The sequence below is a fragment of the Hibiscus syriacus genome, unplaced genomic scaffold (genome assembly GCF_006381635.1).
Source record: "Hibiscus syriacus cultivar Baekdansim isolate YM2019G1 unplaced genomic scaffold, ASM638163v2 tig00110407_pilon, whole genome shotgun sequence".
Classification (NCBI taxonomy): Eukaryota; Viridiplantae; Streptophyta; class Magnoliopsida; order Malvales; family Malvaceae; genus Hibiscus; species Hibiscus syriacus.
Window position 1 is genome coordinate 152,826 of NW_024062725.1, and position 115,193 is coordinate 268,018.

Below are 115,193 nucleotides of genomic sequence, written 5' to 3' on the forward strand. Positions count from 1 at the left end.
GGTCATCACAAGGTACAATGGTCCACACACATATTTGCAAAACTCTATCGAACAAGACCACCGACTACTGGACTCTGATGTAATATGTCAATATGTGAAGGTGTTGGTTGAACAAAATCCAATGATCACTTGCTTGGTGTTAGCTGCATCAATTCGAGACCAGTTCAGATACAATGTAAAATACAAACTCGTTTCGAATGCGAAAGAGAAGGCAAGGAGGTTGATATATGGCGATTGGGATACATCATACAATGAATTACCTGATTTGTTACAAGCTATGAAACAATTCATACCTGGAACCATCGTGAAGTCTCAGACCATGCCTGCATACAACCGAGAATGTCAACTTCTTCATGGGAAGAGAATATTCCATAGACTCTTATGGGCATTCAAGTCATGCATATAAGTTTTTCCATTTTGAAAACGTATGGTCCAAGTAGATGGTACATGGTTATACGGACAATACATACATATATTATTAATAGTAGTTGCGCAGGATGGTCAATGAAATATATTCCCAATTGCATTTGCCATCGTTGAAGTAGAGACGACAGAGGCTTGAGACTTCTTTCTGACTAATCTACGTAAGTATGTCATCCAAGAAGATGGAGTTTCCTTGATATCCGATTGAGGAACAAGCCTTTTGGCATTAATTGAACGACCGGAAAGTCGTTGGACACCTCCACACGTATATCCCGCATATTGTATCCGTTATATTGGTAAGAATTATATTGAGAAGTTTCATAACCATATTCGTAGGGAGATAGTCAGCATGGGTACGTTTTATTTTCAGCATTTGTACCCATTTATGTGTTTGTTTATAAATTGACTTTAACACAATATCTATTTTTGAAACAGGATATGAACTACGCCAACCAAATTTTGACAAGAGATTGGAGGATTTGAAGGTCATAAATGAGCGCGTTTGGAAGTGGGCGTCAAAAATCGAGCGGGAGAAGTGGTCGTAAGCATACGATGGTGGTCGGCAATACGAACACATGATTACAAACCTTGTTGAGGCCATTAATTCAGTACTAAAAGGTACACACCATCTCCCAATAGCGAGTGTATTGAAAGAGACATACTTAAGGTTGGCTAAAGTTTGGTCTGATAAAGGGAAAGAGATCGAGTGTCTGATAAATCGAGGTAAAATTTGGGCTCCGACGGTGGTAGAAGCAATGGAAGAAAATGAGCGTATGGAAACCTCAATGTTTGTTCATGACTTCGATCAAATTGGACGTACTTTTGTTGTTATTGCATGCATACATCTCAACGAAGGAGTATATCGAGAATCATTTACAATTAATTTACAACAAAAAAGGTGTGATTATGGCCACTTTCAGGCGTGGAGATATCTGTGTGCTCATGCAGTCGCTGTATATAAGCATACTAGAATCAATTCATACACTTAATGTTGATGAGTGTTTTCACCTACAGATGATATTAAATATGTACAACCATGAGTTCAGACGGATCTAAAATGAATCTTATTTGGAGAATCGACATCATGATGAATTATTGTCAAATCCACTGCTTCGTAGAAGTTCGACGGGTCGACCTGAATCTACCCGTATTCATACTAGTATGAATATCCATATTAGAGAGAAAGATCAACCGAAGAGATGTGGATTATGTAAAGGTGAAGGTCATTCAAAAAGTAATTATTCAAACCTTCCACGGTACAAGCCTCACTAGTAATTTTATTTCTATTTGAACGAATAATTGAATTTCTTGCGCCAATACCCCGTCATCGACAAGCGAATGAGCGATTGGAAACATCAATGTTTGTTCATGAATTTGATCGAATTGAACATACTTTTATTGTTATTGCATGCATACGTCGTAATGAATTTGATCGAATATTTTTAAATGATTTAATAATAATGATTTAATGTTATTGATTTAATAATAATTACTAATATTGATTTAATACTAATAATTTAATAATAAAATTCAATGATTTAATACTAATGATTTAATAATAATAATTTAATGATTTGCTACTAATGATTTAATAATGATTACTAATTTAATAATATTTAATGATTTGATATTAATGATTTAATAATAATTACTAATAATGAAATTATAATAATTATTAATAATAATTTAATAATGATTTCTAATAATGATTTAATAATGACATAATAATGATTATTTAAGGCAATGATTATTCACATAAAAAATTAATATTTTTCTATTTAATATTTTTATTTTAATATTTAAATTAAATCTTTAATTTTTATTTCAATATTTAAATATAAATTTCATTGTTCCATGAACGATATATAAATTTATCTTATTTATTTAATAATAATTCAAACATATAAAGTGTCATCGGCAAGTGAATGAATGATTGACAACATCAATGTTTGTTCATGAATTTGATCAAATTGGACATACTTTTACTGTCATCGCATGCATACGTTGTAATGAATTTGATCGAATATTTTTAAATGATTTAATGATTTAATAATAATAATTTAATGTTATTGATTTAATAATAATTACTAATAATGATTTAATACTAATGATTTAATAATAATATTTAATGATTTAATAATAATTAATTATTTGATACTAATGATTTAATAATGATTACTAATTTAATAATATTTCATGATTTGATACTAATGATTTAATAATAATTAATAATAATGAAATTATAATAATTACTAATAATGATTAAATAATGATTAAATGAAATCTTTAAACTGTGAATAATATTTAATATTTTTATTTTAATATTTAAATGAAATCTTTATTTTTGTATTTTAATATTTAAATGAAATCTTTAATTTTATATTTTAATATTTAAATTAAATCTTTAATTTTTTATTTAATATTTAAATATAAATTTCATTGTACCATGAACGATATATAAATATATCTCATTTATTTAATAATAATTCAAACATATAAAGTGTTTAGAACTCTTGTCGGTGTCAGGTTGTTGTTGAATAATAATGTTGAGACGCACGTCGGTTTCGTTGTGGTCGTTGCTCTTGTTCAGGAGTTTGTTGATCATAACCAACCTGCTCATTCACCGAGGGCATATGATCCGATGTTGTAAATATATGCCCACCACCATTATGCTCACCCAACTGATGACAAATACTCATATTTGTAATCACAGATGTCATCTGATCAAAATCATATGTTACCCCAAACATGGGAGAGAACATGAGTGATTGATGAGGAACAAGCTGAGGAGTGTAGGGCGTAACACCAGAATCACCAAACACTTGATGAAATGATCATGTGGGATCAAAAGTTTCTGGTGGGAAAGTATCCATTACTGTTTGTTCTGCTCCATGGTAAGAAGAACTCCCACTCCCAGTCCTTTTTGGTTTCTCGGGTTTACCAAATTTTTTCTTATATTCTATAAATTGTTGTCTTCCTCTGCTCGTTGTCAAGAACGACTTTCCATGTTCCTAATAATAATTCAAGTAATCCGAACTCTAAAAGTCAAAGTCATCCGCTTGTATGGGAGTGAGCGTTGGCAAGTATGAACCCGTGTTGTTCTAATGATTGATATGGTTGGCATGACTCACAGACCAATCCTCACCGACCCTACCCCGCCCATCTAATCTGTGGAGAGCGTCATGATTCTCTAGAATTCCTGGAAAGGTTGGTGGAAGTCGAACTGTCTCAACATTCTATCGGAAAATTGGAACCCCACAAATGCGAAATGGATCAATAGTGTAACAGCACACCAATATTAACAACCCTCCCAAACATGTTGCGGTACGCAAAACATAATTTCTCCATCATCGTACGACCTCCAAATAAACTATAAAATAAAATTATATAGTTATTAATTAATTAAATAATTATAAAATTCAACTAAATAAATAAAAAAAATATTAAAAACATAATAAAAATAAATTCGCTAATTAATTATATATATACCTCAACTTTGCATTTGATGTCCATCTTAAATCTAAATTCTTTAACATTATTGTACGCCAACCCCGTTCCTTCTATTTTATGCCTCAATCTGTATACCAATCAAAATAAAATTCTCTAATTATTTTTCCTTTAAAAATATTCTTTAATTAAATTAAGATAAAAAATTTTAAATAAAAAATTACCTTCCGACAAGAGGAAAGTCAACTGCAGTTCGGCTAATCGGTGTTAACCTTGGAATTCTATGCCAGGCCCATGATTGTAATAACATCATACACCGATTTCAGTCGTATACGCATCATTTACAAGTAATGACGCCTTGCACATCTTGCGAGACAAGAACACCAATATTGTCGATCCCCAACTATACTGACGTGTAATAAAAAGTTACCCAAAAATGAAAGATATTGTATATGGATAAGATTACTGGATTTATCCAGCATCAAGATTCCCCCGATCAATCGTAATATATATGCTCGAGTTGCATATATAATTTCTTGCTCAATACAATAAGGGTTGAGCTTAAACTCATTTTCCAACCACGATAATCTCACCCGTGACCTTTTTGTTAATGTTTTTTCTGGTACCTTCCCAAGGTACTCCCCACATATTGCAGACACAGCATGATCATTATTTCCCCCAATGCCATTCCATTTGTAGGCACCCCTAGTTGTAAAGCCACATCCTCCAAAGTGATCGTACATTCACCACACGGAAGATAAAATGTATGAGTTTATGGTATCCATCGTTCAATTAATGCACTGATCAAACTGGGGACCAACCTAAATTCTCTTACACATGTGACATCGTAAAAGCCTACCATTTTTAAATTATCAACAATACGTTCATCTGGCATCTCACAATTGGTAAGTCGACAACGAAGGACTCGTTGTTCGTCATCCTACAATTTGTTAATTCATGTAATTAGAATTAATTCACCGTTCTCAAATAAAAAATATTATTCGATCATAATATCAGTGCTCCCAAATGATTAGAAATGTGTCGACCATCTAGCCTCAAAAGAACATTTTCTTCTGCCGTGCTTCAACAAATCTATAAAAAATTAAATATTCCAATTATAATATTAATCATAATTAAAGAAAATTTAAACACAAAAATCTGTTAAATCAAAATAACTAGTCTCATAATTTATATTACTCAATAAAAAAATCAAAAATATAATTTAAACTAAACTTACAAAACTACTCAAATACAACTTAATATATAAAATCAAAATAAATAGTCTAATATTTATAATTAAAATTGAAAACCAAAATTACACTAGAAATACACGAAAAATATAAATTAAACTTACCAAATCAATCGAATACGATTTAATCCCTAAACTTACGAAACAACACAAATATAGTTCAATCTGTAAAATAAAAAAATTATCTAATTAATTTCTATTTAAAATTAAAATAATGGAACAATAAAATTTACATAAAACTTACCAAATATTCGAATTATTTCTTCATTTGTTCGAACTTTTTTATCTCTTTTTTTTCGAAATGACTCTAGAACATGCAAATTTTTCTTCTATGCTTTTCTAACTTCTCCCCAAACTCCCAACACCACCTCATCCCCATATTTATAAATCCAATTCGGTGCCATTATTGATGCGCAATGGCACCATTATTGGTGCCCATTATTGATACACAATGGCACCATTATTGGCGCCCAAAGCACTACGCCTCATGCAGAGAAATCTGCTGCATGCAGAGATTCCTCACGTCCCGCCCCCATGCAACAGCAGAGAAATCACGTTCCCACGCAGAGAAATCACACTGAAGACGCCAAGAAATCCACAGGTCTTCTCTACCCTATTTAACCTGAAGACGTCGAGAAATCACATGGGATTCTGCATGTAACATTTTGGCCTGAAGACGCAGAGAGATCCTAGGGTCTTTGGGTAAGTACTATAGATTTCATCATATTTGGGGAAATAATCAGCTAAGGGTATTATTTGGGGAATTAAACCTCCCCAAATGGATTATTTCGGTAATTTTGGGAGGTTTAATTCCCCAAATAATACACTTAGCTGATTATTTCCCCAAATGGGGTGAAATCTATATTTCTTACCTGAAGACCCAAGGATCTCTTGGCGTCTTCAAACCAAAATGTTGCATGCAGAATCCCACGTGATTTCTCAGCGTCTTCAAGCTAAATAGGGTAGAGAATACCTGTGGATTTCTTGGCGTCTCTAGTGCGATTTCTCTGTGTGGGAACGTGATTTCTCTATTGTTGCATGGGGGGTCGGGACGTGAGGAATCTCTGCATGCAGCAAATTTCTCTGTATGAGGCGCAATGCTTTGGGCACCAATAATGGTGCCATTGTGCATCAATAATGGGCACCAATAATGGTGCCATTATGCAGCAATAATGGCACCGAATTGGATTTATAAATATTGGGATGGGGTGGTGTTGGGAGTTCGGGGAGAAGTTAAAAAATAATAGAAGAAAAGCTTGCATGTTCGAGAGTCAATTCGGGAAAAAAAGATAAAAAAAAGTTCGAACAAAGGAAGAAATAATTCGAATATTTGGTAAGTTTTATGTAAATTTTATTGTTCCATTATTTTAATTTTAAATAGAAATTAATTAGATAATTTTTTTTTTATTTTACAGATTGAACTATATTTGTGTTATTTGGTAAGTTTAGGGATTAAATCGTATTTGAGTGGTTTAGTAAGTTGTGTGTGAAATATATTGATTAGGGTTTTTATTGTAAATATAAAATAATTAGACTATTTATTTTTATTTTGCATATTAAATTGTATTTGAGTGGTTTGGTAAGTTTAATATATATTTTTCGTGTATTTCTACTATAATTTTGGTTTTAAATTTTAATTATAAATATTAAACTATTTATTTTGATTTTATATATTAAGTTGTATTTGGTAGTTTGGTAAGTTTAGTTTAAATTATATTTTTTATTTTGTTATTGAGTAATATAAATTATGAGACTAGTTATTTTGATTGAACAGATTTTGTGTTTAAATTTTCTTTAATTATGATTAATATTATAATTGGAATATTTAATTTTTTTCTAGATTTGTTAAAGCATGACAGAAGAAAATGTTCTTTTGAGGCTAGATGGTCGACACATTTCTAGTCATTTGGGAGCACTGGTATTATGATCGAATAATATTTTTTATTTGAGAATGATGAATTAATTCTAATTACATGGATTAATAAATTACAGGATGACAAACAACGAGTCCTTCGTTGTCTACTTACCAATTGTGAGATGCCAGATCAACGTATTGTCGATAATTTAAAAATGATGGGCTTTTACGATGTCACATTTGTAAGAGAATTTAGGTTGGTCCCCGGTTTGATCAGTGCATTAATTGAACAGTGGAGACTAGAAACTCATACATTTCATCTTCACGATCACTTTGGATGATGTGGCTTTACAACTCAGGGTGCATAAAAATAGAATGGCAGTGGTGGGAAATAATGATCATGACGTGTTTGCAATATGTGGGGAGTACCTTGGGAAGGTACGAGAAAAAACATTAACAAAAAGGTCACGGGTGAGATTATTCTGGTTGGCAAATGAGTTTAAGCTCAGTCCTTATTGTACTGAGCAAGACATTATATATGCAACTCGAGCATATATATTACGGTTTATCGGGGAATCTTGATGCCAGATAAATCTAGTAATCTTGTCCATATACAATATCTTCTGTTTTTGGATAACTTTTTTATTACTCGTCAGTATAGTTAGGGATCGGCAATATTGACTTTCTTGTATCGTGAGAATTGCAAGGCATCATTACTTGTAAATGATGCGTATACGACTGAAATCGGTGGATGTATGATGTTATTACAATCGTGGGCCTGACACAGAATTCCATGGTTAACATCGATTAGCCGAACTGCAGTTGACTTTCCTCTTGCCATAAGGTAATTTTTTTATTTAAATTTTTTTTATCTTAATTTAATTAAAGAATGTTTTGTAAAGGAAAAATAATTAGAGAATTTTATTTTGATTAGTATACAGATGGAGGCATAAAATAGAAGGAACATGGTTGGCGCACAATAATGTGAAAAAGTTTAGATTTAAGATGGACATCAAATGCAAAGTTGAGGTATATATATAATTAATTAGCAAATTTATTTTTTATTATATTTCTAATATTTTTTTTATTTATTTAGTTGAATTTTATAATTATTTAATTAATTAATAACTATATAATTTTGTTTTATAGTTTATTTGGAGGCCGTGATGATGGAGAAATTATGTTGTGCGTACTGTAACATGTTTGGGAGGGTTGTCAATATTGGTGTGTTGTTACACCATTGAACCATTTCATATTTGTGGAGCTCCAATTTTTCGATAGAGTGTTGAGGCAGTTCGGCTTCCACCAACCTATTCTAGGAATTCCAGAGAATCATGAAGCTCTCCACAGATTAGATGGACCTGGTAGGGTCGGTGAGGATTGGTCTGTGAGGCATGCCAACCATATCAATCATTAGAACAACAGGGGTTCATACTTGCCAACGCTCACTCCCATACAAGCGAATGACTTTGACTTCCAGAGTTCGGGTTACCTGAATTATTTTTGGGAACATGGAAAGTAGTTATTGACAATGAACAGATAAAGACGACAATTTATAGAGTATAAGAAAAAATTTGGCAAAACCGAGAAATCAAAAAGGACTGTGAGTGGGAGTTCTTCTCACAATGGAGCAGAACAAGCATCAATGGATACTATCCCACTAGAATCTTTTGATCCCACAAGATCATTTCATCAAGTGTTTGGTGATTCTGGTGTTACGCCTTACACTCCTCAGCTTGTTCCTCATCAATCACCCATGTTCTTTCTCATGTTTGGAGCAACATATGATTTTGATCAGATGACATCTATGATGTCAAATATGAGTATTTGTCCTTAGATGGGAGAGCATGGTGGTGGTGGACATATATTTACAACACCGAATCATATGCCCTCGGTGAATGAGCAAGTTGGTTATGATGAACAAACTCCTGAACAAGTGCAACAACCACAACGAAACCGATGTGGACCTCAACATTATTATTCAACAACATCTCGACACCGACAAGAGTTGTAAACACTTTATATGTTTGAATTATTATTAAATAAATGAGATATATTTATATATCGTTCATGGTACAATGAAATTTATATTTAAATATTAAAATAAAAAAAATTAAAGATTTCATTTAAATATTAAAATATAAAATTAAAGATTTCATTTAATCATTATTAGTAATTATTATAATTTCATTATTAGTAATCATTATTAAATCATTAGTATCAAATCATTAAATATTATTAAATTAGTAATCATTATTAAATTATTATTATTAAATCATTAAATATTATTATTAAATCATTGTTAGTAATTATTATTAAATCAATAAAATTAAATCATTATTATTAAATCATTTAAAAACATTCAATCAAATTCACTACGACGTATGCATGCAATGACAATAAAAGTATGTCCAATTCGATCAAATTCATGAAAGCATTGATGTTGTCAATCGCTCATTCGCTTGCCGATGACACTTTATATGTTTGAATTATTATTAAATAAATGAGATATATTTATATATCGTTTATGGAACAATGAAATTTATATTTAAATATTAAAATAAAAATTAAAGATTTAATTTAAAATATTAAAAAATTAAATTAAAGATTCCATTTAAATATTAAAATATAAAATTAAAGATTTCATTTAAATATTAAAATAAAAATATTAAATATTTTTTACGTGAATAATCATTGCCTTAAATAATCATTATTAAATCATTATTAGTAGTATTATTAAATCATTATTAGTAATTATTATAATTTCATTATTAGTAATCATTATTAAATCATTAGTATCAAATCATTAAATATTATTAAATTAGTAATCATTATTAAATCATTATTAATAATTATTTTATTTTCATTATTAGTAATTATTATTAAATCATTAGTATCAAATCATTAAATTATTATTAAATCATTAGTATTAAATAATTAAATATTATTATTAAATCATTAATATTAAATCATTATTAGTAATTATTATTAAATCAATAGCATTAAATCATTATTATTAAATCATTAAATCATTTAAAAACATTCGGTGAAATTCATTATGATGTATGCATGCAATGACAGTAAAAGTATGTCCAATTCGATCAAATTCATGAACAAATATTGATGTTGCCAATCGTTCATTCGCTTGCCGATGACAAGGTATTTGCGCAAGAAATTCAATTAATCGTTCAAATAGAAATAAGATTACTAGTGAGGCATGTACAGTGGAAGGTTTGAATAATTTCTTTTTGAATGACCTTCACCTCTACATAATCCATATCTCTTCGGTTGACCTTTCTCTCTAATATGGATATCCATACTGGTATGAATACGAGTAGATTCAGGTCGACCCGTCGGACTTCTACGAAGCACTGGATTTGACAATCATTTATCATGATGTCGATTCTCCCAATAAGATTCATTTGGGATCGGTCTGAACTTATGGTTGTATATATTTAATATGCTCTGTAGGTGAAAGCACTCATTAACATAAGTGTATGAATTGATTCCAGTATGCATACATGCAGTGACTGCATGAGCACATGGATATCTCCACACCTGAAAGTGGCCACAACCACACTATCTTTGTTGTAAATTAACTGTAAATGATTCACGATCTGTTCTTTCGTTGCGACGCATGCATGTGATGACAATAAAAGTATGTCCAATTCGATCGAAGTCATGAACAAACATTGAGAGTGTCATACGTTCATTTTCTTCTATTGCTTCTACCACCGTCAAAGCCTAGATTTTACCTCGATTTATCAAACACTGGATCTCTTTCCCTTTATCAGACCAAACTTTAGCCAACCTAAAGTATGATTCTTTCACCACACTGCTATTGGTATATGTCGTGTACCGTTTAGTACTGAATTAATGGCCTTAGCAAGGTTTGTAGTCATGTGTCTGTATCGTTGACCACCATCGTATGCTTGTGACCACTTCTCCCGCTCAATTTTCGACGCTTATTTCCAAACGTGCTCATCTATGACCTTCAAATCCTCCAATCTCTTGTCAAAATTTGGTTGGCGTAGTTCATATCCTTTTTCAAAATATATATTGTGTTAAAGTCAATTTATAAACAAACACATAAATGGGTACAAATGCTGAAAATAAAACTTACCCATACTGACTATCTCCCTACAAATACAACCGTTATGAAACTTCTCAATAAAATTCTTACCAATATGATGGATACAATATGTGGGATATGCGTGCGGAGGTGTCCAACGACTTCCCGGTCATTCAATTGCTGCCAAAAGGCCTGTTCCTCGATCGGATGTCAAGTTCCATCTTCTCGGACGACATACTTACGTAGATTAGTCAGAAAGAAATCCCAAGCCTCTATCGTCTCCCCTTCAACGATGGTGAATGTAATTGGCAATATATTTCGTTGATCATCCTGCGCAACTGCTATCAATACTATATGTCTGTATTGACCGTATAATCATGTACCATCTACTTGGACCATACATTTGCAAAATGAAAAACCTTCTATGCATGACTTGAATGTCCATAAGAGTCTATGAAATATTCTCTTCCCTTGAAGAAGTTGACCTTCTCGGTTGTATGCAAGCATGGTCTGAGACTTCACGATGGTTCCATATATGAATTGTTTCATAGCTTGTAACAGATCAGGTAACTCATTGTATGTGAATCACAATCGACATATATTAACCTTCTTGCATTCTCCTTTGTATGCCAAATGGGTTTGTATTTTATATTTTATCCGAACTAGTCTCGAATAGATGCAGCTAACCCCAAGCAAGGGATCTTTGGATTTTGTTCAACCAATACCTTCACATATTGATATATTACATCAGAGTCCAGTAGTCGGTGGTCTTGTTCAATAGAGTTTTGCAAATATGTGTGTAGACCACTGTACATTGTGATGACCCAAGCATCATGCCTCTGTATTTTGGACACTCTGATCAGCCACTTATACTCGGGCCCATATTTAACACACTTCGCGTACAGAATTTTCTGGTTGAACTCCGCAACCTTGCAATCTACATGGCCTCCTATGAAATACTCTTTAATCGCTAGTGTAGCTTCTTTTTTCCTTTATATTGCTTCCCAACTGATAATTCACCAGATTATCAGACGATTCAATCATGTAACCTAAAGTTAAATGTGGCATCTCCGGGAATTTAGGTGTCTTCATTGCTTTATAATCAATCTCATGCATGTGAGATGTATGTTGATGCGGTGTCAGATATTCATCAATATTGATATCAGCTTCATCATCATCGAACATATCGTCATTCTCAGCCAAAAGAGGTTCCTCAGTTTCTTCATCTTCACTGGAATCATCAAATATTTCTTCCCAACAGTTTCCAAAGTCATACTCTACGGCTTCAGATGTTCCACCAACTTCATTTGCACTTTCCAACATCGTCACAAAGATGTTTATCGACCTATATGTCAGGTTAGCGAAATGACTCTCGAAAGCCATTTGAGATGAAGTTCCAACCGCGTTTCTTGATGACCCATGCACATTAGATATATTTCACAACTCAACAAATAGCTCAATAATTAGAATATTTGTTGAGTCATGTAATTCAACCATAGTTATAATATCATCATCTTCTTGAAGTGGTACTGCAACATACCTGACCGGATTGGGACATACTATAAATATGTACCTTAAACCATTAACTTTAGTATGAATTTTTGTTGAAAACATTTTGATATTTTGATATAACAAATTAAGATAAATGAATTTTAAGATTTTCCAAAAAGATTTCTAAGTATATTCGTTATAATTATTCGAATATCAAAATATTACTCTAAATCTTTCAAATGTCATTTTTAATTCTTACTCAAGTGTAAAATTAAGTTTTAAACTTAAAATAATTTCAAAACAATTTTACAAAATATTTCGAACCATTTCAAAGCCAAAAATTCCAGATTGCTCAGAGGGAACCGATTCCCCCTGAATGGTTTGGCTCCTAGAAAAACATAATGCTCGGAGGGAACCAATTCCCCTAAGGGGTATCGATTCCCCCTTGTTCAACGGTCGAAATATTTGAATTTTACACTTAGGGAATCGATTCCCTAAGAGGGGGTACCGATTCCCCCCACGCTCCAAGCAGAAATATTAATTGTTTTCACACTTAAACGGCTCCAATAACTTCATTAATGATCCCCAATGTTCAGAAGTGATTCAAGGTGTATTTAAACAAGCTTAGAAGCCATTGATCAACAAGAAGAAACAACAATCAACTAGAATCAAGAGAGAATCAAAGAGAAAGCATCAAACCTCAAGTTTGTGCATTTCAAGCCTATTTTTCATTCAATATTCATTTTTCTTTCAAGAACACTACTTGTACTCAATTGTATTCATTCTTGAGTGTTATTTTCTTTGTTCTATAATTGTGCAAATAATCTACCTTGTGAGGATTTCCTTGTAAGTTTGCAAATTTGTAATCTTCTCTTTAGGAAAGAGTGTTCTCAAGAATTGGGGTATATTCTTGAGGGTGTTGTAAGGTTATCTCTTTGGCCTCAAAAGAAAGAACAAATTAGTGAATTTGTTGGAAAATCCTTAGTGTGGATAGCTAAGGTAGTGAAAGTAGACTTTGATTGAGAAAGTCGAACCACTCTAAATCGCTGTGCAATTACTTTCAATTTTCTGCAAAAGCTTCCACCAAATTTTTAATTGCCAATTCACCCCCTCTTGGGCGATTTTGTCAATCGATTAACTCAACAATTGGCATCAGAGCCTAACTCATTTGAAGGTTTAATCGCCTCTTGATTCGATTCGGTAAGAGTTACATCGATAATCAAAGTCATCAATAGCCTCCACTTCAAACGTCGACTTCGGTCTCGATTCGATGCTCGTCAACAAGCCTTCTTTCTTCAATGGAGCTAACTATGCCTATTGGAAGAATATGATGATGTATTTCATTCAAGTCAGTGACATGGGAGCATGGAATGTTGTAGAATACGGATATATCAAGCCTCTCACTCATCCAAGATTGTGGAGTGAAGGAGAGACAAGAATGTTCCAGCTCAACTCCAAAGCCATCCATATCATATTTTGTGCTCTTGGACCAGATGAATATGGAAGAGTTTCATCTTGTACAACCGCCAAAGAAATATGGGATAAACTACAAGTCACTCATGAAGGCACCGACGAGGTAAAAGAATCTAAAATTAGTCTTCTAACACATAGCTATGAAAATTTCAGGATGAAACCAAATGAAGATATCAAAGCTATGACGGATAGATTCTCAACGATTGTCAATGGTCTCAAATAATATGGAGAGATCATTCTAAACGAGAAGCTTGTGAGGAAGTTAGTTTACTCACTTCTAAAATCATGGCAATCCAAGAAGACGACAATCATCGAGGCTAAGAACCTAAAGTCCTTAACTCTTGAAGAGCTAATCGGTTCCCTCCTCACTCATGAAATGATGCTTGAAGATGAGGTGGACCTCGATAAGATTAAAGAGACACCAAATGAGAAGGAGAAGAAGAAAAATATTAGAGTTGCTCTCAAATCCACAAAACAAGATAGTGATTCGGATGAAGATGACGATGACGAGGAAATGATATTGTTTGCCAAACGGTTCAGAAAAATGATGAGACCTTACCGAGGAAGAAAATTCAAACAAAATGAAGGCCTAAAAATGACCCAAAAGAGAAGGACCCGATCATTTGCTATGAATGCAAAAAGTTGGGGCATGTCAAATATGATTGCCCACAATTGAAGAGAAATGGTCAATCAAAGAATAAACACAAGGCTCATGTGGCTACATGGAGCGATGAATAAGGTTCCGATGAAGAGGAACACGAAGTAGCAAACTTGTGCTTGATGGTATTCGGGGAAGATTCTAAGGTAACCTCTAACTCATCTGAATTTGATGATTTATCTTATGATGAGCTATTAGAGGAATATAATGGGTTGGCTTCGGATTATGAGAAATTGTTTTTAAAATATAAAAATGATGTTTCAAAATTGAAAAATGAAAATAAACTCATATCCAAAACCAACAACGATCTTGAAAGTAAAATCAAAGATTTGCAAATCAAACTAGAAGAGTTTGAAAAGAAAATTTTGGACTTGCAAAATTTACTTTCAAAGGTCAATGATGATCATCAAAAGAAAACTGATGATCTTAAAACTTCAAAATCCAACTTTGTTAGAAAAGGTTTTAAAAACTACAATCATAGAGGTCCCCGAATAACCTCTAATGGAAAAATTGTTAGAAGTATATGGGTTCCTAAAGAGATCATTACTACTAAAGATAAGGATATCCTACACAAATGGATACCTAAGGGGACTAAGATTTTGGAAACTAATGAATATGGCCCCAAAAGAATTTGGGTACCAAAAATAAAAAATTAATCTATGTTTGTAGGGAAATGAGCATTGCTACAAGGCACGGGAAACAAATTCAAATTCATGGTACCTTGATAGTGGATGCTCAAGACACATGACCGGAGAGAAAAGCCGGTTCATAGAGCTTAACGCCAAAAATGGAGGAGAAATGACTTTTTGTGATAATTCAAAATGTCACATTGAAGGTATATGTACAATAGGTAATACCTCTTTCATACAAATTAAAAATGTGTTATATGTGAATGGATTAAAGCATAATCTCTTGAGTATTAGTCAATTATGTGATAAGGGATTCAATGTCATATTTGAAACTAATGGTTGTAAAGTCATTGACATTGCATCTAATCGGATTATGCTTGTTGGTCATAGAATAGGAAACATTTACATGGTACATTTAGACTCTATTGATATGACTAATTTATGCCTATTTGCTAAGGATGAGCATGATAGTTGGTTATAGTATAGGAGACTAGGACATGCTAGTATGAGTGTTTTACAACGGTTAGTTCAAGGAGAATTGTTTCGAGGGCTGCCTAAACTAAAATTTGATAATGATAAAATTTGTGATGCTTGTGCTAAATGAAAACAAAAGAGAATTTCTTTTAAATCTATTAATAATGTATCAAGTAGTAGAGTATTGCAACTGATCCATTTAGATCTTTTTGGGCCATCTAGAACTACTAGCTTGGGTGGAAAACAATATGCATTTGTTTTGGTAGATGACTATTCTAGATATACTTGGGTTCTATTCTTAAGTACTAAAGATGAAACATTAGAAAAATTCATCATGTTTTCAAAAGTAATCCAAAACGAAAAAGGTTACTCTATAACTAGTGTTAGGAGTGATCATGCAACTGAATTTGAAAATCTTGGATTTACTGAGTTTTGTAATTCTAATGGTATTAGCCATAATTTTTTAGCACCTAGAACCCCTCAAGAAAATGGAGTTGTTGATAGAAAAAATCCAACTTTAGAATAAATGACTAGAACCATGCTTTGTGAAAACAATTTGCCAAAATATTTTTTGGCGGAAGCTACAAATACCGCTTGTTATGTTATAAATCGAGTAATGAATAGGCCTATTTTAAAGGAAACTCCGTATGAACTTTTCAAAAATAAAAAGCCTAACATTAGTTATTTTCATCCTTTTGGATGTAAGTGTTTTGTTTTAAACAACGATAAAGATAATCTTGGCAAATTTGATGCTAAAAGTGATGAAGGAATTTTTCTGGGTTATTTCTTAAATTCTAAAGCTTATCGAGTATTTAATAAAAGAACTTTGGTTGTAGAAGAGTCTATACATGTTGTTTTCGATGATAATCTCCTTCCGAGGAAGGATTCTTGTTTGAATGATGATGTAGGTATTATAAATACAAATGACGTTAGACATGACGTTGGAGAACCATCATCAAAGGAAGAAACGAAATATGAGGAAACTCATGATCCTCTCAAGAATCCAACTATTGAAGAAAGGGAAGTATCTTATCCAAGAGAGTACAACTATGTCAAGGATGGTGAGATTATAGGTGATCTATCTAAAGGGGTAACAACTCAATCTTCTCTTAGAAATATATGTAATTATGTTGCATTTATCTCATACATTGAGCCTAAGAATATTAAAGAAGCATTAAATGATGAACATTGGATTATGGCTATGCAAGAAGAGTTAAATCAATTTGAGAGAAGTAAAGTATGGACATTAGTTGAAAGGCCTAGTAATAAATCTACTGTAGGTACTAGATGGGTGTTTAGGAATAAGCTTGATGAAAGTGGTAATATAGTGAGAAACAAGGCTAGACTTGTTGCTCAAGGTTATACTCAAGAAGAGGGCATAGATTATGATGAAACATATACTCCCGTAGCTAGGATGAAAGCAATTATAATATTATTAGCATTTGCATGTTTTCATGAATTTAAATTATATCAAATGGATGTTAAAAGTGCATTTTTAAATGGTTTTATAAAGGAAGAAGTGTATGTGGAGCAACCTCCTAGTTTTGAAGATTTAAAATTTCCAAATCATGTTCTTAAATTGACAAAAACGCTTTATGGTTTAAAACAAGCTCCTAGAGCTTGGTATGAAAGATTGTCAAACTTTTTAATTGAAAAAGGTTTTTCAAAAGGGAAGGTTGACACTACATTGTTTTTAAAGCATAAAGGTAAAGATTTATTAGTAGTTCAAATTTATGTTGATGATATAATATTTGGCTCTACTAATGACGTTCTTTGCCAAGAATTTTCTAAGCTAATGCAAAGTGAATTTCAGATGAGCATGATGGGGGAGCTCTCATTTTTCTTGGGACTCCAAATCAAGCAAAGAAAAGATGGCATCTTCATCAATCAAGCTAAATATGTCAAAGATATGCTCAAGAAGTTTGGACTGGAAAATGGGAAACCTCATGACACTCCAATGAGCTCATCAACAAAGCTTGACTTAGATGAAGGAGGTAAATGTATGGATGATAAATTTTATAGGTTAATGATTGGTTCTTTGCTTTATCTAACTGTAAGTAGACCAGACATTATGTTTAGTGTTTGCTTATGTTCTAGATTTCAATCATGCCCTAAGGAATCACATTTACTAGCTGTTAAGAGAATCTTTATATACCTTAAGGACACTCCTAGTTTAGGACTTTGGTATCCTAGAGACTCTAGCTTTAGCTTCCATACCTTTTCTGATGCGGATTATGGAGGATGCAAATTAGATAGGAAAAGCACCTCCGGTACTTGCCAATTCCTTGGAAATATGCTGATTTCTTGGTTTTCAAAGAAACAAAATTGTGTTGCATTATCTACCACTGAAGCGGAATATATTTCAGCCAGTAGTTGTTGTGCACAAGTTTTATGGATGAAACAACAACTTTTTAATTATGTAATTGAAGTAGGTACCATTCCTATCAAGTGAGACAATACTAGTGCTATTTGTCTCACTAAAAATCCCATCCAACACTCTATAACTAAGCACATTGAAATAAGACATCACTTCATTAGAGACCATGTCACTAAGGAAGATGTAGTTCTAGAATTTGTTGATACTTTGCACCAATTAAAGGACATCTTTACAAAACCTTTAGACAAGAAACATTTTTGGACACTTAGGAGAGAATTAGGTTTAACTGACCTATCTTCACTTAGTATTTAAAATAATTTTAGCACTTTTAAGAATAAATGAAAAATGCATATAATAGTAATTTTTTATTGCATTCATTGCTTTTAGTTAGGGGGAGTTTATGATTCTTGGTGAAAATTAACTTTATGTTCAAGTATTTTTTAATGATAAATTTGATTGATTGAACATGATTAATTTGCATTATATGAGTTGCCAATACCTCTAGAGAAAATTAATTTAGCATTTTGAGTGTTTAAAAAATCAGATTTTAGCATTTTAGTGCAAGGGGAATCGATACCCCCCTGGGGTTCTGTTTTTTAACACGGGCAGAATACCATTTTTCTCAAAACCCTCTCTTCTTCTCTCTTAGTTGTTCCTCCTCTCTACACTCACCCTATCTCTATATTTCATAAAAACATCATTTTTAATCGGAATTCTCTTCAAATATCATCTCTTAAACCTGTTGGAATCATCAAAAACGTGCAAACTTCATCTAATTTCACTCAAATCCGAAATTCTTCAAGGTATTTTTCTAAAACCTCTATTTCATCAATTTTAAATTTTAGAACTAGTTTTAATTAGTTCTAGGTTGAACTTTAGATCGAGCATTGATTGTTTAGTGATTAGAAACTATATTTTACAACTAATTTCATAAAAAACACAAGAATTTTCCAAAATTCTTTGAAATTTTTGAAATAAAAAAATTGTTTTTCAAATTATTGTGTTTTGATTAAATTATGTTGTTGTTATGAAAACTATACATATATTGATTTTTCAAAACCTTATTTTTCAATAAGTTTTTCAAAAACTTTGCCCATTAGGATTGGTATAGAGAACCTTGAAATATTGAGGACTCAATTGAGTTTTTGGATTGATTATTTTGCATACATATGTTTTTAAAATTGCAGGTTATCTTTCCATTCCGATTATCTTAAATCATGTCTCATAAACGTTCTAGGGCCTCCTCTAGTCATTCTAGCCAACCTCCAAACTCACCTCCAAATCCTCCACTTGTCCCACAAATTCCTATTCCTAATCCCGATGATCCAAACATGACCATTCGCAATTCTTGTTTCAATGAACCCGGTCGTAAACAAAATCTCTACTATAGGTTTTGTCAATAATTTGATTCCTACAAAATCTGGGAAGAACGTATCCCATCTCTTCAAGCCATGCTAGACATCAATTTTCGTCATCTTCCTACTCTTCATGAGTGGAAATTTGACAAACTCTTCGAGCTTGAACCAATTGTCTACCATCAACTTGTTCGTATCTTCTACTCTAATGCTATTTGCATTAAAAACCGAGAGAAAACCTTAACCATAGGGATCCGATCCTATCTTCTAGGACGATTCTTTCATCTTGACTCAGAATCCATTGCCAAAGCATTAAGATTAGATAATGAAGGGTTAGACAATGGAAAACTTACGATAGGATCTCAGTATAAGCGAAGGGATAATGCAAGTGTTCTAGACCTTCATGACTGTTTTCTTCACCTAATGATCTCTTGGTGGTTTCGACCATCCGGGGGCCGTTACTCTACTCTTCGCGCCTTATATCATTTTGGCTTCATTGTGTCCAAAATAATCACAAAATTAACCTTCCACAGATTATTTTTGTTGAACTTGTCGAAACCGTAAATCTTGTTCCCAATAAGAAATTGTGTTCTTCTTTAGTTTACGGTTGTATTCTTAGTAATCTGTTTAAGAAGGCTGGGCTTAGAGTTGGTCTTGATGCTTCCTTTCCCCTCAAAAACCAAATCAATCTATTCTCTTTAACTAAATCGGGATGGAAGATCAATGAAGAAACTGGTCTGTGGGTTTTTACCCGTGAGCAACCTCCGGAAGAAGACGACTCCGACAATGAGCCGGAGCAGCACGAAGAACAAGCACCTCCAGAGGAACAACCTCGTCCAGAGTATCAAATGCCTCCATACTTTTGATCTTTTATGGAGAACATTAATTTGAGGCTTGCATCTATCGATTCCAATCTGACTGCTACCACTGAAACGATGAATCGTCGTTTTGATTCGTTGGACAAAAGGGTCGATGCACTTTCACGTGATGTGACCAATATTTGGTCACATTTATCTCCTCCTGATGCACCGATTGACGATTAGGCCCTGTTCTTGCTTAGCTTTACTGGATCAAAACTTCAAACTTATTGTTTTAACATTTTGAATATTTTGGAATGTTTGAATTTGTGGATTGGTTGACTTTGAATTTTTTTAGATTTATGGATGGTTTGAACTTATATTTCTATATATTTTGTGTGGTTAAATTTATTCCTTATTGCATCATTTACATCATGTTAGATATATGACCAATTTCCATTGCATATTTATTTATGAATATTGATTATGGAACTAATGGCTAATGTTTCTCTTGATTGTGATCTTAGCAGCTTAAGCTATATATATTTATCATCAATTGGCTAAATGATTTCAAAACCTTGTTTAAAAACTTTTAAAAGTCTTTTTGATTTAACAAAAAAGGGGAGAAATGTTAAAGTGTTTTAAAGGGGAGAAGTGTTAGAGTAAAGGGGAGTAATTTCAAAACTTGATTTCAAAATCTTAAAATTACTAAAATGTTTTGTTATATCAAAAAGGGGGAGATTGTTGAAAACATTTTGATATTTCGATATAACAAATTAAGATAAATGAATTTTAAGATTTTCCAAAAAGATTTTCAAAGTATATTTGATATAATTATTCGAATATCAAAATATTACTCCAAATTTTTCAAATGTCATTTTTAATCCTTACTCAAGTGTAAAATTAAGTTTTAAACGTAAAATAATTTCAAAACAATTTTACAAAATATTTCGAACCATTTCAAAGCCAAAAATTCCAGATTGCTCAGAGGGAACCAATTCTCCCCCAAGGGGGTACCCATTCCCCCTGAATGGTTTGGCTCCGAGAAAAAACAGAATGCTCGGAGGGAACCGATTCCCCTAAGGGGTATCGATTCCCCCCTATTCAACGGTCGAAATATTTGAATTTTACACTTAGGGAATCGATTCCCTATGAGGGGGTACCGATTCCCCCCACGCTCCAAGCAGAAATATTAATTGTTTTCACACTTAAACGGCTCCAATAACTTCATTAATGATCCTCAATGTTCAAAAGTGATTCAAGGTGTATTTAAACAAGCTTAGAAGCCATTGATCAACAACAAGAAACAACAATCAACTAGAATCAAGAGAGAATCAAAGAGAAAGCATCAAACCTCAAGTTTGTGCATTTCAAGCCTATTTTTCATTCAATATTCAATTTTCTTTCAAGAACACTACTTGTACTCAATTGTATTCATTATTGAGTGTTCTTTTCTTTGTTCTAGAATTATGCAAACAATATACCTTGTGAGAATTTCCTTGTAAGTTTACAAATTTGTAATCTTCTCTTTGGGAAAGAGTGTTCTCAAGAATTGGGGTATGTTTTTGAGGGTGTTGTAAGGTTATCTCTTTGGGCTCAAAAGAAAGAACAAATTAGTGAATTTGTTGGAAAATCCTTAGTGTGGATAGCTAAGGTAGTGGACTTAGACTTTGATTGAGAAAGTCGAACCACTCTAAATCGCTGTGCAATTACTTTCAATTTTCTGCAAAAGCTTCCACCAAATTTTAAATTGCCAATTCACCCCCTCTTGGCCGATTCCGTCAATCGATTAACTCAACAATTTTTCTTTCTATCATTTCCTTCATCTCTACAAATGTGATATCTCTTTTAAACATCATATTTATAGGTGTTTCAGACTGAAAAAATAACTTCTACCTCGTTTTCCATAATATGTCCATTGTAATGGACAATCGTGAAAAATTTGTTGCTCATTTTTTCTACTCGTAAAAATATAGATATTCAGAATAAATTACATTCAAAATTATAATGAAATTTAATTATTTACAAAATTATAAATAATAAATGTAAATATGTTAACAATTTTTTTAAAAAATAATGGTTAAATACTATGATTATATTTTATTAATGATTAAATTTATTACTTCATATTTTTTTATAACTACTTATTATTACTTTGAATTTATTACTCACTAATTCATTATACTTTCCTGTGCAACCACCAACCTACTCGTGATGTTAATGGATAATTAATAACCGCCAACCAACAACCTACTCGAGTTATTAAAGGATAATTATCAACCACCAACCTATTGATATTATTAACGGATAATTAATGTTGCAATTATTTTTGGTCATTATAATAAATTTTATTTGTCTACTACAAATACTAAATTTTTTACTTCAGATTTTTTATACCTACTTATTATTACTTTGGATTTTTATACCTACTTATTATTACTTCGAATTTATTACTCCCTAAATTAACAGACGTAATATCTCCTAGACATTTTCGATAACGAATATCAATTATCAAAGGAAAAAGGGTTATTTAAGTAAATAGAAAGATTCATTAACAAATCAGATGAGTTTGTTTGAGATAAGAAACGTTATAGCTTTCCTCTAACTAGAATATTCATATCACTACCTAGGGCAGGTGGTAGATCTATCAGAGTCATATGACTCACGAGCAAAAGAATCTAATAGAGATAAAGGATCTATGTACATATAATTTAATGTGTCAATAAACCTAGTCGCTCGACCTCACCCACGGCCAGGTTGACGATCTTGTCTAGCGTTCATCTCATATAGTCTCAATGTTCACTACATAAAATGAAACCTAGGATTAGAGTCGACACTTGGAGTCCCGTACACAATAAAACTTGTAAAAATTCGGTGACATGACTTTCAGAACTTGTTTTGTGAAACATTTCAAAATTATGTTTTTGTTTCGAACCCATCCACAGTTTGAAGTTTTAAAAACCAAAAGCTCTTATACCAACTAAATGTAACCCCCTGGACCCATCCTATGCGTTACGACTAGATCTAGTAGATGATGATAAAAAATTTCAAAACATTTTTCAATAACTTAAATCCATATTATGAATACACACATTTTAAAAATATAGTTATTAATAATAAATTCTAATTCGAGTAATATATAAAACTATAAATGTCTGAGTAAAACAAAATATTTCACAAATCAGTATCGATATAATTTAACACCAGTCACAAAAGCAATATACGTCGCAAGACAAGTATTTCAAAATAAATAGGCACATGTCACCCATAATAATGGTAAATCAGAAGATACAAACATTACAACAAAATAATATTGTACGAATCTGTCGATCCTCCAAGTGTCAGGTCTGAGTTGCCTATCAAAAAGTATCTAAAAGAGAAAAGTTTGGGGGAGAGAGCTAGGGAGCTCAATGTGTTCCAGCAGTGCAAAATAAAAACATACAGTTAAGTTTCAAAATCGGTTCATTATAAAAATTATGAAAATGATAGTAGAGTTGTACTTTAAAATACAGAACAACCCTCCACCAGTACGCCATATGCATTTTCCCATAACTGCATCCATAAGGACTTACCCTAGATCCAAAGGGCATAGGGTGCCAACCTAAGGGAGCACCTTGGGTCCATAAGGTTTTATCCTAGCCGAAGGGTAGGTGCTCTCCTCGTGCTCTCAGGCCTATAAGGACTTACCTAATGCACATAGAAGATGAGTCACCCTAATAGAGTACTTTAGGGTCCATAAGGTCTTACCACTAGGCCCAGGAACCCACCCAAGGGTCGCCTTCGGTCTATAAGAAATTACCAGCTTAATCGATGCTGATCCTGTATGAGGAATTACCAGCTTGATCAGAGATGAACCTGCAGAGACTTCATACTAGATCCCAGAGTACCCCGAAGAGAATAGTTTTCAAATAGTAACTAAATATAGAAGGGAAATCAGAGTTCCAAGATATCAATTCAGTAAAAACAATAACTAGAGAACATAAATCTGACAAGCAGGCTTAAAATGAAGTAAATCATAAACCAGGCTTGAAACAGATAAATCATGTGAAATTAAATCAATTCAGCTAGCCATATTGCAAAATAGGTAAAACAATCATGTGCACATGATATTTTAAACAGATATATATAGCACACAAGGAACACACCTCGCAAAACGGGTTGGATCAGGAGTTCTACTAAGTACTCGTCTAGTCACGTTTTACAGTAGTGCACAATCCTAAATTATATTATAACAGAGTTACTACTTGAGTAATATTCTAAAGAAATATGTATATTGGTTATAGAACTATACGACTGATCAAATCTTACATATACATATGGATCGGGAGGTACTGAGTCGAGCTTCCAATTTTTCTCTCACGTACCCGGACCATCAAATATACAAACTCGATTCCCAACATAATTTCCCTCCCCATAAAATAACGTATTAGAATTTAAAAAATAATTCGAGGACCCAATTGGTAAAACTAGAAACTGATGGTGCAACTATAATATTTAATTACTAAAATCAAGGCTAAAACGAACTAATCTAAATTATCAAAGCTAAGTTGAATACTAAAATCGGATAACAAAATTAGAATTTTATCGAAAATGGAGGACTGAAAATGTGATTTGACCATTTCTATTTCCAAAAACCACGTGACCTTTGAAGTAAAATTTGAAATAATTATCGCATAATCAAAACAATTTGGAGGTTATAAAACAATATTAAGCTTTTACCAAACTTGGATTACTTACCTTGTAATTTCTCCATTCTCACTTTTATTAGCAATCTTCAAAACCATGCAACCATTCTTTATTTCCCAATATATTTTATTTCTTTTAAATTCTCCCCCAACCGAAAGCTCTGTTGGAAGACCAAGAAGCTTCATCGGCCATTATTCAAATGCTGGTGACCACCATGTCAGCCGTCGTCGACGGTCGCCAACCAAGACCCAAGTTACACCATTCGAAGCGCATTAGTCTCCTCTCCATTAATCTGTCCTCTGTTCCTCAAGAAACTCCATGGATGGTCGTGTATCTATCGAAAAATATTTAGCTTTCTGGAAATAAAAGGCTTTCGCTCGCCGTTGACAACCGTCCGATGGAGCCATGTTTACAATATCTTAATCCTCGCTACCATACTACTCTTCCCGCTGCTCAGATCTTCCAACCAACATCGGAATCATCAGGAATCAAAAGACTTACCCCCATTGACCTTTGTATTTCATTTCTTATTGATTCTTGCTGCTTGGATGTTATTCTTTGGTCGTTTGGTTACAGGTGAAGACACGGTGCATGAACGAACTTGAATAGTCAGTCGTTCAACATTGTTATAGCTCAAAGTTGTTAGAACACTATCATTGTTGTTACCAGATGAGAGAAGCTTGATGTTTTTGTTTTTGGTTTGGGTCATTGATCTGAGGTCGAAAATACCGATGGCTCAAGTTAAGGCTTGTTATGGGTCGATTAAGCGGGTTGACGAGTAACCAAAATAGTTTCCCGATTCTTTGATTTAAATCTAAACTTTTACACCAAAATATCTTATTCATTTGTGGTTCCAAATATTTTGGATAAAATAATGAAGTTCACATCAGACAAAAGATAGAGAATTCACGTGAATTTTAGAATCCCTTAAACCCAAAGTGGTAAAAATTTACACATAAAATCCCTTAATTCTTCTCAACATTTCTAGTTAATCCAACATTATAATTAGATTGATACTTTAAATCTCATATTTAACTAACAAAAAATAACCCTACAAATTGGGGTGTTACAACTCTCATCCTTTTAAAAGAATTTTGTCCTCGAAATTCACTTGAGTCAAACAGATGTGGTAGGTAAGCTTTTATCAAATCCTTAGTATCTCAAGTAGCTTTTACCAAATTATGATCCCTTCAGTGAACCTTAACGATCGAAAGTCATTTAATTTGCAAAACTCTCTAACCATATTCTAGAATTTGAACAGGTTTTGCTTGGTATAATAATTCATATCTTCGTTGAGTATCCCTTATTAGCATATCATGAACTGAAAGGTCATAACAATATCATCTCAATGTAAGCACACATATAAGACATCCCACATTGCTTTCAGGTTTCATCATTGATTCAATTTGATAAGTAACTAATTCAATCGCCCTACCTATTCGACATAATTCAAGGAATCCATGACTTTTTACATCAAATCTTAATTCTTTCATCCACAAAAATACTTAGATAACGTCTACTCTTCAAAACATAACTCAATGCAACATTCCCTCAGATTAACCTAGTATTATCTCAGATCAACTTGAATTTCAAAATTGTCATCTATAAGCTTTATAAACACGATCGAATGCATACAAATAAATATCTTAAGATCATAAAAAATTTCACCTTAACTAAAAAGAATCAGATTCCAAATATATTTTTAGAAAGAAGAGTGAACACTCAGTACGAATCAAACATACTTTTAAAACTTTTATCTTCCAGAACATAAGCAAAACACTATATATCCTTACTTGATCATCTCCAAGTCCACCTTATCCGATACAACCTTTAATCGGGATTCACAACACTACTATAATACCATAATACCACAAATCTCTTATCAACATAACATTTAAAATGACCTTCTTGATTTCAAAATTTCGATTAATACTTTACTTTGTCAATCTAATTATCCAATGATAAAATCGAACTCTTGTAATAACGACTTTATTAACTCACCTAAATTAACAGACGTAATATCTCCTAGACATTTTTTATAATGAAAGTCAATTATCAGAGGAAAAAAGGTTATTTAAGTAAACAGAAAGATTCCCTAACAGATCAAAAGAGTTTGTTTAAGATAAGAAGCGTTCTAGCTTTCCTATAACCAGAATAGTCATATCACTACCTAGGGCAGGTGGCATATCTATTAGAGTTGTAAGACTTACGGGCAAAAGAATCTAACAGAGACAAAGGATCTGTGTACGTATCATCTAACGGGTCAACAAACCTAGTCGCTCGACCTCACCCACGGTCAGGTCAACAACCTCATCTAGCGATCATCTTATAAGGTCTCAAGGTTCACTACGTAAGATGAAACCTAGGATTAGAGTCGACACTTGGAGCCTCGTACACAATAAAACTTGTAAAAACTCGGTGACATGGCATTCAGAACTTGTTTTGTGAAACATTTGAAATTTATGTTTTTGTTTCAAACTCATCCACATTTCAAAGTTTTAAAAACCAAAAGCTCTAATATCAACTAAATGTAACCCCTAAACCCAACCTATGCGTTACGACCATATCTATAAAATTATGATAAAATTATCCAAAACATTTTTCAATAATTTATATCCATATTATGAATAAACACCTTTTAAAAAATAGTTATTAATAATAAGTTTTAATTCGAGTAATATATACACCTATAAATGTTTGAGTAAAACAAAATTTTTCAAAAATCAGTATTGATGTAATTCTAACATCAGTCACAAAAGAAATACACGTCGCAAGACAAGTATTTCAAAATAAATAGGCACATGTCACCCATCACAATGACAAATCAGAAGATAAAAACATTACAACAAAATAATATTGTACGAATGTGTCAATCCTCCAAGTGTCAGGTCTAGGTCAGCTATCAAAAAGTATCTAAAAGAAAAAAGTTTGAAGGAGTGAGCTAGGGAGCTCAGTGTGTTCCAACAGTGCAAAATAAAAACATACAATTAAGTTTCAAAATCGGTTCATAATCAAAGTTATGAAAACGATAGTAGAATTGTAATTTAAAACACAGAACAACCCTCTAGCCGTACACTATATGTAATTCCCCATAACTGCATCCATAATGATTTACCCTAGGCACAAAGGGCATAGATGCCAACCTAAGAGAGCACCTTGGGTCCATAAGGTTTTATCCTAGCTGAAGCGTAGGTTCCCACATGAGGGGTGTGCCCTTAGGCCCATAAAGACTTACCCAATGCACATAGCAGAGGAGCCACCCTAAAAGAGTACCTTATGGTCCATAAGGTCTTACCACTAGGCCCATTGGGCTGAGAAGCCCACCCAAAGGTTGCATTAGGTCAATGAGAAATTATCAGCTTGATCGGTGCTGAACTTGCATGAGGAATTACTAGCTGATCGGAGTTGAACCTATAAAAACTTCATACCAGATCCCAGAGTACCCCAAAGAGAATAATTTTCAAATAGTAACTAACAATAGCAAGGAAATCAGAGTTCCAAAAGATATCAATTCAGTAAAAACAGTAACTAGAGAACATGAATCAGATAATCATGCTTAAAACTTCAGTAAATCATAAATCAGGCTTGAAACAGATAAATCATGTGAAATTAAATCAGATCGGGTAGCCATATTGAAAATAAGGTAAAACAGTCATGTGCGCATGATATTTCAAACTGATATATATATATATAGTACACAAGGAACACACCTCGCAAAATGGGTTAGACCAGGAGTTCTACTGAGTACTAGTCTCGTCATGCTTTACAGTAGTGCACAATCCTAAATTATATCATAACAGAGTTACTACCCGAGTAATATTCTAAACGAATTATTTATAAGGGTTATAGAACCATGTGATTGATCAAATCTTACGCGTACAGATGGATCGGGAGGTATTGGATCGAGTTTCAAATTTTTCTCTCACATACCCGGACCATCAAATATACGAACTCGATTCCCAAAATAATTTCCCTCGCCATAAAAATAATTTATTATAATCTAAAAAATAATTCGAAGACCCTATTGGTAAAACTAGAAACTGGTGGTGCTATTATAATATTTAATTACTAAAATGAGGGCTAAAACGAACTAATTAAACTAACAAAGCTAGGATGAATACTAAAATCGGATAACAAAATCAAAATATTACCGAAAATGGAAGACTGAATATGTGATTTGTCCATCTCCCTTTACAAAAACCATGTGACCTTTGAAGTAAAATTTGAAACAATTATGGCAAGATCATAACAATTTGGAAGTTATAAAACAAGCTTATTCTTTTACCAAACTTTGATGACTTATCTTGTAATTTTCCCATTATCACTTTATTAACAATCTCCAAAACCACGTGCACCTGAACCATTCTTTATTTCCCAATTTATGTTATTTCTTTTAAATTCTCCCCCAACTGAAAGCTCTGTAGGAAGACAAAGAAGCTTCATCGACCATTATTCAAATGCCGATGACCACCTTGTTGGTCGTCGTCGACGGTAGCCAACCAAGACCCAAGTTGCGTCATTCGAAGCACCTTGGTGTCCTCTCCATGAATCTGTCCTCTTTTAGTCGAGAAACTCCGTGGATAGTCGTGGATCTACCGAAAAAATATTTATCTTTCTGGAAATAAAAGGCTTTTGCTCACTGTCGACAACCGTCCAATGGAGCCATGTTTACAATATGTTGATCCTCGCTACCATACCACTCTTCCAACCGTACGAATCTTCCAACCAGCATCGTAATCATCGAAAATCGAAAGACTTACCCCCATTGACATTTGTATTTCATTTCTTGTTGATTATTGATACCTGGATATAATTCCTTGGTCGTTTGGTTACAGGTGATGACATGGTGCATGAATGAACTTGCATAGTCAATCATTCAACACTATCGGAGCTGACGCTGTTGGAACACTATCACTGCTGTTACCGGAGGAGAGAAGGTTGTTGTTGTCGTTTTTGGTTTGGGTTAATGATATGAGGTCGAAAATACTGATGGCTCGAGTTAACGGCTTAGGCCATCTCCAACCCTCATCTGTACTCTACAATATCTCTATCTCTACTATAAAGATGAAACATTAATTCATCTCCAGCATTATATCTATATTACCACCAACTCTACTTTATTTATAATATTTAACTATTATAATATTAATTTTGCAAATATAAAATAAAACATATACATTTCTAATAAATATCAAGATAAAAAACATAAATAATACATTCATAAATAACAAAAAAAAGGAAAACAAAAGGAAAATAACAAAAGAAATTAAAAAAACCAAAAATTAGAAAGAAAAAAAATGTAGTGCAGCTACAGTGCAACTCCAGTTGTGGCGTGCACTGTAACCCGACGCCACAATCCAACATAACAATAACAATGGACTGGAGCACGCCAAAGTGGAGATGAATGGCACTCCAGCGATGCGCTGGAGATGGCCTTAAGGCTTGCTATGTGTCGATTAAGTGGGTTGACGAGTAACCATAATAGTTCCCCAATTCTCTTATTTAAATCTAAACTTTTGGACCAAAATATCTTATTAATTTATGGTTCCAAATATTTTGGATAAAATAATGAAGTTCACATCAGACAAAAGATGGAGAATTCACGTGAATTCTAGAATCCCTTAAACCTAAAGAGGGTCAAATTTACACATAAAGTTCCTTAATTCTTCTCAACATGTCTAGTTAATCCAACATTATAATTAGATTTATACTTCAAACCCTATATTTAACTAACAAAAAAACCAACCCCACAAAGTGGGGTGTAACATGGTGATTTTGAAATTTATTTTATAATAAATATTAAGAATATTATTATATTCATAATAAAAACCTTAATTTCTCTTAAATTATAAAAAACTCCAAATTCTTAAAATTTTCAAATCCTAACCTTAACCACCATCGTCGACGTAGTCCCTGCAATCCTCCTAGTCATACGACGTCGTATTTCCTGTTGATTGACCGTCAGAATCGTGTGGGATCGTGATTTTTTATCCTAGGGTTCATGGGGGTACAAAACGTCAATTCGTCGTCGATCGATCATGATTTAATAGGGGTTTTGTTCGTCGGGGGAAGTGAGGTCGGGTGGATTTTCATTAACGGCAAAGGGCGACGACTTGTATATGTTTAGGGGTTAAATGAAGGTTTTCAAAATTTTGAGGTTATTTCAATTTTTGTGTTTTCTTTTTTAAAAAGTATATAATTTTAATTTTTAATTTTTAAATAATTTTTTTAAAAATATAAGATTGTGACACGTGTTACTTAACAGAGAAATTAATACCATTAACGGTCGGGAACCTAAAGTGGTAACGTTTGAAACGTTAAACACTAGAATGAGTCAAAAAGTAGTTTAGACACTTATTCGAAAAAAGAGATATAGTTTGAACATTTATTTTGATATTAAGCCTAGATTTTAAATTTTATTATAAGATCGATATTGTATCTTTAAGTGTTATTAAAGAGATGATATTATATATTATAATTAATGAACATTATATTATTTGATTCTTTAATTATGATTAAAATATTTTTTTAATATTTTAAATAATATTTTTATATAAATTTAATAATAATCATAATTAAACTTTACCTTTTTATAGCCAAATAAATAATTTTATATTTTTAAAAATATCAGTTTTGGTTTTGAGAAAAATACATTAAAAAAATTTTACCCCATTAACGAAATTAGTTCAAGCGACAAATAATTTGATTTCACTTTGAGTATGTCTCAAATTTGAGTCTTTATAAATGTAAAAAACCATTTATTAAAGTTAAATTGGACGATTCCAATCGACTCAAAAAAAAACGTTGCCTCCCGGATGTTAGTTAGCTTCGGCACGCAAGCTTAAAATTATTCAAATATAAAATCATCGAAACAATTTTAAAATACATATGTATTTAGAGTATTACACTAATAAATACGTGATGACCCAGACAAGCATCATGATTCTTAGAAAGAAAGAAAGAAAGAAGGTGGAATTGGCGTGATCAAAGGAAATGGCGTGATCAAAGGAAATGGAGTTGGTAAGAGCGCAAGACTCTTAATCTTAGGGTCGTAAGATCGAGTTTTACGGTGAACAACTCATAATTTTGACTGTCGGAGGTCTTTCACAGAAACTGCTCTAAATCTGACGTTAGAGACAATCTACTATCCTACCTCCCCTTACCCTATTACATATGATAATAGAATCAGTTAATTTTTTTTTTAGTTTTGGACCCCTAGTAATGGTCTAGAGAATACGACATACAATTACACTTGTGACTCAACCTACTCTCATCCGATTATTACTATTAAATAAAGAGTAGATATTGTCTTGTGGGTCCCCTTCCCCCTTCACTCTGTCTCATCCTTGTCCATCTCACTTCATATGTCCACTTTTCAATCTTCTACTGCCACTATTCAACTACCGTTATTTTAACCTAATTCATAACTTTTACATACTTATATAATATTTGGAAATAGCAATTACTCATTTTCATTGTAGAAAGAGACAGAAGAAGATATTTTCAGCTAAAACTTACCATATATAATATATGACCAAATAGATCCCACCCATCAAGAACATATCCGAGAAGAGCAAAAAGGGAAGAAAATGGTTCTGCATCATAAAATGTGGGACGATGTTCTTGCTGGGCCTCAACCCGAGCGTGGTCTAGTCAAGCTTCGGAAGATCACCACCCAGCCCTTGTCCATCAAAGGTAAAATGATCCATCCTAATAAATAATTAACATGCATGCTCATGGATTTGATTAGTTTGAGTGACTCTTTGAGCAACTTACAGAGAGAGTTGATATATATATATATATATATATATGTTTTGGTTAGATGACGGAGAAGGGAAAAAGTTCCAGAGGTCGATGTCGATGCCAATGAGTCCAGGGGCACCGCCGACACCGGTGACACCAACGACTCCGACGCCGCGTAAGGAGAACGTGTGGAGGAGTGTCTTCCATCCTGGGAGCAACCTCGCTACTAAAAGTATTGGCGCTGATATGTTCGACAGACCACAACCTAACTCTCCGACTGTCTATGACTGGTACGTAACTCCTACTACTTGACATGCATGTTTTGTTTTGGGCCTGGGTGATCCACTATCCCATCTATTTGGTTGCTTGCTGAGATAAATGAATTCAAAATAATCATGGCAAGGCTGATATTAACTGGATAATTGCTTCTATTTCCCAATATATTATATATAATACAATGAAATTAAAAATTTTTAAAACAGAATCCTCAAGGAATTTCCTATGTTTGTTTTTTGTTTTCTCTAACGTTTTCTCAGCGACCAATCGGAGGCTCAGAGACAGAGAAGGAAGGAAAACTTGGCAATTTGTTTGGTAGCTGCGTGGAAATAATTCCTTTTGATCAGTATACACACTTGTATATGGTATAACACTAGTTGTTTCTTATTCTTAATTACTTATAATGGAAAAAAACCTAAGATGACTGGCTTTAAATAAATAAGATCAGATATTTTAAAAGGAAAAAATTGTATAAACTTTTAACCAATTTCATGAGGATTCTGAATCTGATTTCTGGGTATCAAAACTATAGTGTAGTACTAAGATGAAAGTACTCGGTTTGCCTGCAATTAACAGGCTTTACAGTGGGGAGACCAGGAGCAAGCATCGCTGAGTAGGTGGCGACTCATGGGCGGGCGGGAGGCTAGCAGCCTCGGAGAAGGCTGAAGCAGGGTTGCATGTAAATGGTGTATTTTCTATTTAATTTCCAATGTGCTAAAGGTGTGTTTTAATGCTAGTTTGATCATGTCTCGAATTACTGTAGTAGGTTTTTTAAGAGCGATGCCCAAGGCCAAGTAGGATCTAATTGAAAAATAATAATAATTGAAAAATAATAATAATATAGAGATGTACTATCACAACTATTACTAAATATGTAATGTATAATTATATTATTATATTATTTTTCTAGTAAGATTGAGTATTTTTACCTTAAACCCGAATTTAACTCAATTTGAACTCATACTCTAAAAACTCTATTTGAATTTTTTTTTCTAAAAGCTTGACCTTATAAGGTTAGATCAAGTCCAAATTCGTCATATTTGAATCTCATATCCATTCTTTCTATCAACACCTAATTTAGAAATATTAAAATTTTAATTTAGAGATTGAAGTTTATTTTTAAATCAAAATAAATATTATGATTCTTATTAATGATACGATTTGATCATGAATACTTAAGATTTCAACAACTTAATTAGCAATTTATAATGATTTGTATATAAGACTTAACCGTGCACGGACCCAAAAATATTTTTTTTGGTAGACACATATGTTAATACTATAAAATTTTTAAATGAGTTGAGTACAAACAAAATTTAAGGTGGACACTGTCTGTAAAATAAGTAATTGAAGAAAACTCAAATTTCAAGGTAAACACGAAAATTTCAAAGTAGACACCATCAACAAAATTTCATATGCCCACTCTCACCAAGCTATAACTCTTGCTTGAGACCTAACATGAATACTTAATATTTCAATGCATGCATAAATCAAGTGGTCTTCGTGATATATAAAAGAATTATTTTTATTTTTTTAGGATCTGGTTTAAACATCCTAAATACTAGGGGTGAACATTTAATATCAAATTATTAAAAATTATCTTTGTACTGATATTGTATTGTATGTACTCATATTGATAAAAAAAAATATTTCAATGCCTTAATTTCCAATTTTTAACGATTCGAAAATTAATAAAATGTTTAGATGGTTAATATTCGAGCTTGGTAAGATTTAAACTGTGTGGTATTTAAAACAAAATTATCATAACAAGTCATGTATATATACTATGTAATATTATATGTTGATATCTCTAAAACAGCTAATCACTCTCTCAAATCTCATTGTATTACTGATTATTAACCTGACAATTATAGGAAAAAAAAGAGAGAAAATAACCTCAGTGACCAAAAATCTCATATAATATACGATTTTAACCAACTTTTTCCGGATTTGCCAAAATGACCAACAAAATCGCAATGCGATCGCTAATTCGCAACGCGATCTCCATTATCGCAAATTCGCGTTGCATTTTCGCAATGCGATAGTTGAAAATCGCGTTGCGATGGTCTACAGTATCGTTGCGATTTTCCCAATTCGCAATGCGAATAAGTAAATCGCAACGCGAATTGGGAAAATCACAATGCGAATAAGTAAATCGCAACGCGAATTGGGAAAATCGCAATGCGATACTGACTATCGCAATGCGATAATAAAAAATCGCAACGAGATACTTACTTTCGCAACGCGATACTGACTTTCGCAACGCGATAATACATAATCACAATGCGATTTTCAAAGCGCCATTAGTATCCTGGCCAAGTATTTTATTTTTAAATTCCAAACATGAATATTAATATATTGGAACACTGAACTGTCCACAGTATTCCCGTAATCGCAACTCATAACCTAAAACCTAAAATCACAACTCAGTCCCATCTCCATCTCTCACTCTCTCACCCATCTCCGACGAAATCCGTCCCCATCTCCGGCTAAATCCGTCTATCTAAATCTCTCAGAGCCACCCTCACAATCAGAAATGGAAAATCAACCAAATCAACCAACGAGGGTTAGTTTTTTTAATTATTTTCTTTTTGAAATTTTTGCATTATTATTAGGTTTTTCATATTGAAATTGATGATAAGTTTACTGGTAATTTCAATAATAGATTAACCATTTCACTTAGATTGCTTATTAAATCAACAAAGAATCGCAACGCGAAATGCAACTCGCAACGCGATTTTAGTTTCGCGTTGCGATTCTCTCATTGCGATAGTCATTTTCGTGTTGCGATTTTCATTTTCAGAAACTATTCTTCTTCTGCAAATTGAAACTTGAATGAATTGCATTACTTCAACCAAAAAACAAAGACAAATACGAAATTCACAGTGTTGCATATTTAAGTTTGAAGAATAAACTACTACTATTTATGTTTATTATTGTTTTTGGTATATCTTCACAGTGTAGTTTTTGGTATATCTAATTTAGTATGTTTATTGTTTTTGTAGAACTTTTATTCGGCTCAATTGACCTTGAGAAATAAAGTCAGCCTGGCCAAAACAATTGCGTCGAAGCTTTCACCTGCACAAAGAAAAATGTTTGAGGATACATGCTTCGGGCCATGGCTGAAAGTACAACATCCCGGTGGAGATGCGATGTTGACACACCTGTTTCTTCAAACCATGACTAGCGATCTACCAGAGACTATACAACGTCGTGATGAAGAGATATGGTTTGATTTTCCACCGGCGTATACGTGTTTTGGGCGGGAGGAGTTTTGTTTAACCACCGGTCTACGCTTCGGACACGATGATGTAGGTCGGTACACTAGACACATTACCCGCCCATCATGGCTATCCCGGGTTTTTCCTAAGCTGGAGAGGCCGAGTCTACACGTAGAAGACCTGACAAGATTTTTGAATAATAAAGATGGTTTTACTCGGATGGATGACGTCGACGTTGTCCGAGTATGCCTTCTAATTCTTTTGCATGCCGGCTTTTTAGGCAGAGAGGCCAGACAACCTATTCCAAATGATCTAATCAAATTGGTAGAAGACCTAAATGCGTGGAACCTGTTTCCGTGGGGCTCGTATTTATGGAAAGCTACATGGAATAAGTTATCGTCTGCCTTGGATGATCGAAAAAGTTTGCATGGCGATGGTTCCAAATACACTTTGACAGGCTTTATTTGGGCCTTTAAGGTAAGAATTTTGATATGATGTTTCCAAAATTATAAGTAATTATTTAACAATTACTAATGTTTGTTATTATATTGTTTGTAGATTTGGATATTTGAGGCCTTTCCCGCCATGAAGACATATGCAATAAAAACTTCAAATGATATTCCCAGGGCTATTTCCTGGAAGAGGAAACGGACCTTGCAATGGGAAGATTTACTACGGTATACGACAATAAATAATGTAAGTTAACATAAATACTACCATATGTTTATAAACAAGTTATTGCTAGTACACGTTTAACTTTGTTTGAGTTTTTATATTGTTAGGAGGCCAACACTCCTCTACAGAGGCTGACACCCACGAAAGCTGAGCTTGCCACTGATTGGTGGCAAGCTAGTAAGCGTTTTTTTGATGGAACGGTTGATGAGCAGCCTCCACTTCGGGAGCCATCACCTCGCCCAGAGCTATCACCTCACCCAGAGCCATCATCTGATCGACCCGGCTATACACCTCCACAACGACAGCCATCACCTATTCTGTCACATCATCGAGCCTCTTCTCTACCATCACCGCAAGATAGGCGACCGGCAAAGATGCCACGACGTTTATCTCCCTGTTCTCTACCTCAACGGGACGAGTTAGGGGAGTTACGTGATGAGGTCAATGCCTTGCGTGAGGAGGTCGGTACTTTACGTAAAGACGATGGTGCATGACGTGTTGAGGTGTCTACATTACGCGGTGAGGTAGCCGCTCTACGTGAGATGGTAGCATCGTTGCATAATGAGGTTCACACTCTACGCAACGAGGTAAGTTTAAGATTTTTCATACTCGTAATTCATTCGGTTGCTGCCAATACTGCTAAACTGTTTTTGTTAGTATTTGTTTTTGGTTTTGTTTTTGTCTTTTGTTTGAAGTAATGCAATCCATTCAAGTTTCAATTTGCAGAAGAAGAATAGTTTACTTTCGCAACACGAAAATGACTATCACAACGCGGAAATGGCTATCGCAATGCGAAATGAAAATCGCAACGACAAAATCGCAACGCGAAATGAAATCGCAACGAAAAAATCGCAACGCGAAATGAAAATCGCAATGCGATTTGTGTTTCGCGTTGCGATTTTGTCGTTGCGATTTCATTTCGCGTTGCGATTTTGTCGTTGCGATTTTCATTTCGCATTGCGATAGCCATTTCCGCGTTGCGATAGTCATTTCGCGTTGCGATTTTAAGTTTCGTGTTGCGAAAGTAAACTATTCTTCTTCTGGAATGTTTATATGTTGTCCTTTTAAATGTTTATATAAGTGCTTACTTCTGGAATGTTATCTGAGCATTTTGTGAACTATGATAGAATAATGATTTGGGTGAATACAATGCTAGTTTGAAACATATTTGTCTTTGTTTAATATCATGTCTGTTTATTTACTGATTTATGTATTAATTTTTTTAGCGGCCCGATAAGGTGGATGCTTTACGTCGGGTTTTCCTTGCACGACGGAGTTCACGCATCAGACGGCGTGGACGTGCTATTACGTCTCCGTTCACCCCAATGGTGCGAAGACTCCGCAAGAAGAAGCCCGACTCACCGGTCATCCCTCAAGAGTCCCCTCCAATCGTTCAAGAGGCCCCTATTCTCCCTAAAGATTCCCCCCCACCGTTCAAGAGGCCACTGTCATCGTTGAAGAGGTCCCTCCCACCATTCCAGAGCCCGATTCACATGGGGTAATATATCGAAGTATTGAGAAACCCCCACCGGTTCCGGACATGATGGATGAGAGTTGGCTCTCGTATGAGTTACCGGCTAGTACCCTTCCGGTATCTGAAGTGGAGAGGAGACAACTACCGGAAACAATTGTAGATAATACCCTTTGGGCTAAGACCGCAGTTGATTTTTATCTACATGAGCGGAGCCAAGGGTGTTACACTGACATCAGCAAACTCAACGATGAAATGTTTTTGTTGCTTGATCGGTCTTGGTGGGGTGTGCTATTAAGGGTTGAAGACAGTGGCTATTTGGATGGGGAGGTAAGACTATATTTGTCTTATATATGATTTTGATTAATTTGTTTAAAAATTAATGTAATTCACTAATATATGTGTTTTTTGTAAAACAGCATATCGATGCGTGGGTGTCACGTCTACTAATAATAAGGAAGCTTAGGAAAAATAAAAAAAATTCGCTATATACAATAATGCCGACGGCTTTTCACGCAGTTCACTTGAAGAATCAACGAGATGAATCATTTTTGTTGGGCAATGGACAAGCTAAACTTTATCCTGCATGGTGGGAGGTCGATAAGGTTAGTGTTTATTTTTTAAATTTTTTAAAGGTGTTCATAAATAAGTGCGCAAATAAATGAATTATTACTTATGATCGCAGGTGTTTATCCCTGTTTTGGAACGTCGTCACTGGCTTCTCGTCCAACTTCAGCTCCCATCCCTGAAGATAATAGTGTATGACAGCATGATCAATTACATATCACTGTCTGATTTGAGAGATATTTTCAAGGGATGGAGCTCTCATTTGGCTAAATTCTTGGATGGGATTAAGTATTGGAGTCATTCTGGACACAAGAAGCCAAAGAAGTTCAATGTCACAGTTGTCAGAGACGAGACTGCGCCACAGCAATCGCCGGGAGCCAGAGGGGATTGTGGTCCTCTCGTATGCCTTTGCTTGGCGCGTTTGACGACGGGAAGCACAGAGTTTTTACCTCCCACCGATAGAGATAGAGCTGCAGTAGGCTTGTGGTTTCGGCATTATATGGCTAGAGCAATATATTCGAGACGCTGCCTACCTGCATCCGCGTTATGAAAGTGTCCATTGTTAATTGGTAAGTCAAATGCAAGTTTTGTTAACATATATACTCCTTTTGGTTTGAAAATGTTTGGTTAAGTACCTAGAATTCAATAATTTGTTGTTTGTAGATTTTAGATGTGTAGGAAGTCTTGTTTGAGCAAATGTTTGGTTTCTGTAGGTTAATCCTTAAGTGAGCTGCGTGAAATGGATGTACGGGGTCACAAAGTTGTTGATTCATTGATTCAATAATTGATGAAGAAATAAGAATTATTATTATTTTTTGATTGTTTAATTGATTTGTAAAAGATGATTTGTAAATCTTGATTTGTTTAATTGATGTGTACATAATTTGTGTTGAAATGTAATAGTTGATTTGTTTATTTTCAATCTGCTTTATGTTGAAGGCAAAACAGACTATCGCAACGCGAAATGGCTATCGCAACGAGAAAATCGCAATGCGAAATGAAAATCGCAACGAGAAAATCGCAATGCGATTTTCATTTCGCATTGCGATTTTCTCGTTGCGATAACCATTTTCGCGTTGCGATAGCCATTTTCGCGTTGCGATAGTCAAATGAATGTCTAATAAGTGATGACAACTGAACAGATCATAGCAATGTTCAAACTCAAGTTACTAATACATGCCTAACTGAAAATGTTAAAAGTGCACACATAAAATACACATAATGCAAGTTTTGTTAACATATATACTCCTTTTGGTTTGAAAATGTTTAGTTAAGTACCTAGAATTCAATAATAATTGTTAAAAGTTTATGCATGTTAATCATCGTTGCCTTTTTCATTTCGCATTGCGATTCTATCGTTGCGATTTGCATTTCGCATTGCGATGGTCAAATGATTGCCTTTCGCAACGCGATTCTGACTTTCGCAACGAGATAATACAGAATCGCAATGCGAGTTTTAAAGTTCGCAACAGGTTTTAGTTTCGCAAGCCAAATTTTTAGTGTATATATATACGCAGCAGCAACAACTCATAACCTAAATCCCTAAATCGCAACTCATTCCATCTCCATCTATCACTCTCTCCGGCGACATTCGTTTCAATATCCAACGACATCCTTCCCCATCCGGCAACAGGTCTTAGTTTCGCATCTCGTTTGTTTAGTTACAACCATGAAATCATCTAATGTTGATCATGTTTGGATAGATTTGTGTTTTGGAGGGTCATGGGAGAATGTTCATGGTGTTTTACAATATATGCCTTTACCCATGAATCTTCAACTAAAACTGTCATTAAAGAAGTTAACTTATGAAACCCTAATGTTACGTGTTTCAAAGAAATTGAATTTAGAGCCCCTAAGTGGATTTAGGCTATCTTATCTGAGAAATGGTAAAGTTTATTTGTTAACCGACAATGAAGATGTTGAACGATTCATTGCTTACATTAATGTTTCAAGTGATGATGTTACATTGTATGTTGTTGAACCTAGAAGTAGTATTGTTGGGTCAGTAGCGGGTAGTAATCAACTAAGTGGGTCAAAAAACCCACAGCCTTTCTCTAATCCAAATCCAAATCAACTTTCAGCACCAAATTCCGGTTTTCGTATTGACCAATTAGACGATGATGAGCCAAGAGAAAAAATTGTGAGTACTAGTCAGTATTCGAAATTTGATCTTGGTCAATACCCGGACTTTGATATTGGTCAATACACGGATTTTGATGATGTTTCAGACGAAGACAGTGGCCTCTTGAACGGTGGGAGGGGACTCTCGAGGAATGATAGGGGCCTCTTCAACGATAGGAGTGGACTCTTGAGGGATGATAGGTGAGTCGGGCTTCTTCTTGCGGTGTCTTCGCACTATTGGGGTATACGGAGACTTAATAGCACGTGCACGCCGTCTGATGCGTGAACTCTGTCGTGCAAGAAAAACCCGACGTAAAGCATCCACCTTATCGGTCCGCTAAATAAAAATACAAATATCAGTAAATAAACAGACATGATATTTAAACAGTGAAAACAAAGATAAATATATTTCAAACTTTCAACCAAAAGACAAAACAAAGACAAATACTAACTTCACAGTGTTAAAGTAAAAAGTTTAGCAGTTTTGGCAGCAACTGAATAAATTTACTAAGCAATCTAAGTGAAATGGTTAATTTAAGTGAAATTACGAGTAAATTTATCATCAAGTTAAATATGGAAAATCTTAAACTTACCTCGTTGCGTAGAGTATGAACCTCATTCTGCAACGATACTACCATCTCACGTAGAGCGGCAACCTCACCACGTAAAGTAAACACCTCCACACGCCATGCACCATCGTTATCGCGTGGAGTACCGATCTCCTCACGGAAGGCATTGACCTCATCACGTAACTCCCTTGACTCATCCCGTGGAGGTGGAGAACAGGGAGATAGAAGTCGTGGCATCTTTGTCGGTCGCCTATCATGAGGTGATGGTGGAGAAGAGACTCGATGATGTGACGGGATAGGTGATGGCTCTCGTTGTAGAGGTGTATAGTCGGGTCGATCAGGTGATGGCTCTGGGTGAGGTGATGGCTCTTGAAGTGGAGGAAGTGGAGGCTGCTCATCATTCGTGCCATCAAAAAAACGCTGACTAGCTTGCCACCAATCAGTGGCAAGCTCAGCCTCCATGGGTGTCAGTCTCATTAATGAAGTGTTGGCCTCCTAAAAATATAAAAACTAAAACAAAGTTAAACGTCTACTATTAATAACTTGTTTATATATGATAGTATTTGTGTTAACTTACATTATTTATTGTCGCATATGGTATTAAGTCTTCCCAATCCAACATACGTTTCCTCTTCCAGGAAATAGCCCTAGGAATATCATCTGAGGATTTTAATGCATATGTCCGCATGCTGGGGAAAGCCTCGAATATCCAAATCTACAAATAATATAATAACAAACATTAGTAATTGTTAAATAATTAATTATAATTTTGAAAACATTATATAGAAATTCTTACCTTAAAGGCCCAAACAAAGCCTGACAAAGTGTATTTCGACCCATCGCCCCGCAAACTTTTGCGGTCATCAAAGGCAGACGACAACTTAGTCCAGGTAGCTTTCCATATATACGAACCCCACGGAAACAGATTCCATGCATTTAGGTCCTCTACCAATAATATTAGCTCCTGAGGAATAGGTTGTCTGGCCTCTCTGCCTAAAAAGTCGGCATACAAAAGTAGTAGAAGGCATACTCGGACAACATCGACGTCATTCATCCGAGTAAAACCATCTTTCTTATTAAACAATTTCTTCATGTCGTCGACGTGTAAGTTCGGCTTCTCTATTGACTAATCAGGAAAAACCCTGGATAACCATGATGGGCGGGTGATATGACGAGTGTACCGGCCTACATCATCGTGTCCGAATCGTAGACCAGTGATTAAGCAGAACTCCTTCCGCCCAAAACAAGTATACGCCGGTGGAAAATGAAACCATATCTCTTCCTCACCACGTTGTATACTGTCGGGTAGATCGCTAGTCATGGTCTGAAGCCACAAATGGGTCAAACTAGCATCTCCACCCGGATGCTGTACTCTCAGCCATGGCCCGAAGCAGGTTTCTTCAAACAATTTTCTTTGTGCAGTTGAAAGCTTCGAAGCAATTGTAGTGGCTAGGCTAACTTTATTCCTTAATGTCAATGAAGCCGAAAAAAATTTCTACAAAAAAACAATAAACATACCAAGTTAGATATACCAAAAATTACACTGTCAAGATATACCAAAAACAAAACAATAAACATAAATAGTAGTTTATTCTTGAAACTAAAATTTGCAACACTGTTTTTGTCTTTTGGTTGAAATGAAAATCGCAACGAGATAATGAGAATCGCAACGCGAAAATGACTATCGCAATGCGAAATGACTATCGCGACCAGACAATCGCAACGCGAAATGAAAATCGCAACCGCGAAATAAAAATCGCAACGCGAAATGAAAATCGCAACGCGAAATGAAAATCGCAATGCGATTTTGGTTTCGCGTTGCGATTTTTATTTCGCGTTGCGATTATCTCGTTGCGATAGTTATTTCCGCGTTGCGATTTTCATTCTCGAAACTATTCTTCTTCTGCATTACTTCAACCAAAAGACAAAGCAAAGACAAATACTAACTTCACAGGCTAAACAGTTTAGCAGTATTGGCAGCAATCGAATGAATTTAATAAGAAATCTAAGTGAAATGGTTAATCTATTATTGAAATTACCAGTAAACTTATCATCAATCTCAATATGAAAAACCTAAAATAATGCAAAAATTTCAAAATAAAAATAAAAAAACTAACCCTCGGAGGTTGATTTTCCATTTCTGAATGATTGTGAGGGATTTTTGACTGTTAATGGTTGTGAGGGATTTCGCCGGCGATGGGGACGGAAATCTTTGGAGATGGGGACGGATTTCGCCGTAGAGAGTGAGAGATGGAGATGGGACTGAGTGTTGTGTTTTTGGGTTTGAGGTTATGAGTTGCGATTACTGTGGACGGTTCATTTTCCGATTTATTAAGAAAAAATTCGTGTTTGGAATTTGAAAAAAAAAATATGCGTTAATACGAATGGCGCTATGTAAATCGCGTTGCGAAAGTCAGAATCGCGTTGCGAAAGTCATTATCTCGTTGCGATTTTGTATTGTCGCATTGCGATAGTAAGTATCGCATTGCGATTTTCCCAATTCGCGTTGCGATTATTTATTCGCATTGCGATTTTCCCAATTCGCGTTGCGATTTACTTATTCGCATTGCGAATTGGGAAAATCGCAACGATACTGTAGACCATCGCAACGCGATTTTCAACTATCGCATTGCGAAAATGCAACGCGAATTTGCGATAATGGAGATCGCGTTGCGAATTAGCGATCGCATTGCGATTTTGTTGGTCATTTTGGCAAATCCGGAAAAAGTTGGTTAAAATCGTATATTATATGGGATTTTTGGTCACTGAGGTTATTTTCTCAAAAAAAAAAAGAATAATAACTCATGACTTTCTTTTACCTAAAGTCAGTTTTTATCTTTAAGGCTTAATATCAAAATAAGTTATTAAATAATACTTTTAAGGCTTAATATCAAAATAAGTGATTAAATTATATTTTTTTTGAATGGGTATCTAAACTATTTTTTTAATTATTCAGGTACCTAACGTTATAAACGTTAGAATTTTATATGTATGACATTACAAACATTACTACTTTATGTGTCTCAGTTCTAACGTCGTTAAAAGAACTCGTTAAGTGACACGTGCCATAAACTTATAATTTTGATTTTTATTTTATTTTTATTAAAAAATTAAAAAAAAAACTTTCTCCTACCCTCTCTCTCCGTGTCCCCCTCCCTCATTTCCTCCATGAATTGGAATCCAATTCCACTACTTTCTCATGTTTGGTTCAAGTTTTTAAAGGGGAAATTAAAATCCAATTCCATCAAGGGAGAGAAAGTAAATTCCATCCATAACATGATGAAATTGAAATCTTTTGGAGGGAATATGAAATTTGACCATACTACCATCATCAATCTTTTGGTAGTCGGGTCGGAATTTTTTAAAAAAATTTCGGGATCGGGTCGGGTCGGGTTTTTTTAAGTGTGATATTTGGGTCGGGTTTTTTTAAAATTTCAGGTTCGGGTCGGGTTTTTTAAGTGTGATATTTGGGTCGGGTTTTTTTAAAGTGTGATATTCGGGTCGGGTCAGGTTTTTTTAAGTGTGATATTTGGGTCGGGTTTAGGGTGAAAAATACCCGACCCGACCCGGAAAAAATATATAATTTTATCTTATATATTTAGGAATAATTACAATAATACCCCTCTATATATAATATTTTTTTCAATTAAGTCACTGTTTTTATTGAATAAAAATAATTTTTTTATTATTTCGGGTCGGGTCGGGTCAGGTTTCTAATTCATATATTCGGGTCGGGTCGGGTGAAATTTTATTTTGGTCGGGTCAGGTCGGGTCTCGGGTGGAAGTTCCCTTATTCTCGGGTCGGGTGGACCAAAAACCTGACCCAACTCGACCCATGTCCATCCCTAATTAGGATGATTTTAACTTATGATGTTTATTAGTATGATTTTTATAATTTATTGAAATGTATAATCAATCAATAAAATGAAAATTTAATATTTTTAAAATGTTTATAATATATTGCTACATGCAAGTTATAAAACAAACTAAAATTAAACAAAAAAAACAAGAAGGACAATTCTGTCATTTTACATTACTGAAATCAAATTCATCTGACATGTCTGCGAACCAAACATAATATGGAATTGGATTCCAATTCAATTTCCTGCCAACCAAACAGGTTTCAGATTCAGATTCCAATTCCTTCATATATTCCAATTCCCTTAGAAACATTCCAACAAACCAAACGCCACCTTACTATTGGCTTTTTTTTTCCTAGCACTAACTAAAATATATATGGTATTGCGTAAAAATAATCCCAAACTTGGAGCTTGGCTCAGTGATGAGGTGTGTCTAAGCTTGGCATGAGAACCCAAGTTTGATTCCCTTCATGCCTCCTTAAGTGCAAATTTATCTCATTTATTTTCACTTCAATCGGGGTGGTGACATGTGTCACCACCGAATTAGATAAAAAAATCATTTAATTAAAAAAATCAAAATTCATAAATAAAACTTTTCAGTCCTGTATTGATATGTGTCCCTTTTGATTGAATGGTTAATTTATTAAATTTAATTTAATTTAAGATCAAATTGATAGAATATATAAATATTAAGAACTAAATGTATAATTATACCAATTTTATTAACTATCACGTCATTGTCTCCATTAGATATTAACGACAAATGATCTGATTGACAAAATTAAAAGAACAGTAAAAAAATAAAATAACTACATAATTAAGTGGTCAATGATATAATTTACCCTAAATAATGATCAAATTTTACCCTCTATTCAATTTAATCAATTTATAACACGTTTACAACAACAAAAATATGTATTTTTTTTAAATTTCAAATATCGAGTAAAATACAATTTTCATCATTCATTTTTCTTTTTATTCTTATTTTGATCATTAAAAATAAAAAAATTGATTTATTAATTAAAATTTTTATTTAGTCTTATTTTATTCATTTAGATGTTAAATTATAAATGAAAGGGTGACACATGAGTTATATGTGTTGATGTGGACTACTTTTTATTAATAAAGAATTCATGTGACATACATGTCATTTTCTTTTCTTTCTTTTTTTCTCTTTTTTTTTATCTTCTTCTTTTAAAAATAAAAGTTTTATAGTTGCATCTATATGTTACGTCAACATTGTAATTATCATTCTTTTACTTCTTCTCCGACCATTTAAAATACCAGTGAACTCAGCTCATTGTCTCCTAATATTCTACTAGTTTAGATTTTTCTAAATTACTTTAAAAACTCATAAAACTCAACCATCAACCCTTAACTAATAATATAGACCATGATATGTAATCTCCATAATTCGATCAACTTAGAATCAAGATATATAAATTGTTTCATTTTTCTCCACTTTCTCGTTATTAGAATTTGGAAGAAGATGGTTCATCATGAGAAATAGAATTGAATTTGAAATTATGATTATTTTTTTATAAAACATAAAGTTTTGAGATCATTTTATAATTTTAAAAAGGTAAATATCGATCATAAATACATTAAATATTTAACTTAAGAGTGATCAAAATAAGAAAAATTAAATAATTAATTTTTTTCAAATATCAATGACCAAAATAGGAGTAATAATAAAGTTGAGTTATGAAATTTATAATTTAGCCTTAAACATTCAAAGAAATGAAATATTCCAAAGCCGTCTGCATGTTGGAGCTTTTATCTACTAAAAAAACAAACAGTTAAAGTTTAATATCTGCGTGACATGACGCAAACAAAAAACTTTATAAATTTTACATACAATAAAAATAAACACCACCTTAATCTATGCGGCAGCTGCCTGGTAACTCCTCTGTCTGAACTGTTGAGTCAAACGTCATAACTTTGCAACACTACTTTGTTAACTCTTTTTTCTCAGACACCGGAAATATTTGTTTTTTAAAATAAAAAATCGAGGAAATAATTCGAAAGACCACTTCAATGGGTCATCGTCTTCTTCGGCAGTTTCCTAAAACCCCACAATACAAGTTCAGTTTCACTAACTCCTCACGCAACACCGACTACCGTCTAATCAGGAACCCATGGCCGGTAATCTCTATCAATTGGACCCTCAATCGGCGGCTGAAAAAGCGGTTTCTGTTATCGGATTCGGGTACGACTTGTCCAAGGATATCAGGCTTTCGGCTTGCCTGTCGGGCCCTTCTGGCTCGAGAGTGATCGAACTTGACTCGGCAGCTAGTCAGGACCTGGTTTTTCCTGGTGGGATTGTTGTAAAAAATTTGCCCAATTCGATTAAATGTGATAAAGGCGAGCACACCAGATCTCGTTCTGATGTTCTTTCTTTTACTCAGGTAAGCTTTACTACAATTTGCTTTGGTGATGATGTAAAGGAAAGTTCCATTAGTTTTCGAATTACCATTATTTTCTTGTTTATTATGTCCTTTTGCTAGTTCTCCAAAGCTTTGTTATTTAAAAGTTGTTTTGCATAAGCGAAGGGCTGACGGGTGTTTGTATGTTTGAAATTTTCAAATTTTCGTATAATTTAGATATTTTTTTTATTAATAATTTATTTTTATGCATAAAATTTTACAATTAAACTTGTGCTCGGACCTTTTCATGATTTATGTGTTGCTTTCTTTGTATTTTAACTTGGGGGTCATCTTGTGCTAGATGTCGGAAAAGTTCAACCATGATCTAACATTATCCGGCAAGATTCCTTCGGGCTTATTCAATGCCATGTTGAGTTGGAAAGAACAAACATAACTTTGTCCGAGCGTGTGAAACAAGAGGTGCTTACTACATGGGACCCTGCTGCCATTGCTGAGTAAGTCAATTATAAAGAACTTGTGCAAAGCAATTGCACTTACAACTTTAGTGCTCTCACCCGGGTCGACTGTGGCTGTTCATATTGATATTCTTTACTAAATCGATGCCAATTTTGTTTTTCCCCAGGTTCATCGAAAAATATGGTACTCATGTTGTTGTTGGGGTTAAAATGGGAGGTAAAGATGTTATACACGTAAAACAATTACAAAATTCAAGTCTTCAGCCAAATGAAGTGCAGAAAACTTTAAAGCAGTTGGCTGATGAGAGATTTTCAGAAAACATAGGAACTCCTCGATTCTCGGAAAAAAACAAAGGTACATTTAATCTTTAAAATCTGAATGAATTGTGCATGCTCATTAGGGGAGAGTAATCGGTTTATTCGGTCGGTTTTTTTCATCTAAACCGACTTAACCAACCATAATATTAAAAACTGAACCGGCTGAAATTGCCACTTAGTTAGCATTCTATGGTAGACAAAACTATTGTTATTAGATAATTGTCGGGGACTGTCCACTATGCACTGTATCTCTAAAACATTCTTGGCAAGAAGTAATTGAGGTAAGATAATGCCATATAAGAAACAGAAGGATTCCAATTCAAATTATAATTATTACTCGACATATTGCATATTAGTTCATGAAAGAGCACCGACAATACCTTTTTTCCCTTTTCTTTTCTAACTTTGTTTTCATTGAAAGAGCATGCGTTTGGAACTTCAACGGGTGCTCGCTGGATCAATTAGGCCACCTGTTGTTACTTGCTCAAAGAATAGTGTAAATTTCTACTTTAACTGTTGTTTAGGAGTTGCAGCTGTAAAGGAACAAAATGCTTTCAGTAGAGGTGACTCCATTTGATTTTTGTACTTTGCAGGACACTGAATATCTATATTCGAAGGAGGGGGCATTGATTTTGGTCAAAGTCATAGCCAGTGGCTATCGACAATATCACAATCACCAAACGTTATATCGATGGCCTTTGTGCCTATTACTTCTCTACTAAGCGGTGCTCGGGGAAATGGATTTTTAAGCCATGCAGTGAACTTGTACCTACAGTGTGAGTTTGCATAATTTTTCAAGGAAAAATGTCTTGGTGGCATTATGTATGAGTGATTTATGCAAATTGGATTTTCCCTTGTCAATTGGGATTTAGATCATTCACATATTAACACTTCGAAAATGCATTTATTTGATTTTGAATTGCAGTTTCATACTTTGGCATCTGTACTAATAATAAGTCTTGTAAAAGATGAGATTGTTTATGCTTCTGGAAGATCTATAATAAATTTAAAAATACATTAAAATATTAAAGTTTTTGCAGACAATGATTGCCATGCTGTGTCCTTTTGAGTGAAAGTTTGTGTACACGATGGATCACTGTTTTCACAAATCATATTACAGCACCTTTTTCGGTTATATGGTGCACTGATTTTCGCCTCTAATGATTGATGATATCATGCAGATAAACCACCGATAGAGAAACTCCATGTATTTCTAGAGAACAATGTTTACCGACCTTCGCATCTAATTTAGGAAATATTGCCTTCATGATGTCACTGGATGATTCCCATGATTAAAATGCATCGCAGAACTCGTGCATGTGATGTGATTATTCTCATTTGACTAATTCCCAAGTTCCAAATCTGCTATTGCAGGTTGATACCGGAAACCGACCTGTGACAGGTATACGCCTATTCTTGGAGGGTAAGAAGAGTAACCATCTAGCAATCCATCTTCAGCATGTCTCAACTCTCCCTACAGACCTGCAGCTCTCAGATGATCACAGCTATGAGTCGATTGATGAGCCAACACGTGGGTACTTGGAACCCGTCAAGTGGAGCATATTCTCACATGTATGCGCCGCCCCTGTACACTTCAATAGATCCCACTTTGATTATACAGCTCCTATAGTGACCAAAGCTTGGTTCGAGGTGAAGGTTGTAGGGATGAGGAAAGTTCTGTTCCTGAGGCTTGGGTTCTCCATAGTGGCCTCAACTAGGATCCGCAGATCAGAATGTGACGGACCCTCAACACAGTCACGGAAATCCGGAGTCTTCTCAATGTTGATCAGCACAAGGTTCAGTTCAGGACTGAATCCAAACGAGAAACCAACTAAAGTTAAATTCAGCAGTTTTTCCAGGTGGTCCACCTTCACCACCAAAAGCACCCAAAATGACAAACTTTGTAGACACAAAGGAGATGGTTAGAGGAGCTGAGGACACACCTGGATACTGGATGGTTACCTGAGCCAAACTTTGTGTAGAAGATGGCAGAATCTCAATTAAAGCTAAGTATTCATTGCTAACAATAATGTCAGATGAAAGCATGATGTTGATGTGAGAAAAATACCCATTACTTGTACTGCTCTGTAAAGTAAACGTTGGCATGTACTGCTACACCTACACCCTTTTATTTGAAATTACCTTGAATAGGCACAAACCCCGTTCTTCTGAATTCTTGTTGAAAATTTATTGTTCTACTAAGCAAAACTTTAATGCACTTACCTGGAAATGATTTTAGAAATTAGGGTAAACTAATGATTCATCATTTATGCGTGTGTTTTGTTTGGTTTTCCTCGTTGATTTTAAAAAATATAATATATGGTCACTTTCGTTTTTATTTAATTAAGATTTTGTCACCGTAAGTTAATTGTCATTAAATATTTTGGTAAAATTATACATTTGATCCCTATTATTTACATATTCTCTCAATTTAATTATATTTTTAATTAATTAAAATAAATTTAATAATCTAATCAATGATATCATGTGTCACGTATCACTTGTCACCATTCGGTTAGACACTAACTCTATTTTAACTTAATATATTTTATTCTTATCTTAACTTCAAAATATTTTAACATAAAATGTATTAAAAGTAAGAATAAATGAAAACAAATTAAAATAAAGTTATTTATCAAATCGAATAGTGACACGTAGAACGACACGTGACACAACACATCTTAATTAAATAAAATGGAAAGTGTTTGTATCTTAATTAAATAAAAATAAAAATGATTATATATTATATTTTAAAAATCAATAAATAATAATAAAATATAAACGTGTTTTACATAAATGATCAATCATATACTTAATCCTACAAATTAATTAATTAATATGAATGAAGTGTTGTGAGGGCAAAGTAACATCCTATAAATGCTTATTATTGGACATGTTCTTGAAGCTACCGATTATGAATTAACCAATAAATGATGAATTTAATAACAGAAAATGATTATGAATATCTAACTAAACAATAATATCAATGGTCAATTATTGATAGAAATATCACAATCATTTATTAAAAAATATTATCTTATGATAAAAAAAAAGGAGTAAGAAACTGTAATTTCACATATCATTTTTATTTATATCATACCATATAATAAAAATTCTATGAAAAATTAACTAAATCAACAATGAAAGGGTGAAAATACTTTACAGCTAACCTAATTTTCTTTTGCCGTCTTTTTTTTACTCTTTGAATTTTGTTTAATCCACGACGGTATTAATCTTAATATTAATTGTTAATCGTTAATGACTATTAGTTTTTTTATATTATGTTTTTTAATTTTTCTTGAGTCTTTTTTTATTTTTAAAAAAAATCTATGTCTTTATGACACGATTTTCTCTACCCTTATGATATGAATTTTATATGCTTTTGTGACACGTCCTTATGGTTTTGGTATGCTTTTTGCATACATCTGAGGTCATTTTGGTTTTCGCAACAAAAAAAACATATCCACATTTAGTTTATCAGTGGTCACGTATAATCAGATCTCCTCTTTTGGTAAAATGATGTTTGTCGATGTAATCAAAATTGTGTAGCGAAACAACATGTCAGATTGTTTGGTTCGCTCACCACTCTTTTATCACTGCGTAAAGCGTCTCATTCAACAAATATAAAGAGTTTTTAGGAAGGTTATTGAATTTTGATATTGGTCGTTATTCTCAATAGAATATTTTATTATTTTATGTATCTTTAAAATTGATATTTTACTTTTATATGAGTATTTTAATAATTATTATCTCTAAGTTTATCTCTATATTTTAATGATTGTAATTTTATTTTTTCCACAATTAATGACATGCAATTGTCATCGTTAAAAAAGTAATGAAAGGGCGAAACAATATTTTTCAATATTGTGAAATTATTTCCTTATAAGACAAATCCATAGAGAAAAAGTGGATTCAATCTTTCAAAAGTAGCTAAAACGTCATGGGAGAAAAATAGGAACGGTTCAATTTCTGTTCTACATCTAGGGCTTTCCCATTTCTCATCTTCCCCAGGCTCTGTAAAGGAAAAAGAAAAGCAGAGAAGAGAGGAGAGGAGAGGAGAACGGCATTTGAATCAATGGCGACGACAGGGCAACAACAGGGACAACATCAGCAGAAACAACAAAATAAAACAATAGAGAAGAGAAAGCCAGTGTTTGTGAAGGTAGATCAGCTAAAACCAGGGACCAATGGCCACACCTTAATCGCCAAGGTATTGTCCTCAAACATGGTCCTTCAAAAGGGTCGAGCCCCTTCTCGAAATCTCCGCCAAACCCGCATCGCTGAGTGCCTTGTTGGAGACGAGACCGGCACTATCCTCTTCACTGCCCGTCATGATCAAGGTCTTTTTTTTCTATCCCCCCATTTGTTTATTTCTTAAAAAGTTTTCTGCTGTCTGATCTTAGTTCTCTCAAAATGGTTCATTTTATTTCATCCTTCAATTCAAAAGCTTTGATCTTTCCTTTGTTTTTTTTATTTTTGGCATTGCATATATGAAATACAGCGGCATTTCAGAAGCTTTTATTTATCTCTTTTGTTTTGTTAGTGCTAGTGTGGATTTGATATAATCTAGGATCTAACTATCAATGATTTTACATGAACTGTTTCCTGACTAAATCCTTGATTTGTGGAATAAATTTCTAGCAAGGTGAACTAAGTTCTTACTCTATTTGTTGTGATTGAATCGATTCACCATTCAAATCCTTAATTTTCACATGCTCACGATTGCAAAAATTGGCGTTCAAATCTTTAAATGTGACTGAATAAACCAGATATTGGATTTAATTTCCATTTAAATCCTTCATTTTTTTTGGTAATGCACTTGCTACTCTCATTATCAACATTTGAATCTACTTAGTCTAAACAACATAATGATGCTTGAATCATTTTCAGTTGACTTGATGAAGCCTGGTGACACTGTCATTTTTCGTAATGCAAAGATTGATATGTTTAAGGGTTCTATGAGGCTGGCGGTTGACAAATGGGGCCGCGTTGAGGTCACCGACAATGCAAACTTTGTTGTTAAAGGAGATAACAATCTATCTTTTGTGGAGTATGAGTTGGTTAGTGTAGTTGATGAATGATAGAGATTGCATGGACCTAAGGTGCTAGATGCTCGAAGGTGGTCTTAAGAGTTGGCCTGATGATAATCGTTTACTCATCATAATTGTTGATGAGATGCTATTGTGGTACAATTTTCATTGTGGAATTGTTGGGTACTTGGGTTTGGTATACAAATCTTGCTGATAGTTGATCTTCTGCTTTATAATTTTTAACATCTAGTAGTCTAGTTTAAGTACTAGTCGAGTATGTAGAAGACTGTTTCTTTCTTGTGATCGAATTGCATCTGGAAATTTAAGTGATGTTAGTAAAATCTTTCTATATCAAGCTGTTTGTTCTTCATTACTTTAAAAGTTTTATCAAGGCTTGTTCGTTCTTCTTCGAATATTTGCTTCAAATCTTTCCCAGACTAACCGTGAATAGAGGGCCAAACCGTTGCCTTGACTACTCTGTAACTGAGATTTGGGATCTATCTTGGTTCATGGTGTACGGGAGCATGTATTGATTCAGGATAAAACTAGGAAGATGTTTTTTTTCCCAAGCAAGAGCTTAGCTGGCCTCTTTATCTTTCAAGTATTTGCTTGAAATCAGTGTTGAACTTAATGATATTAAAACAAAAATAACATTTGGATCTCGGATTTGTCAAACTTGACGTTAATTTGATGGTGTTGTTGGAAGGTTACAAACAATGTTAATGACTAATTTATGAATATCCAGGACGAGAAAAGAATTTAATAGAAGATTGGAATCAGTCCACTCGCTTTGATTTCATCTTGTTTCTGGAGATCTTTAGTAGGGCGCCTAGTATGAGAGGAATGCAGATTCCCTGAGATGTATCTGCACCGTGTCCTCTGGATACATCCCGGCAGTTGCAGGCACCTCTTACCGGTAACTGCCTATTGCTTTGTGTGGTATGGATTGTGTTTTGTAAATACAATGGTCCGCTCTCATCTGCTCCGTGTCCGATTAGCTTCCCTAGAGATACGCTGCTATCTTGAAAAAATGATGCTGAAGACTGGCCATGGAAGAAATCATATTTATTGGTAAATATTTAAATATATTCATTGCAAGGGATTGAAATTACCTCGGTGTCATGTTTTTTTATTTATTTATTAAATTGATGTGATTACAAGGTAGTATCTATTCTAAAGATTTTAATCAATTCGATGTGATTTCAAGGGTTTGGAATTACCTCGGTGTCAAGGTTAGAAGAGGAGAATGAGGAGAAACTGCTTGAAGGAATGTGCAAAGAATATGGTTCCACCGCCGGAGCAGCATCCTGATATCTTTCTTGTAACCCAAGCCTCATGGTCATTATTTGTAGCCCAAGTGGCCACCCATTGGACGTCTCATGATTCTGGGAGAATTAATCAATTCAATATTAGCTCTCAAATGTGCATTGTTCATCAGTCTCAAATATAATAGCAAATCATAACTTCGAATTGATTATCATCGGCAAGAATTTAGTTTTTGTGTGTGTGGCAAAAATGGGTAAAATTGAAAGAGATTGAACAAGGGAAGTTTGGTAAAAGCTATGTGGGGGATGGGTGGCAATGTTGGCAGGTAAGCCCTTGGCACAAATTAAAAGTTTAAAACACTCGAAAGATTTTGACATTTTACTGTCTGATTTCCCGCCTTAAATGTCAGTTTCACCTTCTTCTTTTCTTTCAGAAAAGTCAGTTTCACCTTCAAACACAAGCTAAAAGCCCGTCCCATTCTGATGAAACAAAGTAACCAGTTAAGATCTAATGAAGATTTCTCAACCGTTCTATCTTACATCAAACACCAACAGTTCTACTGCAGTATTTGACATATGATGATGTAAGAATATCAAAAAGCATGGATTAAACTCAAAGCGGAACCGACCATGAATTTCTTCCAACGACACCGTTTCCACTCTACTAACATGTAAGTTCTTCCAAAAAGGAAGACTCTCGGTGGAATCACAGATCAGTAATGTTAACAGAGGCAGGCACTGAGATAAAATTTTATCATGAATCAGGATATGAAAAAAGTCATTAAAAAACACTTTTATATCTCCAAAGTGACTAATTCGAAAAGCTTTCAAATTTTAGATCCCTCTTATCCCTATCTCTTTCTAGTAAACAGCAGAAATTGAAGTAACGGTAGTTTACAGTTACTGCAATAGCGGTGACATTCAGAATTACCAGAGACCAAAATCTCATTACTTTCTATTTCCAACCACAGAAGATATAAGCAAGAAAAATAAGGAAACAGATTCTTGAACAATAGGAACAAAAATTCATGAAAAATTGCGCAACAGAAAGAAAACACATAAGAAGAAGAATGATATGGTTATTACCTCAGCAGCCATGGCTTGAGCTCTCGAATAGCAAGAGAAAAAAGAAGAATTGGAATCAAAATGGCACTCAATAAATGAAGATGAAGATCACAAAATATAATGGCAACCTGGAATACAAAATCCCTGTGACCGACTGTTAAGATGGTTAGTAAGAGCGCCCGTCTTAGATTGGCTCATCTGAGAGATTCTTCCTTAAACAATGAAATATTAATGAAATGGACCCCAGGGGAGATGAGTTTCAGCTTTGCAAATCACATGAGAGACTTGATTAATATAAGCCATACTTTCTACTTCATTATCTTAACTTGGTCTCATAATCACATCTGTTTAGTCATTAATAACAACATTTTAACCATTAACTTACCGCCATACTTCAAAAATCTCTTTCGACAAGCAAAGGGGTTGGTAATATTGCATACAGTTAGGTATTAATCAGTAATCATGAATAGTAATATGCTAGCAGTACTTCCCCCACGCATTAAAGAAACAGGACTCGCGTCATATCAGGGGAATTAGACAAAGATGTGAACTTAACTCTGTTTTTCTGCTAAATGAGTGCTGAAACAAAACCAGTGTTCAGAATCTTGCAGGCAGCAAGAAAATCAGTGCTGTTAACCTGTTAGGACACTATTCTAGTATTTCCTTACTGGGGTTTTCATTTTTTAAATTTATTTTAACTTCTTTCCTTTCAATAGCAATGAAATGTTTTGTTTCAGTATGCCATGAGGATCATCACATAAATGGAGTAATCATACTAATTAAACAAAGCTAGAAAACAAAATGAAAATGGGATTCTTGTTGGCTTGTCTATTCACAACTCTTCACTCATTTTCTATTTGATCTGTACTACTCTGTTCAGCTTTCCTTCGAATCCGAACAACTGCATTTTGAAAGGAACCTTTACCATTAAATAGCAAAATTTGTTGAAGTGATTCTTACTTGTTAACCAAAATTTTAAGCAAGGCATTGATTGATTAGTTTCCTTGAAATTTAAGGCCAGGGGGTTTGGTTTAGAAGTAAATGGAAGGCATTGCTGCTGACAGGTGGAACTTAAAGAGAAACAGGTCTTGACGGGAACACGAGACCAAAAGAAGGTTGTGGTTTCATATTTCGTTTATATTCTGCAAAACCAACTTAAAAGCACAGATTAATTTGGAGTTAAAAAGTTGAAATCAATCAATGTTTTGGTTGTTAGAATCATTAACTTCACAACCTCTATTGTTTCTTGCTTCATTTGTCATTTAACTTTCACGTTATTGAGATTTCAGCTCAGAATTTTCAGGCATTGATATGGATTATGAGATGAATTTAAAACTCCACCATCTTCGTTTGCCTTTCAGTAGTTTGTTACCCTGACTGCATGATGCCAATCATCCTCCGCATTAATGAAAGAAGGACCATTGTTTTTCTGGTTGTAGAGAGACTGTGTTAGAGAAATTGAATTGCATGCGGAATTGAAGGCGTTTTACATGCTGCCTTTTTGTGTTTCGAGGAACGTTTAGAAAATAAATCATTTTATTTAGCAAGCCGAAACTCCCGCCGGCTGCCCGTCCAAGTGTTGAACGACCGGTCGTGCGTTTGGTTCACGGAATGTAAGATTATCAGTCGGAATGTAAGATTACCAGTGAGAATGTAAGATTACCAGGGAATAGGATTACTGTGAATGTTGTATTTTGTGTTTGGTTGGTTTAGCAGGAATGTAAGATTACCGTGTTTGGTTAAAGGAATAAAAGATTATTGGAATGTATATTTGACAAAATTGTCCATATTATATAATTATTTTTTTAACAAGTTGAAAAATATTTATATAATATTTATATATTTTCTTTAAAAATTTTAAATTTATAAAATTTATATTTTTTTACAAAATTTAAAATATAAAAAGGTTTAATGAAAGGGTAAAATTTTATTTTAACCCCTGAACTTCATATAAAATTTTAATTATAGATTTTTTTTGTAAATCTAAAATATTTTAAGGATAAATTTGTAATTTAACCTTCGTATAATTTTTATTATTCAATAACAGAAAAATGATATTTTTGAAAGAAAAAAAATTAAGGGCATTTTAGTCCAAAACGCCGGTAATCCAACAATACCTAAGGAAAAGGAGGTAATGAATATACCCAAAAATCTACTATTGATAATAAAACATTACTGGAAATGAGATTCCCAGCCAAACAAACATGGGAATGTGGATTCCATTCTTATAGGAATCTCACATTCCTTGATCCAAACACCCATAAGGGAAAAGGAACACGTGGTAAGTAAAAAGTGAATATAGTATATCAAAATATACTATTGTTACGACACATCGAAACAAACTATTAAGTTAATATACAATTAAATAACTAAAAATGAAATATGAAAATGAAGAAAATATCAAATATATGGTGAACTAAGCATAAACATGGATGTTGTTAGGAAATAGGAATATTAAGAAGAAAATATATAATCAATTTATTACATTAAATTATGGACTAAAGTTCAAGATTTACACGATTTAAAGAATCAATGGGTACTGGTCCTGGGGCCTGGGTCGAGTCTATGCCTGGCAATTTGGGCCATTCTTTATATTTGTCCAATTGGTTTAATTTTATTGATGATCTCCGATCAAACAAAACTTGAATTGTAAATTATTCGCTTCGCTTTCTGGCATTACTGCTCCAACTTAAAGAAATGTACCTACCTACACATTCTACTGGTAGGGCACCCCTTGTCCCCTTTAGATTGGCTCGCCGCCAACTTTAAGCTCTTCCTATCAACATGTTCATTTTGTTAAGGCTCTGAAACACCCTAACAATTATCTATACTATTATGAACATTCCACACCAACATATGAGTTCATATACATATATATCGAGTCAAAAATACAGATAATCCCTGCAGGCTAAAGCTTGAGAACACTAATAAAGTTGGAAAAAAGAGATAAAAAGCCCAATTTATATCCATCATTCATGGAGATGACAATCCAATTGAAAATCATGAACCAAAATTATTTGAGAATAGACCAAGACACATGCAGTTCTATTATGATGAGGGGATTTGCATTTACCTATTAGTGCAAATAGGGATCACCCACACTTGATTGAACTAGCTGTATAAAAGACGCCATATATTTGTTTTTCCATTATCATGAAGGATTAAGCTTTTGAATCTTATTTTAATGAGGCCAAATAATTGTTTGCATGATAAAGTTAAGAAGGGAAAAAAATGAACATAACTCATTCCAACCTTGAGCATTTCATAGCAACGGAAAAAAAAATACATCACAAGAAAATAACAGCAAGACTCAATAAATAAAATTTTATCTTCTCCATCGTTTTTGCTAATTAATTACCATACTTACGTCTAATTAAAGCCAGTGCTTGTATTGCATGGTGATCTTTACAAATCATACATAAAATTTTGAGCAGTATGCACTATGCAGCAGCTGATCAGGGCTCGAACTCTTCCTCGGTATCCAAGAACTCCTCTTGGTTCTGATTGTATCTTCCCTTGTTGTTGTAACGGTTCTCATTGAACTCGTTCCTCGAAGCAACTCCCCTTGAGTTGTGGAACTGGTTTGGATAATAGTTCTCGCTCCTGATGTCATAGTAGTATTTTTCATACTCCAAGGTGGCGTTTGATTCAAGTTTTTCAAGAGAATTGGAATCTCTCACTTTCCTATGTTTGGTTCAAGTTTTTCAAGAGAATTTGAATCTCTCATGGCTTCAACTTTCCATCAAATGAGGAAAAGTAAATTCCATCCAAGAATGGATGGAATTCAATTCCCTTGTTGGAGGGAATTGAAATTTGACCATACTACACTCATCAATCTTTTGGTAACTTATTCATATATTGAATAAAAATATTTTTTTATTATTTCGGGTCGGGTGGGGTTTCTAATTCATATATTCGGGCCGGGTTTGGTGAAACTTTATTTTGGTCGGGTCGGGTCGGTTTTTTTTAAGTGTGATATTCGGGTCGGACCGAGTTCGAGTTTAGGGTGAAAAATACCCAACCCGAAAATATATATAATTTTACCTTATATATTTAGGAATAATTACAATAATTCCCCTATATATATATATATATTTCAATTAAGTCACTGTTTTTATTGAATAAAAATAATTTTTTTTATTTCGGGTCGGGTCGGGTGAAACTTTATTTTGTTCGGGTCGGGTCGGGTTTTTTAAGTGTGATATTCGGGTCGGGTCGGGTTTTTTTAAGTGTGTTATTCGGGTCGAGTTCGGGTTTAGGGTGAAAAAAACCGGACCGACCCGAAAAAAATATATAATTTTACCTTATATATTTAGGAATAATTACAATAATACCCCTCTATATATAATTTTTTTCAATTAAGTCAATATTTTTATTGAATAAAAATAATTTTTAATATTTTGTGTCGTATCGGGTCGGGTTTCTAATTCATATATTGAATAAAAATAGTTTTTATAATATTTTTTGGTAACTAATTAACATACTCTGATTGGAATGTATCGAAATATTGCTCTATCTTTTGGTAACTTATTAACATATTTTGATTGAGATGATTTTAACTTATGATGTTTATTAGCATGATTTTTATAATTTATTGAAATGAACAATCAATCAATAAAATGAAAATTTAATATTTTTTTTATTTTTTTATAATATATTACTACATGTTAAGTTGTAAAACAAACTAAAATAAAGCAAAAAAAACAAGAAGGGTAATTCTGTCATTTTACATTACTGAAATCAAATTCATCTGACATGTCTGCGAACCAAACAAAATATGGAATTGGATTCTAATTTCATTTCATGCCAACCAAACAAAATATGAAATTGGGTTCCAATTCCTGACAGATTCCAATTCTTTCATAGATTCCAATTCCCTCATAAACATTCCAGCGAACCAAACGCCACCCAAGTATCTAGTGTCGCTCATGCCTTGCCTCTCAATATTGTTGCTGTCGTAGTAGTTGTTGTTCTGGTTTTCCTTGGTGCTCCATCCTTTCTCAGAGAAGCTGGCCTTGCCCAGGTTTTGCTTCTCAGTGGACTGGTAGGCGTTTTTGTTGTGGTAGTAAGTGTTTTTGTTGTTGGAGCCAGATTCGGGAATGTTGTTGTAGGGTTCATCGAGGTGGTATTTAATAGGGATGACATAGGGTTCGTATGTCTCTTTTGTGGTGAAACTGGGCTCGCCTGTGTCTGTCTCGTGCCCGTAAAGGCCATAACCATTTTGGGTTTCGGGAATAAACATGAGTTCTAGCTCTTCTGACTTTTGGGTGGTTGAGGTCCCATGCTCTTACTCTCTTGTTGTTGTTGTTGCCTCTTTCTCATTGGTGTTAACCCTTGAGATTTTGCTGAAGAATTCCCTGGCATGGATCTTGTCGCGGCCGTCTTTCGGTTGGGCCCGAAATTGGGCTTTGATTTAAATAAAACGGATTAGAGTCGCCACCGATCATTTAAAAACTATTTTAGGTTGATCAAACACCATCTTACCTGATCTGCGTTTTACCATAAATGTGTCGGGTTCGGGATTCAGTTACGGTCAAGGAAGGATTAGAACCCTTGAATCGCCCTTTCGGTACCAATTAATTTATCGGTTGTATTTATAGTAAAAAGTTAAACTTAAATTTAAAAAATTCGATTTGAATTACTTACTATCGATCGGTTGGAATTCTTCTAGAAAAGGTCAAAAATGTTAGACATGAAAAAATAAATAAATATTAAATAATAAGAAAAATAATAAATCAAAACAAATAATTAAAAAATAAATCAGAGAAAAAAATAAATCAATCGAAAAAAACATATATACAAAATTAATAATAAAAATAAATAAATAAATGAATACGTGAAAATAAAAAAGGACTAATTTGAAAGAAAATGAAATTGGGGGATAAAATTAAAAGTAAAATCGGGGTTAAATTTGAATAAAGGGGCTAAAATAAATGCTTACAAAGAACAAAGGACTAAAAAAGGAATTATCCCTTTAAACCTAGAAAAAGCACGGATCTTCCCCTCGGGTCGGGTCGAAGCGCAGGTCCAACGGGTAGCCCAGCGGGTTGTATAAAAGCCCAAAAAACCCAACTTTCATTCATTTTTCAGCCTTCCCTCAAAATGATAACTCTCTCACCTCTCAAATTCTCTCAAACTCTCCCCTCTCCGGTCGAATGTCGGCCACCGCCCGGTGGCCGACATTCGACGTCGATCGCCGCGCTGGCCGTCGTCGGTCGCAGTTTGAAAAATCTAAACTTTCCCCAAGTGTTCCTCTCTACCCTGGGAACAAGAATCCAAGCCTAAAATCTTATAAAAACACCCCATAAGACATAGATCTGAAAAAAAACCGCTCAGTCCTCACCATTTTCCGGTGACCTTTTAGACTTCCGGTGGATTTTCATATTCAAACCGAGACTGACACTGCCTTTTTCCTTGCATTGAATGTTTTTTGTGGCTTTTCTTGTTGTTGTGTTTTCTCGTGTTTTGTTGTGATGATGATGCTCCATTGTTGAGGTGGTTTTGTGGCTCCCTTGCTATGTATTGTTGTTGGTTGTGTTACTCACTAGTTGTTTAGCTTTTCACTTCAATGGTTATCTTGTTGTGGTGGTGTTTTGGTTTTTGGTTCTTGATCATTCTCGGTGTACTATATTCGTGTTTTAGTACCCGTGGTTTCCTGTGTGATGTTTCACCGGGGTATTTATAACACTCTCGATGAACAAGTATGCTCGGGGTTGTTCCATTTTGTTCGGGGCTGTGAACGTTGTTGTTGAAATCCCGAGATAGTTCAGTCCCGGAATTTTTGACCAGCGACGTCTGGCCGTTTCGCGTGACCGACCCTTTGACTCCTTCCTGTGCATGACGCCTTGCTAAGAACGTGAAACACTAGACCCTCCATGGGTTGGTTTAGGCCCTATTCTTGGACTGATTGGACCCCAAATAGACCTAAAACGAGAAAGAAAAAAAGAAAATAATAATAAATAATTAATAATTAATAATTAAAATAAGATAAAAATAAATAAAAGGAATTTTTTTAAAACTATATTTTATATATGATTTAAAAAATGTTTTTCAAAACCATATAATATAATATATTTTCAAAAAATATTTTAAAACTATATATTATATATATTTTCTAAAATGTTTTAAAAATTATATATTATATAAGTTTTCAAAATATTTTTAAAAACTATATATTATATAAGTTTTCAAAATGTTTTTAAAAAACTATATATTATATAAGTTTCCAAAATATTTTAAAAACTATATATTATATATATTTTCAAAAATGTTTTAAAAACTATATATTATATAGGTTTTCAAAATGTTTTAAAAACTATATATTATATATATAAATTTTCAAAAACCATTTGCAAACTATATAATATATATATAGATATATAAAATGAGTGTCTACAACTGCCCCTCTTTGTCCTATTTTTCATTCTGTGCTTTTTCATGGAACAAAAAATAGGATGAAGATAAAAGGACACAAATTTTCGTTCGGTGGAGTTGAAAAATTGACTCTGAAAGAATAACTCCCTGTCGAATTGAGTTGCGGATGGCTCTTCCATCGCGAAGTCGAGTCCATCTTGAAATAATATGGAATTAAAGCTGCAGTTCATAATTTGAATAATAATGTGGCTTCTTATTACCAAATTGTAGTCAACTTCGGTCTTCTTCTCGGTTTAAAGACCTTGGTTAAAAAATTTGACTGAAAAATAGTTCATTGACTCTACCATATGGTCGATAATCTCTCGAAATCGAACTCATAAATCTTCGTTGACAGATATCTTTTCTCGACTTAAGCTGTCTGCCGAAAAATGGTTTCTTTTCACTAAGGCATGACTAACCCAGATCTTCTTCTCGACTTGAAAAACTCGACTGCTACCGGAAAGTAGTTTGATTGATGTGTTATCGAGCTGAATGGATTCGAACTTGACAATTTTGTTGACAGATAGGCCTTCTTACCTTGAGCTATGCTGTGAATTTTATTTGCCTCTGAGTTGAATGTAATCAAACTCGAAGGTCTTTTTTTGGCAGATAACCCTTCTTACCTTGAGCTATGTTGTAAACGATGTGCCTTTGAGATGAGTGTAATCAAACTCGAAGGTCTTTTGTTGGCAGATAACCCTTCTTGCCTTGGGCTATACTGCAAATGATGCGCTTTTGAGCTGAGTGTAATCGAACTCGAAGGTCTTTTGTTGGTAGATAACTCTTCTTGCCTTAAGCTATGCTGCAAATGATATGCCTTTGAGCTGAGTGTAATCAAACTTGAATGTCTTTTGTTGGCAGATAACCCTTCTTGCCTTTAGCTATGCTGCAAATGATGTGCCTTTGAGCTGAGTGTAATCGAACTCGAAGGTCTTTTGTTGGCAGATAACCCTTCTCGCCTTGAGTTATACTGCAAATGACGTGCCTTTGAGCTGTGTGTAATCGAACTCAAAGGTCTTTTGTTGAAGGTGCTTTTGAATCGAGTATCTTCCATTTTGGAGTCAAAACTTGACTGTAAAAGCTGCAAAACATTATGTATGTGAAAAAATAAATGTGATGCTCTTAAGTATGTCTAAGATGCATGCAATATGAATTAGTCATGGATGGAGTCTCATTTTTATCCTCTGGTCTTGTACTCGGAACCGACCATGCCCTACTTTCTTCTCGGGTTGCAGCTTTTCGTATTTGAGACTGTCCTGTTTGAAAATGTTTTTTTTGCTTTTCTCTTATTTTAAGAGGGAATAATCCTGTAAAACATTGTTCCTTAATTCAGGCTCGCAATCGAATCAAATCATAAACATGAATTTAAAGGATATCAAAAGAATCAATAGTTTTTTCCTGCTTTCAGAGTTATAGCTCTTTGACAAATGTTCTAATGGATGAGTTGGCTTTAGGTTGGCCTCCTATTTTCTAAGGTTTCAGCCATAAAAAAAATGTAATTTCTCGGTCATTGCAACATGCCCCTTTTTTGGCTTGGTATTTTAATTGAATGCGAACAAAATGTCGCAACTAGCATGATTAATTACTAGACCTTCTATTTCGATCCTATGAAATCTTCAATTTGTTCAAGCTTTGTAGGCTCCTCTAACAAAGGTAGTGCAAAAATATCAGTCTAACAATGAAATTCTTGAGTAATCATGTGAAATTGACTATAACAAGTGTTTCTTAACTCCCTTAGTCCATTATTACCGAAAATTTATTGTTTAGATAAATTTGATTTAATTGGTCATTATCTGGCTAATCGAATCCATAAAGTCAGGGCGTTTAACCAATTGCTTTAGAGGGACAACTTAATATTATAATCACTTTTATCAGGTTAACTGAAGGGTTCATCTCATCACAAAATCTTTGGGCGGACAATAACAGTGGAGCAAACATCGAATTGCCAAGTGTCCGAGCAATACCATGGTTTGAACGTAATATATTCATAAAACCAGGGATTTTGAGTTTCCTCTATAACCAATTGCTTTAATAGAATAGCTCAGCTTTACGGATTTAATTTCTTAAGATTGTCAAGAAGAACCTGTTATAGTCTAGGTGTTGTTGAAAGTAAAAAATTTCATCTTTAGAGTTCAATTTCCAAACAACTGACCTAAACTAGATTCACCTACGCGACTATTCCATCTGTAAAGATTATCATCATCATTGAACGTATTAAACAAAAAAGTATAGTAATTGTTATATACAAAAGGATGCCCCATGTCGTCCGCACCTATGCACACCTAAATACCAAGCCTCTTTTTTGTTCCCTTATAAGAAGGGAAGGTTATATTGGTTATTTGCAAGAGAAGAGTATAGTGTTTGAGTGTATTTTTTGGGGTAAGGTCAAAGTCCTTATTTTACCACTTTTTAAGCGTGTTACTTTGTCAAAGATCTATAACTCCAATCATTTACAGAGTTTTTTAATTCAGTCGATATTCAAAGAATTTCAAGTCTGCAAATTTGATTCATTGCTCGTCGTCTTTAAAGTAACATAAATTTATATAAATGTCCTTACAAAAACTTGAGAAAAGATAAAAGAGAAAGAAAAATAAATTCAAACAAAATGTCTCAAATGATAAAATGATCTTCCTCACTTGGATACCCCCAAGTTGTTAAAGTCCATTCAGTTCTGGTTACACATCTTCTACACGATACTCTTGAATGCGTAACAATTCTCAATAGTGTGCCCTGGGATGCTGCCATGATATTCATAATGAGCATTCTCATCATACCACTTAGGGTATGGGGGATTCACGGGTTCCACGTGAGTGTCAAAGAGTTGTTGATAAAGCTCTTTGTACGTCATCAGAATAGGGTCAAAATGCTCCCTTTCCTTTTTAGGTTTTCTAGAATATTATTTAGAAGTACCTGACGGTACAGCTGTAATTGATTTTGGGCTGGAGATTGTAACAACGTGGTTGATGTTGTTAATCTCTCCATCCCTCTCCCTCATAGGATCCTTAATTTTGCCTTGCTTTATGGCCGACTCGATCATTTCTCCGGCCATAACTAAGTCTGAAAAGCTTCCTAATGTGATTGCAACCAGGTGTCCGAAGTATGGAGCCTTCAGGGTCTGTACAAAAAAACTTCCGGGTTTCTTTCTCATCCAAGGGCGGATGAACTTGTACATCAAAATCCCTCCATTATTGTGTGTATTGTTTGAAACTCTCGTTATGCTTCTTTTCCATGCTTTGTAGCATAACTCGATCGGGTCTCATGTCATTGGCATGTTTGTATTGTTCCAGAAATGACTTGGCCAAGTCCTTCCAAGTCTTGATATGGGATCGGCTTAGCTGGTTGTACCACCGGATGACTGAGCCCGACAGACTCTCCTGGAAGCAGTGGATCATGAGTTGGTCATTTCTTCTATATCCTGTCATCTTTCGGCAGAACATAATGATATGAGCAGATGGGCAACTATTCCCGTCAAACTTCTCGAATTCTGGGGACTTGAATTTTGGAGGAAGAACCAAGTCTTGGACTAGACTGAGTTCTGCGACATCGACTCCTTGGTAGTCATGGTCTCCTTTGACTACTTTCATTTGGTCCTCTAGTTGTTTGATTTTTTCCTCCATCTTTTTTTTTCCTTGTCGTCATCTTCTTTTAAATCTGGTATATGGTAATAACCTGAATTATTCTCAGGATTGGATACACTAGTTTATATCTTTGTAGCAGACGAGGCCTTCGCTTTTGCAGTGGATGAGTCCCCTTGAAGCTCTGGTAAGATCTCAGGTGAGATAACCACTTGTGGGGTAGGTGGCATGTTACCCTTTCCGATGAACTTGCCCCAGACGCACTTGTCTGTTTTAAACCAGATAACTTTGCCACAATTTGATCGACCAATGACTCTTGGCTTTTCATGATTGTATCCAGAGTACTCAGACTGCTATGGTTAACTTATCTTCTAGCTATCTCTGTAACGTCAGCATATTTTCCTCGAGCTAACCAATTTTTGCTTTCAACTTCTTCTTTTTTTTAAGTGGGTGTTATGCGGATGGAGTGTGTCCAATGCTTGAGGTGGTGTATCCAGTATTTGTTCCTTTGATGAGACATTCTTATGTTAGTTAATGCGAATGCAAATAAATGAAAATAACAAAATGCAAAATATGTCTAAATGCATGATGCATGAAATGTTCGAGGTATTGATCCAAAAATGTATCTGTTATTATAAATAATCCTCATCAGGGGAAAAAGTGTTACGTCTTAAGAGACAAAATGTATTTTAAAGGTTTAAACCCTGAACAACTTCTAACAGGTTGAGTTGAATACCCTGTCGAACCGCTCTGACTTCTCTGGCTAAATCGTGCAAGTGACAAACTGCTTGCCCAAAAAAGTCTCGAATGACTACATCTCCGACTTTCACTCTCTGCTGAGCCTGTTCCTACCGAAAGCTCCATTGGAGCCCTCTATCAATAGGAGCCCTCTATCAATAGGAACTATCCGAAGTTTATCTGCTTACTTCTTGAATTTGTCAATAATGGCCTCCAGTTTCAGCTATCGCTTTGCCATCTTGTTCTTGTTATCTTTGAAGGGACTCCTCAGGTCAGTAACCTTTTCTCGTCTTTCCCCTGCAACTTTTGCCAACCTGTTTTGGAAAAATTGACTTTTGGTGTGCATAATGTAAATCCCGATCCATTCTGAGTATTCTCTGACCATAGCTGGACTTCTGAGCTTTTCATCTCTTGTATTATAACCCCTTTGTCCATTAATGCAAATTATTTACGTTTAACAAACACGTTTTTGGTGGATCAACACCTCTTTTGAATGATGTAAATGATAAAAAAATGAAAGAGAACAAAAATAAAAAGAGTTAGTAAAGTAAATCAAAACAATAAGGAAAAAATAAAAAATTCCTACCCCGCATGCTTATTATTCCTACCTGGACATGATCTATATCCCACATGTTAATTTTGAACCAATCCTAACCGCATCAATTTCTAGTTCGCATGCTTCGAATAGAAAATAAAGTAGGAAATAATTTAGGCATTCTAGGGTTTGAAATGAGGTTTTGGGGTGCTCTAACTCCCTATACTCTCCCGGTTTAGGTTCTAAAGAGGGTACAGTTAGTTTTTCTTGCTGGTGCCCCCTTGGGCTTGCTAGACCCTTAGTCTTAAGCCTATTACAAGCTTTTGTTGACTAAGTTAAACTCGAGAGGATACATTCCCTTATACCCTCACGGAGAATAAATTCTCACGAAGGTGTCGCTTTCACCCCACTTAAAAAGGGTTTAGAACTTGGATATAGAGCCTGAGATAATAATTTTGAAAATCTGAAATCATTGAAAAAAATATCAGTACAACTATTTATTTGAAAAACATACAAAGATAAGTAATAAAAATTGAAAAGTTAAATTAAAATTTAAACTTACCATTTTCGCTTAAAAAAGAGAATCGAAAAATTAATTCTGGCCTAACTCACTTACCTGTCGCGGCCGTCTTTCGGTTGGGCCCAAAATTGGGCTTCGACTTGAATAAAATGGATTAGAGTCACCATTGATCATTTAAAAACTAGTTTAGATTGATCGAACACCATCTTATCTTATCTGTGTTTTACCAGAAATGTGTTGGTACTCTCCCGGTTTAGGTTCTAAAGAGGGTACCGTTAGTTTTCCTTGCTGGTGCCCCCTTGGGCTTGCTAGACCCTTAGTCCTAAGCCTATTACAAGCTTTTGTTAACTAAGTTAAACTCGAGAGGATACATTCCCTTATGCCCGCACGGAGAATAAATTCCCACGAAGGCGTTGCTTTCACTCCACTTAAAAAGGGTTTAGAGCTTGGGTATAAAGCATGAGATAAAAAATTTGAAAATCTGAAATCATTGAAAAAAATATCAGTACAACTATTTATTTGAAAAACATTCAAAGATAAGTAATAAAAATCGAAAAGTTAAATTAAAATTTATACTTACCATTTTCGCTTAAAAAAGAGAATCGAAAAATTAATTCTGGCCTAACTCACTTACCTGTCGCGGTCGTTTTTCGGTTGGGCCCAGAATTGGGCTTTAACTTGAATAAAACAAATTAGAGTCGCCACTGATCATTTAAAAACTATTTTAGATTTATCGAACACCATCTTATCTTATCTTTGTTTTACCAGAAATGTGTCGGCTTCGGGAGTCGGTTACGGTCAAGGAATGATTAGCACCCTTGAACCGCCTTTTCGGCACCAATTAATTTGTCTGTTGTCTTTATAGCAAAAATTTAAATTTAAAACATTAGATTCGAATTACTTACCTTCGATTGGTTGAAATTCTTCTAGAAAAGGTTGAAAATGTTAGACAGAAAAACAATATATAAATATTAAATAATAAGAAAAATAATAAAATAATAAATCAAAAAAAAATTAGAGAAAAACATAAATAAATTGAAAAAAAACATATATACAAAATTAACAATAAAATAAATAAATAAGTAAATAAATAAATGAAAATGTGAAAATAAAAAAAGGACTAATTTGAAAGAAAATAAAATTGGGGGATAAAATTAAAAGTGAAATCGGGGTTAAATTCGAATAAAGGGGCTAAAATAAATGCTTACAAAGAACGAAGGACTAAAAAGGGAATTATCCCTTTAAACCTAAAAAACGCACGAATCTTCCCCTCGGGTTGGGTCGAAGCGCGGCAACGGGTTGTCTAAAAGCCCAAAAAACCCATCTTTCATTCATTTTCACCCTTCCCTCAAAATGATAACTCTCTCACCTCTCAAATTCTCTCAAACTCTCCCCTCCCCAGTCGAATGTCGGCCACCGCCTGGTGGCCTCTCCGTCGCGCTGGCCATCGCGTTGGTAGCTGCCGCCGCCGGTTTGAAAAATCTAAACTTTCCCCAAGTGTTCCTCTCTACCCCGGGAACAAGAATCCAAGCCTAAAATCTCACAAAAACACCCCAGAAGGCGTATATATGGAAAAAAAAACCCGCTCGATCCTCACTCTTTTCCGGCGACCTTTTAGACTTCCGATGGATTGTCCTCTTCGAACCGAGACTCACAATGCCTTTTTCCATGCGTTGGCTATTTTTTACGGCATTTCTTGTTGTTGTGTTTTCTCATGTTTTGTTGTGATGATGATGCTCCACTATTGAGGTGGTTTTGTGGCTCCCTTGTTATGTATTGTTGTCGGTTGTGTTACTCACAGTTTGTTTGGCTTTTCCCTTCGATGGTTATCTTGTTGTGGCGGTGTTTTGGTTCTTGGTTCTTGATGATTCTCGATGTACTGTGTTCGTGTTTTGATACTCGTGGTTTCCTGTGTGATGTTTCATCGGGGTATTTATAACCCTCTCGGTGAACCAATATGCTCGGGGTTGTTTCGTTTTGTTCGGGGCTGTGAACGTTGCTACTGAAATACCGGGATGGTTCAATCCCGGGATCTTCGGCCGGCGATGTTTGGTCGTTTCGCGTGACTGACCCTTTGACTCCATCCATTGCGCGACGCCTTGCTAAGAACGTGAAACCCTAGACCCTCGCTGGGCTGGTTCAAGCCATGTTCCTGGATTGATTGAACCCCAAATGGACCTAAAACGAGAAAGAGAAAAAAAGAAAAAAATAATTATTAATAATTAATAACAAATAAATAATAAATAAAATAAGATAAAAATAAATAAAAGGAAAAAATATGTTTTAAAACTATATTTTATATATGATTTAAAAAATGTTTTTTAAAACCATATAATATAATATATTTTCAAAAAATATTTTAAAACTATATATTATATATATTTTCCAAAATGTTTTAAAAATTATATATTATATAAGTTTTCAAAATATTTTTAAAAACTATATATTATATATATATATTCAAAAATGTTTTAAAAACTATATATTATATAGGTTTTCAAAATGTTTTAAAAATTATATTATATATATATTCAAAAACCATTTACAAATTATATAATATATATATAGATATATATGTAAAAAAATATGGACGAAAATGAGTGTCTACGACAAAAAAGGCAAAGAGGAAGAGCTTAGAGACAGTTTTGGTGAGGAAGACATGGCAGCAGCTAATGCTTTGCGTTAGCTTGTGTGTGATGAGAAATTGTGAAGATACCCATATATAGGAAGGAAGAAGGGACAAACTTGTGTGTTCTTTTCTCCGTATTGTAAAAAATAAAAAATTAGACTCAATTAGCTTGATTAACGGTGGGGATTGGGGAAGCTTTCAGCCGTCCAAGGACTGTATCGATCCGGGAACCAAATCCTACAAAATTTTGAAGAAAAAAAGCATAAAAAATATATGAGTTAAACAGAAAAGGAAAGGCAGAATCCAAAGTTACAAGTGATATCTTTTTTGAAAGTGAAGTGAATGTTAGTGTAGTAAAGTAGAAACTGTAGAAACAACATAAGGTAGATTTTAAAATTTAAAATTTGAATGATGTTGTGGTAAAGTCGAGGGCAGATTTACTAAATTATATAAGGTAGATGATTTTCAGGTGGTGCAGTTGGAGATTGGTCGCTTATATCTCCACAAAACTCATGTGGAAAGTTGGCACATTAAAGAGCAGGAATGCTTAGACGTTACCCAATATTGTAGTTGATGATTAATGAATAAAACAGGTGGGTCATGGACTTTACTTGGCCCTGGGGTTGGATGGTAAATTCTTGCTTAAGCAAATTGAATTATAACCCTTCATTGCTACTTTCTTTCTTTCTTTTTTGGTTCTGTTACATTGCTACTTCTGCTTTATGATGTTGTAACAGAAAATTTATTTGATGGATCTGACACACCATGTCATCAGTTACCCCACTGAATGTGAGTCACAAATTTTAAAATAACTTTCAAATGAGTACTCACTTCTAATTTACATATAAGAAAGAGGTGAAGATTCACCTTTATCTTTTTTTTGTGAGCAAAAACCATGAATGAGCCCCATTAAAAACTCCTAAACCTAATAAGGGGAAAAATACTCAATTACCATAAATCAAAATTAAGTACATCGTTTTGAATGTCATGAGCAATGATATCTGGACAAACCGAATCAAAGAACAAAGAGCCACCAGATCTAAGGTCCAATTAGCTAACTGATGAGCAACATAATAACAAGAACGAATAGCATAAGTAACATGAAACTGAGAATAGTCCCGGAAAATCGTCCAAACTTCCTGCACAATAACACCAAGAGTTGAAATATCATCTGAATCTCTTGTAATCTTGTGAATAAGTTTCATTGAGTCAATTTCAAATCGAACAACCGTCCATCCCATATCACAGGCGAACCTTAATCCGGCAAGCAATGCATGAAGCTCCGCAAACCCACCTACAAAGCAACCAACAGATGATTGAGCAAATCTACCACACACTTGGCCACTTCGATCACAAGCTATAACACCAACAACTGTCATTCTTCGAGTGCCATCATAGGCGTCATTGATATTTATCTTAATCACCCCGCAACAAGAGCTATCCGTTAAGCACAATCCATATCTGAGTTCGCTCGCTCAACCACCTGAAGCTCGAACAATGTTTCACCTTCTCCTTAGCAATTGCTTTCAAGAAATCTTGGCGTAGAATCTTCGTATTGGTAACTAATATCCAAGGTGATTGTAACCTATCTCCGTGAAGAAAAGAATTTCGATTATTCTAAATATTCTATAATATAACCAAAAAAATCAGCAAATAAATCAATTCCAAGGTTTGAGAAAGCTTCCTCCATCCATATCTATCCATATCAATGGATTATCCGTGGAGCTAAGATAGAGTCGTATTCGGATTATCCATGGACCTCTAATGAAGGTTTATCTTAAAAAAATTATATAAACAAATATTATTAATTGAAATCATAGATGACGCTAAGTCTGGACCGTCCAATAATTTCACTTTTAATCAATAGTCGGAGCCTCACCTCAATTTAAGCCCCTTTTAAATCTGTTATTTTTAATGTCAATAATTCAGATTTTATACGGTAAACAACAGTGCTCTGGAGAATCACATCCAAAGTAAACATGATCCAAAGTTAACAAGAAAGGCAATAAAACATAATAATCTGATGGTTATTTCACGACTGAGTAACGAAATCTGTCACTCATCTTTAAGAGGAAATGGATTGAACAAGAGAAGAGAGAAGAAGAAGAAATCGGAAACCAAAATCGGAACAAAGGATTGACATCGCTTCCTAGGAATTTCGTTCTCAGCCTCTTCCTAATATACTCCCTCTTCTGGGCATCACCCACCCACCTCCATCCAAATCGGTGGTGGGGGCTGGCTGTAAGGGCACTTGGACCTCCATGAAGACCCAATCTTGAGGAAAAGAGAGAATCCCCATTTCCGGTGGAGTTGGGTTTATTGCAGAGAATTGGGGGGAAATCCCAGTTGAGGAAGCATTGGATTTGTGTGGAGCTGAAGAGTTGAGAGTAGACAGGCGGTAAGCGTGTGGAGCGTGATAGGATGAAGGTTAAAGCGGAGGTCCAATGCTCTGCACGCTTTAACCTACATCCTAACATGCTACTAATCGATCGAATGATTGATTTCCTACTTTTAAATGCTACTAATCGATGCAAATTGCATAGCCCTGACAATTCTAGCTTTGGGTCAATAAGAATCATAGTATATTGATCTGACCGTGGAACACTGATAGTAATGTATTCATCAGGACCCTGCAATTTTCTGTGTAAAAATGTATCATAGGCAACCATTGATGCGATGAGCCAGTGCTTATACAGCAACCAACCCAGTGCCCACTCTTCTTTCATCCTACAAAATCAAAACCAAAATGCAACAGAAAGCAAACAAACTGCAGCAGCTTGGATGATACCCGTTATTTCAGGGTAAATCCACTAGCTGGACTTAGCTGAACCATGATAGAACCAGCATCCAAGCACCCAGTATAGGGAAGGTGATGAACGCAGAAGCCTGAAGTACCATAAAATGAATTACAACTGCTATTCAAGAAAATTTTATGGTACAGGAGGCAGCAGATATACGAGAACATACCAGAAGTAATACCAGTTCAATATTGAAAAAAGCTGCGGCAACTTCATTTCCTTGCATTTCTTGTTTGATGAAACCTTGCAACTGCAAGCAAACAGCCCAAGAGAAAATATTTATTTATTTCAAAGTCTAAGGTTCCCAGAGAAGGGATATACTTCTTTGGACTTGACCAGTATTGTCTATAGACAAAATACGCATTACCTAGTAAGCCGAAACCTGTTTATATGTATTCCCCAGCAAACCATATAAACCACTGTGATCAGCACAAATTACACATATTGATAAAATTCAAAATGCAGGTTGATTTAACTTCTTGAGATTGCAGAATTCATGTTCCCATAGATCAACAGAGATGCTTGCCCACAAAGGAAAGTTGGAAATGCAAGAGAATTCTTCACCATTCTCTCTCAGGGCTTCAGTGATTAACGTTAGCATACGATTGTTATCATAGTTCGTGCTTCAAGATATATTTTTCTGAGTTGAGAGAACAAAAATTCCATGAATACTCGATCTTCTTTACTGTCAACCCACCAATCTTCCATTTTGACGCTGGGACTTGGGAAAGACCAAAAGATTCTAGATCAGTTTCCATAATAAGGATCATAACTGATTTAGTGATAGAAAGAGATAATGCAATCTTGAAGCCATTTTCTTGTTCGGCTAAGCCAAATGAGGTTTTTGGTGAGGCTCAAGCCTGGGTTATTACCGAAGTGCTAATGAGCAATTGAGCACTCAACCAACTGAACCAACCCATGTTGGTGCAATCTTGAAGCCATTATATCTTAGAATCTTCATAATCAAATTGCTTAGGAAGAGTAGAAGAGGTGTTGAAAGAGTGTCAGTTTTGATTTGTGAAAGCCCTAAGAGTGACATAGTTATTTTCAGACAAAAGAATCTAGAAAGGCAAATGCAATACTAAACATACCTCATTGTGGTACTTTTCAATTGCTGAGTAAAATCTTCTCAATTGTTGCAGAGCTTGAGACATGTCGGATTTTATGATTGTTCTTTTTCCCAATGAATAAGAATACAATGCCCCGGACATCTTCGGAAGATGTCTTCCAGAAACGCCATTAATGAACTATTCACATATAAGATGAGATTTTCTTATCACTCACATGAAACATGAGCATATGGCGAAATATCTTGCTTTTAACAAAAGGAACTAACAGTTATAGTTGTTGATGATGCTTTGATAAACAAAGATAAAAATTGTACAGATAGTTCAAGGGACAGAAACGGAGGAAAAGAAAAGGTCTGAAAGACTGTCAACATATTATATTACCTTCAAGAATGTGCATCTCATAATCCTTTGCTTTTGAGCTTGTAATGCCCTCATTTGTAACAAAGAGCAAGAATGCAAATAAAGTATTATTATAAGAGAAAATAACTTCAGTGACCGAAAATGCCTTATAATATACGATTTTAACCAACTTTTTTTGGATTTGCGAAAATGACCAACAAATTTGCAACGCGAACTCTAATTTCGCAACTCAGTTTCCAAATTCGCAACGCGAATATGTAAATCGCATTGCGATTTTATGAATTCGCGTTGCGATTTTCCAAATTCGTAACGCGAATCTGTAAATCGCAACACGAATCTGTAAATCGCAACGCGAATCTGTAAATCGCAACACAGAAGCCAAATTCGAAACGCGATTTTTAAATTCGCGTTGCGATTTACAAATTCGCAACACTGAATTTCAAATTCGCAACTCGATTTCTGAATTCACAACTCGATTTTTGAATTCGCAACACGAATTTTAATTTTGCAACAGGTTTTATTTTCGCAACACAAATGTTTTTTGTATATAACTACGCAGCAACAGCAACTCATAACCTAAATTCCTAAATCGCAACTCATTCCATCTCCATCTATCACTCTCTCCAGCGACATCTATTCCTATATCCAACGACATCTTTCCCATCTCTAATTTTTTTTATAATTTTATTTCTATATAATTTTTCAATGATTTTTCTCCCAAATTATCAACTATCAACTTAATAAAGGTATGTTCTTCTCTAAGTTAGTGATGATATGTAGTTTATAGCTCGTTTGTTTAGTAAATTAATTTACAATTTGTAGAATGAAATCATCTAATGTTGATCATGTTTGGATAGATTTATGTTTTGGAGGGTCATGGGAGAATGTTCATGGTGTTTTACGATATATGCCTTTACCCGTGAATCTTCAACTAAAACTGTCATTAAAAAAGTTAACTTATGAAACTCTAATATTACGTGTTGCAAAGAAATTGAATTTAGAGCCTCTAAGTGGATTTAGGCTATCTTATCAGAGAAAAGGTAAAGTTTATTTGTTAACCGACAATGAAGATGTTGAACGATTCATTGCTTACATTAGTGTCTCGCAAGAGGATGATGTTACATTGTATGTTGTTGAACCTAGAAGTAGTGAAGTTGGGTCAGTAGTGGGTAGTAATCAACTAAGTTCTTCAACCCCAGTTTATGGTGCTCACAATGTACAACATTATTATCAACCTCAAAATTTAATGGTTCCACCACAATTTCATCACCAAGAAAATTTTGTTTCATCACATTTCCAATACCAAACACAATCTCAAAACCCACAACCTTTTTCCTAATTCAAATCTCAATCAACTTTCAGCACCAAATTTTGTTTTTCGTATTGACCAGTTAGACGATGATGAGCCAACAGAAAAAATTATGAATACTAGTCAGTATTCGAAATTTGATCTTGGTCAATACCCGGACTTTGATCTTGGTCAATACTCGGATTTTGATGATGTTTCAGAAGAAGAAACATACCATGCGTGTAATGATTTTGATATTGGTCAATACCCGAATTTTGATGATGAAACAACCGCTGCCGAGGAAGATGTTATTAATGATAATGAGGAGGAAGTTACGACTGTGAATGAACATATTGGACATCCATTCTGTAATTTATATAACCCTGAAGAAGAAAAAGAAGAAGAAAAAGAAGTCCCCGAAGAAAAGAAAAAGAAGAAATTGCCACGGGAGTATAACTGGAATATGCCAGAATTACTTCAGATACCGGAAGAAGAGTTGGTAAAGATAGCAGTTGATTGTTACACAAAAGTTATTCGTATCAAGAAAGATGATTGTTTTGATACAAAGGAAGACTTGAAGATAGCTTTGTATACGAAATGTGTGGAAGATGAATATCAACTAAAAGTTAACAAATCAAGCAAAGATCGTTTCGAAACAAGGTGTATGATTGACAAAAACTGTACGTGGCATATGATTGCAAAGAGGATAAAAGATTGCGAAATGTTTCAATTTAGGACTTTTATTAATAAACATACATGTTCAAGAACCCAAGTTTTTCCTCACCATAGACAGGCAAACAAAAAGGTGTTGGGTGGTTTTCTGGCTGAGTTAATGTTTTTGAATGACAGGGTATATCGGGGATATGAAATTATGACTGACATGAATGCTCGGTTCAAGATTAGTATCTCATATTCTCAAGCTTTGAGAGCCAAATGTTATGCATTGGAATTGTTGAGGGGGTCGCTAGAAGCATCATTTGCCAAACTGTCGGCTTATTGTCACAATTTAAAGCTTAAAAATCCTGGGTCGGTAACTCATATCAAAACAGATAGAGATGGACGCTTTGAGTTGTTGTTTATCGCCATTGGTTCTACGGTTAGTAAATCAATATAATTTTGTTGACTCATTTTTGTTAGTTACATGCATTTCACATTTAAATGATTATATTTCTTGTGTATATTATTTTGTAGATTCGTTCGTTTATTACTTGCATGCGCCCAGTTATTATAGTTGACGGAGCACATTTGAAAGGTCGATACCTTGGAGTAAACTTATTAGCAGTAGCCATGGATGCTAACAATAGGATACTGCCAATAGCTTACGGGGTTGGCAAATCTGATACCTCATGTTCATATTCATGGTTTATGGGGTATCTTAGGGATTGCATAGGTCTTATTAGCAATCTGACAATCATATTCGATAGGGTAAACTCAATTGACAATGATGTTAGAAGGTGTTTCACAGATGCTTTTCATGGACTTTGTGGTGTTCATTTGTACAGAAATCTAAAATCAAGGTCTGCTGTTATAAAATATCACAAATGGACATACTGGAAGGCTGTAAAAGCTTATTGGGAAGTGGATTTTAATAAGCATATAAATTGTTTAAGACGTGTTTTGCCTCAATGTGCTCAAACACTAGAAGATGTAGGGTTTGAAAGATGGTCAAGAGTACATCAACTTGGAGCAAGATATAGTTTCATGACGTCTAATAGTGTAGAATCAATCAACGCTCTAAGTCATCATTCCCGAAAATTACCCATTACTATGTTAATGGAGTTTTTTCGAGCCTCTATTCAACAGTGGTACTACAAGAAAAGAAACCATGCATGTATTATTTCTTTAAATTCATAACTTATCATATTTAATATATATTTTACTAAGTATTATTTATTTAAATTTACAAGAACATTGGAACGTCGTGTTACACCATGGACTAAAAAAAGATAACGAAACGTGTTGTGAAGTCAACGTCATGGAGAGTTGAACCATGTTCAAACACTTTGTTTGAAGTATTTGATAATAACTTAAATGTGCTTGTCGATCTAAATGCAAAGACGTGTAGTTGTATGAAATGGCAAACATCTGGTTACTGTGTGGCCATCTTATAAAAGTTGCTCTTCATCTAAACCAAGATGATTCAAGCGTATACGCTATGGATTGCTACACTACATAAGTATATCGACAGACTTATGTCGAGATTGTCTACCCTATTCCACATCCTTCTGAGTGGGACATACCAGATGACTTACAAACAGTTTTTCCACCAGTCATAGACAACAAGCTACCCGGCCGACCAAAAAATCACGATCGTATACCGTCTAAGGGTGAAGAGAAGAGGATATCAACATGTAGTCGGTGCAAGGAAACTGGTCATACCAGGTTGACATGTGGATCACCAGTGCCATCACAATCATCTTTTCCTCTACCAAAATATGGATCCTCATCAAAATCCAAAGCTCATATGGTGCCAAGAAAAAGGAAATCAAAATCGCAATCAAAATCTCAATCACAACCGGCTTCACCTTTTGGTAGGGGTGTATTCGGTTCGGTTCAGTTTTTTACCAAAAATTGAACCGAACCGAAATAAACGGGTTTTCAATATTTAAACCGAAACCGAATAGTTAAAAAACCGAAAAAACCAAAACCGGTTTTTTCGATTCGGTTCAGTTTTTTAACGGTTCGGGTTTTTCGGTTCAGTTCGGTTCGGTTTATCGGTTTTTCAATAAAAAAATCACTTGAAACTATAATTTTTTTTACAAAAATTGCCTATTCGGTTCAATATGGAACAAATGGGTTCCATATGAAAAACCTGAACCGAACCGACTCAAAAAAAATGAAGCCTTTAAACCGAACCGAAAACCGAACCGTTTAAAGCCAAACCGAACCGAACCGAACCGTTTTACTCGGTTCGTGTCGGTTTTTCAATTTTCTCGGTTTCCTTGCTCAGCCCTACCTTTTGGGACTTATTAACTTAGGTGATTTTTAAATGCAAACGTTGTATTATGTGTATTTTATGTGTGAATGCATACATTTTCAGTTAGACATGCATTAGTAACTTGAATTTGACTTTCGCAACAATCGCAACGTGAAAATCGTAATGTGAATTTTACTTTCGCGTTGCGAATTTGACTATCGCAACAATCGAAACGAGAAAATTGCAACGCAAATTTGACTTTTGCGTTGCGAAAGTGTACCTTCAACAGGTCTTTTTTACCTTCAACATAATGCAGATTGAAAATTAAACAATAAATCAATTAATCATTGTTGTGGGCACATTATTTGAACATTGTTATGGGTACATTATTTGGAAAATAATGTTTCGGACTTCGTTAGAAATAACCCTTTTTCAATGGATTAATTTCGTTGTTGTGGGTACATTATTTGAACATTGTTATGTATAAATTTGTTGTGTATGTATGTTTTGGTTTGATTATATTGTATGTATATTTTCATTCAGATGGGATGGGCTGTGCATAACAAAACAATCTATCTCTTACATGTGAGTACTTTATTCCCACCATGTGATAAGTGTGACAACCCCATCAACTCACAACTCAGTTTTGAACTCAATCAATATTATCTTTTAGCTTGATGGTTCATAAAGCATGTTACTTGAATAGTATGAATCAATTATGCAATTTACATGTTCAATTTAACATTGCATTTCAAATTCATTTCACATATAATTGGAGTTTGAATTTAAATTTCAATTTGAGTTTGAATTTCAATATAAATTTCGACTCCAATATAAATATTAGCCCGAGCCTTTGTTCCATCCAAACAACAACTTGCTCAATGGAATAACTTAGCCAATATACATGTTATCATTGATTATTCCTAATTTTCATTGTTTTTCTCAAATTTAAACGCGAGGGAAATCCCGACCATCGTAATTTTTGGTTAACAAGCAGGAAGATTGGATATCCGAGGAATGCCTTTCGGATACTATCCATTTCAGTCAGTTCACTGAGGTAGGTTAACCCTAAACCAAAACTGTCTTAGCCAAAAATACTTGATGTAGAAGCAGCTGCAGATTTAAAATCTCAATGGTGATGCATTTGGTTCTCAAACAGTTAAAGCATCATAAACGTTTCGGATAAATGATCTGGGTGGTATACGAGAAATGCAACAAATGGCAGCTAAAAATCCCGATAATTGAGGGTTACAACTTGTAATAATAACAAAATGCTTTTTGGATGCATTATTTTAACATTATTATTAAAAGATCTAGCGTTTAATTCTCGAGAATTTTTGGATGCATTTTGTTGCATTACCCGTGTACCACCCAAATCATAAATCCGAAATGCTTCCGATGCTTTAAATGTTTGAGAACCAAATGGATCGCCTTCGAGATTTTAAATATGCAATTGCTTCTACATCAGCTATGTTTCTCTTAGACTGTTTCGGTTAACGGTTATCCTATCTTCATGAGCTGGATGAAATGGATAATATTCGGAAGGCATTTTTTTACATAATTTTATTTCTATATAATTTTTCAATGATTTCTCTCCAAATTATCAACTATCAACTATCAACTTAATAAAGTTATGTTATTCTCTAAGTTAGTGATGATATGTAGTTTATAGCTCGTTTGTTTAGTAAATTAATTTACAATTTGTAGAATGAAATCATCTAATGTTGATCATGTTTAGATAGATTTGTGTTTTGGAGGGTCATGGGAGAATGTTCATATGGTGCCAAGCAAATGGAAATCAAAATCGCAATCAAAATTAAAATTCCAATCACAACCGGCTTCACCTTTTGGGATTTATTAACTTAGGTGATTTTTAAATGCAAACGATGTATTATGTGTATTTTATGTGTGAATGCATACATTTCAGTTAGACATTCATTAGTAACTTGAGTTTAAACATTGCTATGATATGTTCAATTGTTATCACTTATCAGATTTTTTGTTACGATTGTCGTGAAAGTCAAATTCGCAACGCGAAAGTCAAATTCGCGTTGCGATTGTTGCGAAAGTTAAATTCGCGTTGCGATTCTTGCGAAAGTCAAATTCGAAACGCGAAATCGCAACGCGAATTTGACTTTCGTGTTGCGAATTTGACTTTCGCGTTGCGAATTTGACTTTCGCATTGAGAATTTTACTATCGCAACGCGAATTTGACTTTCGCTTTGCGAAAGTGTACCTTCAACAGGTTTTTTTTGCATTCAACATAATGCAGATTGAAATTTAAAACAACAAATCAACTTTTACAAATCAACTAAACAAACAAAAAATAAGAATTATTTACACATCAATTAAACAAATCAACTTTTACAAATCAATTAAACAAGCAAAAAATAATTCTTATTTCCTCATCAATTAAACAACAAATCAACTTTTATAAATACATCAATTTCACGCAGACAATTGTTTATGCACAAATACTTCAATTTCACGTAGCTCACTTCAGGATTAACCTGTAGAAACCAAACATTTGCTCAAACAACACTTTCTACATATCTAAAACCAACAAACAGCAAATTATTGAATTCTAGGTACTTAACCAAACATTTTCAAACTAACAAAGAGTATATAAGTTAACAACACTTGCTCAAACTTACCAATTGTTTATGCACACTTTCAGCACGCGGATACAGGTAGGCAGCGTCTCGCATATATCGCTCTAGCCATAAAATGTCAAAACCACAAGCCTACTGCACCTCTATCTCTATCTGTGGGAGGTAGAAACTGTTTATTTCCTGTCGTCAAACGTTCCAAGCACATGCATATGAGAGGACCACAATCCCCTCTGGCTCCCTGCGTTTGTTGTGGCGCGATCTCGTCTCTGATCATTGTAACTTTGAACTTCTTTGGCTTCTTGTTTCCAGAATTAGTCCAATAATCAATCGCATCCAAGTATTTAGCCAAATGAGTGCTCCATCCCTTACAAATAATATCTCTCAAATCAGAAAATGGTATGTAATTCAACATGTTGTCATATACCATTATCTTCAGGGATGGGAGCTGAAGCTCGACGAGAAGCCAATGACGACGTTCCAAAACAGGGATAAACACCTGCAATCATAAATAATAATTCAATTTCACACATCAAATTTTTATTTATGAACACCTTTAAAATATTCAAAAATAAATACTAACCTTATCGATCTCCCACCACGCAGGATAAAGTTTCGCTTTTCCATTACCCAACACATATGAAGTGTCTATCTGATCCTTCAAGTGAGCTACGTGAAAAGACGTCGGCATAATAGTCCATCGTGTATTTTTTATTTTCTTCAATTTCCTTATTATCAGAAGACGTGACACCCATGCATCAATATGTTGTTTTATAAAAAAATACATATATTAGTGAATTTCATAAATTTTAAAAAAATTAATCAAAATGTAATATAAGAAGAATATAAGACTTACCCCCCATCGAAATAGTCATTGTCTTCAACCCCTAATAACACACCCCACCAAGATCGATCAAGAAACAAATGCATATCATCGTCGAGTTTGCATATATCAGCGTAACACCCCTGGCTCCGCTCATGTAGATAAAAATCAACTGTGGTCTTAGCCCAAAGGGTTATCCAGAATTGTGTTCGGTAGTGTTCTCCTCTCCACTTCAAATACCAGAATGGTACTGACCGGTAACTCATACGAAAGCCAACTCTCATCCATCATGTCAGGAACTTGAGGGGGTTTATTAATATGTCGACATATTATGCCATGTGAATCGGGCTCTCGAACGGTGGGAGTGACCTCTTGAACGATGACAGGGGCCTCTTGAACGGTGGGAGGAGCCTTTTGAAGGATGATAGGGGCCTCTTGAATGATAGGAGAGGCCTTTTGAACGATGACAGGTGCTTCGGGCTTCTTCTTACAGAGTCTTGGCACTATTGGGGTGAACAGAGACGTAATGGCACATGTACGACGTTTGATGCGTGAACCCCGTCGTGCAAGAAAAACCCGACGTAAAGCATCTACCTTATCGGACCTCTAAAAATAAATTAATACATAAATCAGTAAATAAACAAACAAATAATGCCGAAAAAAGGTAATTTGCATATTGTATTAAACAAACTTACCTCATTCTGCAATGATGCAACAATCTCACGTAAAGCAGCTACCTCATCACGTAAAGTAGATACCTCACTACGTAAAACACTATTGTCATCGCGTAAAACCTCTACCTTACCATGTAAAGACCGTACCTCATCACGCCATGCACCATTGTCTTCACGTAAAGTATCGACCTCCTCACGCAAAGCATTGACCTCATCACGTAACTCCTCTAACTCATCCCGTGGAGGTGGAGAACAGAGAGATAAATGTCGTGGCATTTTTGTCGGTCGCCTATCATGAGGTGATGGTGGAGAAGAGGCTCGATGATGTGACAGAATATGTGATGGCTCTCGTTGTGGAGGTGTATAATCGGCTCGATCAGGTGATGGCTCTGGGTGAGGTGATGGCTCTCGAAGTGGGGGTTGCTCATCATCCGTTCCATCAAAAAAATACTTACTAGCTTGCCACCAATCAGTGGCAAGCTCAGCCTCTGTGGGTGTCAGCCTTTGTAATGGATAGTTAACTTCCTAACAATATAAAAGCTCAAACAAAGTTAAACGTCTACTAGTAATAACTTGTTTACATATGGTAGTATTTGTGTTAACTTACATCATTCATCGTCGTAAATGGTAGTAACTCTTCCTAATCCAAAAGTCGGATCCTATTCCAGGAAATAGCCCTAGGAATATCATTTGAATTTTTGATTGCATATGTCTTCATGCTGGGAAAAGCCTCAAATATCCAAATCTACAAAAAATATAATATACAAAAATTAGTAATTGTTAAATAATTAATTATAATTTTGGAAACATTATATAGAAATTCTTACCTTAAAGACCCAAATAAAGTCTGCCAAAGTGTATTTGGAACCATGGCCATGCAAACTTTTTCGGTCTTCAAAGGCAGACGACAACTTTTTCCAGGTAGCTTTCCATAGATATGAACCCCACGGAAACAGGTTCCATGCATTTAGGTCATCTACCAATAATATTAGGTCCTCAGAAATATGTTGTCTGACCTCTTTGCCTCAAAAGCCGGCATGCAAAAGTAATAAATGGCATACTCGGACAACATCGAGGTCATCCATCCGAGTAAAATCATCTTTAACAAATAATATTTTCAAGTCGTTGACGTGTAAACTCGGCTTCACCTTTGCCAGCTCAGGAAAAACCCGAGATAACCATGATGGGTAGGCGATATGACTAGTGTACCGACCTACATCATCGTATCCGAAGCGTAGACCAGTGATTAAGCAAAACTCCTCCCACCCAAAACAAGTATACGCCTGAGGGAAATGAAACCATATCTCTTCATCACCACATTGTATCCTCTCGGGTAGATCGTTAGTCATGGTCTGAAGAAAAAAATTGGTCAACATAGCATCTCCACCCGGATGTTGTACTTTCAGCCATGGCCCGAAGCAAGTATCCTCAAACAATTTTCTTTGTACAGGTGTAAGCGTCGACGTAATTGTAGTGGCTAGGCTTAATTTATTCCTTAAGGTCAATGAAGCTGAAAAAATTTCTACAAAAACAATAAACATACCAAGTTAGATATACCAAAAACTACAAATTATACACTATAAACAGACATGATATTAAACAGTGAAAACAAAGCCAAATATGTTTCAAACTTGCACGGTATTCACCCAAGTCATTATTCTATTATAGTTCACAAAATGCATCAGATAACATTCCAGAAGTAAGCACTTATATAAACATTTAAAAGGACAACATATAGGTTTAGTGTAGGTTCAAGGACAACATAAAGAGTAGTAGTTTATTCTTGAAACTTAAATTCGCAACACTGTGAAGTTAGTATTTGTCTTTGTTTTTTGGTTGGAGTAATGCAATTCATTCAAGTTTCAATTTGCAGAAGAATAATAGTTTCTGAAACTTAAAATCGCAACGCGAAAATGAAAATCGCAATGCGAAACTAAAATCACGTTGCGAATTTCATTTTCTTGTTGCGAATTTAAGTTTCAAATAGTCTTCTGCAAATTGAAACTTAAATGAATTGCATTACTTCAACCAAAACACAAAACAAAGCCAAATACTAACTTCACAGGGTTAAAGACTAAACAGTTTAGCAGTATTTGCAGCAACCGAATGAATTTACTAAGCAATCTAAGTGAAATGGTTAATCTATTACTGAAATTACCAGTAAATTTATCATCAATTTAAATATGAAAAATCTAATAATAATACAAAAATTTCAAAATAAAAATAATTAAAAAAAACTAACCCTCTGTGGTTGATTTTCCATTTCTGACCGTGAATGGTTGTGAGGGTGGCTCTGAGACATGGAGATAGACGGATTTCGCTGGAGATAGGGATGAATTTCGTTGGAGATAGGGATGGATTTCGTTGGAGATGGGGACGGATGTCGCCGTAGAGAGTGAGAGATGGAGATGGGACTGAGTTGTGATTTAGGGTTTTAGGTTATGATTTGCAATTATACTGTTTACATTTGTGTTGCGAAATTAATATTGTGTTTCGAATTCGAAAATAAATTCGTGTTGCGAAAATAAACGTGCTTTGCGAATTTGACTTCTGTGTTGCGAATTACAAATTCGCGTTGCGATTTACATATTCGCGTTGCGAATTTGGAAACTGAGTTGCGAGATTGGAGTTCGCGTTGCGAATTTGTTGGTCATTTTCGCAAATCCAAAAAAAGTTTGTTAAAATCGTATATTATAAGGCATTTTCGGTCACTGAAATTATTTTCTCTTATTATAATGAGAAAACCTTTATTTTCATTTTCTTTTAAATTTCCCTGAGTTAAAAAAATAACTGATATCATTAGGGCCCAAGGAAGACTGTACTTCAGCAATTTGAAGTGCCTGCTCAAGCTGTTGAATTTGAATCCAGTGTTCTGTAACAACTTCTGCCATCTAAAAGCAAGGGAATGAAATTTTGAGCAAGTAAAATGCAAATCATTTCATTATTTGTTATATTAAGAGATAACAAAATCAAAACGGAATAAACAAATTTTCAAGTTTTCTACATATCAACAATCAAAAGAAAGACAAAATTAACCAAGACTGAATTCTGATAAAATGTGATCAATTTCATCATTGACTGAAAAAGAATACGAGGAGAAAATATTTCTATTTTCATCATCAATTTAAAGAAATATAGTTTAGCAGTGAGCTTGTGACTGGCACTTCAACCCTAAAAACTGATGACACCCCATCCCACCAACCCAACAAGGATATTTATATCTAGAAATGAGGCAACATAGAACTGCAATAATTGGAACAGCAACAAGTTGGTGCTTGGATGGTTTTTTCTGTTACTGATAAAAATTCTTTAAGTACATTAAAGACTACAATTTTATAATACAAATAAATGCTTAGTCAATAGTCATTCAGCATTAGATGATCATATATCATAATGTATGACAAACTAGAAGAACCCCTCGTCAATCAAAAACAATCTCTACACAAAAAATGAAATTGATGAAAGCAAATGCTGACCTTTTCTACTTGTGAAGTATCAACTTCCAGTCTATCCTCGGTGTCCTGTGCCTTCGACTCTAAAATATGAAGATCAAAATTGTTCTTTCTTGAAACAGCCCAAAGACAGTGTACCTAGGATCACGAAGACTAGTACTAAAATCAGTTCAACGTTGCACTAAAGCAAAATTTTCTTGCCACTCACCAAGAGAAACATGAAAAGTAATCAAATAGAAATTGAAAGAGTGATTATATTTATACAATTATTTAAAACGAGCCTCCTCTTCTAGAGCCTTAGTCCTTTCATTCAGCAAGTAATGAGTGATCCTGCAATTCAGAAATTGCAAAATAACATGGCAATCTGCTATGTATTTACCAATAGGATTCCTATGTTAATAAACCCTAATAATCTTCAATCTTCTCTTTCAAGAAGTCTTTCTTTTTTGGGAAATTGACAAGAAATTGAAGATTCCAAAGTAGAGTATTATTTCGTGTACATTTTAGTACAGGAGTCGGTAATAAACCAAGTTCGCTCTGTAGTTGTTAAACAGTCACATGGCCTAGTTTGGATAAAAAGAGTGAATAAATGTTACTTATTTTGAATAGTTACTATTTTTTTTCTTGATTTTTTTTAGTAATCTTTCTAGCATCAAGTTTAGATTTATATTAACTTCTTTTATATTTTGATAAACTATTTTCAAATTCATGTAATAACTCGTATAATAATTAATTTTTTTCTTATGTCATTACTTGTCGCATCAATCCAACCAAGCTTGGTAACAAACAAATGAAACAAAGCGAAAAATAAGAAATGAATTGAACCTTAAGATTGGATATAGCAGACTGCAGACAAGTGATTTTGATTGCCATGTCCTCCAGGGATTTCTCGCGTTCCTTAAGATAATGAGTTTTAGCATTAATGTTTTGAATTTTTTCTTCGAGAACAGATTCTGCATCCATGTTAACCAAGTGATTAAAATTTATGACTAGTATTTGTTTGGAAATTCTAAGCAGATGTTTACTTATCAGTAAAGAAATTGACAAGAAATTTTACCCAAACGAGAGACCTGAAGCTTGACGTCGCGCAATCCATGGACCAGAAGATCGTGGTTGTTATTTTTTTATATTGGCATGTGGCGGAGAAGAGGGAGAGGAAAAGGGAAAAGTGAAAATGGAGCGTAGGAGAAACATATTAGCCGCCACTACCGCCTCTCGTATACAGGCCTTTTTACCTTTCTTGTTCTAAGAAGGCTTAATGCCCACGTAATTGCCAAACTATACTATACTTTTGTGTTAAATAGGTATCTAAATTTATTTTTGCCCCATTAGCACTTTAGGTTAGGGTTGTTCATTTTTCGGTTTTAACTGAATTAATCGACCGAATCGAATTAGATTGGTTAATTCGGTTGGCCACCGAATTAGTTCGGTCGGAAAACGGTTAATAAATTTTTTAAAATTCGGTTAACGTTTAATTCGGTTCGAAATCGGTTAATTAACCGAATTAACCGAAATTAAATTTTTAATATTAAATATATTATATAACATATGGGTTGAGCCCAAACAATTTAAAACTCAATTAATAATTTAAGATCCAATAACTTTTAAACCTAAATCAATATTAATTAATTAAAAAACCCATATAAATTTTTTATTTTATAATTATATATTATTTAAATTAATTATAAATTGTTTTTTGAATTAAAAATATTAAATTTTTTATATAAATTAGAAAATTTTAAAAAATTTCGGTTAATTCGAAAATTAACCGAAATTTATTCAGTTCGGTTAATATTTTCAAAAAAAAATCGGTTCGGTTAACGGTTAAAGAAAAAAAAGTTCGGTTAATTCGGTTAATGATAATTTGGTTCAGTCGGCCACCGTTTTAACCGAATGAACACCCCTACTTTAGGTGATCATGAGTCGTTAACGATATTAGTTTTCTCCGTTAAGAGATCTGTGTCATAACATGATAATTTTAAAATTTATTTTTTTAAACATTAAAAATATTATTATATTTATAAAAGGCCATAACTTTCTTATATTATAAAACAACCCCAAAATCTCAAATCCTAACCTTAATTCACCCTCGCCGTCCTCTCTGGCCACTAGGCCTGTAAAAGAATCGAACGTTCAGCGAACCGTTTAGCGAAAAGTTCGTTTATATTTGTTTATTTATTAAACGAACAAACGTGAATAAGATTTTGTGTTCGTTTAATTAAATGAACGAACACGAATAAAGGGCTCGTTCGTTCATTTAGGTTCGTGAACGTTCGATAATATGTTTGTTTATGTTTGTTTATGTTCGTTTATATGCGTTCATTTATGTTTAGCCCAATCTCTCTAGACCCATTTAAAATATTAAAGCCCAATAAATTTTAATCTGATACCCATAAATATTTTAAAATTCAATTAATTTTAAATGCAAATAAAAAAGCCCAAAACAATTAAATAAAATATAATCCTAAAATTGTTATGAAAGAAAAAAATCTATTTTCATTTATGTTCATTTATTGTGTTCGTTTACGTTTATTTATTGTGTTCGTTTATGTTCGTTTACACCCGTTTCTTTACGTTCGTTTATAATTTAAATAAACGAACATGAACGAACATGAAAGAACACGAACAAGCTATATTCCTTAACGAACGAACACGAACAAGAAATGTTTTGTTCGTTTATATTCATGTTCGTTCATTTGATCAGTTAAAGTTAAACGAACGAATATGAACATACCTTGTACGTGTTTGTTCAGTTCGTTTATAGGCCTACCGTCCACGACCGCCGCCGTCGATGTATTCCTTGCCATTATCCTAGTTATATGCCTCTGTAGTTGTTGCCAATTCACCATTGGAATCGTGTGGGATTGTGACTTTCATCCTAGGATTCACGAGATTTAAAACGTCGATTTTTCATCGATCGGTCGTCAACCGGTCATGATTTCATAGGAGTTTTGGTCATCGGGGGAAGTAGAGGTTGAGTGGAGCTTCTTCAATGGCAAAGGGTTGTGGTTGGCGTGGGTTTAAGGGTTGAAATGAAGATTTTTAAAGTTTAGGGGTTATTTCAAAGTTTGTGTTTTCTTTTTAAAAATATATAATTTTATTTTTTAATTTTATATAAAAAATTTAAAATTATCAGATTGTGACACGTGTCACTTAAGGTGAAAAACTAGCGTCGTTGACGGTTCGGGCACCTAAAGTGCTAACGTTTGTAACGTTAGACACCCGAATGAGAAAAAAATACAGATAGTTATTTGACATAAAAAGTATAGTTTAAGCACTTATTTTGATATTAAGCCTTCTTAGAAAGAAGAAAATATAAATAATAGCCAGGAGTACAATTTTTTAAGATTATATAATCATTAAATTGTATCAAAATTACTTTTTATTATTAAATTTAAAAGATAATAAAATAATTATTATACTTTTAATTTAGTTATAAAATAATGATCTTATTATTAGTTATCTCTTAAAAAATGACATGATATATTATTTTGCTTATAAAATTATCATTAAATACTAGACATGACAAATTTAACCCAAACTCGATTACCCTAACCAATTAACTTGATCTGAGACCCGATATAGACCCGAATAGAATGACCCAAAATTGATCCGAAAACTAAAATAACCCAAATTAAACTGAAACCGATCCAAACTTTAGTTGAACCGAACATAACCTGAACCAAAATGAACCTAAACCGAAAATAACGTTAACTGAAAACAACCCAAATCGAAAGCAACCAGAACCAAAAAACCCAAACCGAAAGTAACCCGAACCGAAAATAACTCAAATTTAGTTTATCCATACCCGATCCGAATCGAACTTCGACCCGATAATTGAGTCTAAATGAATGAATAATTTATTTATTTAATTTTTATTATTATATTTTAGCTTTGATGATCTATGTTTTATTCTCATTTTATATTATACTAATAGTTAGCCACCACTTCTAATAATAGTTTAATGGTTTAATATAATATTTCCTTAATTAAAAGATTATCTCTGATGAAATAACTTCTAGCACTGAATTTGAATTGTGATAATATATATTTATATAAAATTCTTTATTTTAAAGATTTATTGATTCAATTGATTAAAACTAAAAAACTCTGAATTTGAGATGTGGAAATATATATTCATATAAAATTATTGAATAATAAGTAATAAAGAGAAGCATTGAAAGTTATGACGATACAGAGAGACAAAAATTGACTCGAAAATCTAAAGATTAATGGTTGACCCGAACCAAAATCAACCGATCTTATATTGACCCGAATTGAAGCCAACCGATTCGATTTTGACCCAACTCGGAAATCAACCGATCCGATTTTGACTCGATCCGCTACCCAACCTGAATTGAATTTTATTGACCCGAACTAAACCGAACCAAATCTAATCAGACCTGAACTGAATCTAAAACGAAATAATCTAGACCCAAAATGACATGAACTGAAATGACCCGATCCGAATAACCTGATTGCCACCTCTATTAAATACTCTTCGAAAGTTTTTTTATTTGATAAATTTTAAATTTAACTACATAACAAATATATCAGTAAAGTTTTTTTATATTAAATTGTATTAAGTAATAAGCTTAAAATCATTTCATTTTATTTATTGAAAATTATTTTACATATTTACACGATGGAAGATTATTTGATAGATACATAATAATTTTATAATGTAATGACAAAAAGGATATTTTAAGACCAATGGAACATTTTATTTACGAAGATTAATGAAGAATATCATACAATCATCGATCAGCGTGAGCGACTTTTACCAGAGGTTGGAAAAAGCTACGGTAAAAGCATTATTGTCGGTAAATTATTCAATTTATTGGAAATGTGAAGAAAAAATCCCAGAGGCGCCGTAGGGAGAGCATTCTAAAATCAAGAGGGACATCTGCAAGGTTGAATTCCCCAGGTTTTTTCAGCGTACTCTTGGATGGTCCTGTCGCTGCTAAATTTCCCAGAGCCAGCTGCACAAAGTATACTCATTTGAGTCCATCTATCTTCATCAACAAACGCTTTATCCGCGGCTGCCTGTTCATTTCAACACAAACTCCACAATTAAAATGCTATTCCAATTCCAACCAGATGGAAACCCCAGGCTATTTACCTGGGCCTCTAGGTAGCTTGCAAAATCGGCTCCTACTAGAAAATAGTCATTCCCAGTCTCTATTTTGTCGCACAATGATTTGAAATAGTCTTTCAACCCAAAGTGACCGTCTCGGATCATCCTATATAATAGTAACACAACGCCACTCAAATCAAACTCTGTATAAGAAAAGCAAGGGCTATATCTCCTTTACCGAGTAACTAAGATGTAAAGTATTGATAAAGCTATACACTACACATAAATGATTGGGCGAAAATACCTTACTACACGCAAAAATTGAAGAGGAACTTTAAGAGCAGGTCCTTTCTCTCGCAATGCGGGAACATCATTCACCGATGCACCAAACAGAAACTGAAAGAAATCTTATCAGAAATCCAGTCCTACTAATATTGTTGATTATCTTTGCATCTCATCTGTGGTGGCATAGTGCTTACCATGTTTTCCCGGCCTACTTCTTCAATCATTTCAATCGTAGAACCATCTTCTGTGGCTAAAAGTAAACATCCATTCATCAAAAATTTCATGCTGCTGGTTCCCGACGCCTCATGCCCAGCAGTGCTGGATCAGAATCAAGAAACACTTTAGGTAAAAGAAGTGTATCAGAAGTTTGCCAATCACTTTGATTTTAATTGAATCATATTCCACCATCCTAAATTCCTAATGTCTTTCAACTACTTAAATCTTTACTATCGACAATCGATCTATCTTTGCCTTTAAAATATAGGGAATATCATTCATTGCATAAGCTTAATGAGAATTAATACTAAAAGATAATGATTTTCGACCCAAATTTATGGGACATGGAGATATCAATCTTTAGAGGGATAAATATATATACAGACAATGAAGCCAAAATAGTCGACCATACAAAAACAAGTAGAATTCCGAGTCAGCAATCACTGCAAAAGATATTATAACTGCTAAAGAACTTGTTAATGCCATATAATGTGCAAAACTTGTGCATACTACCTTAGATGTTGAGAAAGGTCAGCCCCTGGTATTACCAGCTCAGCAACAGAAACATTGTAATCAGGTATAAAGACCTGCATCACGGTTTCTAATTAATTCTGTTCAAGGGCAATTACTCACCCTTCTGAGGAAATAATACACATTTCAGAGTTTCATTCAACAAACATCTCGCGAAAAAACTGGCTTACCAACTTTAAAAGATCTCCAATATCATTATCATTGTTGATCTTTTCAGCCACAACATGACAGAGTTTAATAATCTTTTTTGCAATTTCATAACCTGGAGCAGCTTTTCCTGAAATAATGCAGACCCGCGGTACAACTTTTTTCCTATCATTCTTGTTCATATTCTGCACCAAAATGAGAATAGCATGAGCTTGATACCTCTGGATCACTCGTTCTTTTAACTTGATGTTAAAATGTTCGAAATATATACAACTTTTATAATTTAAATATTTTTATGCAAAACAAAATGGTTATGATTAAGGAAATGGTTAATCCTAACTCATCTGACAGTTTCGAGACATAAGAAATCAGAATAAGGAATCATTGATCTTGCAAATATCCCGCCACAAGTAGTAATAACTTAAAACCTAAAGGCAATTCAACAAGGCATAAAAACAGCATTTTATAAATTCCACATGTTTTCATGGCTCTTTCAGGCAAAGATAGTGTTTAACCTTGATGCTGTCATATCTATGGATAATGCCAAGTATATTAAGCAACTGCCGCTTATATTCATGAATCCGCTTTGTGTGCACATCAAACATTGCATTCAAGCTGACCTGCACATTACCGATAGTGCACACCAACATTAGGTCATTACAGAGCTCCTCGAAAACATGAAAAGGAAATTTGGGGACAAAAACTATAACTTTCTTCAGAACCTTCAAACCACTCATTGCGTCAATGTACTCAGCAAGCCTTATTTTGTTGACCTTCTTAACCTATGAGATAATAATTAACATTAAACGAATGGTTTACTCAATGATATGTTTTGTTTCCAAAGCTGAAGCGTGCTAACTAAGAAAGTACCATCTTCCATTCTTGATGCAATTCAGCATTAGTTGCATGATCTCTCAAACCTATTAAAAGGTCAATATCACGGATCCAAGCTTCTGTTCCAAGCCATTTTGAGATAAGAGCACATAAACTAGGATTGCTGACAACAATCCAGCGACGCTGAGATATCATATGTTAACCGATCAAAATCACTACACAGCAAATGAATTTAAATTATTCATGTACTTTTAATTATCAGGGCTAGATGCACTACAGCATCAAAGTAACAATTCTAGAATTTATTTGAGGGTAGGAAAGCAACTTATCCAATCAATAACTTAAATAATGCCAAAAAAAAACTGAACTTATTTTAAACCTGGGTCACTCCATTTGTCTTGTAGTGAAACTTGTGCGGCCACAGCTCATAGAAGTCCTGCAAAGATTTAACGGACAACAATTTAGATAAACTAATTTAACTTAAAGCCAAGGAAAGGAAATGTTTAAGAAGGTAAGATAAGTTTTACCCTGAATACTTTTGTTTTCAACAACTCTAAATGTAATCTGGAGACCCCATTCACAGTATGACAACAAATGATTGATAGGTTTGCCATTCGAATATTCTGACAAAAAGGATGGTTATGAAGTTCAATTTTTCATCCATTCTAGCAATCCATCAACACAGCAGAAATTAAATCTATACAAATTGATATATACCTTCACAGCACCTTCCTCAACAATTGACATCCTGGCCAACCGATCATAATCTAAACCAATCATCTTCTTTAACTTTTCCATGAAGTTGAAGTTTATGTCATATATAATCTGAAAAGAGCAAATTTGTAAAACACGAGTAGCAAACTGACGAGCACTCAAATTAATATATTACAATCTAAATAAGTGGATAATACAGGAAATGTGTTGAAAATAACAACCAATCACATGCATGTTTATGTACCTTGGATGCATGATGTCATAATTAAGAAAACTATTAAGATGAAGCTATAACATATGACATCAGATACAAATGAAAGATTATTGCAAGACGAAGTTTTTCCTTTGGAACAAATTAGGCTTTCAATCACATAGTTAGTCAATGAAACAGATATTAAAGCTGAAAGTACATTGAAACATTGAAACAAAATACACCTGCAAATGTCGAGGGAGAAGGCTGCCCATTAGATCCACAGGGATTTTCTCCATTGCTTCAGATGATACGGTATGAGTTGTGTATGAAAATATTTTGCATATGATGTCCCAAGCTCTGTTCCAGCCTAAATGCTCTTCATCCAAAAGCACTCTCATTACCTCAGCTATCGCGAGAGATGGATGAGTGTCATTCAGCTGCAGTGCAACCTATATAAAATGCAATTGAAGTTGACAGAACAGTAGTCAAGCATCAGCACAGCACTCAACCCAAGGATGAAAATTGAAGTGGAAAGAAAATTATTCTCAGTATAGAGAAAGCCTCCTCACTCAACTCTCAGCGCTGCCGTCATCTAAAAGCACAACCATTTATCAAGTATATGACATTGATAACTTGCGTAAAACTTGAGAACAGAATTACTCGAGATTCAGAACAGTATAACTGGACCATATGATCAGACCAGTTCCAAATAGTCCTATTCGAGGTGTTCCTACATATGCTTATGCACTAATAGATACATGAAACATGCAGCTAATAACCTTCTCTGGAAACTCATTAAAATTTTTATGAGTATCTTTGAATCTTCTGATGATGTCTTGTACTGATGCAGAGACAAAGAAATATCGCTGTTTCAACTGCAATTCTTTACCCTGAGAGAAACCACCACAAAGAAGTATGAATGTAGCTCTACATAAAGACTAAAGAAAAATATTCAGTCAACCACTCAAGCCCTTGCACACATTTCAACCAAGTTTCAATGAAAGCAACATGAATAATCTCCGACTTAGTACCTTTAATTTCCCAAAAATCAAACAATTGCAATACTTTAGAAGATGCAGAATGCAAAGTTTGATAGATAACTAAGCCTCCTGATGTTAACTAATCATGTTAAGGAAAAGCAACCAAACCTGATAAGAACGGTCATCGGGGTATAGTATACTACTAATACTTTCTGCTCTCTGTCTATTGACCACAGCATCAACATAATCCCCAGTGTTATAGGACTCCTGCAAAGCCATGCTCCAAAGCTGAGGATTTAAGATATATCAATGCCACATACTCACAAGAACCCATAATCATACATGGCAATAAAAATCAGAAACTTTGGAGTCTCCAAAACAATCCCTCACGAAATTGAAGTCTCCAAACTGAAAGACAATATCTGAAAAATACAGAAATCTTAACTGACAATTTTTTTCTAGAACCGACATCAAATACCCACTTCAAAGACTATACAAGAAATATGCTAGATGCTAAAATCTTACTGACATAAGCGAGAGCTCTCTCACCAAAAAGTAATTCTCCGAATGCAAATAGTGAAATCCAAAAGAGTAGCGAAAATAAAAGAAATAAGTAACTTGACTCAGCAAATAAGTGATATCATTAAGTTGGATTAAGCATGTTTCAAAACAATTAGGCCAAAATAATCAGGGAAAAAAGATTAAAAAAGATTTCCAAACTACCCGCTTACTAAGCAGAACTTAATGGGTAGGGTATATAAGAGAAATCAAACAGGAAAAACAACATAGTTGCACATATGACAATGTTTTAAGCAATCAAATGAGCACTTGTAAGGTCAGTCTACCTATAATATTTCTAGTAAACCTAGAGCCTAAGAAATATAGTTTTAAGTGTCGAATCTTCATAGTTTAGGTAACCCTATATAAACGGAAGCAAACATACACAGAGAATCCAACCTTACAATTACTAATTGGACTTTGTCGAAATTACCATATTGTGTTGATCACTTGGTTTGGCAGCCCAAAGGCGAAGAACAATCGTATTCCTTGTTCCATAACCTGGTATTGGATTGTCATATGCCACAGCTTCAACCTACCACCATGAAGGCATATTGCTAAGCTAAACAGAATACCAATTACGTTCAGATAAATTTAGCAGCCATTTAAACCATGCATCGCCACCGAAGGATATATAATTTTTTGCAAAAGTGTAGGCTTTCAAATTATGAAAAGATTACTGCCTTACCACTTCTCCAGGAACCCAAACTTTATGTTTTTCTTTATTCAAAACTTCGTCTGTGACAGTCCCATAGAACTTTACCATCCAAAAACACAGTGGGCAGAAGTTTAGTAAAGAACATAATGATATGTCACACATCTAATATGATTACAGATAATTAAAAACATCCGAGAACATACAAACCTTTACAGGATAAGTTATGTGAACCCGCTCTATCTCCCAAGGGTTTCCAAAGTTTAACCAATAATCAGGTTGTTCATGTTGAAAACCATCCAATATAACTTGTCGGAACAACCCATACTGGTAGCGCAATCCATAGCTGCAACAAGAAGATGCATAATTCCCTATAGTTAGATTATCGTAAAAGCCAATTCTCATTTGAGGATATACAAGTCATACTCATTTGATGCACGAATTCCTTCACTGATCTTGGAGAAGTAAAACTAGCACGGATTATAAATAAGCTAAAACTAGGTAGAAGATATGCAAGTCAGCTTCATATCCCATAACCCATTTTGGTTTCAAATCCAGTATGGATAATTATTCAGTACATATATTTAACGGAATGTGCAGATCTATTACTTTTAACTTGAAATATCTCCACAAATCTTACAAGCAAAATGTATAATAAAGGCATACCCTATAGCAGGATAGTCCAAAGTTGCTAGAGAATCCATTTGGCATGCCGAGAGACGAGCGAGGCCTCCATTACCCAGGCAAGCATCTCCTTCCTTAGATTATCATAATGAAGAAGCTATAAAGTAAATGCATAATTATCCGAGTATACAGATATATATGCATAATACATGACGAACTTTCTTCCTAATGATTAAGAATTTACTTTTATGTCACTAGTTAAAAAATCGAGATATCTTTCACAGAGTCTCACCGTCTCTAATTCTAAGGATAGGGTTGTTTTGAAAGGACAAGCGCACATCATAAAGTGTTTTGCTACGTTACTCGGAATGTCCATGTAACCGTCAAACATGGGTATGGTTAAATGTTTTAAAAAATGTTCATATATTTGAAGGATATTGGAGGTCATATCCAAGAGTCGGACATAAATACTTCATAAAAAAATAATAGTCCAAGCAATGTAGATCTTTTGTCCATATACCCCCTAAAAATAATAGTCATTTCCAATTACTACACATCATGATATCCGATATAATTATTCGATGTTTTCAATTCTACTTGCAATCAAAAAATTACTTTTGATTAATCTGAGATTAGGACAATAAAGGAGCACATAAAATCAAATGTCAAGTTAACCTGTTCAGCTAAAACTTCAAACTCAAAACCAAGCTGGCTTAAAGCATCTGCAAATTGATCACGAACTCCAAGGTTGATGACAGTATTTGACAACGAACGGCCTGAAATTATAAATAGCATGAATGATAGTTAAAGCAACGAAGACAACCCAGAATAAAATGTGAATTCAAGAATTGGTTCTCCTTGTAAAAGGAACCGCAGTTTGATCCTCTAGATTTGATAAATTATAGGTAAAAGGAGAGTAATAGAATCCATAACCGAACTTTTAGAGAGCTCTAAACTTATCGATAATTTTAAATACAGTAAAATTATAAGTCTCATAAAGGTGGGAAAATATACCCATAAGAAACTCAAGCGAAAGAAAATAAAGTCGTTTCGGGCCTTTCCTGTTGAAATGTATCTGAGTATCATGCCAACGTTCAATCAACCGATCTCTTACACTATGTGCTAAAGCCTGTTAAACAATCGAAATCCAAGTTATATAATACATTCCCGCCAAACATTAAAGAATGTCAGAATTCGTTCTCAACCGACCAACGGAACCTTAATCTTACGTGATAAGCTTCAAAATCATCGAAATTAAATCGCGATTTAGCCACTGTGAACTCCACGTGATCTAAAATATCCTTTTGTAAGCTAAGCGGGTCGTTCTTCAAGAAAACATCCATCAATCCAAACATCCTCTCAGCTTTGATTTTCTCCTCCCCAAATTCCAACCGAGGCTTCCTAACCATAATCCCTCTCGCAGCTGGAGAAACAGAAACGGCGGCGTCATCGTCTCCGTCGATTGCCTCGACCAAGGCCTTCTTGATTCTCTCCAAGCTCTTCTGATCGTCGATCTTGTTGCCTCGAGAATCGGTTACGAATAACTTTTTGATAAAATAGCCTCCTTCGCAATCTACGGTGGCTTTGTCGATGAGTATACCGAGGACATTGAAGACGCGCATGATGGTTTGGAGGAGACCTAAACGGTTACGCGTACGGATGACGAAAGCGGTTGAATTGTCGTTATTCTCAGGAGCAACGATTTCGACTGTTACTGAAGCGGATGCATTGTTTTCAGAAGTGGCGGGAGGGCGTTTGGCGGCGGAGAGAGTGAGGGGTAGAGTGTTTCGATGGGGGAGAGGTAGGAGAATTGGGAGGGAAGATACGTTTTTAGAAGGGAATTGAAAAGAAGAAAATGATGTGTTCGGACGGAGTATAGAAAAGGAGAGGGTAGCCATAGTACTGAAAAACAACCGTGATATTGCAGGCTTACGTTAGTGAATAAGATGAACAACCAATGTGGATTAAAATTTGGAGATTCGTAAAATGATAGGCAGAGAGGTTGAGGACAGTTGATGCAGCCGTTTTAAGCGGATCACCCAGCCAGATGGGAAATACCACGTGCAGTGCGGATCACTTTTCCTTTATTTTCTTTTTCTTCTTTTAACCAAATCTTTTCAAATTTTGTCCATGTGGATCACATCCACTGGCTTATTTTTCGTACGTTGATTTAGTTATTTGGGATAATAACACGAATGATGGTTGAACTATTGTAAAACTCAATTCATATTTTTCTTATTGTGATAATCGGCACTTTCTTCAAATTTGATCTTTATCTTTTTTTCTTGTCTCAATCCTACATTTACACTACCATTCCATTCCATTAAGAGTTTTGATTTTTTATGATTTCAATATTAAGGCCTGAACATGTAGCATTCTAAGTTAGTGATACATGATAACGATAATTTCACAATTATATTATCACTATATTATATGAAAATTAATAAAAATTCAATCAACTCAAACATTTATAAATAAATGGTAAATTACACGCATACTCACTGTATTTTACACTTTTAATTTTTTCAATTTACTCAGAACTTTAGACATTGAACATTTTTTGTCACTTTATCGTTAATCTTATAATGGCGTTATGACGCAGAATATATAAATGATTTTTAATCGTTTAAAAATAGTCTAAATAATCTGTCAAAAAATAAAATTAACACGTCAGAAAACAAATGAAAATTAATAAAAAAATGAGGGTAAAATAAAATTAACTAAATGACTATTTGTTTAACCCTAATTTACATGAAGTGCAATACTAATTCTCAAAACTTTCTCCCAAATCGTTTACCCTTATATGAGTTGAGGGGGTTTAATCTTCGTATGAGAAGAAAGGTTTAAGGTTTAGATGAGTGGTTTGTGAAATCAGTTGAGGGCTGGGGAGAACTGTCTAAGTTTTCTGTATGGCTTCGAAAGCGAAAGTGGGCGTGGGTTCGATATTAGAATCATGAGAAGTCATGTGTTGCATTCGGGGTGTGTTGCTGGCATATCATACGGTGAGTTGTTCTAACTTCTCATTTATATGTTTCGATTATGACCCATAATTAGGGTTTAATTTTTTTCGAAAAATTAGTGTGTTTTGTTATTCCTTTTAAGGGTTCTAAAATTTTGTGATAAAGTATATGAAATTCATGTTCGCTTGTATAATTTAGGTTTCAATTTCATTTTACTTTAGGCTTTTTAATATATGTGTGTTTCTTTGCTATAATTATTGTTACTATAAATTTGTAAAATGATAAAAATTTGGTGGATATGTTTGTTGGATAGCATGTGCTGGTTGGATATTAATGGGTTGATTATTATTTTGACATGATTAATATATGTGTGTTGCTTTGCTATGATTATTGTTACTACATATTTGTACAATGATAAAAATATGGTGGATATTATATGTTTGTTGGATAATATGTGTTGGTTAGATATTGATGTATTGATTGTTAGTGAGGATAACATAAGTACTATTTTTTATGACCACATTGTTTTGATAATAGTTTAATTGTTTTTGTGGATAAAGTGAATGAGGACATAGGTTAATACCCTTCTCTTAAAACATGTGCATATATTATTTAATGATTATATTGTGTTAGGGACCATTAGGATTTAGGGTATAGTATATAAAATATTAAATTTACATCAAATTAATAATTTATTTATTTATTTAATTCAACAACCATATATTTAAATTAATGCATTTTTTATTTATGTCACAACCACATCTTTAGAGTACTACACAATAGTGGTTCACAATGGTGGATACATTATTAATGATAATCAACCCATAGTGGAATATATTGGTAAAAAGTTATATTCTTTGATATGTGTGGGATTGACTCTATGTTTATGCTTGTTATCTGTGATATGATTAAGGAGTTAGTATATCTCAATCCATATGAAATATATTGACAAAAACTAGAGGTGCATTAACTCTGAATACACTGAAAACCAATGATGATGTGTTAAGTTTGTTAAGTAATATGCCTAGGAATAAGTATGTGCATGTTTACTCTGAAGAAATTATCAAACATAGACATGAAACAAATACTATAATTGAAAGTGAACCCACTATTGATATTGAACATAATCTTGAAACTGAAATTAATAGTGAGAATGACTTAGTTGATGGTGAAATTATTAGAAAATATGTTTATAAAACTGAGGATGAACATTCAAAATATAGCTTATAAGAGTCAAGGTTTTGATAGTCTGTTTGAGGGTAATGAGAATGGTTTAGGTGGTGGTGAAGATGAAATGAGTGATGTGCCTGTGAGAGTTAGTAGGGATATACCTAGATTTACAGTAGGCAATGAAAGTGAGGGAATAAATAGTGAAGATGGCAGTAAGGGTTCAGTCATTGCATAGTGCAATTGACTTTGAAATAGAGGATCATAGGAGAATCTGTCATGAGTTTAATAGTGGGGTTGACTTAAAAAATCTCCAATTTAGGAAATGTATGTTATTTCCTAACCAAAAGGTTATTAAAGCAACAATAAGACAATATGAAGTGAAAAATATATACAATGTGAGGCTTAAGGTGAATGATTCTAGAGGATTCTTGGTTGTGTGTAATAATGATTTCTCATGGATGATTTGAGCATCAAGAGTCAATCCTAAAGATGAGACTGACACAACTTGTAATGCCCCGAACCCCGGGTTAGTAGATTCAGGTCAACCCAAGTAAGAATTTAAATAAACCCATTAGCCTGGTATGAAAGTTTAGCAAAAATAAGTATTGGTTTGGGCTTGGTTTGAGCCCAATTGTTATGAAAAGGGTATTTTTGAGTTATAATCAAAACTAGGAAGACCAAAGGAGTAGTTTCACTATTTTTAATATCAAAAGTCAAAAACCTTTAATTGTTGATGATATCACGTTGTCTCATTTTTTTTCCTCACTCTCATTTGTCTTCTTCCTTATCATTCATCTCCTCATTCTTCCTCTCTAAGAACCAAGAAAAGGTTAGAATTTAATAGCCAACAATTCTAGTTTGTTCCATTGAAGGTAAGAATCGTAAATAGCATCTTTAGAGCTTCCATTTGAGATAACAAGATTAAGTTTTGGTCATAGGGTCCAAAAATAAGTTTTATATGGTTTAAGGAACTTAAGTGATTCAATATGTTTTCAGAAAGTTAAGGCCTTAGGAAGTGTTCTTGAACCCTTCTAAACCATTAAATCAAGCTAGTAACACTTATGGTTGATTCTTATATAGTGAGAGAGGTTTGACAAAGCTCCAAAACTATAAAAAAGGAAAAAAATAACACTTAGTTGAGCTTGGTGTTTTCCAGTAGCTTAGGAAATCAAGGAAACTCACTTCTAACTCAACTCTACCATATAGTAAATCACTAGGTGAGTTTGTTAGCTTGCATGAGTTAGGAATCATGTTCATGGTTGATTTAACATTTGGAGTGTTTTTAAGCATGTTATGGCCTTATTATGACCCTTATTATTAGATATGATACTCTAATAACATTTGGGGACCTCATTAGAACATTTAGGAGTATTTTTTAGGCATTTTTGTACCCAAAATAGGATATTTTTAGGCATGAGTATCGACACTAGAAGAACAATACTGATATTGTTCTTCAGGTGTTGAAAACAAAGAGATTTTGGGTTAGAAGCATCGATACTCATGCAATAGGTATCGATACTGTAGGTAAGGTATCGATACTCACAAGTTGGTATCGATATCTAGTTCACTTAGCAGATTCTAGCAACCATTTTTGGTATCGGATATTCATGGGAGTATCGATACCAAGGGTAGAATATCGATACACCCCAATATGGGTACCAATACTTAGGTATTTTTCAAATCATCAAAGCTAAATTTGATATTGATACTCAAGAAAGTATAGATACCTTAAACCAAAAGTATCGATACTTAAACTAGAGTATAAATACCAACCCTTTGTTATCAATATTCAATAAGTCAGTAGTATCAATACCCAGAGGTTAGTATCGATACTAGAGGTCAGTACCGATACTGAGAGATTTAGTATCGGTACTCACAAATAACTTTGGGTTAGAAACTCAAGGGTTTTAACGGATAGTGTTGAAGGACCAAATAACAGTAGAATGCCATGAAATAAAACTATAAGTAAGAACAATAATAAACTCAAAACAACTAGAAACAATAACTATTAAGATGCCATAAAACTAGCCTTGCTTGATGCTCAGGACACAATCAGGACACCCGAGCTACTTAGCATATAAAATCGCACAATTTGGATATCACAATCAGTGTCAAGGCATTTAACTACTAGTTGGGTGCAAATGCCCCAAGACTCGACAAAGTAAGTTGGTCAAGTGTACATTTCCGATGCAATTGTAGACTTCACCCTAAATACCCAAGGGTATATAAGAAAGCTAGAATGGTGTGTGAGCTCTGAGATATAGAACCCTCAGCCATACCATTGCATCTACCTCAGCATGTCATATTCGTATTTCCTCACATCTTCATACTTATGACTCTTGCATGCATATATAGTGAATGCATGTAGTATAATACAATTATTAGTGAGGCAATGAGCTCGTAAGCTCAACGTTGGAATGTATTTTTTGTGCAGGTTCTTAGGAGGTCGTTCTAACATTATCGTCACCAGACATTCCAGTACCACTAAGGCATCAGAGTACATCTTGATTTGTATTAGAGGGCATGTACTATTGTAGACATTTATGTATTTAGATGTAACTCTATTTTGATTTTAAATTTAATGTAATTATTCTGGATGATTGAGAGCTCCCCATATTTTGTAAACCTTGAATTATTATGTTTTTATTTTATTTTACTTGAGATGGATTTTACGTGATGTTTCATAGTTGATTTAAAAGAAAATTTTTGGGTTAACCACTTTGGTGGTCTCGTTTGACATTGTAATCCATTGATCTTTAGGTTAAACTAGATTAGAATGTTATATTTAGTGGATGAGTGCCAAGTTTAGTCATTCTTAGGACCCATAAATTAGAATCAGTCAATTTCTATAAGTGTACATGCCTTTAGAGAATCAAGAGTACCTTAAAGACTGGAATGACGATAATAATCTCCATTTATTTCTAATTTTAGAAAAACCTATAACAGATGACCTAGCGCACAATCAAGACAGTAGAGACGAGAGACATTTCTCGTTAGCAGTCAATATCGATGATGAGTTCATCCTGAATACAAATCAACGAGAAGTATCAGTAGACGTGGATGTCAAGGAGGCGACATTCTTTAGGGACCTCACCTTATCTCCTAGGCAGATCGTTAGGGCCATACCTAGCACCTCAGCTGTGCTACCTCCCCCAAAAAAAACCATTATCCCATCTTATAGTAGTGCCCCAAGAGTCCCAGTAAAGAGGCTCTGCAAATATAAGACCATGAGTTATTCGGTTCAAGGGATAACGATCCCATAACAATAGACTAGAGGTTGAGGGAGACTTTCCGCACACTTCGATAGTTGCACCTTACCCTAGAGGGTAAGATCGAGTGCGTCACTACCCTGCTTAAGGGTGAAGCCATTGATTGGTGGAAGATGATAGAGTTGGCACTGGAGCTAGATAAGTCATCATGGGGGATGCTCTTATCGGAGTTTAGACAGAAATACATAGAAGAGGCTCATACTGATGATCTGAGGGGGAAGTTCTTGTATTTGGCTTAAGGGGGTCGCTCAGTGATTGAGTATGAGCAAGATTCTATCAAATTGAATTGATATGCACCAGAGTTGGTCTCTATAAAAGAACACCACTATCGTAGGTTTAGTGAGGGCCTACACTTTAACATCTTGTCACACCTTGCAGTCGACCCTCCAAGGGTATTTGTTGAGTTATCCCGCCAGGAAAAAACGGTTGAGAGAGTCTTGAGTAGGAGGGTCGAACAATCTAGTGAGTTCGTGGAATAATCTAGGAGAGTCACAGAGCCAGCCAAACCATCACAGACTCCTACCAAGAGGGCTAGAGATAGCCAGGGTTCATGGAGATCCCTATTGGTACATTCAAGAAAGACTATATAGAGTTCTGATTGAGGGGGTAGATCCAAATCTAAGAGGAGACTCCTGAATTTAGTCTCTGTAGCTAGTGCAAATAATTCAGCGAGAGTCTTCACTAACCCTAATTTTTGCTCAGTATTAAAGAGACACAGGATATGACAGTAGGGATCTATGGGTTTCTTCTGTTATGGCTCCTTAGACCATTTTTTTTAGATTACTTAAGGGTTTAGGGAGTAGCACCGTTTGTGTAGAGAGGCTGAGGGCCAACGAGAGGTGGTAGTACTACATTGGGATAATAGAGCAGAGGGAAATCTAGATCAGTTAGTTGGTGCAGAAGCGAGGGTAGCCTTTAAACAATATCCAGTGAGAATTAGGGAGGAGTGCGATACAACAGACGTGATATCATGTACTTTCATAGTATTTTCTGTTCCATTTACTGTATTAATAGGTCTCGATTTTACCAACTCCTATATCTGCTTTGACCTAGCTCGAGAGATAGATATCCCAACAGAAGACTAAGAGGTAAGTGTTAATATATCTAACTCTCTAGGTTTAGATGTTCTAATAGAAATGATTCACTAAAGATGCCTAGTAAAAATTTAGGGTCAGACTTTCCTAGCAGACATGATGGATAACCTTTCAGAGAGTTCAAACTGATCTTGGGTATGGATTGGTTAAACAAGCACGGTGTTAGTTTGAATGCAAAGCCAGACAACTTAAGCTCAGAGTAGATGATAGTACCAAGTTAATGATAAATAGTGATAAGTCAGGCAAGTCGAGGATCATGTCAACTATTAAAGCTCAATGGACGATCAAATATGTATGTGATTCTTTCTTGGCTCATGTGGTATACACTCGAATTTCATATCCAACACTTGAGGATATTTGGGCAATACGAGATTTCCCCGATGCATTCCTAGAAGAATTTTCGGGTTTACAGCCTGATCATGAATTAGAGTTTGACATCGAGGTGATGTCGGGTTCAACTCTGGTGTCCATTGCTTTTTATCGTATGAAACCAATAAAGTTGTAGGAGTTAAAGGCCCAGATTTAGGAGTTGCTACAAAAAATCCTCATTTGAACGATCATTTTTCTGTGGAGAGCGTTGGTCTTGTTTATTAAGAAGAATGATGAGTCAATGAGGTTGTGAATAGATTAAAAATAGTTAAACAAGTTAACCATCAAGAATTGTTACCCACTTCCGAGGATAGATGATCTCTTCGACCTACTTAGGGGATCATTTTTATTATCTAAAATCGACTTGCGGTCTAGGTGTTACCAATTGAAAGTCAAGAATATCTATGCGGTGAAAACAACTTTTGGGATGATATACACTCATTATGAGTTCCTGGTAATGTCGTTTGGACTCACAAACACCCCAACGACATTAATAGACTTGATAAATATAGTCTTTTACCCCTACCTGGATCAATTCGTGGTGGTGTTTATAGATGATATCTTAGTGTACTCCTGATCAGGAGAGGAGTATGATCAACATATCTATAGCATTCTTCAGATACCTCGAGACCATCATATGTATGCCAAGTTTGGGATGTGCGAGTTTTGGTTACCAGAGGTTTCATTTCTAAGTCATGACGTGTCAGCAGATGACAACCAAGTCGACCCTCAAAGGATTCAGGCTATAGTTGAGTGGGAACCACCTGAATATGTTAGAGGTGCATAGTTTTCTAGATTTAGTCAGGTACTATCGTAGTTTCATTTAGGGCTTCTCGATGATAGCTGTCCCGTTGACCAAATTGCTTTAGAAGCAAGTTCCCTTTGTGTGTGATGAGAAATAATAGAAAACTTTGAGCAATTAAAGACCATCTTAACTCATGCCCAGTGTTAACCCTACCGGAGTCGGGTAAGGACTTCACAGTTTTTAGTGACACTTTGTTGAATGGTCTAGGATGCGTCTTGATGCAGAAAGACAATTTTATAGCTTATGCATGTAATACCCCAAAAATTTAGATAATGACCAAAATGTAAATTTTGAAAGTTTGATGGTCAAAGTAGGAATTTGGAAAAAATTTAAGGAATTAAGTGGTAATTTTCTCAAAAAGAATGGTATTCCATAAATGGATCTATTTAGTGATCAAATTATACATTTAGTAAAGTATGGTGACCAAAATATAAACTTTGAAAAGTTTAGGGACCAAAATGTAATTTTGGAAAAAGTAAAAATGGGTCACGAAAATAAGAAATAAAAATATTGTTTTCACATTTTTAAAATGTTGGAAAATAATATTTTATGTTTAATTACATGTTTAAGTTGAATTGTTTGATTAAAGTGACTAAATTATAAATTTTGGAAATTTCAAGGGCAAAAGGATAAAGTGGAAAACTAATTTGTTCATCTTTGACTATTAAAAGATGACAAGGCTGATATTTAATTGATTTTGAAGATGATAAGGATGGATATCTTGGTTTAATGGTGATTATAAAGTTTTATTAAGGGTAATTTGGTATTTTCCAAGTTAATGATTTAAATAATTCTTTTTAAAGGATGATAAGCATGATATCAATCAAACATATCATGCCAAAGTGTTCTTCTCTTCTCCATGGACGTGAGAAAGCTTTCAAGGTAAGAAAAATATTTTATTTTCAATTTTTGAGCTAATTCCTTTGGAATTGGAGTTATGTCGTGAGATAAGAAAGTGATCTAAGCGAAAAACGCTATCATTTGGTACCATTATTGTTTTCTAATCTTGTTGAATTTCAAAGATCCCAAATCTAAGGGTTTATGTTCATGATAGGATTCATGAAATTGATGATAAATCTGGATGATTTATATGTTGTAGATTCATATTCAAGTATTCTAAAAGCTTTACAAAAATTTGGTGACTATTTCGTAATTTTTGAAGAGTTGGAGATTAATTCGTAAATTATGGAAAATTGAGGGGTTGTTGTATAAGTGTTGTATAATTGATGTACTATGATGGAAATTGTTGATTGGGAATTTAAATGAATGTATGTGATAAAATGGTGAATGACCATTTTATGAAATTAGAAAAGTTGATGCAAATGTTAAAAGAAATTATTAAGTGTTTAAATACTTGGTAGAAAATGAGTTCCAAGTATATTATGGAATTGTTATGGAATGTGTTTATGTTAGTACAATACTAACATAAGAATTTATATGAATTTGTGATTTAATACAGATTGTGATTGATTTGTGATCAAAACAAGTCAAATAGAAAAGGGATTATTGTGGACAATTAGTGAGGATCATATTGTGGATTATATAAAGTGTCAAGGTGAGTGCAATACATGCATGAAATTATACATGGATGTTTTATACATCATTAGGAAGACTTGCGATAAGTCGACCTTGTTTTATCAGCATGATATTTTATCATATTTTTTATAAACTGACATGACATTGATATGTCAGAGTATGAAATTATAATGCATTGATTATGGAAAATGTGATATTTTATCATGAATGTTATTCGGGTATGAACTGCCCAATGTTAAATATTGATAATATACTATGCCATGGATGGATCAAATAAAATAGACTGTATGCCCAAGTAAGTCATTGAGGGACAGGGTATACTTGGCATGCCATAGAGTCCAGCAGCAGGTTGCATACGGGATACACTAAAGGATACCTAGTATATATGGTGGGTACGACCTTATGTTCCATACGAGACTGTACTTAAGGATACCTAGTACAGATGGTGGACACGACCTTATGTGTCATACGGGATAGCACTACGGTGATTATAGTTGACTCGTGTACCCAGGGTCCTCGAGGTTTTATACTGGGCTATTGTCTACGGTTTATGGTTTATTAGTTAATAAATGGTAAGTTAGGAAAATAAACTTACGAGTTTATGGAAAGAATGACAAGTATATTGGAAAGAATATTTTTTTTATATTCAGTTATGATATATTAATCATGGTAAAATATTTGATATGCTATTAGCATGGTTTTATGGCATTTGATTTGAAATTGAAATTCATGCATGAATGATATTGCATTGTTTATTGTTATAATTGCCTCACTAAGTATACTTAGCGTGGGATGATTTTCACGCGTAGGTAAAAAGCCAGTAGTGGAATAAGGAGTTTAAAGAGACGTCAAGCATCAAGAAGTATATTTCTATATCAGTAAGACATCTTAATATGTAATGTAGACTTAATTAGTGGCATGTAATTATTAATTTTTTATTTGCTTTGTTGAACAAATTTGGAAACAAAATGGAAATTTTATGAGTTTTGTATAATGCAGAAAATACTGTAGCAGTTACTGTAGCGTATCGATGCATACACTGTAGCAGTACTGTAGCGTATCGAAGCATAATATTAATTCGATGTTTTGATGCATCGATGCACTGTTCACGTTACTGTAACAGTGCATCTGTACAGTCACTGTTCACGAGTACTGTTCATCACTATTCATAAAAAATCTTTTGTTTTAAATTTGTTATAATGAAACATAATTTATATGATATGATTTTTTATAACATCAATTACCGTTTTAAGAAAAACAAAATTTAAATCGCTGTATAAATTGGATATTGGTTTTAGAAAATACGTTGACATCCGTAATCTGTATAGGTATAAATATACGGGTTACGGGTATTACAATGCATCCCATCCGCTTAAACCTCATGAACGCAATTACCCCACTTGTGACCTTGATCTCACAACAGTTATGTTTGCCATGAAGATTTGGCGACATTACCTTTTTGGTGAGAAATGCCACATCTTCATATATCACAAGAGTCTTAAGTATATACTCACGATAAAGAAGTTGAACTTGAGACAACATGGATGGGTTGAGTTACTTAAAGGCTACGATTGTGTGATAAACTACCATCAGAGTACGAAAAACATTTTAGTAGACGCCTTGAGCAGAAACTCAAAGTCAGAGTTGCAAACTCTCCCACCACAGTTAAACTTGTTAGTGAAGGTGGGTTATTAGCTGAGTTGTGAATTGAGCCTAAATTAATAAGTGAGACCAAGAGATTATATAGTTCAGATGATCGTTTAAAGGCTCAGGTTGAGCAGGTCCGCCTAGGCGAAGCACTAGATTTTGAGTTATGTGGTGGGGATGTATTGCACTTTAGGTGTCGATTGTGCATACCCGTAGACTCTCTATTGTTTAGTAAAATCCTCTATGATTCACATTACAATCCACTCTCATTTCATCCAAGTAGTAACAAAATGTACCAAGAACTTTGATAGTTGTATTGGTGGTTGGACATGAAAAGGTAACTGCCAGAGTATATCGCTAGGTGTTTAGTGTGTCAAGAGGTTAAGGCGGAACACTAGGTTCCTTTAGGATTACTTCAACCCATTCAGATTCCTTAATGAAAATGGGATAAAAAAACCATGAACTTTATGACCGGGTTACCCATGACCAGACAAAGTAAGATGTAGTTTAGGTTATAATTGACTGTTTAACCAAATCAACCTATTTCTTTCTAGTTCAGATGGATTATACCTAAGAAAGGTTAGCTCAGTTGTGCATCTGTGAGATAGTGAGATTGCATGGAGTACTAATTTCCATCATATCCGATAGAGATCCTCGATTCACTTCCCAATTCTAGAAAATCCTTTATGAATCCATAGACACCAAACTAAATTTTAGTATTACTTTCCACCCTCAAAAGGATGGCCAACCAGAACGTGTCATCCAAATCTTAGAGGACATGTTTAGGTGCACCATTATAGATCTTGATTTCGATCAATCACGAACTTTATTTTTCTAAAAAAACTTCGTTGAATAAGAGAAAACCGAGGAATAAAGAACAAAGACCTTGAAATAATCTTAATAGATTTAGTCTTTCTTGAGGTTTCTCGATGAATATCAACAATGAATCTTGATTTTTTCCCCTTTTATTAATTTATTTTTATCCAATGTTAGATTTTTTTTAGTTTTGTATTCAATTAAATGACCCGAGGACTCGATCTGGATTTCCTATAGGATCCATGTATTCTCAAACAAGTAGTGGATAATTATTTTGTGAGCCCTCAAGATTGTTAAAAAAATCAATTTGGTCCTTTATTCATCTTATTTTTTTTCTCTTTGAATTTTTATTTTCTTTATTTTGTTTTAATTTATTTTTGGATTTCGTTTAAGGAGTAGTCATTTGTATCAAGAGTTATTTCAGTAACTATGATAAGTATATGGTGTCGGTCTATCCAGTGGATCCTCTAAGGCCACTATACCTTAGGTGGTACGATGAGAGCGCATATTGTGAATATCACAGTGCTGTCTTGGGGTATTCCATCGAAAATCGTCTTGCCCTTAAGAGGGTCGTCTTAAGGTTACAAGATAGAAATAACATTCACTTCAACGACTCGAATATGGCACAATTTTCTAATAATAAGGAAGCATGATTTAATGAAGGATGATGCATAAAAAAACTTGATAGGTCCAGAATCTGTCCATTACCGCGAAGTTATGCCCTAGAGAATAATGTCTTCTTTGAATGTGCTTTCTACATATGAATATTTTTTTGTCATTGAATAAATATGAGAAATAAAGTACATTATAGCCTTTTGACACGTGACGAGATTGAATTCCCTAAAAATAAGATCCATACCTTTCAAACGAAGGTAACATTTTTCCCGCACAATGAAGCCGTAAAATACTCAGGAAGCGGACAAGATTAAGCATTTTTTATACATGACATTGGAAAACCTATTAAGTTGCATAATTGTTAAGGATGTTCGGTGATGATATATAATTTTCAAAAATGGAATAATGGAATAGACAAATTTGACTTAGGTTAGTTGCTTGGAAACTTAGCTCTAAGGATGAAATTTCCTAACTTTCACCGACACTTAGACTATAACATATTCTTCTTGATGAACTTAAGAAATTTTTAAATAAAAAACTCAATGAATAATGTGATATTAACACAAGCTATTTTAACCTTGTTGGGGTCACTCCACTGAAAGTAGTAAGCTGTTAATCTTTGCAAGTAATGTCTGAAACAATTATGGAGGTAATATCTCAGTTTTATGAAGTGGGTATCATTCGAGTTGTCAAGTCAATGACTTTCTAACACTTGAATCCTCTAATTAAGGGTATTCCACTAAAGTAGTGGGCTATATCAAGAGCCCTAACTTTATGAATAGGATTACATTCATATCATGACACTAGTCTCTATGTGTCGAGATAAATCTCCCAACAAGATCAAAAGCAATCATAACGAAATATAATTTAAAGAAAATTGGTAAGGCCTAGTGTAAATGTGATTTGTGAATGAGTTTCAATGAAAGGTGGACTAAAGGAGTTAATAAACATATGTTATAGTCAACTACAGAAAAGAACTCATGGGTTTCATTCTTATATCGATATTTCTGTACTATTTTGCTTAAGGAGTCTATGAAACTTGAACAAACAGAAGATTCCTAAGAACTGAAACATAAATGCTCTATAAAAGATCTAGCAGTAGAGTGTACCAATTGCGCTATTTTGTTCGCATCCTATTTGAATGTCATGCTAGAATAGTGGGGCATTCCAAAAAACATTCACAAAAACCATGAATCCCCGATAGTAAAAACCAGGGAACTAAGACAAAGCCAAATCACATTGCCTTCCCAAATCACACATCGATCTTAACACTTGTCAAAGGGCTATAATTTTTGAAATAAATATGTGTGATTTATTTATTTGATATATAGTGAACTGATATTTTGCTTCAATTTCTTTGACATCATTTTCACACTAAACTTTTCAATTTTTTTGAAGAAAAAATATTTTTCAAACAGGACATATTTTCTTGAAGATTTATTGGAGAACATAAAATGAAGTCGGGCATCTCCAGAATCTCCTTCTTCCCCATCACTTGTGCATCCCTAATGTACTCCCTAATCAAGGCTAAGCCTGAAGAAGAAGTGTCCCTTTACTATGAAGATGGTCGCCCGATAAGGTGCAAGAGATATTATATTGATATTTAATGATGACATCATCCTTTCATTAAAATTTAACGACATACTAACTTAAATAATAAAAATGATTAATCAAACGATTAAAAAAATAACTTTTTAGTCAAGTAACTGAAATGTAAATTAGCTGATACTTGAGTGACTGTGGATGTAATTTACCCAAAGTATTAATTTAATTAACTCACTCGTATGAAGAAACTATTGGCAAAGAAAAGGGATGAGAATTGCAATAAGCCAATAAGAGAGTGGGGGTTGACTGTCCAAGGGCTCGCTCCACACCAATATTATAAAGAGATTTTTCACATTGAAAGATCTTATTAGAATATTCCATGGAGAAACACTTTGAAATTGGGTTATTTGGATTGAATTATTTCTTGTTTCCCCTTTTAGTATGCTTTATGAGTCTCATGCGTATCACGCGGCTGCTGCCCCCTTTATATATAAATATAATTTTCTTACCCCAACTTTGAGATTCTTCTAATAAAAAATCTGTATTTATCAGTATATCTTGATTATGTTGCACCAACTGGTTGCTTAAAACCAAGTCATTATTCCAAAAGTTTATTAATTGAAAATACTAAAATAAATGCTGACAAAGTCTATGAAAAACATATAAAGGAAAATATTGGGCAAACAAAAGAGTTGTATATGAAAAATCAGTGAAGTTTTTAGACTCCACGCATATTTTATTTAGCGTGTAATAAAAAATTAAGCAATAAATGTTTTATCCCGTTATACAAGTTAGACTGCAAAAAGGTACAAGAAAATTTGTAAAAATATTGCAAGTGATAAATGATATCCCATTATTGAATTGGATGATTTAATTAATTTTAATATTAGGAATAAAAAAATATATTTTAGAAAACATTTTTATAATATTGTAATACTCAATTTAAATTAAATTAATTAAATAAATAGATGTTATAATTACAATAATTGAAATTTAAGATGAAAATATTGCCGAGACATGGTCGTCGATAATATAATCGAACAGTGTTTTGAGATTATCTAGTTCTAGTAGCCTCTACACAGCGCTAGATAGATGGTAATTGTACACATTCAAATTCCACCACACGCAATAATGGCGTCGTTT

At 34.2% G+C, this 115,193-nt stretch overlaps 5 protein-coding genes and 2 pseudogenes across 7 annotated transcripts; 3 read left to right on the top strand and 4 right to left on the bottom strand.

Moving 5' to 3' along the window:
* Positions 1 to 32,504: 32,504 nt before the first annotated feature.
* Positions 32,505 to 33,714, top strand: LOC120123964 (dormancy-associated protein 1-like). 2 transcript variants are annotated; one of them, XM_039142743.1, is made up of 4 exons: positions 32,505 to 32,681; positions 32,809 to 33,019; positions 33,266 to 33,370; positions 33,582 to 33,668. In XM_039142743.1, the coding sequence occupies exons 1-3, from the start codon at positions 32,576 to 32,578 to the stop codon at positions 33,336 to 33,338; spliced, it is 390 nt and encodes a 129-aa protein (XP_038998674.1). In that variant the 5' UTR covers positions 32,505 to 32,575; the 3' UTR covers positions 33,339 to 33,370; positions 33,582 to 33,668. The 2 variants fall into 2 exon arrangements, with proteins under 2 accessions (XP_038998674.1, XP_038998676.1); XM_039142745.1 differs by lacking the exon at positions 33,266 to 33,370 and having other exon boundaries at positions 32,561 to 32,681; positions 33,582 to 33,714.
* An 8,332-nt stretch (positions 33,715 to 42,046) lies between these two features.
* LOC120123983 lies at positions 42,047 to 70,878 on the bottom strand (annotated as a pseudogene).
* On the top strand, positions 48,163 to 50,822 carry LOC120123982 (annotated as a pseudogene).
* LOC120123962 (uncharacterized protein At4g28440-like) lies at positions 52,578 to 54,034 on the top strand. Its single transcript, XM_039142740.1, has 2 exons — positions 52,578 to 52,989; positions 53,540 to 54,034. The coding sequence occupies exons 1-2, from the start codon at positions 52,725 to 52,727 to the stop codon at positions 53,728 to 53,730; spliced, it is 456 nt and encodes a 151-aa protein (XP_038998671.1). The 5' UTR covers positions 52,578 to 52,724; the 3' UTR covers positions 53,731 to 54,034.
* LOC120123963 lies at positions 54,346 to 56,270 on the bottom strand. Of its 2 annotated transcripts, none has more exons than XM_039142741.1 (3): positions 56,031 to 56,270; positions 54,900 to 55,073; positions 54,346 to 54,722 (listed from the first exon to the last, which is right to left on the bottom strand). In XM_039142741.1, the coding sequence occupies exons 1-3, from the start codon at positions 56,040 to 56,042 to the stop codon at positions 54,456 to 54,458; spliced, it is 453 nt and encodes a 150-aa protein (XP_038998672.1). In that variant the 5' UTR covers positions 56,043 to 56,270; the 3' UTR covers positions 54,346 to 54,455. The 2 variants fall into 2 exon arrangements, with proteins under 2 accessions (XP_038998672.1, XP_038998673.1); XM_039142742.1 differs by having other exon boundaries at positions 54,349 to 54,722; positions 54,900 to 55,064; positions 56,031 to 56,268.
* A 3,300-nt stretch (positions 70,879 to 74,178) lies between the features above and the next one.
* Positions 74,179 to 88,499, bottom strand: LOC120123966. The gene is made up of 8 exons (XM_039142746.1): positions 88,236 to 88,499; positions 87,692 to 87,740; positions 87,435 to 87,548; positions 86,781 to 86,849; positions 75,669 to 75,722; positions 75,309 to 75,464; positions 74,387 to 74,467; positions 74,179 to 74,305 (listed from the first exon to the last, which is right to left on the bottom strand). The coding sequence occupies exons 1-8, from the start codon at positions 88,367 to 88,369 to the stop codon at positions 74,240 to 74,242; spliced, it is 723 nt and encodes a 240-aa protein (XP_038998677.1). The 5' UTR covers positions 88,370 to 88,499; the 3' UTR covers positions 74,179 to 74,239.
* Positions 88,500 to 92,681: 4,182 nt separating this feature from the next.
* Positions 92,682 to 100,172, bottom strand: LOC120123977 (glycogen phosphorylase 1-like). Its single transcript, XM_039142755.1, has 20 exons — positions 99,454 to 100,172; positions 99,239 to 99,353; positions 98,900 to 99,000; positions 98,267 to 98,358; positions 97,811 to 97,946; positions 97,634 to 97,702; positions 97,379 to 97,480; positions 96,556 to 96,654; positions 96,187 to 96,297; positions 95,650 to 95,856; positions 95,218 to 95,325; positions 95,028 to 95,123; positions 94,880 to 94,936; positions 94,537 to 94,683; positions 94,389 to 94,448; positions 94,182 to 94,286; positions 93,690 to 93,851; positions 93,502 to 93,575; positions 92,967 to 93,090; positions 92,682 to 92,883 (listed from the first exon to the last, which is right to left on the bottom strand). Exons 1-20 carry the CDS (start codon positions 100,120 to 100,122, stop codon positions 92,764 to 92,766), a joined length of 2,754 nt encoding a protein of 917 aa, XP_038998686.1. The 5' UTR covers positions 100,123 to 100,172; the 3' UTR covers positions 92,682 to 92,763.
* Positions 100,173 to 115,193: the final 15,021 nt, after the last annotated feature.

Coding starts and splice junctions, on each gene's coding strand:
- LOC120123964 (XM_039142743.1), top strand. CDS start 32,576: ATGGTTCTGCATCATAAAATGTGGGACGATGTTCTTGCTGGGCCTCAA. Junction 32,682..32,808: donor CCAGCCCTTGTCCATCAAAG/GTAAAATGATCC, acceptor TGTTTTGGTTAG/ATGACGGAGAAGGGAAAAAG. Junction 33,020..33,265: donor TCTCCGACTGTCTATGACTG/GTACGTAACTCC, acceptor ACGTTTTCTCAG/CGACCAATCGGAGGCTCAGA.
- LOC120123962 (XM_039142740.1), top strand. CDS start 52,725: ATGGCGACGACAGGGCAACAACAGGGACAACATCAGCAGAAACAACAA. Junction 52,990..53,539: donor CACTGCCCGTCATGATCAAG/GTCTTTTTTTTC, acceptor AATCATTTTCAG/TTGACTTGATGAAGCCTGGT.
- LOC120123963 (XM_039142741.1), bottom strand. Junction 54,723..54,899: donor CTTCTAACCTTGACACCGAG/GTAATTCCAAAC, acceptor TTCCATGGCCAG/TCTTCAGCATCATTTTTTCA.
- LOC120123966 (XM_039142746.1), bottom strand. CDS start 88,369: ATGCAGAATCTGTTCTCGAAGAAAAAATTCAAAACATTAATGCTAAAA. Junction 87,549..87,691: donor CTAAGGCTCTAGAAGAGGAG/GCTCGTTTTAAA, acceptor TCGTGATCCTAG/GTACACTGTCTTTGGGCTGT. Junction 75,723..86,780: donor AGGCACTTCAAATTGCTGAA/GTACAGTCTTCC, acceptor TCTTTGTTACAA/ATGAGGGCATTACAAGCTCA.
- LOC120123977 (XM_039142755.1), bottom strand. CDS start 100,122: ATGGCTACCCTCTCCTTTTCTATACTCCGTCCGAACACATCATTTTCT. Junction 94,449..94,536: donor TGCATCAAGAATGGAAGATG/GTACTTTCTTAG, acceptor ATTATCTCATAG/GTTAAGAAGGTCAACAAAAT. Junction 93,576..93,689: donor TTGGAGATCTTTTAAAGTTG/GTAAGCCAGTTT, acceptor ACCGTGATGCAG/GTCTTTATACCTGATTACAA.